This window comes from Pithys albifrons, chromosome 16 (assembly GCF_047495875.1).
Source record: "Pithys albifrons albifrons isolate INPA30051 chromosome 16, PitAlb_v1, whole genome shotgun sequence".
Taxonomy (NCBI): Eukaryota; Metazoa; Chordata; class Aves; order Passeriformes; family Thamnophilidae; genus Pithys; species Pithys albifrons.
Genome location: NC_092473.1, coordinates 15,837,912 through 15,949,094, shown reverse-complemented (window position 1 = coordinate 15,949,094; position 111,183 = coordinate 15,837,912). Strand labels below are relative to the sequence as shown.

At 55.8% G+C, this 111,183-nt stretch overlaps 10 protein-coding genes and 1 non-coding gene across 14 annotated transcripts; 5 read left to right on the top strand and 6 right to left on the bottom strand.

The window, feature by feature from the left end:
• The first annotated feature begins 244 nt into the window (after positions 1-244).
• Positions 245-16,815, top strand: ZNF598 (zinc finger protein 598, E3 ubiquitin ligase). 2 transcript variants are annotated; one of them, XM_071571578.1, is made up of 12 exons: positions 245-493; positions 2,540-2,652; positions 5,164-5,293; positions 6,496-6,707; positions 8,120-8,337; positions 9,087-9,204; positions 10,206-10,390; positions 11,240-11,309; positions 11,870-12,630; positions 13,645-13,780; positions 14,542-14,686; positions 14,795-16,815. In XM_071571578.1, the coding sequence occupies exons 1-12, from the start codon at positions 245-247 to the stop codon at positions 15,140-15,142; spliced, it is 2,685 nt and encodes an 894-aa protein (XP_071427679.1). In that variant the 3' UTR covers positions 15,143-16,815. The 2 variants fall into 2 exon arrangements, with proteins under 2 accessions (XP_071427679.1, XP_071427678.1); XM_071571577.1 differs by having other exon boundaries at positions 11,237-11,309.
• Positions 16,816-19,233: 2,418 nt separating this feature from the next.
• On the bottom strand, positions 19,234-37,043 carry SYNGR3 (synaptogyrin 3). The gene is made up of 4 exons (XM_071571579.1): positions 36,875-37,043; positions 27,468-27,708; positions 23,330-23,472; positions 19,234-21,296 (listed from the first exon to the last, which is right to left on the bottom strand). Exons 1-4 carry the CDS (start codon positions 36,971-36,973, stop codon positions 21,087-21,089), a joined length of 693 nt encoding a protein of 230 aa, XP_071427680.1. The 5' UTR covers positions 36,974-37,043; the 3' UTR covers positions 19,234-21,086.
• Positions 37,044-44,448: 7,405 nt separating this feature from the next.
• On the bottom strand, positions 44,449-50,483 carry GFER (growth factor, augmenter of liver regeneration). The gene is made up of 3 exons (XM_071570853.1): positions 50,238-50,483; positions 49,030-49,241; positions 44,449-47,025 (listed from the first exon to the last, which is right to left on the bottom strand). Exons 1-3 carry the CDS (start codon positions 50,481-50,483, stop codon positions 46,863-46,865), a joined length of 621 nt encoding a protein of 206 aa, XP_071426954.1. The 3' UTR covers positions 44,449-46,862.
• Positions 50,484-61,504: 11,021 nt separating this feature from the next.
• On the top strand, positions 61,505-66,980 carry NOXO1 (NADPH oxidase organizer 1). Its single transcript, XM_071571196.1, has 8 exons — positions 61,505-61,892; positions 62,310-62,390; positions 62,508-62,571; positions 63,026-63,206; positions 63,416-63,597; positions 63,803-63,916; positions 64,384-64,501; positions 64,752-66,980. Exons 1-8 carry the CDS (start codon positions 61,827-61,829, stop codon positions 65,389-65,391), a joined length of 1,446 nt encoding a protein of 481 aa, XP_071427297.1. The 5' UTR covers positions 61,505-61,826; the 3' UTR covers positions 65,392-66,980.
• TBL3 (transducin beta like 3) lies at positions 66,882-76,267 on the bottom strand. The gene is made up of 22 exons (XM_071571195.1): positions 76,198-76,267; positions 75,989-76,040; positions 75,818-75,913; positions 75,649-75,696; positions 74,702-74,843; positions 74,093-74,177; positions 73,313-73,480; positions 72,888-72,963; positions 72,641-72,737; positions 72,047-72,243; positions 71,615-71,756; positions 71,225-71,283; positions 70,619-70,722; positions 70,246-70,396; positions 69,892-70,122; positions 69,739-69,809; positions 69,193-69,349; positions 68,829-68,887; positions 68,472-68,575; positions 68,178-68,249; positions 67,610-67,768; positions 66,882-67,097 (listed from the first exon to the last, which is right to left on the bottom strand). The coding sequence occupies exons 1-22, from the start codon at positions 76,236-76,238 to the stop codon at positions 66,985-66,987; spliced, it is 2,424 nt and encodes an 807-aa protein (XP_071427296.1). The 5' UTR covers positions 76,239-76,267; the 3' UTR covers positions 66,882-66,984.
• Positions 76,268-76,879: 612 nt separating this feature from the next.
• Positions 76,880-77,004, bottom strand: LOC139679691 (small nucleolar RNA ACA64). The gene has a single exon (XR_011699225.1). It is a non-coding gene; the product is annotated as a small nucleolar RNA ACA64 (small nucleolar RNA).
• A 947-nt stretch (positions 77,005-77,951) lies between these two features.
• RPS2 (ribosomal protein S2) lies at positions 77,952-80,838 on the top strand. Its single transcript, XM_071571192.1, has 7 exons — positions 77,952-78,140; positions 78,250-78,339; positions 78,764-78,871; positions 79,426-79,599; positions 79,745-79,904; positions 80,324-80,415; positions 80,717-80,838. Exons 1-7 carry the CDS (start codon positions 77,985-77,987, stop codon positions 80,795-80,797), a joined length of 861 nt encoding a protein of 286 aa, XP_071427293.1. The 5' UTR covers positions 77,952-77,984; the 3' UTR covers positions 80,798-80,838.
• A 367-nt stretch (positions 80,839-81,205) lies between these two features.
• NDUFB10 (NADH:ubiquinone oxidoreductase subunit B10) lies at positions 81,206-82,761 on the bottom strand. The gene is made up of 4 exons (XM_071571193.1): positions 82,549-82,761; positions 81,898-82,036; positions 81,519-81,658; positions 81,206-81,412 (listed from the first exon to the last, which is right to left on the bottom strand). Exons 1-4 carry the CDS (start codon positions 82,694-82,696, stop codon positions 81,303-81,305), a joined length of 537 nt encoding a protein of 178 aa, XP_071427294.1. The 5' UTR covers positions 82,697-82,761; the 3' UTR covers positions 81,206-81,302.
• Positions 82,762-84,525: 1,764 nt separating this feature from the next.
• On the top strand, positions 84,526-93,010 carry RPL3L (ribosomal protein L3 like). Its single transcript, XM_071571147.1, has 10 exons — positions 84,526-84,591; positions 85,642-85,834; positions 86,187-86,355; positions 87,490-87,625; positions 88,712-88,898; positions 89,597-89,757; positions 90,000-90,101; positions 90,782-90,877; positions 91,300-91,419; positions 92,904-93,010. Exons 1-10 carry the CDS (start codon positions 84,589-84,591, stop codon positions 92,958-92,960), a joined length of 1,224 nt encoding a protein of 407 aa, XP_071427248.1. The 5' UTR covers positions 84,526-84,588; the 3' UTR covers positions 92,961-93,010.
• A 461-nt stretch (positions 93,011-93,471) lies between these two features.
• LOC139679466 (testis-expressed protein 2-like) lies at positions 93,472-103,516 on the bottom strand. Of its 3 annotated transcripts, XM_071571239.1 has the most exons (13): positions 102,889-103,515; positions 100,168-100,327; positions 97,785-98,659; positions 97,463-97,663; positions 97,082-97,382; positions 96,617-96,831; positions 96,281-96,454; positions 96,085-96,184; positions 95,799-95,931; positions 95,554-95,691; positions 95,104-95,316; positions 94,685-94,805; positions 93,472-94,029 (listed from the first exon to the last, which is right to left on the bottom strand). In XM_071571239.1, the coding sequence occupies exons 3-13, from the start codon at positions 98,646-98,648 to the stop codon at positions 93,904-93,906; spliced, it is 2,586 nt and encodes an 861-aa protein (XP_071427340.1). In that variant the 5' UTR covers positions 98,649-98,659; positions 100,168-100,327; positions 102,889-103,515; the 3' UTR covers positions 93,472-93,903. The 3 variants fall into 3 exon arrangements, with proteins under 3 accessions (XP_071427340.1, XP_071427338.1, XP_071427339.1); XM_071571237.1 differs by having other exon boundaries at positions 96,281-96,831; XM_071571238.1 differs by having other exon boundaries at positions 93,945-94,029; positions 94,685-95,316; positions 102,889-103,516.
• MSRB1 (methionine sulfoxide reductase B1) lies at positions 103,502-106,281 on the top strand. Its single transcript, XM_071571240.1, has 4 exons — positions 103,502-103,804; positions 104,258-104,400; positions 104,497-104,611; positions 105,002-106,281. Exons 1-4 carry the CDS (start codon positions 103,750-103,752, stop codon positions 105,031-105,033), a joined length of 345 nt encoding a protein of 114 aa, XP_071427341.1. The 5' UTR covers positions 103,502-103,749; the 3' UTR covers positions 105,034-106,281.
• The last annotated feature ends 4,902 nt before the right edge of the window (positions 106,282-111,183 follow it).

Here is a 111,183-nt window from a genome sequence, read left to right as displayed (position 1 = left end):
CCCCGGTGGTCCTCCCCGCCCCAGAGACACCACAGAGATGGAGCCAGCGCGGCCCCGCCCGGGCCGCTCCGCCCGACGCGTCTCGATGGTCCCCGCGCTGCGTCTCTGTGTGACGGGCGCTGGAGGACCGGGCGGTGACGTCAGCGGGGTGGCGCTGTCGCCGCTGGCGCGGGCAGTTCCGGCAGCGCGGCGGCGCTCTGGGCGCAGCTCTGTGTCCCGCAGCGCTGAGGCGGCGCTCGTCTCTATGGTGCGGCGGCGCTCTGGCCCGCGCTCGGTGGTGCGGGCGGGGCGGCGCGGGGCCGAGGCCGCCATGGCCGCCATGGCCGGCGCGGGGCCGGGCCCGGCCGAGGGGCCGTGCGTGGTGTGCTGTGGGGAGCTGGACGTGCTGGCGCTCGGCCGCTGCGAGCACCCCATCTGCTACCGCTGCTCCGTGCGGATGCGGGCGCTGTGCGGCGACCGCTGCTGCGCCGTGTGCCGGGAGGAGCTGCGGCAGGTGAGGCTGAGGGCGGCGGGCCGGGGCTGAGGGCCGGGCCGGGCAGCACTCGGGGAATGTGCCGAGCGGGACAGACCCCTCGGTTTTGTCCGCCCTCCGCGGCGTGCGGAAAACACAACGATAAAATGGAGTTTGAAGAGAATAGTTTTTGTTTTTAAGTCAGCAGGGCTCGCTCTGGCAGAGCAGGATGGAGCCTTTGCTCCCTGCCCCAGGAAGCGTCTGCTCTTAGGAGGGATCACGGAATCCTGGAATGGGTTGGGTTTGAAGGACCTCAAAGCCCACCCAGTGCCACCCCTGCCATGGGCAGGGACACCTCCCACCAGCCCAGGGTGCTCCAAGCCCTGTCCAACCTGGCCTGGGACACTCCCAGGGCTGGGGCAGCCACAGCTTCTCTGGGCAACCCGTTTCTGGATTTAGAACGTGGTTTTTAGTGTAAAAACTGAAGACTCTTTCTTTATTTTGTCTCAGCCTCGCTGGGCTGGGACAGGTAACTTCAGCTGTTCCCTGAATGTCGCTGCTCTCCCCGTAATTCCCAGCCTGGGAATGTCTGCCGGGTCAGGCAGTGGTGGAGGCTCCTGGAGCCTTTTTTAATGCCTTAAAGAGCTGCAGTGCCCGAGCCCGGCGGGGAGCGAGGAGGATCCCCTGGTGGGGGACGTGGCACAGATAAGCTGGGAAGTGTTGGGGTGGTTTGTTCCTCGCTTTCCTGGGAGTTAAGCAAGGAGGGAACGGTGGTTTCCCTTCGGACTCTGAGTCACTGAGAGGCTCCAGGTTTCCCTGCGATCCCACAGGAAACGGGAGGAGCCAGCGCGGGGCTCCTGCCAGGCATTCCCTGGGGAAGGTTCGGTTGGTTGAGGATGTTTACTCTCAACACAGCTGTGGGAGCAAAACAGACCATAAAAACCTTTCCTAATCTCGTTCGAACTCCAAAGGCCAGGCTGGGCCAATCCACGTTTCCCGGGCGGGTTGATAAGGAGAGGTCTGCGTGGCTTTGGTGACAGTGCCCGGGGCTGGTGACAGCTGGGGCTGGCACAGGGCTCTGCAGGGTCAGAGCCCGGACTGGGACGGGAATTCCAGAGCGCTTCAGGCTCCCTGGAATCCCTGAGCCCCTTCAGGCTCCCTGGAATCCCTGAGTTCCCTGGAATCCCTGAGCCCCTTCAGGCTCCCTGCAGTCCCAGAGCCCCCCCAGGCTCCCTGGAATCCCAGAGCCCCCCCAGGCTCCCTGGAATCCCAGAGCCCCCCCAGGCTCCCTGGAATCCCAGAGCCCCCTCCAGGCTCCCTGGAATCCCAGAGCCCCTCCAGGCTCCCTGGAATCCCAGAGCCCCCCCAGGCTCCCTGGAATCCCAGAGCCCCCCAGGCTCCCTGGAATCCCTGAGTTCTCTGCAGTCCCAGAGCCCCCCCGGGCTCCCTGCAGTCCCAGAGCCCCCCCGGGCTCCCTGCAGTCCCAGAGCCCCCCCGGGCTCCCTGCAGTCCCAGAGCCCCCCCGGGCTCCCTGCAGTCCCAGAGCCCCCCAGGCTCCCTGCAGTCCTAGAGCCCCCCCGGGCTCCCTGGAATCCCTGAGTTCTCTGCAGTCCCAGAGCCCCCCAGGCTCCCTGGAATCCCAGAGCCCCCCCAGGCTCCCTGGAATCCCTGAGTTCTCTGCAGTCCCAGAGCCCCCCAGGCTCCCTGGAATCCCAGAGCCCCCCCAGGCTCCCTGGAATCCCTGAGTTCTCTGCAGTCCCAGAGCCCCCCCAGGCTCCCTGCAGTCCCAGAGCCCCCTCAGGCTCCCTGCAGTCCCAGAGCCCCCCCAGGCTCCCTGGAATCCCAGAGCCCCCCAGGCTCCCTGGAATCCCTGAGTTCTCTGCAGTCCCAGAGCCCCCCAGGCTCCCTGGAATCCCTGAGTTCTCTGCAGTCCCAGAGCCCCCCAGGCTCCCTGGAATCCCTGAGTTCTCTGCAGTCCCAGAGCCCCCCCGGGCTCCCTGCAGTCCCAGAGCCCCCCCAGGCTCCCTGCAGTCCCAGAGCCCCCCGGGCTCCGTGTGCTCCCGCTGATCCCGCTGTTGTGTCCCCCAGGTGGTGTTTGGGAGGAAGCTGCCGTCCTTCTCCTCCATAGCCCTGCACCAGCTGCAGCATGAGAAGAAGTACGACATTTATTTCCTGGATGGGGAGGTGTATGCTCTGTACAGGTGAGCTGGGGCTGTGCTCGGGGCTGGCTCTGGGACAACTCCAAGGGACATGGCAGGAAGTGTGGCTGGGAGGGCAGGCTCTCCTGGGGTGGGCAGGCTGCTGTGCTCTCCTGGGGTGGGCAGGCTCTCCTGGGAGGGCAGGCTGCTGTGCTCTCCTGACAGGGCAGGCTCTCTTGGGAGGGTAGGCTGCTGTGCTCTCCTGGGGTGGGCAGGCTCTCCTGGGGTGGGCAGGCTCTCCTGGGGTGGGCAGGCTGCTGTGCTCTCCTGGGGTGGGCAGGCTCTCCTGGGGTGGGCAGGCTCTCTTGGGAGGGCAGGCTGCTGTGCTCTCCTGGGGTGGGCAGGCTCTCCTGGGGTGGGCAGGCTCTCCTGGGGTGGGCAGGCTGCTGTGCTCTCCTGGAGTGGGCAGGCTCTCCTGGGGTGGGCAGGCTGCTGTGCTCTCCTGGAGTGGGCAGGCTCTCCTGGGAGGGAAGGCTGCTGTGCTCTCCTGGGGTGGGCAGGCTGCTGTGCTCTCCTGGGGTGGGCAGGCTCTCCTGGGAGGGCAGGCTGCTGTGCTCTCCTGGGGTGGGCAGGCTCTCCTGGGGTGGGCAGGCTCTCCTGGGAGGGAAGGCTGCTGTGCTCTCCTGGGGTGGGCAGGCTCTCCTGGGGTGGGCAGGCTCTCCTGGGGTGGGCAGGCTCTCCTGGGAGGGCAGGCTGCTGTGCTCTCCTGGGAGGGAAGGCTGCTGTGGTTTCCCAGGAATGCAGGTGCTGGGCACATGAGTCACCTGCCCTGCACGTGTTTGGGAAGGTGAGAGGCTGGGGCAGGGCACAGAAACTTTGCTCTACCAATAAAAGTCAGGTTTTGCTCCTCTAGCTGCAGCAAACTTGCTGAAAGCTTTTCCCTTCCTTGCATGGTATAATTGCTATTAATTGTGTATTAATATTATACAAGTGTCAATGAAATGAATGTTGTATTTATTGCTGTGCTGATTAAGGACTGACCTAACCCAGCTGGGCCAAATATTGTATGAAGAGCAGCCTTGTCTTCCCACAAACATCTTAATTCTGAGTGAGAAAGAAAAACCAATGCAGAGTAAAAATGTCACATCAGCATCATGTCCTACAAATATTTTTCACAATGTGCTTAATTAGGAGGGTTTAAGGTAATTAAAGGCAGCTAAAAGGAAACAAGAGTGGAAAAGATGAAGTCATGAAGGCAGTGGAACCTTTTTCTTGGAGAACTGGGAATTGCACTCACCCTGTAACTTTGATACATTTACACTTTTGCATGACTTGATATTTATGGAGATGAGGGAGTGGGAATCTCCCACTGAGACCAGAGTTGGGAACCATTGCTGGGTGGGCTTTTTTGTGATGTTTTTCCCCCCTCCTTTTCTGTTACAACTCTTTATCCTCTCCCACTGTATTCCTCAGTTCCTGACAGTGGGAAGGGAATTAAACTGGGTGTGAATGTTGCAGGAACCATCTGAATCTCGAGCAAGCACAGGGGTTGTTCCAGTCCCCTCAGTTTTGCAGGGACGGTGCGGCCCTCCCAGTGCGGCCCTCCCAGTGCGGCCCTCCCAGTGCATCCCTCCCGGTGCATCCCTCCCGGTGCGCCCCTCCCGGTGCGCCCCTCCCGGTGCAGCCCTCCCGGTGCAGCCCCCCCGGTGCAGCTCCCCCGGTGCAGCTCCCCCAGTGCATCCCTCCCAGTGCATCCCTCCCAGTGCGGCCCTCCCAGTGCATCCCTCCCAGTGCATCCCTCCCGGTGCATCCCCCCCGGTGCATCCCCCCCGGTGCAGCCCCCCCGGTGCAGCCCCCCCGGTGCAGCCCCCCCGGTGCAGCCCCCCCGGTGCAGCCCTCCCGGTGCAGCTCCCCCAGTGCATCCCTCCCAGTGCATCCCCCCCAGTGCGCCCCCCCCAGTGCGCCCCCCCCGGTGCGCCCCCCCCGGTGCGCCCCTCCCGGTGCGCCCCTCCCAGTGCGGCCCCCCCAGTGCGCCCCCCCCAGTGCGCCCCCCCCAGTGCGCCCCCCCCAGTGCGGCCCCCCCAGTGCGGCCCCCCCAGTGCGGCCCCCCCAGTGCGCCCCCCCCAGTGCGCCCCCCCCAGTGCGCCCCCCCCAGTGCGGCCCCCCCAGTGCGGCCCCCCCAGTGCGGCCCTCCCAGTGCGGCCCTCCCGGTGCGGCCCCCCCGGTGCGGCCCCCCCGGTGCGGCCCCCCCGGTGCGGCCCCCCCAGTGCAGCCCTCCTTGTGCAGCCCCTCCCAGTGCGGCCCTCCCAGTGCATCCCTCCCAGTGCGGCCCTCCCAGTGCAGCCCCTCCCAGTGCAGCTCTCACATGTAGTTCCTTGGTGTAATTTGGTTCCATCCCATTCCTGACATAGCACAAAATTCTTGGGATAAGCAGAACTCAAACCTCATTACTGATTGCTGGGGAACCCATAAAGCTGGAGCCTTCTGCCAGGGCCAGAATGTTTGTATTTTGCTGCAGGTTTTGGGGTGCTGGGAGGGAACTGGGTCATTTTGGGCACTCTGTTCCTCCCCTAGGAAGCTGCTGCAGCACGAGTGCTCCTTGTGCCCCGAGGCAAAGCCCTTCAGCACCTTTGCAGACCTGGAGCAGCACATGAGGAAGCAGCACGAGCTCTTCTGCTGCAAACTCTGTGTGAAACACCTAAAGGTGAGCTGGGTCTGTGCTGGGATGTGTGGGAAGGAGGAGGCTTTCCCTCCTTGACTTCCAAGGGTACCTTGGGAGCTGAGAAGAAGGAGGTGGCTGAACCCACAGAGCTATTTCAGGTTCCTCTGCCTGCCTGCAGCGAGGCCAGTTGCTTTATTTGAAGTGTTTCTCCTTCCACAAACTGATTAATGAAGGTGGCCTGGAGGTTCTCCAGATTTTAAATTAAACCCCACAGTGGTGGTGCCACAGTTGGTGTGTGCCAGGTGAGCTTTGCTGCCAGAAGGGACAGGTTCCAGAAGGGAGCAGGCTGACCTGAGTGAACCCTAATAAGTTTGGGAACTGATTGGACTCTTTCCTGTTGTCCTGCAATCCCTGGAGCTCATTGAAGGGAAGGGCAGGACCCCAGTGAGGTGTTTCATGTTCAGTGTAGCCAGCACGGAGAGAACTTGTCATTTTCTCTCCCAGAGAATTCACAAACAATATAAAACTGTTGCTTTTTAATTTCAGAATATTGTAGAGATTTTTTTTTTCACAGAAAAAATTCTGTTCCAAAAAGTTCCTTGTACCCACTGAGAAGAAGCTCTTAAACTTGCAGAAGCTTCAGTCCATCTGCAAAGCCAAATAAACCTTTTCCCAGAGCAAGTTCACAGTCCTTGTCTAGGCCAGAAATAAAGGCTGTTCTGTTCTCAAGGCTGGGTTGATCCTTTTGGCATCTCCAGAACCTTCCTACCAAAATAGCTCACGTGTTAGTGGGGACAGAGGGTTGGCTTATGATGCAGAATTTGTTCACTGAAGTGTATCTTGTGTAGCTATTTTGGGTAGTTGCTGTCTGAGGAGAGCAAAATAACTCACTGGGGGTCTGTGGGCTTTTCATTTGAGTATGCAGAGTGCTCTGTGCTCATACCTGCATAATTAGGGTTTCCCCCATAGGGATTATAAAGTTTGTTGCTGGATCAAAAAAAAGCCAAAGGGGTAAAATATGGATTAGATCTGCTTTCAGTGTTCAAACAGAGAGAAATACACGTTGGATTGAGTTTAGACCCATCACTTGAATTTCACTTCCTTTAATGTTGGTGGTCAAATTGTGTATTTTTGAAGCCAATCTTTGATGCCTTTAAACTGACAAGTTGGACTCAGCCCGGCTCGTTCCGTTCTGCCCACAAGAAGTAATAAATATTTATTAACACTTAGATGTTTTTCTTCAGATCTTCACCTCTGAGAGGAAATGGTACTCCCGGAAGGACCTGGCCCGGCACCGGATCCACGGGGACCCCGACGACACCTCCCACCGGGGGCACCCCCTGTGCAAGTTCTGCGACGAGCGGTACCTGGACAACGACGAGCTGCTGAAGCACCTGCGCAGGGACCACTATTTCTGCCACTTCTGTGACTCTGAGGGTGCTCAGGAGTACTACAGGTTGGCACCAGCACAGCTACACCAGTTCTGTGGCTTAAATCTGGAGGGGAAAATGGCCTGGGTCTGCTTTGAGTTTTAGGGGCAGTGGTGTTTGAAGGCAGAGGGCAAGAATGGGAGCAGGTTGGCTGCAGCCTCTTGCTCCTCAAACAAGCAGCCAAAGTATTCACTTTGTGTCTAGTTTGTGCTTTAAAATTTTCTTGATTAATGTTGAACATTAAAAGTTATGTCTTGCAGCCTGGCAGCAGCTGCCTGGTGTGTTACCTCTAGTGGTGGACAGGGCGAGAGGAAATGGCCTCAAGTTGCTCCAGGGGAGGTTTAGATTGGATATTAGGGAAAGTTTCTTCATGGAAAGGGTTATCAAGCGTTGGAATGGGCTGCCCATGGCAGTGGTGATGTCACCAACCCTGGAAATGTTCAGGAAACATGGAGGTGTGGCACCTGGGGGCATGGTGGTGGTGATCATTGGACTTGGGGATCTTAGAGGTCTTTTCCAGCCTTAACAATTCTATGATCCCATGATTCTAATGCTCCAAAGTTTGTGTGCAAAGGGGATAGAACTAATTTTTTGTGTGAAATACGTACCTCAAGCACAGCGGGTTTGGTTTGCCATCTGGGGCGTGGTGTCTGTACACAAGTGGTTTCACTGGAAGGCTTCCCTGGGGATAACCAAATCCAACCACCTGGCCTTGCCTCCACCTCCCCCTGTGGAGGAGCCCTGGCAGAGCATGCTGGGAGGGTGTCAGCCCCCCCGGGAGGGTGTCAGCTCCTTGGGTGGGTGTCAGCCCCCTTGGGTGGGTGTCAGCCCCCCCGGGAGGGTGTCAGCTCCCCCGGGAGGGTGTGAGCCCCCCTGGCAGGGTGTCAGCCCCCTTGGGTGGGTGTCAGCCCCCTTGGGTGGGTGTCAGCCCCCTTGGGTGGGTGTCAGCTTCTTGGGTGGGTGTCAGCCCCCTTGGGAGGGTGTCAGCCCCCTTGGGAGGGTGTGAGCCCCCCTGGCAGGGTGTCAGCCCCCTTGGGTGGGTGTCAGCCCCCTTGGGTGGGTGTCAGCTCCTTGGGTGGGTGTCAGCCCCCTTGGGAAGGTGTCAGCCCCCTTGGGAGGGTGTCAGCTCCTTGGGTGGGTGTCAGCCCCCCGGCAGGGTGTCAACCCCCGGGAGGGAGAGTGTCACCCTCGGCAGGGTGTCAGCCTTCCCCGGCAGGGTGGGTGTCAGCCCCCCCGGCAGGGTGGGTGTCAGCCCCCCCGGCAGGGTGTCAGACCCCCCGGCAGGGTGGGTGTCACCCCTCGGCAGGGTGTCAGACCCCCCGGCAGGGTGGGTGTCAGCCCCCCGGCAGGGTGGGCGTTAGCCCCCCCAGGAGGGTGTCACCCCTGGCAGGGTGTCAGACCCCCCGGCAGGGTGTCAGCTCCGGTTCTTCCCGTGCAGTGACTACGAGTACCTGCGGGAGCACTTCCGCGAGAAGCACTTCCTGTGCGAGGAGGGTCGCTGCAGCTCGGAGCAGTTCACTCACGCCTTCCGCACCGAGATCGACTACAAGGCGCACAAGATGGCCTGTCACAGCAAGAGCCGCGCCGAGGCGCGCCAGAACCGCCACATCGACCTGCAGTTCACCTACGCCCCCCGGCACACCCGCCGTGGTGACGGTGAGCGCGGCACGGCACGGCATGGCACAGCACTCCTGTGTGGGGGCACGTCCTCCCTGGCAGGGTGGGCAGGCACCGGCACAGGTGCCCAGAGAAGCTGTGGCTGCCCCAGTCCTGGGAGTGTCCAAGGCCAGGCTGAACAGGGCTTGGAGCGGCCTTGGATAGGGGAAGGTGTCCCTGCCCATGGCAATGGGTGGAACAAGATGCTCTTTAAGGTCCCTTCCAACACACACCATTCCACGGTTCTTGCTGCTCTGAGGGTTTTCAAGAACAGCTGGTGAACATTTCACAGCCATGAGGAAATTCTTCCTGTTCACCCTTGTAGAGGGTGAAGGTAACCAGAAGAGACTGGCCGTGGCACTGAGTGCCATGGTCTGGTAAATGGACTGGAGTTGGACCAAGGATTTGACTTGATGATCTCAGAGGTCTTTTCCAACCCAATCCATTCTATGATTTAACCAGACCAGGCCCTGGGCAACCTGATGAAGTTTTGAGTTGGCCTTGCTCTGAGTGAGTGGCTGGAGCAGGTGACATCCTGAAGTCCCTTCCTTCCTGAATTGTTGCAGGATTTTCCCCTCCATGTGTGCATTTAATGATGACACATAGTTTTAGGAAAACTGCTAACTTAGTCATCAGAAAGAAGTGAAGATAATTTGTTTGTACCAGTGTATTTTTTGCATTTTCAGGCATAGTGTGATTGCCCAGATTAGAGCAATAACTGAGAGTGATCAAGCCTCCCTCCTGTTCAGGTGTTGTAGGTGCAGAGGACTATGAAGAAGTTGACAGGTACAACAGGCAGGGGAGGACGAGCAGGTTGAACAGCCGAGGGAGCCAACAGAACAGGAGAGGCAGCTGGAGGTACAAAAGGTGAGTAGCACAGTTTTGGGTGGAGTTTTATTCCTGTTCAGTGCTGGTTTTTACTTGCCAATTCACAATATTCTGGTGCATCAGTGGGAACTGACTGCAAAATTTGGAGGCCTCCATGGTGACCCCTGAGCTGAGCAGAATGAGCTGCCAGTCCCAGTCCATGTGCTGGCTACAGGCTCTGTCAATGTGGAAATATTTTGTGTGAAGTTTCAGCTCAGGAAGCAAACTGGGATCCTGAGCTTGTGGGTGAAATAAACTCAGAACTCTAAATTAATTTCAGCAGCTGTTTTTGTGCAAACTTCGCTAAATAGGATTTTCTGAATAGGTGACAAGTCTGTGCAGGTTTAATGGAGTTTTGATCTGGGTAATCATGAAATTCCTGTTCTAAGGGCCATGCTTTTCACTGAACTAACAGATCTCTGTGTGGCCAGACCAAGGGCTTTGGAAAAGGAAGAGGGTGAAGAATTGAAATGAAATTTTGCATTTCTGTGTCTCTTCACCCACACCAGCCCTGCTGCTTTATGCATCCTCCACATCTCATTTTCTTCTTTTTCTTGCTGGATGGGCAGCTGGTTCATTACTGGTGATTCCACAGCGGAAAAATCCATCCCCAAACACTTCTCTGTTGGTGTCACATGTGGATCGTGTGTGTGTTGAGAGTTCATGACCAGCCATGTCTCCAGGAGTTCCTGTGGCCTCCAAAAATTATTTCATATGTTTGAAAATGAGCAGGTGCCCCATTCATCCTTGGTACTGTCTCCCCATTCATTCCAGTTTCTTCTGGCCTGGATTGTTATTCCCACATGTGGAACTTGGAAGTGCAGGGGGTGTGCCTGCCTGGGGTGGTTGGAGTGGTGGGGCTGGTTGGGCCTTCTCAGCAGGTGGCAGTGCAGGACCAGGGATGGCACCAAGGATGGCACTGGAGCTGGCACCGGAGCTGGAGTGAGGCAGCTGCTCCCTGCTCCCTGTGTTTGACCAAGGAAATGTGCCCTGTCCTGCAGGGAGGAGGAAGACAGGGATGTTGCAGCAGCAGTCAGGGCATCTGTGGCAGCCAAACGGCAGGAGGAGAAGAAAAGGGTGGAGGACAAAGAGGATGGTGGAGGCAGCAGAGGCAGAAAGGAGGATCTGAGGGACCCCGACGTGCTGGGCTCCAAACGTGTGCCAAAGGCTCCAAACAGTGTGACAGGTGAGCTGACTTCCCACTTCTCTGAGAACAAGTTATTCCCAGTAAAAGTTCATAACTGGTGAAAGCAAACCTGACCCACATCCAGTCTGGGGCAAATTAATATGATCCAGTGCTGTTTTGATGTTACTGTTGCTCCAAATCCATTTTCCATTGTTTTGTTGCTCCTGCAACAAGATTTTCACTTAAAGATTTTATGGCACTTGATTGGGAACTGGGAGCTCTGGGTGGGCAATGGGTGCAGCTCATGTGGGGGTGAGCAGGGTTGTCCCCTCCAGCTTTTGCTCTCTGTGTGTCAAAGCCATTACCAATCTGTCCCTGCACTCTGCAGCACAGAATTGGGATTTTAAGGCAAATTAAACTGGGAAGGAGCTGTGTTTGAATCTAAAACAACTGCCCAGGAACCAACTGCTGAGCAGTTTGGGCAGAGGTGTGAGGGGTTGCTCAGTGGAGCAGCTTTCCAGGTGAAGAAGTTTCAGAATCAGTTATTTGGAGCACAGAGAACATCCTGACCTGTGCAGCAGCTGAGTGCCAACCCCTGGGGAAAACTGGGGCCACTGGCATCCCACTGTCTGGAAGGTTCTCTCACAAAGCACTTCCCCACCAGTGTTTTACTGATTTAAAGTATCCCGAATTTCCTGTGTGCCATGACATAATGGTGAATGCAGCTAATTGAAGGAAATTGATGCAGGGATTTAAATTGTTTTGGAATGTCAGTTAATGGCATCATCAGCTGCTGAAAATAGGACCTGGTGATGCTGCTGTCATGTTCATTGGTAGCCCCCACTCTGCAGTGAATGGGCTTGAGTTGAAAACATTTCTTTGCTCTTTTTGTCACTATTCCAAAAGAAGCAGCTGCTAATGGTGCTCTCAGCCAAGAAGACTTTCCAGCAATTGGCTCGGCAGCAGGACCTCTCCAAGGGTAAGTTTGTGCAGGGCTGCAGCAGTGAGAAAGCAGATTTAGAAGCTTATTTATGTGCTGCATTTCTGTGGAAAATGATTTTCCAGATCGTTTGATCTCCCAGTGCCTCCCCTGCCCCGTCCCCTCCTGCCTTGAGCTGTTCATGTGCTGTTCACCTGCAGCATCAGCTCATGGGTTGGAATCATGGAATCATGAAATATCCTGAGCTGGAAGGGACCCACAGGGGTCATCAAGTCGTGCCCACCATGTCCCTGAGAGTGTTGTCTTTGCAGGATGTGGCAGCTCCAATGCAGCTGTACCAGCTCTGGTCAAGGTGAGGGGTGCTGAGACAGTGCTGATAACACAGCAAGGCTGGTGGCACTTCTTGAGGAGACCCATTGCAGGTGCAGTTGATAACCCCGAGCACATCTGTGTCCTGTTCAAGCTGGGACACTTGTGCCACCCCAAGTGACAGTTTGAGGAAGAGTGTGGAGAGCTGTGGGGCTCGTGTGCCTGTTGGGGTTGTGCTGCCTGCACAGCACCCCTGGAACAGGGTAACCCAGCTTCTCCCTTCCTCACAGCTCTGCCCAGCCAGCTCTGGTTAAGCTTAAAGAAGAAGATTTCCCAAGCCTGTCATCCTCTGCAGCTCCCACCATCTCGTCTGGGATGTCTCTGACATACACGGCGACTGCAAAGAAAACGGCCTTCCAAGAGGAGGATTTCCCAGCCTTGGTGTCCAAAATGAAGCCCAACAATAAGACAGTAACTAACATCACATCTGCCTGGAACAATGGTTCCAGCAAAACCATGGTCAAAGCCATCAGCAGCCCCTGTGTCAGCCAGCCAGCCAAAAAACCATCCCTGAACACCTCCAAGGGAAGCAAGAAGAGCAATAAACTCTGTGAGTCGGACGAGGAGGACGGCGGGGGGGGCCTGACCACGCAGGAGATCCGCAACGCGCCCACCATGTTCGACGTCTCGTCCCTGCTGGCAGCTTCTACCTCACAGACTTTCACAAAGGTGGGCAAGAAGAAGAAGGTGGGGATTGAGAAGCAGAGCCCGTCGTCCCCACGCGCGCCCCAGGACACGGCGCTGCCCAGGCCAGGCACGGACAAGCCCCCGGAAGCAGAGCAGCCCCCCAGGGTGTTCCCTGCTCCTCCCGGCCCAGACAGGCCCACAGCTGTCGTGAATGGTCACTCAGAGAAGTCCTCAGCTGTCTGTGGGACACCCAAAGAGCCTCCCGGCCTTAAAAAGCCCCCAGTGACTAACAAATGCCCTTTACCTCAGGAAGACTTCCCAGCTCTTGGGAGCTCAGGATCAGCCAGGATGCCCCCGCCACCAGGTGAGCACAGAGGGGATCACGGAATCCTGGAATGGTTTGGGTTGGGGGGATCTTAAAGATGATCCCATCCCACCCCCTGCCATGGGCAGGGAGACCTTCCACCAGCCCAGGCTGCTCCAACCCCCATCCAGGCTGGCCTTGGACAGTGCCAGGGATGGGTAAGCACACCCAGCTTTTCTTGGAAGTGGCTTAGAGGAACATGGCACATGGTGTTGTATGAACTCTCCTGGCTTGTGTGAGGTTCTGCCACTGGGTGCCAGGTGGGCTCTGCAGGTAAAGGCAGCCTGGGTGGCACAGGAGGGGGACTGGAATGTCCTCCTGGAATCCTGGTGTTGGGACACCTCTGTCTCACCCAGTTGGAGGAGTCTGGTCTCTGGGGATGGCTCATGGATGAGCAGCTGATTTTTACCTGTCTCTGCTCTTCTTGGAGCTGTTGTGCTGCAGGATCTGCTTTGGAAGCCACTGTGAGTGAGGGGAGTCTCTGGCAGTGTCCTGTGCCTGCCTGCACTCTCAGTTGGCTTCCTTGGCCACTTTCTCCTGTGCTTGCAGAGGTTTCCTGCCCTGCTTTTAGCCATGACCTTGTAAAAGTGGGGAGACAGCAATAAACGTGACTTGGAGTGGCTTTAATGGAGGTGGCACCGCTGTCTGTGCCTCTCAGCAGCTCCTGCTGGGGGGATGCCAGGCCAGGCTGTGCCCAGTGCTGCTCTGCCTCCTGGAGTGATCTCTGCTCACTTTAATAATGCAAAAGTGTTTTTCATTGTGACTTTGAGTGCGTTTTAAAAACTTGTTTTCCATTCAAAAAGTAAATTAATAATTAAAGCACTTTCTGTGTAGAGGAACATCAACCACCCTGAAGTGCTTCTTGAAGATTTCCACCTCTGATTTTTAGATTTTTTCCAACATAGTGATGATGTCTGCATTGCAACTCCTTCCTGGTGCTTGTGCAGAGCATGGCAGGCAGTGGTGGTTCAGCTGGGTGTGTGTGGTTGAGTCCTGCCCCTTGTCTGCCCCCAGGCTTTAACTCCGTGGTGCTGCTGAAGAGCCCGGCCCCGCCCCCGGGGCTGGCGGTGCCGCTCAGCAAACCCCCCCCGGGCTTCGCTGTCATTCCAGCCTCCAACATCTCCGACCCCGCCACTACAGCTCTCAAAGAGTGAGTAAAGTCCTTGCAGGGAGTTGTTTTTCACGTTGCAGTTGTGTCAGAGGGGCTTCAAACAGCACATGGCATAGTGGGGGTTACTCCAAGCGAGGTCACCGGGGGGCAGATTCCCATTGGAAGTCCCAGGGCTGGATTAAGGAGTTGTCCAGAGGAAAACACAGCCCTGTGTGGCTGCAGCTGAGGAAATGAAAGCCTGGCAGTGTAGCTGCTCAGACTGTAGTCTGTTCCAGATTTATTTGGGAATCTGCAGCTTCAACATATTCCTTCACCTTCCCATCGATTCTGTTGGAGTCCAGCAGCAAAGTGCTGAGGCACATTCTCCTTGGTGACCTTCACTCTGATCCTTCCAGGAGCTGCTGCTCGGCCCTTCTGGGGTCAAAAGAGGAGTTTGTGGGGAAAGGGTGGGAGAAACTGTATGTCAGTTTAATACAGAACCTGCATTATCTGTTGGTTTATTCGTGGTGTGGTCTTTGCTCACATCTTTTTAGTGAACCCACCTTACAAAGCAGCTCATCAGGACTGTGTTAAATTTGGATTTTAAATGTTCTGTCTGTGTAAAGCTGGAACCTGATACAGCAATGCCATGTTTTCTCATCCTGGCAAGGCAGCTGAGCTGCTCAGAGTAACACACGTGCAGCTGAGAGGAGGAAGGATGTGCAGCCTCCAAACCAGACCAGCCAAGTGATTGGTGTCCCAGGGCATCCCCCTGTTACACACACCAGTGTCAGAGTCACTTCTGGTGTTTCCCAATGCAGGCCAAAATCCTGTCCCGGATCATACTTGATACCTGAGAACTTCCAGCAGAGGAACATCCAACTCATACAATCCATTAAGGAATTTCTCCAAAGCGATGAGTCCAAGTTCAATAAATTTAAAACTCATTCTGGGCAGTTCAGGCAGGTGAGTGGGTTCCCAGAACCTCCCTCTCTGGGAGACCTGAATCCCAGTGGGATGTTGTAATAGCTCCATGTCTTTGTCTCTGGTAATTCCACTCTGCTGTCCCTGCAGGGAGTGATCTCTGCAGCGCAGTATTACAAGAGCTGCCGGGAGCTGCTGGGGGAGAACTTCAAGAAGATTTTCAAGGAGTTGTTGGTGCTGCTGCCAGACACAGCCAAGCAGCAGGAACTGCTCTCTGCTCACAACGACTTCCGAGGCAAGGAGAAGCAAAGCTCCAACAAACCCAAAAAGAGCAAAAAGAACGTGTGGCAGCAGGACTCCCACGCCGAGCTCGACTGCTGCATCTGCCCCACGTGTAAGCAGGTGCTGACCCAGCAGGACGTGGCCACCCACAAAGCTTTGCATATCGAGGATGAGGAGTTCCCTTCCCTACAGGCAATCAGCAGGATCATCAGTTAGCTTTGCCCAGGGCCCACAGGCCGGGCTCTGGCTCTGGAGATGCACTTTGGAATGAGGTTTGGCAGTGTAGAGTGGCTGAGGGCCGGGTGAGTCAGTGAGGAGCAGGTAACGTGGGGAGCCCTCTGGGGGCAAAGGGATCATGGGAATGTGCTGGGGCTCATCCCCTCCCACAGTCTGAGCTCCCACAATCCAGGCCAGGGTTAGGCTGAGTGGCAGGGTGGGCAGGCAGGGGCTCCTTCCCCCTGGAACACGCTGGGAATCCTTCCTGATCTGCAGACAGACAGGACACAATAGGGGAATAAGCGTCTGGTTTGGGGGTTTGTTTCTGGTTTTGGGGTGGGGGAAGATTGTGGAGCACTGAAATGAACGGAAGCAGCTTCCCTTATAACATTCTGATTTCTCTGTGCTATTTCAGTGAAGATCACACTAGTCAGGGGTACAAAGGTGCAGGAAAGATGCTGCTCACTGGTGTGCAGACACTGGGTTGCAGAGTGTCCTGTCTGCAAACAGAGTCAGTTCTGCTGCTCAAAGAATTGGGCTCATCTGTGCAAGATTTGAAGTTGGCTCTGACCTTTTCTGTAACATGTTCTTTCAAGAAACTGATTTTGTAGCCCTGCATGTACAGTAACAGCATTAAGGCTTTACTCTCTGTAAAGCACATGGGAATTTTATTTAATGTTTCTAATTTCTTGGATGTATTACTGGTGGGAGCTCCCAACAGCATCCTGGGACATTAAATGCTGCTGATCACTGACCATGTTTTCTGCAGTGCCTTTAAGTGCATTTATCTGTTTACAGTGGTCTGACACCTGCACCTCCCTCGGAGACACTGGGCTGACATTTGATCATGTTTTTTGACATCCCCAAATTCCACCTCTCAGAGGAAGAGGGGGGGATTTCTTCATCCTTTGAGGTGACTCCAGCAGCAGGTCTGAGGTGATGGAGTGCCAAGAGCCCTCCCTGCCTTGTACTTCCTTGGCTGTAGTTGTGTCCCATTCCCTCCCATCTCCAGGTTTAGTTATTTCTAACATGTAGGAATAAAGCTGACTTTAATTTATGTAATTGTTAGTGACAAAGCACAGCTTTTCTAGAAGCATCATTTCCATGAAATCAAGCTCAGAGCTAGTCCTGCCACAGCCAGTTTTCCTTGCCTTACACGTTATTTTTGCTTGCTCAGGCTGCAAAGTGCTTTGGGTTTCTTTTCTGGGTATTTCAGGCTGTTTGGAACAGCTGAGTGTGTTGTGTTCAGCCCCAGCCAGGGCTGGGGAGGAGGAGTTGCCTGCATGGCTGTTCACACCCTGCATGAGTCCATGATGAGTCGTGACATGTCCCTGGTCCTGCCTCAGTTGGGATCCTGGAGCTGAGCAGGATGTGGCGCCCCAGGCACGGCCACACACGGGGACACTGCGGGGTTTGGGTGGTGCCACCAGCTCGGTGAGCTCCTCTGCCCACCTGGGGCTGGTGAAGCTCAGGGGGCTGAGATGCATCTCCCCTGCAGGAGGCTCTTCCCTCTTCCCTTGGTTTTCCTGTTTCTGTGTCAGCAGCTCCGTGGTGCCCTGGGCTGGTGCTGCCAGGAGCTCCCTCCAGGCTCTGGATCTCTGGGCCTGCTCTTGCAGTTTCCTTGTTCCTTGTGCTCACCTGATTAAATAAAGTTATTACCACATTTTTTTTTCTATTTGTTTTTAACTCTTTATTGAAAATAAGTTGCAGTTGGTTACACGGACACTGAAAATACAGAATCACGGATTGTTCTCTCAAAAGATATTTTATATATAATATATATACAAAATTGTAAACATTTTTAACTTATTTCCATACACAGTCCACTTTATACTACACTGCACAGAGGTTAAGTGACAACTGCAACTCCTGGAAGCGTCTGCTCAGACAGAGGTATCTGCAAAGAAACTGAACTTCCCAAACCACAGTTGGGATCTGTTGGAGATTAAAACTCTTAAAGGATCTGAGGTTTAAATGTGTATTGCAACGAAATCCAGGCAGCTGAACTTGGGCTTCAAGTCGAGACAGGGAAGGCTGGCTGAGCCTCACTGGGGTGGGAGAGGCTCGTGGGACACACAGAGGGTCAAAATGCAACCGAGAATGGGAGGAGGGAGGACCAGAGTGGAACCAGAGACACCCCCTGGGGACAGCAGGGGCTGAGAGGAGTCCACAGATAAATACAAAAGTTTTCACTGAGAGAAATGCCCATTCCACAGAACAGTGATGGGATTTAGTAAGGAATAGAGGATGCCCATGGTTGGTGGGAGCTGAGAGCAGCAGCAGGCACAGCCAGGAGCAGCACTGTGCCCTTCTGGGGAGGGAAGGGGACAAAGCACCCCGGTGAGGAACTGATGGACAGCAGAAAAGAAACGCTGGGGGGTGTCATTTGCTGTTGTGGCAGGAACTGATGGGAAACTCATCTCACTCTCCAGGCACAAGAGCCAGTGAAATCCCAACTGCTTGGCGTGGCATAAAGGGAGGGATCTGCTCTTGGGGTCTGCTCCAGCCCTGAGACACAGAAGCAGGTAATGGGGAGGGGTATTCTTACTAAGTATCACTTAAGCAAAGCTTTCACCTTGCCAGAAACAGCTTAAAATGTTGGCAAAAATCATTTAATGTGCTTCAAATAAATTGCAAACCCCACGAGGTGGTTACCTCAGTGCTGAGAAACAACATGGGCTGTGGTGGCAGAGCCCTGGTGCAGGGGTAGGGCTGAATGAGGCTCCAGGAAAGGCACGGGATGGCTGGAATTCCACTCCTTACACCCAAATTCAGTGCCAACAGCAGCTTTTGGGCTGGGCTGAGCACAGCACTGTCCTGCCCTCTGCAAGCTCCAGGTGCTGGTGGGTCCTGAGCTCTGGGCAGAACAGTCATAAGTGGGTTGTGAGAGAATGGCACAGTCCTGGCATGGTTTTGGGATGTGGTCTGGGTGGTTATGAGGGAGCAGGTGCTGCTGTACCACATCAGGTGGGCTGGGATTAAAAAATGGGGAGAAAGAGGATGGAAATTGATGTTACAAATACCTGATCCCCCAGTACACCTCCAGTTACTGCACTGATGGCTCCAGTTCTCTAAGCAGGGGCCCACTGGGGTGTATTTAGTTACAGCCCCACCTGCACACTCTGCTGTGTCTGAAGGGTCCTGGACTCCCTGATGTGCTGCCACGGGCACTGCGGGGCACTGGGGACACCCAACAGCTCCTGGGGACACAGTGGGGGCACAAAGTGGATTCCAGGCACAAGGTGTCACTGGCCAGACTGGGGCCATGGCTCAGCCCATCTCTGAGTGTTTAGATGTGGCTGCTGTGGGGTTGGGGAGCTGCACGTGGGGCCTTTGGCAAAGCTCCCCCAGCAAACCCAACACTTGGGGGTGTTCAGGTCAGGCTGAGGTGGGTGACACTCCTTTCCAGGCTGCTGCATCCTGGGTGCTACAGGCCCACCTGAGATGTGGGTTTCCCCCCCTGCCTCAGTGTGGCCATATCCTGCATAACCCCAGTGCTGCTCCCTGGAAGGACACCCCAGCTATTGATGTCCTGCCCATCCCAGTTGCCACCCCAGCTGGGACGTGCTGCCCTCTGACAGGAACCAGCATTTTGGGTGCAGAGGGATCAGGGCTGACGTCCCTCGAGGTGCCTGTTGGTGTGGCTGGACATGTTATTCTGATTTAATCAAGGAACAATCTGTCCTGTCTTCCCGCTGCCAGGAAGCCTCTCAGGAACCCAAGCCCTTCCTCCTCCTCCTCCTCCTCTCCTGCCCAGCAGAGCAGCTGAGTGCTGCCTGCCAGGGGAAGGTACCACCGATTTTGGGGAGCTGGAACAAACTGCTGACCTCGGGAAGGAGCAGGAGCCTCACCCGGGGCTGGAGCTGTGCTGGCACTGCTGCTCCAGAGGGCAGAGCTGGCACTGAGCGTGGTGGATGTGCGTGTGGGGCAAAGAAAGGCAATGCAGGCCTTGGGGAGGACATTCAGTGTGTAACTGAGCACGGGGCACACGGGGCAGGACTGGCAGGACTGGCAGGACTGGCAGGACGCTGCCCGCGGGCAGACACAGCTGTGGCTCTTCACGGATACAAGGAAACTCTGAACAGTTATAGTATAGTTAGAAAAAATACACTGTACTGAACGAACATTATCTCACGTACAATCAATTTAAACATTTAAATTGATTATAATTTTGCTAAAATATTAACACAAGTACTGGTTGTGCTGCTAAAGTTTCAGTGTTCCCTCTAAGGAAAATATTGCTACGGTTCTACTGGACCCTGTATTAAAATGCTTGGGGTTTTTCCTTTCCCAGCAAGACTGGCTCCACAAAACCACAAAGATCCTGGAATTCATTCAGGCTACACTGGGGTGTGGGTGTCCCTGGCCAGGCACCTGTGAGGAGCTCAGCACTGGCACAGCCCTCCCTGGGAGGGCACATGGAACCCGACCTGGATGGAGGGAGGCAGGGAATGTGCTTTGTCACGGCAGCTGCTGATTAATTAGTGAGTTAAATGCAATTCAGCAGCAGAAATGAGCTGTGTGGTGATGCCCAGGACCTGCTCCGTGGGGAGGGGCAGCTGGTGACTATTGCTCCTCAGAAGGTCAAAGGCAGCAGTGGAACTGGCACAGCAAGACCCTGGATTGCCGGAGAGCCGGGACAGCCAGGGGTCTCCAAGGAGGAGCTGCCACCAAGGGGGACAGGAATTCCACTTTCAGCTCCTCTGCTCAGTCCTCAGGGACACATGGCCTGGATCAGCCACCACACAGGCAGGGAAAGAAGGCTGGTGGCTGACAAGACCCCACTGGATTTTACACATTCTGTTGTTTTTACAAGGCAGGAATTTTGCAGCTGAAACTCCAAACTGAGCCTCTTTCCTGGGTGCTTTTCAGGGCCTCTCTGCCCCCACCATTGCCAAACACGGGGCCATGAGCCCACACAGGATGGACTTCATTGGCCTGTGAAGCCTTTCCAGTTCCCTGTCTGAATTCCTCATTTCTGGAGCCTGCAGGGTGACACACGTGTCCCCACCTGGGGTTCTGCTGCAGCTGACAGATGGTGGCTGCTCCCAGCATGAAAATACAAGTCCAGTATCACTCCTGATGGCCTTGGGCTCTGAGTCTGAGGCCCCTCCTTGGTGCCAGGGCCCAGTATGAGGACGTGGCAGCACTGCCAGCCAGAGACTCCCCGTAGATTTGCAAACTTCCCAAAGCCCCAGTGAGGAATCAGAACCACAACGTGCCATATCCCACTGATCACAGCTATTCCCAGTTAGCAGCCAGTTACTGCTCAACTGGTTTCCAGCTGCAAACTTTTTACACCTTTGCCCAGAACCCATGAAAGCACAGAATTAATCTGGATATTGACCCCAACCCACTGTGACCACCCTGTGCCTCTGAGCCAACTTTGCAACTCCTGTTTGGATATTTGTTTTGTACAGTAAATATATACAAAGAAAAGTAACACAGACACCACTTATTTCCTTGTGAATTTGGCACTTTTCATACAACATGGACTGGGAAGCTCCTCAGTGGGAGCCCAGCCCTCCCCACCACCCACCACCCTCACTGGATTCTGTGTTAGCTGTGGAAGAACGAGATCAATAACTCCTCAGAACGAGAGAAATGACTCCTCAGCTCCTGTTCTCTAAGAGGAAAAGGCGTGCTGGGCTTTCCCAGCAGAGCCAGCACCCAGCACCAAGGCTCAGAGAGGGCACTTACTCATCTTCCCCACGTGTAGGTGATGTGGCAACAACCTTCCTTCCTTCTGGCTTAGAGGGAACACTGCTTTTAGAAACCCTGGGACAGGTAAGACAAGAACCAATACCACTGTACAGAATTCACTGCACAACGAGCTAATAAAGGGACCCAGCACTGACTCGGCACGGCAGGGAAATGGGACTGAATACACTGGGATGGCCGTGCCCGGCGCTGCCCCGTGGCACGGCCCCGCCACGCCCCGGGCTCAGTACGCTGGCACTTGGTAACCTTTGGGGTTGGCCTCTAAGGTCTCGGTGAAGGGGGGGCTCTGGTAGGTCTCGGTGCTCTCGGTGCCGCTGCCCACGGGGTACCCGGGGTACGGCGCGGCCGCGTCCGCCGGGAACTGGTCGGTGGCAAAGAGCGACATGTCCGTGCCCAGGCGGTACCTCTGCAGTGCCCTCAGGGCCAGCACCACCTGCGGGGGGCAGGGAGGTCAGGGGCGCTGTGGGGCAGGGCCAGCATCCCCCCTGGATCACACCCTGCCCCTGGATCCCACAGCCCCCCTGAATTCCACAATCCCCCCAGAACCCACAATCCCCTTGGATCCCACAGTCCTCCCAGAACCCACAATCCCCTTGGATCCCACAATGTCCCCGGGAACTCTCCTCAGGATCCCACAGTCCTCCCAGAACCCACAACCCCCTGGATCCCACAACCCCCTGGATCCTACAGTCCTCCTAGAACCCACAATCCCCTTGGATCCCACAATCCCCCCAGAACCCACAATCCCCTTGGATCCCACAATGTCCCCAGGAGCTCTCCTCAGGATCCCACAGTCCCCCCCAGGACCCCACAACCCCCTGGATCCCACAATGTCCCCAGGAGCTCTCCTCAGGATCCCACAGTCCCCCCAGGACTCACAATCCCCCTGGATCTCACAATCCCCCCCAGACCCTGCATCTTCCCAGGACCCCGTGACCCCCACAGGACCTCATGTCCTCCCAGGACCTTGCACTCCCTCGGGATCCCACTTCCCTTCAGGATTCCACATTCCATGTTCCCTCAGCATCCCACAACCCAACCTGCATCCCTCCAGGGCCTCTCATGCTCCTCCAAGACCCCACATCCCTCCAGGCCCCTGAGCTCCTGCAGGACCCACGTGCCCAGCCCTGAGCACATGGCAGCATCCCAGGGAGCTGCTGTCCCTCTCCATTGTAACCATGAGCTAATCCAACCCCAAACCCAACCCACAACACTGAAGAGGCCATTGCTGTGACAGGCTCTGCCAAACCCATCTGCTGTGGGGAGGGACAACTGATGAGTGCCAGGCCAGGAAAATAGGTCAGTTCTGCCGAGACTCCTTCACCCTCTTCCAGGTTGCCAGAATTGAGGTCACAAAGGGTGGGAAATGTGATGGCAGAGCTCCTCTGACTTCAGGAGGTTTCATTAACAATTCAATTAGTGTATAAACTACAGGCTCAGGAGGGGGGAAATGCCTGTAAACACCGAGAATGGCTTCCCAACCATCCTGGCCATCCTTTGGGATGGTAACAGGGGATTGGTGTGGGAGCAGATGCTGAGGGAAGGGGGACATCCCACCCACTGCCCTTCCCTGGGGCTGCATTCAAGGGGCACTCAGGCAACTCAGCGATGGAGAAGAGCTGTGGGGAGCTGGGATTAAAGGAGATTTATCTGGATAATCATAAAGCAGGGAGCAGTTGAACTGGTGAGGAACTGGAGCCAGGCTGCTGCTGGAAAGCCTCGGGCTGGCTTTTGCCCCAATTCTCTTAAGGCAATATGGAATTAGTGCACATCCTTGGGCTCTCTGCCCAGGAAAAACAGGAGTGGAGGTGACACGGAGCCATCCTGGCTTCTCCACACACAGCCCCTGGGGAGGGAACCCCCTGAGTGACACAGGCCCCCCAGGACATGTGGGGCCCAGCAGCTGTGGGAAAGGGGCCCTGGAAGATGCTCCCCTGTCCCTGAGGTCCCTGGGGATGCACAAAGCCAAAAATGGGGAGCACAGCGGGTTTCTATGACCCTCTGCCTCGGGGTGGGCAGCAGAGAGGCCTCTGGCTTCTCCCAGGGAGCTGATGAGCCTGAGAACTCCCCAAATCCCCCTGCCATTCCATGAAACCAGCTCAGCACAGTGATCCGCTCCCAGGGACTCACTTGCTCCCAACTGAGCCACCCCTGGGGCTCTAATGAGGCCCTGAAACCAGGGCAGCTCGTGGCTGGTGACACGTTTTCAGCAGGAACACAACCTCCCAGGCTCAGGAGAAGAGGAAGCCTGGGATTCCCCAGCGAGAGGGGACTGAGCTGATGCTTCCCAGGTCAGAAACCACCAGTTTCATCTGTGGAGGGCTCACAGTTCCCTCAGTAGAGTCCCTTGATTGCCCACCAGGATTCACTTCTCCAAACCCTGCCCAGATTCCTCCTCCAGCTCAGCGCTGGGCCCGGGGCAGGTTTGGTACCTGCCCTCCCTCCCTCCCTCCGAGCTGAGCTCACCCAGATGATGGTGGAGAAGAAGGAGAAGGTGATGGCGGCGCGCGCGGCGTCCGCGCCCTGCGCAAAGCCCGACGTCAGCGTCGTCCGCTGCCACTGGTTGGCCAGGAAGCAGAAGGCCACAAACCACAGGAAGGCCAGGAAACCTGGGAGAGAGCAGAGCTGGTCAGGGCTGCCACCTCCGCTTTGCTCTGCACAAACAGGATTTCAGAAGTGACGGTGATTTTGGGGGCCTCTGGTGTGGCCCAAAAGGAGCCTGTCAAAGGAGGCTGATGGGAAAACAGGGATGGAAGGAACCTTGTGGGGCCACCTCGTGTGCTGCCTGCCCCAGGGTCACTCACCTGCACCTCAGACTGATCTCAGGGGTCCACAGGGACAGCAAATCCACCCTGGACATGTTGGAGAGGGAACATGGACTTGGAGTGACCAGACAATGAGGGATGGCCTTAAGCTGAAGGGGTCACTTTAGGTTGGATATTGAGAAAGAATTCCCTCCTGTGAGGGTGGGCAGGCCCTGGCACAGGTGCCCAGAGCAGCTGTGGCTGCCCCAGCCCTGGGAGTGTCCCAGGCCAGGTTGGACAGGGCTTGGAGCAACCTGGGCTGGTGGGAGGTGTCCCTGCCCATGGCAGGGGGTGGAACAAGATGAATTTTCAAGTCCTTTCCAAGCCAAACCATTGTGTAATTCTGTGATTCTGCTACACACAGTCCTTCACATGAGAGCTCTGCTCCTCCCTGCAGAGAATCCCTCTGGGCCTGAGGAACTGAGCAAAAGCACTCTGGTGATTACTCCTTACTGGAACCAAAGCTGGCAGAGCAAGATATGGCTGCAGCTCCCTAATTCAATCCCAGCCAACAGCGCTGCCGGATGCCAAGGAGCTCAGAAAGCAGCCAAGAAACAAGCCAGGAGCACACAGCCTGAGAAGCAGGGATGCTTTCCAGAGCTGGGAGGAGGAACTGCACAACCTGGAGCCTGTTTCAAGGATCTCCAGCTTTCCTGAGGCCTCCCCACCCCCCAGTTCTGGGTGTCTGTACATGGATGCTGGGGATGCTGAGCCACCCAGCACCTTCCCAGGGACCCTCAGCACATCAGTATGAGCAGCCACACTGCCAGTCCCATGGGGCTGCTGGCTGACTGCAGGCAGAGGAAGAACCTTCCTTTAGCTCCATTTATTTCCCTTTATTCCCTTTTATCTTGCCAGTTTCCCCCAAGTATGATACAAAATGCAGACAGACATCCACACCCAGTGCAGGAGTCACAGGATCCAAGGACTTCAACTCAGAATTTGGTCCTAATTGCTGCTTAAGAATACACATTGCTCATGTCCTTCTGCACAGCTGAGCCTGGGGCTTCCCACCCAGGGAACTGCCCTCACAGCAAAGGTCAGCCAGGCTTTCCCTTTCCAAATTACAGACATTTCACCAAAACCAGCTGATCCAGTCACCAAACCCACCAAATCTCTGCATGTGCATTTTCACTTCCCTGTAGGATGATGACTTGTTCTCAGAAACCTCTGGGGTTTACTCCTTAAAGTTCATCCCAGAGATGTTTTCTGTTCCCCAGCTGTTGCAATGGGGCTTTACCAGCAGCTGCTCCCCTTTATGGGAAGCAGATCCAACCCCTGAATTTCTGCACAAGGAGATGCACACCCCAGAGGGTTGGCTGGTGTGAGAGGAGCACGGTGGGCACCAGCCCCAAGTCTTGGTGCAACATTCCCAGCCCTGGGTACCTGGGCAGCCAAGGCCATGGCAGTGGGAGCCCTGCCCTGCCCTGCTCCAGGAGCAACCCTCAGCCACTGCTCAGAATCACACTCTGGGTTGTCTGGGAGGTGAAAGGCCAGAGGTGAAACAAGAGCAGCTCCCAGAGGTCACTGCACAGCTGCTCTGGGAGCGGGGGATGCTCAGGGACAAGCCCTGGGCCCTGCAGTGCTGGCACCAGGGGACATGGGGCCCTCCAGCAGGGCCAGGCTGTCACTGCTTTGCAGAGGATGAACTTGTTTCTTTGTGTAACACTCGATCTAGTGCAGCTCATCCTCCCAGGGCAGGGCACTGCCACCCCCCCGAGTCACCTGGTCCCCAGTGCCATCACAGTCTGTCACTGGTGTCACCTGAGGGCTTTCAGGAGTTAAAATGACATCATGCACATCCCCACCGTGCACCGGCTGTGCTGGGTATTGCAGCTGCCAAACTGCAGCACTGAGGGGTGTGAGATGCTGACCTTCCTCATCCCAAAGCCATCAGCGGCTCCAGCCGGGAATGTGTCCCTGGGGAGGCTTCTCCTGCCATCCATGTGGACTTCCCGGAGGTTTTGTGATGCAGAGACAAGCCTTTCCCTTCCACACCAGCTCTGCCTGGATCCCTGAGAGGGGGAGGATTCCCTCCAGTGCCGTGGGAAGGCAGGTTTTGCTGCTGATGGGGGAGATGGGGTCAGGTATGGAGAGCATCTCCAGAAACACAAGCCACGTGTGGTCCAAAGTCTGGAGGACCGACACAGACTTCAGAACCCCACAAAGAAGGCTGAGCTGGCAGTGACATGGTGAGGCTGCATGTGCCAGTCCCAGCTCCAGCTGGATCAGGCACAGCAGCAGCTCCACACCCTCCAGCACACTGAGGAAATGGAAAATGCCAGGAAGCACCACAAGAGCCAGGAGATAATTACCATTTTAGGATCAGCAGACAACAGAGTGCAAACACCAGGAAAGATGTGTTACCACCCTAATCACAGCCTGGTCCCAAGCAAACACGTGTCCCCAGGAGTAGCTGGAGGAGCAGCTGGAAGGGAAGGTTGCAAACACTGTTTGCAGTGTGGTGGCCCTGCCTGAACCCCTGTCTGTGTCCCACTGTCACTGTGTCTCACTGTGACCCATCTGTGTCCCACTGTCACCACCCAGTTATTTCCCAAGTGCATCTTAGGAAGAAATCCTTCCCTGTGAGGGTGGGCAGGCCCTGGCACAGGTGCCCAGAGAGCTGTGACTCCCCCATCCCTGGAAGTGTCCAAGGCCAGGTTGGACAGGGCTTGGAGCACCCTGGGCTGGTGGGAAGTGTCCCTGCCCATGGCCAGGGGGTGGCATGGGATGAGCTTTAAGGCTCCTCCCAACCTAAACCATTCCAGGATTCCATGATACTCTCAGTCCCCTGACCAGTGGATGCACGACAAGGACAAAGGACAAATGAGGAACAGATTGAGAGCAGTGCCAGTTCCCCCTGGCCTGACAGGGAGCAAAGGGCTGTCAGGAGGTAGAAGTCAGGGAGGGAGAACTGAAGCCTCTCACTGCCACAGGCAGCAGCAGCCAGGAGATGGATGTGATGTTCCCTTTCTGCTCCAGTCCAAGGGTTTCAGGCACTGGGCCCCACAGAGAGGGCTGTAAATATTCCCTAACAAGGGCTGGAGTCTGGTGCTCCAGCACCATGGAAATGAGCTTTCCAGCAGGGAGAGAACACCCCCAGTGACAGGCAAGCACAGGGAGGTGATGATGGATGTTTTCATCTGGGACAGAGCCATCAGCAATGCCTGTGCTGGATAAATCACCTTCAGACTTTGCTGACACGAGAGCCTGGGAATGGGGACCATCAGCTGCCAAGGGAGCCAGGCAGCTCCTGCAGCAGAGGATGTTCTCTCCCAGCTCAGGGCATCCTGCCTGCTCGTGTTTGCACAGCTGAGCCTCAGGTCCTGGGGCCCCAGAGGGCTCAGAAAATCTGTGCCAGCCCTGGGGAGCCCCAGCCCACCCTGCCCACTGCGAGGGTGCTCAGCAAGGTGCAGAAGCTGCTTCTGCTCCGCTCCAAACACATGCACAGAGTGAAACCAGACTCAGCACAACTGAGGAAACCACCTTGCCTCGAGCCAGAAATAGAAGTGGGAGGGTAAAACACCCCATCTGGTCTCTGAGACGTGACCACTGATGCCTCGCTTCTCTGTGAGGCCTCACCAAACCCAGCTCAGCAAACATTTCCAGTTGCAGAAGTGACACAGACAAGTGGGACACCCCAGTATCCCCACGCCACCACATCCAGCTCCCTCACTGCTGTCCCTGAGCTCCTGGCTGGAGCCCCCTGCCCCCCCTGCTCTCCCTGACCAAGGCACAGAGTGGTGGCAGGACCTGGGGGGACAGGGGGGGCCGGGGGAGTGGAGCTGCAGGCCCAGCACCTGAGAAGCCGAGGTCGAGCAGCACGGCGCGCTTGCGGTCCTTGACGCTGCTGATCTGCTGGAAGTGCAGGTCGAGGATGCAGAAGAAGATGCAGCCGAAGAAGGCGAGGATGCCGACGGCGATGCCGTAGCTGCAGGCGCTCTCGTTCTCGTTGAAGATGCAGCGCAGCGTCGGGTCCCGGCTGTCCCTGTTCACGTAGCACTCGTTGACGATGGAGCCGAACACCACGATGGAGAAGATCTGCAGAAGGAAGGAGGAAACACAACTGGCTGCTGTTTACACTCACCTCTGTTTCCCAACAGCAACATAACTGGATCCAATCCTGCCCCTGACTCCATGGCAACATGGCGCCTGTGACAGACCCTGACTCCTGCCTGGTTGGTGGCTCCAACCAGAGGGCTGGTGGATGTACCCAGATGGTCCTTCCCTGTGAGCCTTTCAGTGCTTTGCTTTGCAGAGTATTTTAAGGATGTTGTTCTCCAGACAGGCTGGGGAGGGAAAAATAAACAGATGGGGCAGTCTCTGCACAGTCTTCGTGCTCGTGCTGCTCTCCACTGTCAGGCTGTGCTGGATAAACTCTCTGTGTCCCTGTGGAGGAGGAATGAGGTGCCAGAGGATAACTGAGCTGCTGAGCAGGCTGAGCCAGGCAAGGACTGGATGCCTGATGGAGGGGGCACAGGGCACGTGTGGGGAGGTGGGAGCAGCTCACCGAGCCACAAGGAACAGGCTGCCTGGGAACAACTGGGCAGATTTCCATGTGGCTTAGCAGGGGATGAAGGATGCAGCACCTGCCCCCATTATCCAGTGACCTGGTTTGGGCCCTGAGAGGGACACAAGGGCAGGGGGGGTGCTAGTGGCAGGGACTGGAGGGTGTCCCACATCCCTGCAGGCAGGGAAGGGCCCGGGTGGCAGCAGCAGGCTGTGTTAATACCATTCACTGCAGCCCGAAGTGATTCCCTTATCTCCCAACACCAAAGGCAGGAGCTGAAGCTGTGGGAGCAGCTGCATCACAATCCACTCCAGATCCCACTCTGCCAGAGCCTGGGAAGTGCTGCCCCACTCTTGGATGTCAGGCTGGGAGCAGGAGGGAAGCAAGGCCTGCAGGCACCCATCCATCCCGCTGTGAACCTCTGATCTCAGCCCTGGCTGCCAGCACCACTCCCTGCAGCCCTGCTCACATCCCTGCACGGCTCCAGCCAGCTCCAGGACGCTGCTGGACGCCAGGGATGCAGGAGGGGAGATAAGAGGCTGCCTGGGAGCAGCTGGGGACAGACATGGGGCATGATCAGCTCCTGCTGCACCTGCAGGAACAGCACAACACGAGGGACACGAGACAGGGACAGAGGACATGAGGGAAGCAGCCCTGGAGCCACAGGATGAGCCACAGCCGGTGGCTTTCACAGTCACCCCTGTCCCATGGCTGCTGCCTGGCTGTGGGTCACCTCCAGCAGCCCCAACTCCCAGGAGCCACATCACAGAGTGGGGAAATGGAGCAAACCATCCCCAAAGCCCCAGCCACCCTCTAACATAACACTGTGATGGACATCTTCTCCCAAGCACGGGCCAAATGTCTCACTCCTGCCATCCCCAAAGGACTTCACTTGGATTTATCTCCTCCAAACTCCTTCCAGTGCTGGGGTGAAGCTGGGCCAGAGCTTCTTCAGGACAAGAGGACACAAGGTGGACATCAGGCTGAACATCAGGAAGAATTTCTCCATGGAAAGGGTGGTCAGGGAGGTTTGGAGTGTGAGCCCTGGAGGTGCCAAAGGAAGGACTGGATGTAGCACTCAGTGCTCTGGGCTGGGGGACAAGGTGGGCATTGGCACAGGGTGGGCTTGATGGTTTGGGAGGTCTTTTCCAACTTAAGTGACTCTGGAATTCTTCTGCCTGAAGCTACTTACAAATGCAAATGTCCCTCTAGCAAACACATCTCTGACCAGCTCCACTGAGTCTCCTCCAAACAGGAGGACAAAGAAGTGGGGTAGATGGCACTGGGTGACTTGGGTGGCCCTGCTCCTCACCAGTGTCACACTGAGCTCATCATCATCATCACCACCACCACCACCACGCACACAACAAGAGGGCTGCTGTAAGGAAGAAACAACAACAAACAGCAATAATGATTTTCCCAGTGCTTTGGCAGCAGCTGTAACATCAGCAGTTGTAAAAAAATTCTGTTCATAAATAATGCAAAATTGTTATTTACCCTCAGAAATAGCAACAGCATTTATAAAACAGGCCCTGGAAGAAATAATGTGATTCTGGAGAACATGAATAATTGAGACCCTCTGATTCCACGCCATTACTTCTCTGGCAGCCCAACAAACTTGTACTCAGCGTCTCTGAGAAGAGTTTTACTCCTTTCTGCCAGGAGTGACAACCTGCCCTGTGCTTTTGGGAGCCTGGTGGGAGCCCAGAGTTCTGGTGGGTGAGGCAGAGCCCCCGTAAATGCAGTTAAGGACGTCACAGGGCTGGTGTCTGATTCCTGCACCAGGGTGGCACACCTGGGGCTGTCCATGGAGGATGCCCAGAAAAGATGTTTTACCACTTTTCCTGCAGCTCTGGGGGTTTTGGAAAGCAAAGCATCCTTCCTGCTGACAGGCAACCCGAGGGGCTCCTCCCATGAGACCCTCCTGAGCACGTGGTGATGTACAAGACATGGGCAATGCAGCTTCTTCTTGGGTGGTCCAAACAGAAAGAAACTGCAATGCACATGTTGGACAGAACCGCTGCAAACGCCAGCACTGGCTGAAACACTCCTGTCAAAACAAGCCTTGCCTTGGGAGTCCTCTCCCTCACCCCATGTTTGAAATGTTGGAGTTTTTCTTTAAAAAAATGCCTCTTTTTTTTTGAGAAAATGTGGGTAGATGAGGGGAAATAAACTCTGTGTTTTTTAAAGTTCATGCAAAACAAATGCCATTTTCTAATCACCTCTACAGACCACAGTGGCTCAACCCCCCCAGCCAGCTCATCAGAGAGCTGAAAGTGAAAATACAAGGTCAGATTTTCCACTGTGAGTGAGATTGCATAGACCTGAGCAATATCCCATAGGATTTGCCAAGGAGCCTTCACAGGACACTCCATTTTCCAGCTGAACAACCCAACACAACCCAGCAGCAAATTCTGCTCTTTCTGGATGAACTGGTGCAAGACACAGTAAGAAAACTGGATTTTCTCCAGCCACTCCAGTATGGAATTGTGTCCTCTTTGCCAAAGATTCTCCAGGATGCTGCTGGAAGCTCGGGGGCTCCTGGTGTGGGGTGATGGGAGCCCCCAGCTCTGGTGGCACAGACCATCAGTGCTCCTCTGCCTTCAGCTGTGGGCAGGAGGGGAGGCAGGACAGCTCCCTTCTCCCAGACTTTCCATGAGGAGTTGCACTTCAGCCACACAAAGGAGCTCCAGAGCCTCGGTCACAGCCTGGGAGGGAGCCCAGGGCTGGCCAGGAGGTGCTCAGACCCACAGGGAGGCTGTTTGGGGATGCTCATGGGAGGACAAAGGGAGTTCGTGTCCCACCAAACCAGGGAGGAACTGGGGCCTCACTGTGGAATGAAAACCAACTGCCCAGTTCCCCCAGTTTCAAGTTGGCTTCCAAAAAAAGAGAGGGCACGTCCCCAGGCCAGCCAGCACTTCTGGAAAGCAGGACAAACAACAGGCCAGGTCTTCTTTCCTATGAAAGTGGGCAGGCCCTGGCACAGGGTGCCCCAGAGAAGCTGTGGCTGCCCCTGGATTCCTGGAAGTGTCCAAGGCCAGCCTGGACAGGGACTGGACCAACCTGGGATAGTTGGAGGTGTCCCTGCCATGGCAGGGGGTGGAATGGGATGGTCTGTAAGGTCCCTTCCAACCAGAACCAGACTGGGATTCCATGATTCTGCTGGACCCAGGGCTGCCACCACAGGAGCCCAGGGCACTGTGACACCTGCGTGCCCTGCAGACACCTTTTAGGTGTGGCTAAAGCTGGAGCCACGTCTGCCTCCTCTGCACCAGTTTTCACAATGTGCAGGACAGTGACTGGCCAGGCTGCCGGGCTCACATCTGCAATGACATCCTGCAGACCCCTCTCCCCTCCCCTCCTGGGGCTTGGCCTGACTACCCCCAGCACACACACATTTTTCACTCCCACTGCTCTCAGCCTCCTGCACCCAAAATGTGCTTCAGGAGACCTCGTGGTCTGAGCACAGCCAGTGCAAGGAAAATAAAAATCAAATAACACAAGAGAGCACGAGCTGAGAGCTTTGGTGTGTGAACTGTCAGCCATTTTAAGGTGAGATGTTCCCACTGCTGATGCACTGTATGATTTGGGACCTATAAAAAACAGCACCAGAAGGTGTGGGGTTGTAGAGACTGCACACCCTGCTCTGATTACACACACCATCACCCATTAATGTCAGCATCAAGGAACTGTAATGCATGAAGACAAATCAGCCAGAGCTCATTTCCTCTGCTGTGGCTCGTGATCGATGGTGCTGGGCACAAACCACACCACAGGGGCAGTACCAACCCCTGGGGACCCCTCACCACCACAATGTGAGTGCCAGTGCCCCACTGCCACCCTGCTCAGGGAGCCCAGTGGGTGAAGGATGGACCATCAAACGAGAAGGGAAAACAATTAAGGTTGAATTAGCACAGACCAAATCCTGCTTAGCACTGAGTGTTTCCCTAAGCCCCAGCTAAGCCTCGTGCTGAGCCACACACGTCCCTCGTGCAGATTCTCCTCTCAGGGGTGAGTGGGACCCTTGGCACAGGACCAGCCTCCCTCAGCGCCCACCCAGCTCACACTCTGGGGGAACCAGGTCCTGGGTCCCTCCCCAGTTTATCTTTACAGTTGTCAGTCACAGGGAAGTTTCCAGCACAGATCTGCATAATTTGTTGGAGGGTGTGAAGACTCAAGAACACTTTAAGCTCTGCCAGATCTCCCACAGGACTATGGCTGTGGCCACAAAGGGAAGACCTGAGGTGGTTCCTGGCACAGAGAGAGGTGGTCTGATGCTGGCTCTGATGGGTTTATGGACATGTCCACCAGGCTAATCCACTTGGGAGGATGCATGTTGATGATCACATGACTGATTTTTACTGAATTACCTTTTCTAATTGGTAAGAGACACAGGAACACAGCACCCATTCAGAGTTCCTAATCTAGGGCTGCAATCTGAGCACGTGGCACACCAGCAGTGCTTGAAGTCACTGGTGACAGCAAAGTGATCACTTAGAACTGTTTTCAGCTCAGGTGCAGTGAAACTTCCCTATAATTCCATTACCTAAAATGTTAAACTTAAGTTCTGCCTCTGATCTGCAGCCCATGGAAAGAGAGAGTTAAGGCAGAAATCTGGTGACTGCTCAAAAGTGGCCAAGATCAAGGTCTGAAGCAGTTAAGATCTTGGTAATGACTCTCAGCTTCGCCACGGGCTCCTCAAGTGCCACAGAAGCCTTGGAGCTCTTCTCTAAGAGCCCCAAGTGCTCAAGAGTCAGTGAAACCCCTCAAGAGCTGTCCAGAGCTTATTCCTTGTACTTCTCATTGATGTCTCCTGGGGACTCCTCCTGGGTATGCCAAGCAGCCACTTCCATCTGCACCTGCTGGATGCCTGGAGCAGGCAAGGTCTGCTCCAAAAAGAGTATTCCAGGCTCCACCTCCAAACCAAGATCTGTGTGTTCTAGCCTGGCAAACCCAAACATGCCACAGCCCTCCTGCAGCTGCAAACACACACTGTGGGTCATGTTTAGTTTCTCACCAACACCCCTGGGTGCTTCTCCTCAGGACTGCTCCCAATCTATGACCCCACACAAGCCTTTATTTGGGCTTGGGATTGCCCCAACCCACATGAAAAACCTTGCACTTGGCTGTGTTGAACTTCAAGAGGTTTGGACAGTCCCACCTCTCCAGCCTGTCCTGGTGCCTCAGGATGCTCCATCCCTTCTCTCCAGAGTGTCAACCACACCACGTAGCTTGGGGCTGTTTCTCACTTGCTGAGGGTGTGCTCAGTCCCCTGCCCACATCAACAAAGGTGCTGAACAGCACCAGCCCCAACCCTGACCCCTGAGGACACCACTTGTCACTGTCTCCACTTGGACATCGGGCCACTGACCACAACTCTTTGAGTGTGACCCCCAGCCTTTTACCACGACACAAACACTGCCCTTTCCAACCCTCTGGAGAAACAACACAAACCTGCACCAGGATGGAAAGGTCATGCTCCTTCCCTCTAAGAGCCACCATATATTACTGACACATCCACCACCATCTGGCACAGCCCTTGCCAAAGCCACCACCCAGCAAAGCTGAAAGACAAGGATCTGCTGGTTGATGGGCTAAGAAGGAAAAGCCAAACAAAATACTGGGCCCGTGAGATAAAAATCTGCACAGGAAAACCTCTTTCCTGTGACTCAGGTGATGAACTACAAAATTACTCAACTTTAAGAACCAAGAGGCAGCAGACTGGGTCAGGCAGCTGCCAGTGTTGCAGGAAAGGGCTGTCCAGCTGTGCAGGCACTGCACTTTTACTGCTGCTCTGATGGCAATCACAGGAATTACTGAAACATTTCTTAGAACAGTTTCCAGAACTGCCTCTAAAAGCCAAACCTCAACCTACATTAACTGAGCAACACCCCTGCAAAGCTGGGTAGCCACTTCAAAGCCTGGCTGGCACAGGCAGTGACAGAGAAAGGAACTCATGATTCTGTGGCCATCCTTCGTGAATATCGAGTCTGTTTGGTTGGGCAAAAAATGGCTCAAAAGGAAACCACAAGAGCGATCACATCTTCATCTGACAAACGGCATCAGACGGAGGGGGAAGAGATGAATGAGGAACTGTTAAGTGGTTCTTTCCAGCTTTTGATTTTACAGCTCAAGCCAGGAGCATTTTTTCCCCCTTCAGATACTCAGAATTACTCTGTCAGGGGGAGGTTGTGGCGTGAGGCAGAACCAGGAATCCCCCTTGGCCATCGCTGACATTTGGGGATTTCTGTGTTGGAGTCACCATTCACCTGCCAGTCCCTCAGATGTGTTTGCCAGCACAGGCTCTGAGCCACAGCCCTGAAGCAGCTACTGAAGTCACAAAGCAGAACTGAACCCTCCTTTGGTGGTGGCTCTTTGGGAAGTCCCAGCAGTGCCCACCAGCACAGAGCTGCTCACTCCTGGAACATGAGGCTGGTCCCAAATCCTCGTGGTGGTTCTCCATCACCACCCCCACCCAAACCAGCACATCTTGGGCAGATCCCTCCTCTTCTCTGCAAAGAAGGCCACAGACAGCAAGGATTATGTCTCCAATTTGAGATATGACTGCCCAGGGTAACCACGTTTAAAGATGCACCACCAAAGCACAGGAAGGAAAACCACGTGAAGAAAATCCACCCCAATACCCCAAATCAGCCACTCCCGGTGCCCCAGGCAAGGGCTGTCTGAATAACCCTCCAGGGCATGGGCAGCCCAGATCCCCAGGATGGCAGGCAGGGCAGCCTGGGAAGGCTCTGTTTGCTTTGCACATCCGGGAGTGCCACACGGGTGTTGGTCCATGTTCCAGCTGCCACCACGTGCCACGGCACTGCCACGCTTGCCCAGGGCAGCAGCCAGAAGTGAACAGAACAGAAAGGCAGCAGAGACCTCAGCAAAGCCTTTGGCTGCCTCCTCCACCCAAGATCTCCACCTTTACATGGGTTTGGTCTGGCAAGAGCAGCCTGGACAGGCTCTGCTTTACCAAACCTGCAAGAGACAGCAGGTGGGAAGGGAACCCCCACCCACAGCTCCCACCCACCTGCAGTCCCAGCTCACCCTGGAAAGGAGCTGCAAGTTCAAACTGGTTTAAGACACAGGTAACTGGACTGTAACAGCCAAGACGTGGCTCTGAACCCCCAAGCTGGAGCAGTGATGGAGGAGGGTCCCTGACAGATCTACCAGCACATGTGAGACCTGGGAAAAGGGCTCCAAAGGACTTTTAACAGGAGCTTCCACAGACAATGCCAAGCCCACTGAAAAGAGCAAAACCTCCCACTTTGCTCACTGACTTTGGAACTGACTCCCAGTATTGCAAACATTTATGGGACAGCTCCAAGCACACCCCATGTTTATCCACATCAGTGTCCCTGCACTTGTTTTGAGTTAAGCTGCTGGGTTTCTGTACTTGTAAGTGCTTGGTTTTCACCAATTCCCTGTGAACACAGAGCTGTGAAACAAGGGACTTTGCCACTGAATAAGCCAGTCAGCAAATATACACAAGACTATTTTCTAAGCTGGGACTTTTATTTTATCTCCATATTCCATATTCTGGCCCTGCTTCCCAGCAGTGTCCAACCCCCTTTGCATGACAAGGACAGGGAGCTCTCTGGATGTGACATGACAGATTTACTTCATGAGGGGCTCAACTCACCAACAGCAGGACAAATTTATCCAACTGTACCCAAACCCAACAGCACTGCCACCAGTTTGCCACTGCACTCAGGAGGATCCAGGAGGATCAGGTGGACCCAGACCAAGTTTTCTAGACTGGGGCAATGGCTTTAGGAAACAACTGCTACCAAGTGCCTGAACCTGCCTAAAATGCCCCATCCACACCAAGCTGGATGCCCCAGATCCAACCCTGGCCCAGCCCAGCTCATCCATAGCCTCCAGCCAAGCACTGGAGCTGGGCAGACCCTTCCCACTGGGGGCTTTTGGGAAGGGCCTGGCATTCCCAACCTCTCCAACCTCCCAAGGCCGTGCACACCTGCAGATCTCAGCAGAAAAGCCAGGCTGGGGTAGGCACATCAGGGGCTGCCCTCAGCGCTGGGCATCCAGTCCCCAGGAGCTCCAGGGCTCAGCTCCCTGTGCTGCCTGTCCAGGGACCACCAAAGCCTCCCCTTCCCTAGCGGCTGCACAGCCCATTCCACCTCCCGCCTGCTGCTCCGCGGCAGAATCCATGGATGGGAAACGGCCAAAGCTCCTGCCATGCCTCCAGCAGAGCGGGGGAGCTGGGCAGGGCTGGCTCCCGGATTTCTGTCACACACACGCATGCACGGAGCCTGGAAGGCAGGAAAATGTCCTCTGTCTCCTGCTCCGCACCGATCCTCCTGCACCGAGCCGGGCACATCCCGCTCCGCTGCCTGCCCCTTCCCAAGGGAATTCCCTGCCAGCTGCCCCGGGAGCCAGCACTGCCCGCAGCAGCGGCCCCGCAGCGGGCACGGTACGCCGGGTACGGGCAGGGCACGGGCAGGGGCACCTGCAGCGCACCTGCCCCGCACCGGCACTGACCCCGCACCTGCCCCGCACCGTCCCTGCCCCGCACCGGCACTGTCCTCGCACCGTTCCTGCCCCGCACCGGCACTGTCCTCGCACCGTTCCTGCCCCGCACCGGCACTGCCCCCGCACCGGCACTGCCCCGCACCTTCCCCGTGCCGGCCCCGCACCTGCCCCGCGCCGCGCCCAGCGCCGCCGCCTTACCCAGGTGGTCACCCGGAGCAGGGTCTGCGGCTGCTTCAGGAAATCCACGGGGTCGATGGCCCCCCCGGCCCGGCCCGCTCCGAAGGACGCGCCTTCCATCTTCGCCCTCCGCCCGAGCCGAGCCGAGCCGAGCCGAGCCCCGCGCGCGCGCCCCGCGCCGGCCGCGCGCCTGCCCACCCGCCCCCCCCGCGCCCCTCCCGCGTGGGCTCGTCCGCAGCGCCGCGTGCGGGCGGTGGGAGGAACCACCCGCCGGGAGGGGGGCGCGGGGCACCCGCAGGTGCGCGCGGCAGGCGCGGGGCGCGCTCCCTCCGCAGCGAGCGCGGGATGTGACAGCGTGACAGTGTGACACTGTGACAGAGTGACAGCCAGAGTCACTGGGCTATGGGTACGGACACTGTGACACTGTGGCACTGTGACAGCCAATGTCACTGTGCTGTGGGTACGGGCACTGTGACAGTGTGACAGAGTGACAGCCAGAGTCATTGGGCTATGGGTATGGACACTGTGACAGTGTGACAGTGTGACAGCCAGAGTCACCGGGCTGTGGGTACGGACACTGTGACACTGTGGCACTGTGACAGCCAATGTCACTGTGCTGTGGGTACGGGCACTGTGACAGTGTGACAGAGTGACAGCCAGAGTCACAGGGCTATGGGTACGGACACTGTGACACTGTGACAGCCAATGTCACTGTGCTGTGGGTATGGTCACTGTGACAGTGTTACAGTGTGACAGTGTGACAGCCAGAGTCACCGGGCTGTGGGTACGGGCACTGTGACAGTGTGACAGCCAATGTCACTGTGCTGTGGGTATGGTCACTGTGACAGTGTGACAGTGTGACAGTGTGACAGCCAGTGTCACCGGGCTGTGGGTACGGGCACTGTGACAGTGTGACAGTGTGACAGCCAGTGTCACCGGGGTGTGGGTATGGACACTGTGACAGTGTGCCAGCCACTGCCACCCAGCTGTGGGTTGGGGCACCACGGTCAGCCAGTGTCACTGTGCTATAGTTGGGGACACTAAGGTACAGCCAGGACACTTTGCCACTGCTGGGGGCACGGAGCTATTCCAAGAATTACTGTCCTACGGTAACCTGCTGCTTTCTGGGGATAGGGTGACATGGGCAGGGGTGGGGTGTTGTCACCAGTGTCACTGTGCACTGTGCCCTGTCAGTGGCTGGGCCATTGCCCAGAGTGTGGGGAGGCCACTGCACTGCTCAGCTCAGCTCTGCTGCACACACTGGCCCTAAGACACCCTCTTTCTGTGCCCAGCCCCCAGACAGGGTGGCTGTCACCCCTCGGGGCACCCTCGGAGGCTCAGCTATGGCACGAGTGAGGGGCTCCGCTGGCCGAGGTAGAGGGGAAGGTTTGGGGCTGCTCGTTGCTGTTCCACACCCACAGCTGGTGCAAGAAAAGGGAAGAAGGACAGGGCTGAAGCTCTGGCTTTCCTCACGGAGGAAAGAGGCACCCAGAGCTGCCATGGGACAGGAGGAGGCCAAGCCCCCGTCCTGCTCCCTCCCCATGCACAGCAGGAAGGAGGAAAAAGAAGAACCTTAGAGGGAAACCCTCAATTACTGGGAAGGGAGTTCCCCCTGCGGCTCCAGGACCAGCTCCTGAGTTAGTTTTCCCAGCACCGCGGTGATGCTCCCGGTTCCATAGATACCGATGCCATGACAACTCTGACATCATCTGTGCTTGGGACGGGAGCCGCAGGAAGGTCGCAGGGACGAGCACGCGTGCGGAGCTGCCGGGGCCGGGGGCTTCTCCCGGCTCCCCCGCCAGCCCTCCTGCCACCCGCTGTCCCTGCAGCTGTTCCTGGCACGCCACAGGGGTACCTGTGCAGCAGGTGTGTGCAGCCCCTCACACGTGGCAGCAATGCCAGGGATTCCTGTGCACTCGGCCACATTTCCAGCTCATTTTGGCCCCTCGCAGCTCTGTCGGTCTGTTCCTTCTGGCAGGTGGGATCAGGATTTAACTGTTAAAGCTCATGATGATGCCATGCAGTTTTTCTCAATTACAGGTGAGTCATCATCTCTCCAGGTCTATTTCTGACTCCCAGCAGGAAAAGCAGAACTCAGCCTTCCATTCCTCAATGCCACCAGCTCAGCAGACATCACATTTCACTATGCAATACTGAAATGGCTACGAAGAGAAGGGCAGCTTGGTCCCTCCTGCCTTCCCCTGGCAGGATGTCTCATGGAGCTGGCCAGGCACTGTGCCCCAGTGCCAAGAGCATCACTGCCAGCTCATCCCTGAATTGCAGGTCAGGAACAGAGGCCAAATTAACTGGAAGGGATTACTCTAGGTGGGATTTTCAATCAGCTTCAGCAGTTTAGAAAAGGTGTTCCAGCATCCTCAAAAATCAGTTTTATGCTTTGAGAGGAAACCATCCCAAATCCATCAGCACAGAGTCAGGTGTGATGGCAAGGGCTGCCCTGCTCCCTGAGGGTGCCAGTGCCAGGGAGGCAGCAAGTTCCCAGGGCTCCTGCACAGGGAATCATCTGGACCTCTGGTTTTCCCATGATGTTGGAAAAGACACTTCAATTCTCCCCCTTTCTAAAATGTCTTGCCTGGCCCATCTATCCTGAATGGGACAGGGATATTTCAGACAACACAGAGCACAAGGGACTAGGACACTGCCTGAACCTTTCAGATGTTACTGTAGAAGAAATCACCACAGTTTCCAGGCACAAACATGGTTTATACACTTCCAGGCATGGCTGTGGTGCATCAGGAAAGGTCCCCAGTGAAATCTCTGCTTCTGAACTTCTCCCCTTTCTTCGAGGTCCATCCCTCCAACCCGTGCTGTGTGCAGTGTTTATCCAATCATTTCTCACGTCATGCAGTGCCAGTTTTCTTCCCCTGCTACAGCACAGATAAAGCTCAGGAGGGATCTGCAGCCCACACACAAACTGCCTTTTCTGTTTCACTTCCTATTGCTGCAAATCAACAGATAGTCAGAGCCAGCCAATAATGGGGAAGGATATTGCACCTCTAACATTCTCCCCATCAAATGGAGAACAGCAACATTTGCAAACGGTGCTTTCCAGAGCACCAGTTCAGTTTGGACAAGTTCTGGCTGCATTTACCACTCCCTCTGGATTTCAGTGACAGGGAACAAACAGCAGCAGGCAGACAAGTGCCTGGGATCTGTCTGGGGTTTGATTTTACAAAAGTTTAATTAGAGGTAAGGATTTGCCTCCAGCTTCTTGTAGTCATGCTGACTTCTTAATCTCTGCCTCCATCACAAAAAAGCCAATCAGGTTTTACTCAGGAGTAAATATATGGACATGACAACCTGGAGGGGACAAGGTGTGGGGCTTTCTCCTGCTTCAAAACCTGTTCAAGTCAGCTCTGCCCACTCTGGCCACGCTCCCAGTCCACCGACTCCAGCAGCTCCCCGAGGTCTGACCCTGGCTCTGGCATGGGAGAGAAAACAGCTTGTCCTTCACATTCCCTGGGCAGCAGGCTTGAAGCAGCACTTTGATTTATGTTCATGCAGTCGTTGCTCTGAAATGCTTTGCTTGCCATTCATTAGAGCTTGGCTGGTGCTGCTTTCAGCCATTAGAAAAACAAGAGCTGATGGAAATACTGAGAGGAACTTAGAAATCCATAGTGCCAGTGGCAGAGAGAATGGCCTTCCTGGTGAGCAATACCTTAGCCCACCATCACTAGAAAGCTCTTGGGGCCTTACACCCTAAGAGATCCAAAAATATCTGGAAGATCATTTATTAGCTGGTTACTCATCCACTTGTGAAATGCAGCCACTTCTCAGGTGGGATCCAGTAGTTACTGTAAAAGTACAAACACAAGATGAGTGTGCTAGAAAGGCATGTGGAAAACTTCACTGAAATCACTGGGGGACAACAGAACTCAATGCACTGAGGTAGAACTGGTTTGGAACAGGAGAGTTGGTATCTCAGAGCTTGCATAAACCCCAAACTGAACAAACCCCCAGAGGGTTTCAAAATGCCCCTCAGTGGTGCAACGAGGGCTCAACGGCTCATGAAGTCAACTCGGTGTTTGCTGCTTCTCCAAACATTTCACAGCATCAAAAGCCTGGGGGTTCTGCAAACCAGTAATCTGATTCAGCCACTGCTCACCACCTTGGGAGGAGATGGAAAACAGGGAATAGGATCCCCTGGTGTTTTCCAAACTGACCTCCTTGGGACCACACCAGTCCCATCAGTAGGGCCTGACCAACCAGTTGAGTTTGGTGCTCGTCACCTGCTCCCTGCAGGGGTGGCACAAGAGGTGACACATCCAAGGACATGGGGCAGCTCAAGTCATGCTCAGACATGAAGAGCTTCCACAACTCTCATTTGAGTTCTCATTTTGCTGCCAAAAGAGCCCTCCCAGCCCAGCCCTTTTGTCAGTGTCATTTCTGCTCATGTTACAACACAAAACAAAGTTTTCCTGGGGGAAATAAGGGCCATGATGTTTGTGGAATGAATGAGGTATTTGTAGTGTTACACTGAAAATACAGAAAGCTTCATTTCTTAACTGAACATAACAGTAACAGGTCCTTGGATTCACAATAAGGATGTAATCTGATGTAAAGGACATTTGTGGGATGGATGGAGATGAGTGATTTTATAACTGTCAGCACTGTCAGGCCCAGGGCTGTGCAGCACAAACACATTAAAACAGCCTTCCTGAAAGAGATTTTCATCTAAATAGGAAATACAGGCAAAGGCAGCTGAAACTGCCATTTTTATCCCCATTTGGCAGAAGTGGAAGTGTGGCTACAGAAGATGAAGTGACTTACCTGTGTCTAATAAAAAGCTTATGACTCAGAACTGAATTTTGATCTCTGGAGTCTCCAGCCATGTGCCTTGTCTCATACACTTACATGTCTTTCACCCCATTTAAGCAGCAGGACAAGGGGCAGTCACAGAATCCACTTTTTGCACTGCTGGTGGGTTGGGCCAGGTGTGAAGGACAGAAGCAGCAGGGGAAGCCCAGCCCTGCCTGACCACACTGGTAATTCCAAAGGCAAGTCCCCATCCAGCACCATCCAGTCCTGGGGCTTGAGGTTACACCTCAAGCTCTGTGTTCTGGGAAATGTGGAAACTTTGAGGGACTGCATGAAATACCTGCCTGGTGGGGCAAACATTAAATGAACTCAGCTGTTTTCTTTCTCACAGATCTGGTACCCAAGGCAAAGCCCCCATGAAACTCTGTGGGTTTCCTTCCTACCTTTTCCAAGCAGCAGGGCTGGGTTGCACCCCTCAGTCTCCAAAGGAACAGCTTTGCTGGAGTCATGACTGTCTTGTGATCATCCTTTTGCCTCTATAAAGCATCCAGAGCAGGTGCCAACCATTCCAAGGAGGCCTGACCCCTTCTCTGACTGGAAATGACTCTGCTTCATGACTGCTGTGCATTGTTCCCTGTACCCACGTCTGGTCCCTGCAGGCCCTGAGGAAGAAAGTCACTGTTACAAAATTATCCAGTGAAGTTAATTCACACTTTTCAATCTGTTAATGACCAAAAAGAGCCAGAACTTCTCCATATATGACCATGGGCTGAAGATCAGGTAGAAAACACCCTGGAAACAGGGCATTTTTATTGCACTTCCAAGTGCAGATTTTAGCTGCATGCAGAGAAATAACATCCCTCATTTGGGTAATTACACAAGAGGTTTGCACAGTAGTTTGAGAAGTAACTGAAAGCACCAAAATCTCCTCCTAAGATCACAGGGAAGGGATCAGGATGAGGTAAAACATTTGATATGTGGAGCAGTCTGTTCCAGGGAAGGGTGAGAGATGGGAAAGTCAAGGAAATAAACGGAACTGCATCCTCTGTTGCCCTCTGCTGTTGGCCTGGCGAGCTGTAAAGCAGCGACAAAGAGAAGCCAAGCAGCGCCATGGCATGTACTGTGTGGCATGGACATCCTGGCACCAGGAAGGGGCTCCTGGATTGGGAGTGCTCCAAAGGAAAGCCAAGAGCCTGCACCAGCACAGCACACGGAGACTGAAGAGCCCTTCCAACTCGGGATAGTCTTTACTTCTGGAAATGTTAAGGGTAATTACAGGAGTTCAGAACTGACAGCAAAATCAGATACATCTGGGTCTGAAGTTTTCTCACATACATCAGCACAGAGAAGGGCACTGAGCCCCATTTATCTTTAGTTGGTAGGAACCAACCTTTGTCCCAGAGTTTTGTGATTCAAGGCAAGTTTTCCAGTGTGCAGGAAATGTCAACTACCATCATCTCTGAGCTCTCTGGGCTGTGAACTAACACCTGAACTGACTGTCAGCCACTCTGGCATCAGCATAAAGTGTCCATGAACACTTCCCTGTGGGATGTGCCCATCCAGGTCAGTGTCCCAGCTGATCCCAGTGCTGATCCTTATCCCCTCAGACAGTTCCCTGTGTTCTAACTTCTTATTTCCCTCCATCCATTAGCTGTGGTTTGCTTTCCTTGGTTTATTATGTTCCCCATTAGCCTACAAAGTCAAGAGTTGACTCCACACCACCTTTTTGGCTGTTTCTACTCAGGTGCTTAATCCTGACTACACAAAATACTCAACAGCTCCTTTCCATCACTCAAACATAAACCCTGAACAGCCAGGAATGGAAAAAAAATCAGTGATGATGCAAAGGGGCCAAAAACACCAACCCAAAATTTCAACCCTCCCCTCTCCAAGCCTGTAAAGCTCCAGCAGGAAGGATATCACACACTGCCTGGAACAGGCTGAAGCAAAAGACACAAAAGGAAAGCAATTCTTGTGAATCTTACTGTAAACAGGAGCCTGTGTGCACCCAACACACTGCCAGGGAACAGCTAATCCCTGGGAAAATGTCAGTGGCACAGTGGTGCTTCTGCCAACACCTGCACTGCTGCTTGCTTAGCAACTCTGCCTGCCATCCACAGAGAGGTGAGTCCCTTGAGGCTCCCTGCTCTTTGCTGAGGGAAAAAAAGGAAAAATAAAAATGAAGCACAGCTGTGAATGCAAACCAGCCCATGGAAACAATGAGGAATTTGGGAAGCTGGAAGGTTAGTCAGGTACCTGTCACAGAGGAGCAGCTCTTGGCAAGGCAGCACCTGCTCCTGGCTGGGCTCCTCCTCCCAGGGGCTCCTCCTGTGGAAAAGCAGCAGCTGCCCCTTCCTGGGAAATGGGATGGGATGTACATGGTTGTGAGGTGGAGATGCACTTACAATGCTCCCAATCAAGATGAGAGTGCTCCCAGCTCACACTGCCCTTAACACTGTGGGCAAGTCAGAAACCACTGGGATCCCACAAAAATTCCCACTAGTTTCCACATAAAACCAATCTCTGACCTGACAGGGCCTGGTGTGCAAAATCCCTGATTTTTTGTAGCTTCTTGCCCTGCAGGGAATTCCATCGATTCAGCAGCACAACAGGAAAGGAGCAGGAGCAGCCCCTCCTTGTCTGATCAATCCACACAGAGGGGCAGAACCTCAGCTGAGCCACCAAGCTGTCATGTGACAGCAAATATCTGCACATAAATACATAGAGATAAATAACTGACACATGTTGGCATGCAGAGGTTACACACAGAGCACAGGATAATCCCTTTTCCTAACACACCATGAAGTAGGAACCAGGGATGAACTTAGTTACTTTATTATTTTTACATCAACAGGAAATATAATTGGAATACAGAGATTTTCAAAACCAGATTTAATCAAGTGCATTTAGAGAACTCACAATTTTCTGTACACAAGTATCTCCAATGGGAATTCCTTACCTAAGATTAAAATTTGTGGTACAAAAGAGCAGCAAAACAAATTCCTCCTCCTCACACAGTCAAGTCCACAGAGATGAGGATATGCCTGAGAAATGTCTAAGGCAAAGCTCTTCTGCCAAACCCAAACCATGAGAGAACAGAGTGCAAGCACAGATTTTATCAAATGGCTCTTTAGCAAAGATTTAAACTGCCCTAAAACATCCTGGCAGTCACAGCTGGTGCCCTCATTGTTAGGAACCATTTACTAGTTCAGCTTCAAGGCTCTTCCCTAACCCTGCCAGGACAGCAAGACAGGACACACTTTTTCTCCTGCTCAATTCTTCCACCTCAATGAATGACACAAAGTGACCAAAATTCTGTGTTGCCACAGCTGCTCCCCCTGATCCAGAGGGCACAGACTCATTTCCCTCTCTACACTCTCAGTAAGTACCTTTTGTTGGTCCTCTCCCCACACTGGACACCAATGTGCTTCTTTTTGGAGACTGAGTTTATACCAAAAAGACAAAAACCAAGGGCTGGGATTTATTTGTTCTGAAAACCTCAACATGCTGAGAGGGAAATTCTCTGAGCAGTTTTAATAAGCTGATTGGTACCTTCAATCATAAGACAGATCTCACACTTCATGCAGTGCCTTATCATCAGTTTGGCTGGGTTTGTGTTTAGAGACATCAGTATGTAAAATAGAGCTCAGGAAACACTAATCCATAAAATGTCTCTTATGGTTTTAACAGGTCTGACTTGAAAGGACCAGATTGTGCCATAAAAGATAAAGTGTTTCCAAGGTTGTTACTGTTTTCTAACCACCAAGGAGCCACACACACACACAGGTGTGAGGAGCAAAGTCCAGAGAGGAGCTGTTGTCACTCCAGTTACAGCAGCACCAGCATTTCTAGTCAGTGCTCACTGGAGAGCAAGGGTAAAGTTACAGGTGTGCTGTGGGGCATGAAATAAGGAAGCTCACTAAAACGTGCAAGAAAACCTCAGCAGGAAGCACAGAAGGAAAAACCCCTGCTGCAGTCAGGGTTTGTGCAAACTCCTCACAGCCAGAGGTGCAGGAAGGGATGAGATCACGACCTACGTGAGGAACTGAAATGATTTTGACTCTGTTTTGTGTCCCCTTTACTGAAGGGGTGTGTTCTGTGCATCGTGGTGCAGCAGATTTGTAGTGCTGCTCCCATGGAGTCTGACATTCCCCTTCCCAACACAGGGATGCAGCACAGCTGGCTCAGCAACACACAGGGCCTGGGCCTGAGCAGAGGAATCCGCCCCAGGGGCTCCTGTGAGTCCCCTCTCAATAAAGGCTCTGTGGGGCTGACACCACAGTCCCCAGCAGGACACAAACACTTCTGGGAGCTTCTAAAGTCCTCTCCCAGAGAGATTTTATCTGGGGATTACACCAGAGTATCCTCCAGGCCAGCAAACACCAATCAAGAGTTTCATCTCAGAATAATTACAGCTGAATATGCTTCATCACAGACATCAGTCTCGAGCTATTTTCATGCCAGACAAAGCAGAAACAAGGAGGTTATTTGCTTTAAGAGTAAGTAGTTCAGTAGAACTTATCACCAACTCACTTCTGGATCCAAAGAAAAATAGCAATTAATTTAAAACATTTGAATTTCCCACTGTTGATATTTTGTCCCACTCCTCAGGGTTTTGTCTCGTCCTGCTCTAGTTTCCCTTTCTGCAATGCCCCTTATAAGATAAACTGAAACACAAAATCAGAATGAGAAGTCTGGGCTCCCTGGTTTTAGTATTCAAACTAAATGCACCTGCCCTCAGTCGTTTTATCAAAGGAATTGGATGCAAGATTAACAACAAGGACTGGAGAGCCCAGAGAGAGAGATCTGGGGGTGCAGGCTGGGCACAAAACCCAGCACAGGTTTCCTCTATCAGAACCAAAATGAAAATTACAATTAATCAGATGCATTTGCTGAAACATCAGGGTAATGCCTGCAGAGAACAGAACTCTGTTCAGGGAAAACGAATTCTAGGCACAGAAATAAGCAAATGCCCCCAAAATAAGGAAATGTCATCAGGAAAAGGCCTCCACGAGTTTCTCAGTGACTCAACCTCACAGGTTTGTGGCAATTCCTGTGCCAGACATAAGGCCTCAGTCCCTCAGGTAACTCATTACTGCAATGATGTATCAAATTTAATCAGGATAAGGTTTTCCACCCTCCTTCCAGCCTTCAGTCAGTCCCGCCCAGGCACAGCCAGTGGCTCCCTGCAGTGCCCCGACACCAGGGGGACTCTGTGCCGGCAGCCCGCGGGTCAGTCACAGCTGCCGTCCCTCCAGCCGTCCCTCCAGCGCTCATCCACCCGGGAACAGTCGAACTCCGCCTTCCCCAGCTTCCTGTTCACCTCATTGTGGAGCACGCACAGCCACTGGGAGAGGCCGCTCCTCGTGCTCGTGTCCGGCTGGTTCCTCCGCAACCTGCACGGGGAAGAGGAAACATGTTACTGCGTTACTGTCACCCAATTCAGCACCCACAGCAGGCACAGAGCCCAGAGAGAGCACAGGGAGAGCAGTAATTATCACTAATTATCTATAAAATACTGATGGCTGCGGCTTGGTTTCATTCACTGGTCTCAGCAACTGGAAAAGACACCAGAGTAAAAACTTTTCTATGATAAAAAGGAAGAAATACTGGAGTTCATCAAAACACTCGTTAATAAATGATAAAACTGGAACAGTTATTTTGCCATGTGATGCCTTTGAAGTAGACCATTAGATTTCAAACTTTTTTGTGTGTTCAACTGGAAGAGGAATCGGAATTTCTGCGAAAGAAGTTGACAGGAACAGAAAAATTTATGACAGAATTCCAGAATGATTTGGGCTGGAAGGGACCTTAAAGATCATCTCATTCTAAGGTCAAACATCATGGCCCATTTCAGTCTTTGCCTCCTCTTTATTTGTCAGTACAGGGGACCTTGTGGGGTGGAAGAACACCTGTCTCCTGAAAAAAAAATATATGTCTCTCTAATTCCACAACTCTTCACAAGCCCAGTTTGACCCAGAGAACCCCAAAGTCACCTCAGGGAGGCCCTGGGGACAGCACACAACCCAACAGCACAAGTGTTTGTTTTTTGAGCAAGTGTGCTGTGATTGATGCAATAATGGAAGAAACCAGGTCAGGCAGCTACAAACCCCAAGTGCAGGAAGAGCTGCTGATATGCAAAATAGCTGCTGCAGCCCAGCATTTCTGGCAAGCCCCTTCAGCACAAAAACCCGCTGAGGACACTCACCTCTCCCTCAGGTACCCAAAAAACCTGCTGAGAAGACCCACCTCTCCCTCAGGTCTGCAAAAAACCCCTGACTTACGACAGTCACCTGTTGCTCAAATCCTCAAAAACCCAGGGAGGACACTCACCTCTCCCTCAGATCCTCAAAACCCCACAGAGGACACTCACCTCTCCCTCAGATCCTCAAAAACCCACTGAGAGCTTTCATCTCTCCCTCAGATCCTCAAAAACCTGTGGAGGACACTCACCTCTCCCTCAGATCCTCAAAACCCCACAGAGGACACTCACCTCTCCCTCGTGTCCTCAAAACCCCACAGAGGGCTCTCACCTCTCCCTCAGATCCTCAAAACCCCCCAGAGGGCTCTCACCTCTCCCTCAGATCCTCAAAACCCCCCAGAGGGCTCTCACCTCTCCCTCGTGTCCTCAAAACCCCACAGAGGGCTCTCACCTCTCCCTCAGATCCTCAAAACCCCACAGAGGGCTCTCACCTCTCCCTCAGATCTTCAAAACCCCCAGAGGGCTCTCACCTCTCCCTCGTGTCCTCAAAATCCCACAGAGGACACTCACCTCTCCCTCAGATCCTCAGAACCCCCAGAGGGCTCTCACCTCTCCCTCAGGTCCTCAGAACCCCCAGAGGGCTCTCACCTCTCCCTCAGATCCTCAGAACCTCCAGAGGGCTCTCACCTCTCCCTCAGATCCTCAGAACCCCCAGAGGGCTCTCACCTCTCCCTCGTGTCCTCAAAACCCCCAGAGGGCTCTCACCTCTCCCTCAGGTCCTCAAAACCCCACAGAGGGCTCTCACCTCTCCCTCAGATTCTCAAAACCCCACAGAGGGCTCTCACCTCTCCCTTAGACCCTCAAAACCCCACAGAGGGCTCTCACCTCTCCCTCAGATCCTCAGAACCCCCAGTGGGCTCTCACCTCTCCCTCAGATCCTCAGAACCCCCAGAGGACACTCACCTCTCCCTCAGATCCTCAGAACCCCCAGAGGACACTCACCTCTCCCTCAGGTCCTCAAAACCCCACAGAGGGCTCTCACCTCTCCCTCAGATCCTCAGAACCCCCAGAGGGCTCTCACCTCTCCCTCAGATCCTCAGAACCCCCAGAGGACACTCACCTCTCCCTCAGATCCTCAGAACCCCCAGAGGGCTCTCACCTCTCCCTCAGATCCTCAGAACCCCCAGAGGGCTCTCACCTCTCCCTCAGGTCCTCAGCGCAGTGCTCGCAGGGGTAGAACTTGGAGAAGAGGTTGATGAAGTCCCTCATCTCGCTCTGCTGGGCCCTCGAGGGCCGCTCAGGGTAGTAGGCGGCCATGGTGTGCAGGAAGGCCCAGGTGCTGCGGCCCAGCTGCTCACTGTCCAGGGGACAGTCCGCCGGCGGCTCCTTGTCCTCGGCCACCGCCACGTCCTGGAGCAGAGAGAGGGCTGTGAGGGGACACTGGGGTTTGGTGGGGACACAGCCCCTCTGTGCTGGCTGGGAGGGTGAGATGGGACCAACAGGTGTGACACCCGCAGGGGGGCCATGGCAGAGCCCACTTCAAACTCGCAGTGAAGACAAGGGTTGAGTCTCCTTCACACTCTGAGGGGCCATGGCAGAGCCCCCTCACACCCTCACAGGGACAAGAACAGAGCCCCCTCACAGAAGGCATGGCAGAATTCCCCTCACACTCTCAGTGGGGACAAGAACAGAGCCCCCTCACACCCTCACAGGGGCCATGGCAGAGTTGCCCTCACACCCTCACAGGGGCCATGGCAGAGTTGCCCTCACACCCTCACAGGGGCCATGGCAGAGTTGCCCTCACACCCTCACAGGGGCCATGGCAGAGTTGCCCTCACACCCTCACAGGGGCCATGGCAGAGTTGCCCTCACACCCTCACAGGGGCCATGGCAGAGTTGCCCTCACACCCTCACAGGGGCCATGGCAGAGTTGCCCTCACACCCTCACAGGGGCCATGGCAGAGTTGCCCTCACACCCTCACAGGGGCCATGGCAGAGTTGCCCTCACAGCCTCAAAGGGGCCATGGCAGAGTTGCCCTCACACCCTCACAGAGGCCACGGCAGAGTTGCCCTCACACCCTCACAGAGGCCATGGCAGAGTTGCCCTCACACCCTCACAGGGGCCACGGCAGAGTTGCCCTCACACCCTCACAAGAGCCATGTCAGAGTTTCCCTCACAGCCCATGGCAGAGCCCCCTCACACCCTCACAGGGGCAATGGCAGAGCCCCCTCACACCCGAGGAGCAGACGGACAATCCCTTCACTCCCACTGAGGGGCACCCTGTCCCAGCCCTTCCCTCCGTGCGGGGCACACGCAGCCCCACCGCGCTGATGGAGGCCTGAGGGGGCTCCTCAGGGGCCGGCGGTGCCCGGGGAGGCTCCCGGGGAGGCTCCGCCGCTGCTCACCGCGCCGCCCGGCGCCGCCTGCTTCCTCTGCTCTCGGAGCCAGCTCTTGAAATCCGTGCAGGCTCGGCACGGCTTCTTAGGGGTCTCCCCCGCCGCTCCGTGCGGGCCGGCGAAGGAGAAGGGGAAGGGAAAGGGGCCGCCGTCGGGGCCCGCGGCGGGGAAGGAGCCGCGATCCCTCCGGCCCTCACGGCCCTCACCGGGCGCCGCCATCTTGGCGCGGTGCAGGCCGGGCCGGGGCGGCGCCATTCGCCGAGAGGGGCTCGGACCGGGACACCGAGGGTTTTTTTTTTACTGAAACAACAGCAAAGTTTGTGTTTAAATACTGTCTTTGAGGAGAACAGGGAGTGTGTTCTGTCATAGGAGCCTCCCGCCGCCACTTGTCCGCTTTTCATCGCCCCTCAGGTGCGGGGGGCGCTGCGTGTCCCCTCAGGGTGGAGGGGCCGGGACAGGGCTCGGCTCGGAGGGACTGAGGGGTCCCATCCTGTCCCCTCCGTGTGAGGGGGCTCAGCTGCTGTCCCGTTGTCCCCCGCAAGGTGGAAGGGCCAGGACAGGATGCCCCTCACAGGGAGGGTAAAGGGGGTCTCCGACTTCTTCTCCTCAGTGTGATGGGGGTCTGCCCTTGTGGGCCCCGAGGGAGTAAAGGGGGATCTACCACGTCCCCGATGAAGGTGTCAAGGACCACGACTCACCCTCCTGAGCACAAATATACATATATGTGTGTATATATATATATCTATATCTGTATGTACGTATGTATATATATATATAGGATGTAGAGCATCTCTGTGCTGAACAGAGACTGCAGGAGCTGGGCCTGGTTAGTCTGGAGAGGAGAAGGCTGAGGGGGGATCCCATCAATCCACACAAATATCCCCAAGGGGTGTCAGGGAACAGTGCCAGACTCTGCTCAGTGGTGTCCAGGGACAGGACAAGGAGTGATGGCCATGAACTAAAACACAACGAGTTCCATCTCAAGGTGGGGAAGAGCTTCTTTCCATGGAGGGTGGCAGAGCTCTGGAACAGCTGCCCAGGGAGGGCATGGAGTGTCCCTCTCTGGAGACATTCCAGCCCCACCTGGACATGTCCCTGTGTCACCTGCTCCAGGTGGCCCTGCCTGGCAGGGGGTTGGAGTGGATAGGGAGGTCTCTTCTGGGATTCTGTGCTGTGCACACACTGTGGCAGAGCTCTCTGGCACGCCAGCAGCTCCTCAGTGTTACCTCAGCACAGTCACACAGTCAACAGTGGGATTTAATGGGCAAACAGGTGGATAACTGGACTCCCTGTGGGAACACACCCCTATGAAACCCTGCATGTTTTTAACAGCTGTCACATGCTCGTAAATCTGTGTTGTGGAAAGGTTTTCCTCTTTCCTCGAGGGTTGGCACGTGTCACCCCAGGACAGGCACATCACCCTGAGCCCTTCCTGTGGCTGGGAGGGGCTGGGCTGCTCAGGGAGAAGGGGAGCCCAGGCCTGGCCCCAGTGCATGGTCTGGAGGGGACATTTGGCAGATTTCCTTTTATTCCCAGAGAGCCACAGGCTCCCTTGAGGATGATGACCCAGCTCCTGGGAGATGGGCCAGCACCCATCAATATCCAGAGCTGGGTCTCAACACCCATCAGTATCCAGAACTGGAACTCAACACCCATCAATATCCAGAACTGGAACTCAACACCCATCAATATCCAGAACTGGAACTCAACACCCATCAATATCCAGAACTGGGTCTCAACACCCATCAATATCCAGAACTGGAACTCAACACCCATCAATATCCAGAACTGGGTCTCAACACCCATCAATATCCAGAACTGGAACTCAACACCCATCAGTATCCAGAACTGGAACTCAACACCCATCAGTATCCAGAACTGGGTCTCAACACCCATCAATATCCAGAACTGGGTCTCTCCACATGGAAAGGTTATTTAGCTGTGGCTACATTAACAGCACTTCTTTTTGTTTTGTCCTGTAGTCTGGCAGATGTGACCCCCTGCAGCACATCCTGCATCCACAGTGGCCTCAGGGAGTTCTTGGTGGAGGTCAGGGAATGGAAACTTGGAGAGCAGCACAGACTTCCTCTCTCCCTTCTTTTTGGCTTGATTCCATCCAGCCATCAGAGGTTTGGGGGCCACAGGGTAAGTCTCCCATTGTGGGCAACGTGCTCCAGAATGTGAATTTTGTATCCACTTCCACTTTGCTTCTCTTCATGGCCTGCAGGGCAAGTTGAAAATGTGATTATTTTATTTAAAGCAAACAAAGGCATGTCCAGGATGAAGGTGGACCAAAATATCATCTTGTAGATAAATTTTAATAAGTATGTATAGATGATATATTTAATACAGTGTAGTGTAAGTGTTTAGCAGGCAGTGCATCATTGCAGAGAAATCCCTCAAAGACATGTCTTCAATAAGATTTTTGGTGTGTTTCTCATGGAACTGGCTGAGCTGTTTCCTGCTCTGTGGAGCACTGAGCTGATGGTCTGGATCTCCATCCCATTTACCAGCACTCCTTTTTCAAATTTATTTGCAGTTTTAAGAGAATATTTCTTTGCTGATGTTCATGAGGGAGGGAGAATCCACGTGAGCAGCTGATAGGAATTACTGGAATGGCTTTGTCTCAAGTTCTGTACAACAATAAATCTAAATTTCACACATGAAAGAAAGATCAGGTAGGGATATCTGTTATATATCTGTTTTCTTTACCCACCAATAAATGTTTTAAATGATGCTATGGACCTAATTCTTTTTTTTAAATCAGGAAACAGAGAGAGACTCAGGAAATTTCATATAGAGCTTTATTGTTTGATCTTCAAGCAATTAAATAGTTGCAGAAATGTTTCCAAGTCACAGCAGTCTCCTGGTTTGGCTGTTCATAGACTTTGCTTCCTCATCAGTGATTTAATTTATGGAGTTAGTTAAAATATAAGCATTTTTATTGGAAAGGAAAAAGCTCATAACCTGGAGAGAAGCTGTTGGTTACAGAGACCCCTGACAGTGTTGCTCTCCTCGTCCCTTTCCTGGTCAGCTGTAGGAACAGAGCTGGGTCTTTAGGGAAAGGTGCTCCCAATTTTCTCTGTTTGTCCTCAGGGCCAGCATCATCTTGGATTTCAAAGGCCAAAAAGGAGGGATGCTCAGATTCAAATCAGAGCAAGGAAATTCACTTTACTGTCTCTAATTGAATGCAAGCACAGAGCTAAATGAATTCCACCCAAAGGAAGGAATGTGGAGCAGAGCAGAGGAGGGCTATGGCAACATTCCTTCCTGCTCCCCTCCCCTGGACAGCCCCAACCCACCTGAGCCTCTGCTTCCAGCACTGATTTGGGAGCTGGAATGTGGCAGGGCCTGTTATCAAACAAACTCCTGACACTGATGGGTTATTGGGAAGAAATCCTTCCCTGTGAGGGTGGGCAGGCCCTGGCACAGGTGCCCAGAGCAGCTGTGGCTGCCCCAGCCCTGGGAGTGTCCCAGGCCAGGCTGGACAGGGCTTGGAGCACCCTGGGCTGGTGGGAGGTGTCCCTGCCCATGGCAGGGGTGGCACTGAGTGGGCTTTGAGGTCCTTTCCAATGCAAACCATTTGGTGATTCCATGATCCTTTCTAAGAGCAGCTGCTTCCCAGCAGGGAGCAGAGGCTCCATCCTGCTCTGCCAGACAAGGATTCCATGGAATGTGGCCCAGGACCTTCTGAGAGTGGCTCCTCACAGGGCTCCCAACAAAGCACCCGTGTCTCAGTCACTGACATCTGTGGGACTGGGCCCTGGAGGTTCCTGGGCATGGGCCTCCTCCTGAGAGCTGCTTAATCCCTGCCTGGAATGGGGTAACAAGGGGGCCATGGCAGGAATACCAGGAAGCACCAGTGAAACCTGTGCTGGAGAAAACCAAAGGGTGTGTTTGCCTTTCTCAGAGGAAGAGCCGTTTGATCTTCTGCTCTTATCTTTGCACTTGCTAAAGAAGAACTTGGGAACAGGCAGCTGACAGGGGGGTTTGGGGAAGGAAGAAGAAATGGGGCTGGACACTCTCCCCGGCCTCCTGAGCTCTGCAAAATCCATGGCACAGGGATCCCCACAGTGGGTTCCAGCAAGGCAAAGGCTGCAGCTTAAATACAGCCCCTGAGCAAGGCAGGGTGACCTCAAAGAGGGTGGCTCCAAGGAGAGGAGACACAGGGAGGGGTGATCCCAAGGATGGGTGATCCCAAGGATGGGTGATCCCAAGGACAGGTGATCCCAAGGACGGGTGATCCCAAGGACAGGTGATCCCAAGGAGGGGTGATCCCAAGGAGGGGTGATCCCAAGGATGGGTGATCCCAAGGAGAGGTGATCCCAAGGATGGATAACCCCAAGGACAGGTGATCCCAAGGACGGGTGATCCCAAGGAGGGGTGATCCCAAGGACAGGTGATCCCAAGGATGGGTGATCCCAAGGAGGGGTGATCCCAAGAAGGGGTGATCCCAAGAAGCCTTCACAGAGCTCCTTTCCCAGCAGTGTGGCCCCAGGATGCTCATTTATGGATGGGGACAAGGAATAATATTCTCAGAGCCTTCCTCATTTGGGAAGCTAAACACCACTGAGTGTTCAGTAATTTATTTAAAGTTTTAAATAAAGGCACTGACACAGGTTGCCCAGTTCCATCCAGGTTCTGGGTAGTCCATCCCTGGAATTTATCCTGTACCTCTCAGGATTCTCACCAAGTTTTTGTGATGGTTTTTAGGGCGTTGCAGCTGAATGTAACTGTTTTCCTCCCCAGGGGAACACACCATCAGGAAGCTGACTTGTATTTACACGCAGAGATTTGAGCCTGAATTTGAACAAGTGACAGGCCAGTACCAGGAATTAGTCATGAATTGTCTGAGAAATTACAGCCAACTAGGAAACAGCAGCAGAAAAAATGACGTATGTTTCCAGGTAAGTGATTCATGTGGATCAGTTCTGCTTGTGTACAACAAATACATCACCTGCAGAATTTCTCAAAAGCTTGGATTTATCTCCCAGTTACCAGGAAGGAGCCTCACTGTTGGTGGGTGGGAGATTGGTCTCTGTTCAGATCCATCCAGCACTACTGAAGTGTGTTCAGAACAGTCTGAGGTGTAAGACTGAGCATGGAGTAAACCAAGGCCCTCATCTATACCCAGGGATGCAGTTCTGTGTTTTAAAATTTGTATCATTTTTGGATCCTCTTGCTGATTAAAATGAGAACCAAGGAGTATGTACATATTGGCAATGGCAGGGATAGGGAGAAAACCAGATTATTTCTGTGGGTTGGTCCTGCCAGTCCTGCCTGTGTCATTCTCCTGCCTTCTCCTCCTTCCCAGGCTCCCTCTGAGCATCCCTGGAATCAGTTAATGCATTCTGAGCCCAGAACAGCAAACTTGGGAGTTTTCCTTTTGTGCTCTTGAAAAATGAAGCAAAAACCCTCCAGTGGCAGCAGAACCCTTTGCTTTAGGGAGAAGATACAATTTTAAAATGTTGTAGTTGTTTCCCATATGGATTTTGAGGGTCCTTCCTTATCTTACTCCTGTTTGTGCCTCCTGAAAATTAATGACCTTGTTTTGAGAGCTGAGCTTTTAAAATCTCCTGTTCCATCCAGGACAGGTGCACCTGGTGCTTTCCTTTTCCTCATCTCCCTGATTTGGGCTGATTCCTTTCTTCAGAAGTAAATCTAAGCAATTGTACAGGAAGTCTCAGACAGTGGAAGAGACTTTTCTCACATAGTAGGTACTGTGAGAATGTGTTGATTTATTAAGAATTAATCATTAATGAAATGAGTTCTCCTTCCACATTACTCTTCTCCCTGCCAAACTTGTGAGTGAAGATCAAATATTGCTTAAATATTTCCCCTCTGAGGTGGGCAAGGAACACACAGGTCTTGCTTTTGCCCTGAAGTGCAGTGACCTTCCCACTGGAGCCACTGCTGGTGGAATCCCCAGGAGAGACAAGGCCCTTTGCTCTGCTCACTGTGGTGTGGGCAGTGAGGAAAGGGGAGGAGTGGGATGAGCACTTCTCTGACTAATCTGGAAGGAACACAACGATCTTGTCTCTCATCTCTTTACTATATTTAGCATGAAGTAAGAACAGATTTTGCCCAAGAGAAAACAGTATTTCTCCACATTGCCTGGTACTTGCTGTGCTTGCCATTGGCTGTACTGGTGGTGCTGGGATTTTCCCCTGCTGGGTTTGGGAACATGCAGGGCAGGCTGTGCAGGGCAGAGTCTCAAAGCTTGCAAACCCAGCCCTGCTTTCCTTTTCCCTTCACACCCCATACCTGTGCCCCAGCACGTTCACACACTGTGCTGGCCCCAGACCACACACTCATCAAACACCCTGTTAATTGTAGAAAGTGATGCAATGAAGGGAAACTTTCTCTTCCAGTGGTTTAAGTTACATTCTCACCCTTTCTGGAAGATTCCCTCTTGAATCACACTTTTGTCCTCTGCATAACCCTCAGGAAAACACAACACTTTCACACAAAGGAGTTATGAAATTATTGCAGCAAGTGCTTGGTGAACAGGCCCTGTCTGACATGCCCTGGCAGTGAGCAACCCTCCCACAGCAGGCAGTGCTCCCCTGGGCTGGGCAGCTGCATCCCATGGGTTTCCATGGAAAATGAGCCCCCTGGTGCCAGGTTGCAGGGAGTTTGATGTGATGCTGGGATTTTATATCAGCTGTCAGTGATGCAGAGCAGGGATGGACCCCCATGTCCTGAGTCCTGGTGGGCAATACCCAGGGATGCCCCAGGTAGGATCCATCCCAGGGTACTGCAGGTTAAAGGGAGTGGGCAGAGCAAAGCAGAGACAGGCTTGGAACAGAGAGGAGAACAAAAGTGTCCAAAGAAACATCCCCTCTCCATGTGCTGGCTCCTCATGGAAAGAGCAGGATAAGGGTTTGTAGAAAGTGAGCACTGTCATAGAATCACAGGATCTCTGAGGATTGCTGAACTGGATCCCACTGGCCATGGAAAAATGCTTTAGAGTCTGCAGCAGCTGCTGAAATTAGGATGAAATAAAGTATTTTCTTCTACAAAATCTCTCATCCCAGTCTGTGTGAAAGTTCAACAGCTTCCTTTGTTCATGAGGTGAAGGAGATTTTGTCAACTCCAGTGTCTGGGGTTTCATTACTCTTTTTAAATAAGGGTCTGTTTCTCTATTTATTAAAAGTCTAAATCCTTTTTGTACTCTTAAAATCAGCTTTTAGCAGCTGGGGTTTTCATTAAAGGTGCTGATAGGTCATGTGTCATCACAGGTCACCTTCAAGAACAGTAAAGGGCAGCTTTTGATCCTGAGAGTGAGGGAGGGAAGGATGGAGCTTTTCTACAGACCTCGTTCCAGGCAAGGGCCCCCCTTGGCTGTGCCTTTTCTTATCTCTTCCTTGCAGCCAGAGTGTCCCAGGGGTGGTTTGAGAACTTTCCCTCTCTTTGCCTTTCCTGTCCTGGGCATAGAAGGAGAAATCCCAGATGCAGAGTCCCACACACTGTCAGCCTTGAGGATACAGGTCCCTCACCAGCCCAGACAGGATTTCTTTATGTCCTCAGGGATGTTTGTAAACAGCTCCTTCTCTTTCCATGTATGTGCATTTGGGATGAGGCTGTTGCTTGTTAGACTTGGAAAATGGCTGTGGAGGAGCTGCTGAGGAGCTGCCCTTGGTTACCCTGAACATCTGTGCACTCAGACTCTGCTCTGGCTCCTGCTGGGTGCAGTGAGGGATTGGTCCAGGCCCTTGTCCCACCTGTGCTGCTGCTCTCTCATTAGACCCACTGCATTAAGCCATTCCTGATGAAAATATGGCAATGAAAAGGAAACCAGCCCCTCAGTGTTTCTTTGTCACGCAAGGGAAGCTGCTCTTGTAAGGGAGCAGCAGAGGGGACAGCCCAGTGACCGTGGGTGTCCCTGAAGTGCCTGGATGAGCTGCCTTGTGTTCCAGCTGTGGCTCTCTGGGGCAGGGCCTCTGCTGTGACTCCCCGTGACAGTCCCTGAGTCACCTCCCGTGACACAAACACGTTTCTACACCCAAAGCAGTTTATGGCCATGGTGATGCTCCTCGAGAGGCAGGAGGCACAGCCCCACCCTGGAGCTGTCTGGGGGCAGGATGAAAAATTGTGGGAGTTATGGAGGAAAACTTGTGTTTCCTCCATCTTGGCAAAGCCAGGTGGTGCACTCCTACACGTTACCTGTTAATTTATGATCTGTTTGGTACCTTGTAAAACATCTAAAGAAATAAGTAACTGTTGCCCTCAAAGCTGTGTAAATAAATATTGAAGATGAAATGGCAGCAACCAGGAATATTTGTGAAGTGTCACTTTTTCTGGGCAGAGCACTCCTACCCTTCTGTTAATAATTACCCATAAGGAGGTTCTGTTTTATGGCAGGATAATTTGGAAGTAGCAGAAGTCACAATGTAAACTTAATAATGTCTAAACCCAATATTTTGTCTTGTTTTTTAATGTGTGAGTTCAAATGTATCCTGCAGAGAAGTGGAATTAATGGCCTCTTCTAATTGGTTGTCCTTCCTTCCCAACAGGAATGGCCCTGGCATGGCTGGGTGTCGTGGGGGACATGTTGAGGAGCTCCTGGGCTCATCCAGAGGGTAATGTGGCCATCCCTGCCCTGGGTTTCCTGGGCAGTGTCACTGCAGACTCACCTGACGTGCCTCAGTAGGTCAGTCTCAAACACTCAGTGTCGTGACATCAGCCTTGACAAGGACAGGGCGCTGATGCTGCTGTGACAGCTGCAGAGCCCTGGGGTGACACTGGTGGTGTCCCTGGGCAGTGCCAGGCTGTTCTCCTCCCTCCCCACACCTCTGCTCTGCTGTGCAGTGACTTTCATTTCCACAGAATGTTTTCTCAGTAACTCATTACTGAGTTTTGAGCAGTTTTGCTCCTTCTTCCCCTTCTCTGAGACCTGTCACCAGAGATCTCCCCAGGAACCCAATCTGCCCCATATATCTGCTCTGCAAACTGCAGGGCTGGCTCTCCAGCCTCGGGTGACTTGCAAACCTCTGTGTAGCTTCACCTTCCTGTTAGAACATTCCATTGTATTTTCCACACCCCACTTTCTGCTTGGATTCCCTGAGAATGGTGCAGTACAGCAAAGCCTTTGCCCAAGGCTGTTTCCTACTCTGATTTTCAGGACATCCACATCCAGTGCAGAGCAGCATGATCTCTGAACCTCCCTGGCCATCTCCTCTTCCTGTGGCTTCTCTAAGGATTCCTTGCCTTTGGCTTTTCCCAGTCTGGGTAAATACATTTAAGCCTTTACACTCTTGGAATATGTTGTGGTTTGTGTCTGCTCTGAGACAGGAAACCAATCCAAGGTCCTTTGTTGAGTGTCTTGGTCCCAGATATTTTCAAGAGCCATTTCCCAGAGCCATGTGAAGGTGAGCTTGGCCCTGGCTTGGCTGCCAAGGAGAAGCCTGGGATTGTGGGTTTGATGACAGGAGCTGACAAAGGGGTTTGCCACACTGGAGATCAGAACCTTCAAAATAAGCTCAATGGATGAAGTGAGTTCCTCTCTCTCTGTAAAATCCTTACCCTTGAGCTGGGCACATTTACCAGCACATGTTCTTGCTGGACCCTTTGTGAACAGAGGGATGGAGGGTCCAATTCCAGGGCTGGGGAGATCAGGGAGCTGCTTCCCATCACCTTCCCACAGGGCAGTTCTTGTGCAGCTCCCTGAGCCAGGAAGTGCCCTGGAAGTGCCACTGAAGGGGTTTTCCCATCCAAATACACACAGAACTGAAGTTCTCTCTGGGTGACTTTCCCTTTGTAATGGAGAACAGATGTCCAGCAGCAACAGATCCAGTCAGAACAAACCTGCTCCCTTTGCCCCCCAGAACTGCCATCCTGCTGGGTGGGAGCAGCCTCAAGTGCTCAGGGAACACAAACCAAGGCCCTCCTCACTGTTTTGTCTGGATATCCAGAAGGAATCTGGCCTGGCTCCCTATTCCAGTTCTGTGAGGGTTTTTTGCTAGATGAAAAATTATCCACAACTGTTACTGAGGGTTTGAGACACCAGGTGGAACTGAGGAATGAAAGGGAAGGCAGGGCTGACCCTCTCAATTTGGGCTCCAATAATGATAATTACAAGGATAATGGTTCAATTTAGGCTTTATCAAAGAAGAGGGGGAGGGAGGACAGAGAAGGCTGTTTAATCACAGGGTGCCCATCAGCCAAGTCATACCCTGAGGCATACACAGGTTCAGGGAGAGGACAGGCTGTCCAGGGCTGGAATTACCTGTCCTACTGTGCCTCCAGGCAGTGGAGCTGGTCCTTGGGAAGAGCTGAGAGGGGATGGACACCTGGCTGGATGCAGGACAGTGCACAGGGTGCTCAGAGCTGTCTCCATCCCATATTTACACCTGAGGAGTTTTGGGACTCTACGTTACACCCTGGGGATGTGTTTGCTCATGTACTTACAGGGCAAGGGGCAATGGCTTCAAACTGTCAGAGGGTAAGTTTAGAACAGATATTGGGAAGGAATTCTTCCCTGTGAGGGTGGGCAGGCCCTGGCACAGGTTGCCCAGAGAAGCTGTGGCTGCCCCATCCCTGGGACTGTCCAAGGCCAGGCTGGATGGGACTTGGAGCAACCTGGGCTGGTGGGAGGTGTCCCTGCCCATGGCAGGGGATGACACTGGATGGGCTTTAAGGTCCCTTCCAACCCAAACCAGTCCAGGATTCTATGATAACATTGTCATTAGCATCTCCCATAATTTCTGAGAGTGTGCAAATATTGATAAAGCTGCCAGAAATCCATTTAAAGTATCTCAGCAGGTGGCACAAAACAGGAAAGAAAAAATACCTGTAACAACTGTTACACTTACCAAGTAGGGCCTGATTTGTGCCTTACAACAAATCCACGTTGTGAATCAGTCTTTGGGACAGGTGTGAGCTCATCCCAAGCTGCAGGTAACTGTCTGTGCAATAAAACCATAAAAACTCTGTGTGTATCCCTGGAAATTCCTGGGGGCAGGAGCTGCTGCCCCAGTGACCTCCTGCACACCCAGGGCCAGGCTCACTTCCCAGCACTGTGGAGTGGGAATGTGATAAAACAACCTGGTTGTCTTCCCCAGCTCCCTGACCTCTGTCCCTGCTACTGCAGCTGGGAATGTTTGCATGGTAAAAGCAGGAGGAAAGGTAAAAGGTAAAAGGCAGCTGGGAGATGGGAGTTTCAAACTACGGAATTTCTGCGGGGCGGAGAAGGAAGTGTGGTAACCTGTGCCCTGCCTCCTGCTCCAGGGTATTTAACCTGGGCAGCCCTGGCTGGAGCCACAGCTCTGCTCACCCAGCACAGGACACAGCCCTGCAGGACACAGCCCTGCAGGACATATCCCTGCAGCTCACAGCCCTCCAGGACACAGCCCTGCAGGACACAGCCCTGCAGGACATATCCCTGCAGCTCACAGCCCTCCAGGACACAGCCCTGCAGGACATATCCCTGCAGCTCACAGCCCTCCAGGACACAGCCCTGCAGGACATATCCCTGCAGCTCACAGCCCTCCAGGACATAGCCCTCCAGGACACAGCCCTGCAGGACATATCCCTGCAGCTCACAGCCCTCCAGGACATCCCTGCAGCTCCCTGTGAGGGAGGAGCAGTGTGGGGAAGATGAGCTGCAGCAGGTTCCCTGTGGATGTGAAGGCTGTGGGCTTCATGCAATGCAGAAAGCAGAAGGTACATTAATTTTAGTGGTGGTGGTTGTTTCTCCTTAAATAAATTAGGAAAGTAGAGGGGTTTGGATTTATTCTTCCAGGGGTATGTTTGCTCATTCCCTGCAGCGTTAGGATTAGAACCTTGGGATCTGTGACAAAGGGAATTTTTAATGGGCTTAATATCACAAGAAAATGATTATCTTGGATTTTGCTCTTTCTGTCACAGTGCCATAAAATTATCCTGATTTCAGGAATGATCATCCATTTGGAACCCTGAAATTAAGGAAAGATGTAGGGTTAATGTTTAATTTTTTTATGTGATACTCTTAGCCTGAGGCCAGAACTAAACCACAGCTCCTGGCAAATGCCAATTGCCTGAAAGCATCTCAAATGGAGCACTGGAATTAAATTGCATTTCTTTTACCTTTTCTTTTCCCAGAACTACATGATGTTTGTGTCTTGGTCAGATCAGAACAACATTCTCATCTACCGAACGTTTGAAGATTTTAAGAAATTTCATGTAAGTGAATTTTCCCTTCCTGAAGTGTCAGGATTCCTGTCCTGGGGTGAGGGAAGGAGCCCAGCTGTGTGTCAGGGCCATGAGGAATCACTGCTCTCTCCTTCCCTTTGCTTTTAGAAAGAGCTGAAGAGAAAATTCCCCATGGAGAGTGGCTCACTCAGGAGTCTGCCCAGGTTTAAAGGTGAGAACCAACCTGTGATGGACCAACAAACACGAGAGCAGTCAGGGCTGGGCACAACAGGTCTCTGTCTGACCTTCCTCTGCAACAGGCCAAGAGCTCTCTCCCACTCCTGGCACAGCACCACTGGGTTACATCAGTGTGCTTGGGTCTAGCACAGACTTAAAATAACCCAGAAAGGCTTTTTTAACTCATAATTGTGCTTGGGAAATTAATATCACAGTTTAAATATTGGCCCAGAGCTTCTTGAAACACAGGAAAAAACATACATTTTGGATGTTAGAAAATTGTATCAGGAGCTGTTAAAAAGGACAAGGAGGCAGGGACAGTGACTTTGTACGGTTTGGGGGTGGGCAGGAAGGGTGGGAGGTGATCACACCCCATTTTCAGGAAAAAGATGCTGCTCCCAAGGCATCCAGATCCACTGTTGTCTTACAGTGCCCTTGTTATTTTAAAGGTGTAACAATGCAGCACAGGAGGGGTGGGAAGCTGAACAGGTGCCTGGAGATCCTGAAACTGCTGGAAACCTACTCCCAGGAGCTGCTGAAAATGGATGCAAAAATCTCCCAGAGTGAAGATGTGATTGAGTTTTTCAAGGCACAGACCCAAGACCTCGATCCCTCCTTCCCTGAAAACAGGTGTGAAACCTGAGCTGTGGTTTTGGTTTGTTCATGAAACAGAAGTGTTGTGAAATATGGGTAGAAGAGAAACACCAGGGCAGCAATCTGGGTTTAGGCTGTCTCTGATGCCTAAAGCTTTTCTTAACCACTGCATAAATGTTTTTACCAAAATTAATACTAAACTCAACCTTCCACGTGAGTTTTTGATGTGAAACTTTACTTTCCAGTGTTGTGATCATGCCATCAGAATTCAGAAGGGAAAAGAAGCACCAGCCCATCTCCATCACCCTTCCCCAGGCATCCCAGAGCTACTGCTGCCTCGAGAGCTTTGAAACCAAAGACACCAAGAACAAGCCTTTCACAGTGGCTCAGAAGGAGATTGTTGAAGTGTTAATCAAGGACATGACTGGTATGTTTGAGGGGATTCTTCAGTGTCAGGGGTGGAGGGGCAGGTGGATTCATAGCTTGGCAAATGCCAAGGTAGCATCAGGGCTGCAGGTGTTTGTACTTGTGTGCTCACCTGGGGGGCAGGAATGTCCCTGCTCTCCTGCACTTGTCCAGGGACATCTCTCAACTTGCAGGCTGTTAAAAACTGGGTATTTTGCTCTTTGTAGGGTGGTGGCTGGTGGAAAATGCAGACAAGCAGATTGCCTGGTTCCCAGCCTCGTACCTGGAAGAGCTTGACGTCCATGAGGACATCCAGAACACCTTTAGCTCAAATGAAGAGGGTAAGTCTGCTCCTGGCTCTCTGGGGCACCATGTTCTTCCTTCAAAAAATGAGTTCTGCAAAACCCCAGCACTTTAACCACTGTTTGGAGTCCCCACCTGGATCTCTGGAGCTCTGACTCTTCTGGTCAGCTTTGCTGTGGAGAATGGTTTGGGCTGGAAGGGACATTTCGAGGTCCTCCAGTGCCACCCCTGCCATGGGCAGGGACACCTCCCACCAGCCCAGGTTGCTCCTGGCCTTGGACACTTGCAGGGATGGGGCAGCCACAGGTCCTTTGGGTAACCTGTGCCAGGGCCTGCCCACCCTTGTTTTAAAAAAATGTTCCTTGTATCCAGCCTAAATCAATCATGACTGGGGTCCATGAGCAAACCAGTCCCTGTCAGGGACACCTGCCCCGCAGCTGAGCTGGTCTGTCAGGATGGGGCATTTTGTGCATAGGACAAGTCCAACCTGCCCCTGCTCCCACAGGCAGCCTGTACTTCGTGGTACAAGCCTACGAGGCTCAGAAGGCAGATGAGCTCTCTCTGCACTGTGGGGTGGTCGTGGAGGTGCTCAGGAGATCCGACAACGGCTGGTGGCTCATCCGGTAAGGAGGCTGTTCCAAAGTCCTGCTTCCCGAGGGAGCTGATGTCCTGCTGCAGTGCTGCTTGCCTGCTCCTCTCCATGTGGGGTGCACAGGAGTCCCTCTGGGCTGAATGTCCTTGGCTAGGGATGGTTTCCCAGTCCTCACACCCTGTGCACACCACGGGACTGGGCCCTCCCCTGCTCTGCTCCCGCCCCTTGGTCCAAGCTGGCTGAAGGGCTCCTCTCAGTGTTCCCTCCATCCCTGCCCTCAGGTACAACGGGAGCACAGGCTACATGCCCTCCATGTGCCTCCGGCCCTACAAGAACCCTCACCACAAGCTGCAGACCATCATCAGCTGCGGGCTCAACGTCTCCACCCCGAACCTCTGCTCCTCCCTGTCGGCCCCCCATTCCCGGGGAGAGGCCGTGGCACAGCCCAGGGTGCAGCCTGGCTCTCCCTGTGGCCCAACTGAGGAGGATGGGAGCTCTCAGAGAAACAGGTCCAGGTCTCTGCCCAGGGCCAGCTCCACCTCGGACCTGGAGTCAGAGAGCTCCTCCCTGAGCTCGGGGAGCAGCAGCGAGCAGGACGCTCGGCTGAGCTGGAAGCCCAGCTTGTCTCGCTCTCTGCCCGAAGTGGAGCAGGCCCAGAGCTCCCCTGCCCTGGCCATGCACAGCACCAAGTCCCCACGGCTCACCCCCAGGGACAGGAACGACTCTGGCTTTGTGGAGTCATCTGCAGCCGATCTGAGCTCGTCCCTCCCCGACCCCGACCTGGCCACGTGTGTCCCCAAGGTGCCAGCGCGGCCCTCGCCCCACGAGATCCTGCAGCGCTGCAGCACCGTCACCAGGCGTGCCCTGAGGCAGCACAACCCCCGGCCAGGCCTGCAGGCAGCGCTGCCCAGCCTGCATTAGTGTCCTGGGCTGGGACAGGGGACACGGGACAGCCTGGGCAGGGGACAGGGGACAGCCTGGCACCGCTGCCCAGCCTGCATTAGTGTCCTGGGCTGGGACAGGGGACACGGGACAGCCTGGGCAGGGGACAGGGGACAGCCTGGCAGCGCTGCCCAGCCTGCACCAGTGTCCTGGGCTGGGACAGGGGACAGCCTGGGCAGGGGACAGGGGACAGCCTGGCACCGCTGCCCAGCCTGCATTAGTGTCCTGGGCTGGGCACAGGGGACATGGGACAGCCTGGGCAGGGGACAGCCTGGCACCGCTGCCCAGCCTGCACCAGTGTCCTGGGCAGGGGACAGCCTGGCACCACTGCCCAGCCGGCATTAGTGTCCTGGGCTGGGCACAGGGGACACGGGACAGCCTGGGCAGGGCACAGGGGAGAGCCTGGCATCGCTGCCCAGCCTGCACCAGTGTCCTGGGCAGGGCACAGGGGACAGCCCAGGCAGAGCCAGACACACCTTGCCAGGGCCCCATCAGGCCTGGGACTGTCACTTCCCAAGGACACCGTTAGATCCCGAGGAACACACACAGACATCCCCTCCTTGGGCAGCACCCACTCCTGCTGCAGCTTCACAGGGAGACTGGAAGCCAGGAAAGGAGTTACTGGGAAAGGATTTAGGGGTTTGAATCCTCAGGGGAGTCAGGGCAGCTGCAGATCCAGCAGCTCCTACGTTGGAGGTCACTTGAATTTGGTTAGTTCTCCCTCAGGCAGGTGTTTATCCTGCCACGTAGGACGTGAACATTTCAGTCATTGTTGCACTATTTCCCACACAGCTTGTGTCCCACCTGGGGACAGGGACAGAGGTCACTTCTATGGACAAAACATTCCCCCTCCAAGTGGGTTGGGTAGTTAGATTGGAGTTAGAAAAGCAGTTATAGGAAAATTAAGACTTTTCTATACATTGCTGGCTTTGATTGTAGTTATTCTCTCAGATATCTGTTAACATTTTTTAGAAACAACTTCTGATGTGTTTGTGTAGTTTTGAGTTTTATACATTTTTATCTCTAAAATAAAATATACATAAACATCTCTGAAGTCTATTTGCATTTTATATTTTAAAAATTTGCTACCTGGGGAACTCAAAATGTCCTTCTCTTTCTCCCAGGTGCTAAATTTGGGGTGGGCACAGGTGAGACCTGCCTTGGTCCCTGCATTTTGCTCAAGCAAAGAAAATATTTAGTGGCACAACAGTGATCAATACACAGTGCCCAGCTGGGCTTGGGGACAAGGTATGACATTGCCAGGAGTGTCTCCCAGCTCCAAAAAACCTTTAAATCCCAGTAAAGCCCAATTGCTTGTCAGGATCCTGCCTTTCCTCCAAATTGAATGCTGTTCCAGTGTCTGGGCCTGAAAATTCAGGGTGTGAAAATACCAAGGGAAACCAGAGCCTGGCCAAAGACATGACCCTTTCCTCTCATTCAGGCCCACAGAGACTGGATGCTGGACTTGGTTTAGAAATTAACATTTAAAGTTTTATTATAAAATACAGGAACTAAAAATCCAGCTGCCATCCTGGTGGGAAGGAGCTCAGGCTCCCCTTTGGAAAGAGGGGGTCACAGGGTGCTGCTGTCCTGCGGGGCCGTGTCCCCCAACCTCATGTTCTGCCACAGGAAGTCGATGAACATGGAGGCCTGGAGCAGTCTGCCCAGCCTCTGGAAGTGCCGCTCTGCAGGGGGGAACCATCAGGGCAATCCCCCCGGAATGGGCTGCAAACAGCTCCCCTCTGTACCCCCAGGGAAACTGTGAAGCCAGGCTGGGAGAGCTGGGGGGTTCACCTGGAGAAGGGAAGGCTCCAGGAGACCTGAGAGCACCTCCCGGGGTCTAAAAGGGCTCCAGGAGAGCTGGAGAGGGACTTGGGACAAGGGATGGAGGGACAGGACACAGGGAGTGGCTTCCCAGTACCAGAGGGCAGGGATAGATGGGATACTGGGATGGAATTGCTGGCTGTGAAGGTGGGCAGGCCCTGGCACAGGTGCCCAGAGAAGCTGTGGCTGCCCCATCCCTGGGAGTGTCCAAGGCCAGGCTGGACAGGGCTTGGAGCAGCCTGGGCTGGTGGGAGGTGTCCCTGACTGTTGCAAGGGGTGGATTAACTGAGTTTTAAGGTCCTTTCCAAGCCACCCATTCCAGGACTCTGTGCCCAGGGCACAGCAGGACCCCCCAGGACCCAAAGTGACTCACCCGTGTAGGGCAGCAGGGACTCCACGGCAGATTTGATGCCCGAGAACTGCAGGAGGGTGTCAGGGGCCTCGTGCCTCAGCAGGGTCTCCATCACTGCCTGGGCCTCGTGGCAGTTCCTGGAGTTGGTGTTCCAGGTCACCAGGAATGCCAGCACTGCCTCTGTGGGGGAAGGACAGCATGGCCTGGGGCTCACAGAGAGGTTCAGCTCCCACACACGGGGACTGATGAGCCCAGAGGGGCAAAATAATTATACACAGAACTGTGTCTTGAGCTTTCACATCCCACATGTGTGGGATAAGGCCCAATGTCCCATAGTTGGGGACATCCTAAACAAGGGAGAGGAAAGGCCAGGCAGAGCCACATGCACGAGCTCAGAGCAGCTCTGGTGGGCACCACAAGCAGGGCTGGTGGAAATGTCCCTGCCCATGGCAGAGGGTGGAATGAAGTGACCTTTAAGGTCCTTCCAACCCAGACCATTGCATGGTTCCATTTTATTGTTCTAATTTCAGTTCAGAAAACAAGCCCCCAGCCTGGAAGCCTTCAGGACTTAAATCATGTTGCAACAAACCTTTCTGATCCTTCCGGAGCCGAACAATGTTCTCTTCCAAGTGTTTTCTCCCCTCAGGTTCCTTAAGGATGGCTGCAGAGAGAGAAAGGAGGAGTCCAGGAAGGAGCCCAGCCCACAGCTGAGAGCCCACTGCTTGTCTGGGCTGATCTCACTGAGGAAGAACAGAGGGGTAAGAGAAAGGGAAATCTGAGGCTTTCAGAGTTATCATCAGACTTTGTAGCTTTTGACAGCCTGGAGGGTGTTCTGGAAAGCAGAGAGGGAGGAAAATGCCTGCAGAGCACAACATGGACTCACCCTTGACCACTGTCAACACGGTGTGTGGCCGGTCCAGGGAAATGGCCAAGCCCAGGGCTTTGAGGTACCTCTTCTCATGGAGCAGGTTAGAAAGCTCTTGCTCCCTGGAAAACAAATCAGGGTGGAGAGTGAGACCATTGTTTGAGTGGTGGAAGGAAACTCTATACAAAAAGCAGCAGATTTTTCAATAACAGCGTGCAGGGGCTTAATGCCAACAGGTCACTGGTGCTTGGCAATAAATGCCTCAGTGCCCTCACTGGCATATTGGGATTAAATGGAGCTGGATGGCTCCAGGTGTGGACAGTTCCACTGGACAGTTTGCCTTTCCCAGCTCTTTATTTCACAAGACCAACTCACTTCATGATCTGCTCCTCCTGTTTAGCCTGGGCTTCTTTCTCCTCAATTTCAGTGACATCCTATAAAAAACCAGGATAATATCAAATCTTGCTTTAATACAGATGGATTTTTACTGAGCCATCAAGTGATCAGGAGAGAAGCTGAAGTGTTAAACCCTGCAGCTCCCAACTTCCCTCCACACCACCAGTGCCTGAGGCTGCTGGGGAACAGCCTGGCCAAAAAATAACCCCAAACCCCAAGAAAAGCTTTACTGACCCATTTCCAAACTGCAGAAAATGAGGAGAGCACATGAGGAACAAGCTCCCAGACTCTCCATTTATCTCAATTATTAACCCAGAGAGGACTCAGGACCCCCGTGCTGTACCTGCCACAGTGTGATGCAGGAGTCACTGGAGGCTGTCACCACCATGTCATCTTGTTTGTTGGAGTGAAGACCCCAGATTTTATCTTCATGACCATCTAATGTTTTCACACACTCATTTGTTTTAATTGTCCAGAGCTTTAGGAGACCATCAGACCCACTTTTGGAAAAGAAACACAACAAAAAAGTCACTGGATAGATCCATTCTTGCTCTGCCCCATCTCAAATATCAGATAAACTTGTCCCAATCTGATGCCTTCCCAACAGGAGTAGAATGAAGCACAATGTGGAGGGCAAGATGCACCCTCAGCTCTGCCTTTTGTGTTTGTCACCAACCCAGCAATGTCACAGCAGATAAACAGAATCCATGGAATAACTGGAGGATTAGTTTAGCCCCTGTAGAAAGCTTGGCCTAAACATGCATCTTCCTATCAGTCTTTCCAAGGACTCCCTGGACAGGAGACCCTTCCCTCTTGCTGCTCATCAACCAAGAGATTCTCTTCTGATCCATTCTGGCACCTCCCCAGACTGGCACAGGCACCAACCAACCTGCTGAGCAGCTGGGCCCCCCTGCTCACAAAGATGATCTTCAGGACTGAGGCATCGTGGCCCTCGAAGGTCTGAAAAGCAGAAAGGAAGGCCAGTTTTGAGAGATCCTTAAAGAACCCCAAGGCTTTGCCAGGGGCAGGGGGTTCTCCCCACCTTGAGGCAGCTGAAGTCCCGAAGGCCCCAGAGCTTCAGGGTGCCATCTGCAGAGGAGGTGGCCAGGACCTGGTCCACGGGGGAGAACTGGACGCACCAGATGCCGCGCCGGTGCCCCGAGAACACGCCCAGCAGGGAGCAGTCGGAGCAGCTCCACAGCTTGGCCAGCCTGTCCTGAGAGCCCGTGGCCAGCAGCTTGTCATTGGGGGACACTGCCACGCTGTTGATGTCCTGGGGGCACAGGAGGAGCATGGGGAACTTCCAGCCCTTACTCTGGCTGGGGCACAGCAGGGGGAAACACAGGAGAGGGACTGAAGTGCTAAAAGCACGTTCTGAGCTCAGGGAGAGCTTTACCTTGTTGTGGCCCCTCTCAGTCACTCTGGCATGGAGAGTTTCTGGACTGGAGATGGAGGCAGCTTTTGCTTTGGAAGTGAGGGACTCTGGGATATCCCAGATTTTGATGGTGCAGTCCTGGCTGCTGGTTACTACGAAGCTTTCCTTCATTCTGGGAGGAATAAAAACATCAAGGAGGCAAAGGAAGAAAAGGCCTTCTCCTGCCTGACTGGGATCTCCACACACTCAGCCACTGCTGGGAGGGCAAACAGTGTCCTTTCAGACTCTCTTTCATCTCACTCAGGCAGCAGCCACCAGAACATTCACCCCGAGGAGCAGCAAAGCAGCCACAGTTTGTGGCCACAGAGGGACACCCCGAGCCAATCTGTGTTACCTGGAGCAGGCGATGGCACCCACACCATGGGCATGGCCCAGCCCTTGGGCCACACAGACCACCCTGCCAGCCTTGCCCATCCTCCAGACACGGATGCTCCTGTCCTGTGGGGGGACAGCACAGAAACAGCTTGATTTCCTGACATGAGATCAGTTCCCTGAGCTTCCACCACATCCCCAGCCTGACTGGGGGTGAATTCTCCAGCTTGAACCTTTGCCTGCCTTTGTCAGAACAGGTGAGGACACACAGCTAACCATGACAAACCTCCAGGCTGGGGCTCCAGTGTGGAGGTTGTTCTGGGTGTATCAGGTTCATTTCTGGGTGTATCAGGGCTGTTGGCACCTTTTCTTCCAATACAGAAGGTCCCATCAGTCCCACACAAGCAATTTCTCTGATCTCTAATGTCAGATGCTTGGAGAAGGAAACTTCTCTTCAGGCTCATAAAATACAAATGATTTCCCCAGGTGAGAAACTTGTATTTGTGGGATACAGCAGACAGGAATTGTGTGAATAGAAAGCCCTTTCTGGAGTGCTAAAAATAGTACAATTTTGCCTATAAAGATCACTAAAGTGAAGAGTTTCAGTAAATGAGGAACAGTGACATACCTTGGCACAAGTGACAAACATCAGGCCTTTCCTGAAGACATCCAAAGCCATAATTGTTTCTAAAAAGAAGGAGAAAAACCAGGTGGATGCACAGAAATACTGACATGGGACAAGAGAAATGCAGAACTCATGAGCCCAATGTCCTGACTGGGGACTGTCTGGGACACTGGGACACATGTCCACCCTTTCCATGGAGCAAGTGTCACTCACACACCTTTAGCACATTAAACTGGTGTCACTGCCAGTGACAGGGACAACTGGATATATCCTTTCTCCACACAAACCTGCTCCAGGGGGAACTCCAGCACTCCAGTCCCTACAGGAGCTCCAGGAGAAGCTGGAAAAGGGAATCCCTGCCCCTCTCCCAGCCAGGGCAGGGCTGTCACCCACCTGTGTGGCCGTACAGGATCTGGCAGTGGGACGTTGCCAACTCAAACACTTTCAGCTGGGGGCTGTTGGTGGCCACAACAATGTGAGAGTCACCAGGGCCCAGGAACTTCACATCCAGAACCTCCTCGTTGTACCCAGCGAGCTGCAATGGGAACAGTCCAACAGGGAACAGCTGGTTGGGGAAGGGAAGGGCTGGGCAGCTCTGCCCACGGGGCTGCAGTACTGGGATGTTTCACTTCAGGCTGGGTGTGAACACAGGAGCTGGAGCACAGCAGGGAGGTCTGGCTGGGCCTGGGCTGCCCTCTGGCTCCTGTGTGAGTCTCTGTGCAACACACCCAAACAGCCCCCCAGGGAACACCAAGGGACAGCTCCAGGAGAGGCTGGAGCCAAGGGCTGTGCTCAGGGAAGGCCGGGGCAGCCCTGGGGCATCACCTGCTTGCGCAGCCGCAGGCTCTGGAGCTCGTAGAACACCACGTTGTGCTCGCGGGACACGGTGACGACCTCCCCGCGCGCGGGCACCGCCAGGCACTGGCACAGGCTGCGCTCGCTCGGCTCCTCCTGCGGCACGAAGGGCACGGGCTGGCTGTACACACAGCCCGCTGTGCCCGCCTCCCACACCTGCAGCACACCTGCAAAACCACGGCACGGTCACCTCACAGCCAGCCCCACACAGGGGTGGCCCAGGGAATGCCACCAGACCCTGGCAGTGCCTGCCCAGAGCAGCCCTGAGGCAGCACTGGGCACACACCCAGCTGCAGTGGTGTGAGAAGCCACAGTGTTCTGCTTCAGCCCAAATCAAACTTCACTGCAGTTTGAAAGTATGTTTATATATATTCACACATTTGAAAATATACTTGTAGATATACAAATGTATTTGAGCATTAAATGTATCAGAGCATGTCTGACCCGCCCTGCCCACCCAGGGAACAGGCTCTGCTCTCCAGCCCAAGGCTTCTGCCATGCACAGAACACACCCCCAGGACAGCAGCAATCCCAGCCCCCAGAGGTGGCAGTGCCACTCCTCACCTTTGCTGCCAGCTGTGACAAAGTGCAGCCCTTGTTTCTTCACACCCAGCTGGGAGAAATCCCCCTTGTCAGGCAACAACACGACGGCTTCCACGGTCTGCAAGAGGCAGAGAGTCACCAGAGCTGCCCAAAATCCTCTGGGAAGGCAGAAACCTGATTTCATAACACACAGAATGGGAGAGGCACCACAGGACCACAGCCTGGAAACTGCAAAGGGCCTCAAGGGGATAAATGAGGCCCAGCTCACCTCGTAGACGGGGATGGTGCGTTTGCTCTCCCTGCTCTCCAGGTCCCACACCATGCAGATTTTATCACGGCCAGAGCTGCAAAGGGAAAGATGTTTCAGTGCTAAATTCATTCAGCTCAGGCTCTGAGTGCAAATCTGGCACTGTGAGTTCAACACTTCTGTGGAGAGGGCCTGGGAAAGAGCACCAGCATTCCCTGTGCCAGCACACAGGCCAGGCTGGATGGGACTGGGAGCACCCTGGGCTGGTGGGAGGTGTCCCTGCCCATGGCAGGGGGTGGCACTGGGTGGGCTTTAAGGTCCCTTCCAACCCAAACCAGTCCAGGATTCCATTCCTATTCTAGAGGTGCCAAGAGCTTCCCCTCACAGCAGAACTTGGCCGGACCCTCTGGAATCACCCAGTCCTGGCACAGATCACCAGGTGGTACCTCAGGAGGGTGTTTCCATCAGCAAATGCCAGTGAGGTGACAGCACTGAAGTGCCCGTCCAGCACAGCCACACATTTGCTGGAATTCAGGTCCCAGATGCGGATTTTGTAGTCCATGGAGGAGGAGAAGAGCTGCAGGCGGGAGATGTCCGGGTGGAACTCGACCAGGCTGGGCAGGAGAGGAACAGGACAGGGATAAAGCACCTGCAGTGCTGCCCAACAAATACACATCCTACACAGCTCAACAGGCCAGGCTGGATGGGCCTTGGAGCACCCTGGGCTGGTGGGAGGTGTCCCTGCCCAGGGCAAGGGTGGCACTGGATGAGTTTTAAGGTCCCTTCCCACCCAAACCATTCCAGGATTCTGTGAGAGCTCAACTGACACAGATTTAACAGACTTGCTTTGCAGGATCTCATTCCTATGTCAGCCCCAGAGAACTTTACTATTTATCTTTGGAAGTGTTTCCATGCTCTTGGAGTCAGCAAGGACAGGGATGCCATTTGGATCCCAACAAATCTGAGGACATGGTTCGTGGTGAACATGGTGATGGTTGGACCAGATCTCAAAGGTCTTTTTCAAACTTAACAATTCTGTGATTCTACAAAAACTCTTCACCAAACTGGGCTGCAGACAGTCTCCAGCTCTCCCTGCTCTCCAAAACCAGGAAGAAGAGCCCAGAACTTGCTTGGAATGGGCCTTTACATTCCATTAACTCAAGACATTCCAGGTCAGTCCCAGGATCCCTTGAATGCAGGGACTGACAGACACAATTCATCCTTACTGTACCACTCCAGAAGATCCTTTCAGGTTGTGTGTGCAGTAGTGTTTGATCATATCCCAGACCTTGATGGTGCTGTCACAGCCACCTGGGAAAGGAGGGACATGGGGAATGAGCTGTGGAGCAGAGAGATGCAGGAGGTCCAACACATCTGCAAAACTGCAGGGGTTGCAAAGGCAAGAGAAAGGCAAATGAACCCAATAAGAACCACCCACAGCAAGAGAAGCCCATGGAGCACCTCCCACTCAGTCAGACTGGGGTACAGGCAGGTTACAGGTCAAGCCTGAGCTCCTCCAGCTCCAAACATGAAACTTGTTTGTGTTTTAGTTCATGGCCATCACTCCTTGTCCTGTCCCTGGGCACCTCTGAGCAGAGTCTGGCACCGTCCCCTGACACCCCTTGGGGACATTTGTGTGGATTGATGGGATCCCCCCTCAGCCTTCTCCTCTCCAGACTAACCAGGCCCAGCTCCTGCAGTCTCTGCTCATCAAGGAGATGCTCCAGACCCTTCACAGCCTTTGTGGCCTCCCCTGGACCCTCCAGCAGCTCCTGGTCCAGCCCAGGGGGTTGTTCAGGAGCTGAAGGGCCCCTTTCCCCTGGCAGTGCCCGTACCTGTGGCCAGCAGGGTGGCCGTGGGGTCGCAGGCCATGGTGGCCACGGGCGCGGCGTGCAGGGCCCTCCAGGCGCGGGCACAGCGCGGCTCCCGCCAGTGCCAAAGCCGCAGCAGCAGCGCCCGCGAGGCGGCCACCAGCACCTGGGGGCACAGGGACAGTCGGGCAGGGCTGGGGTCCAGCAGGCACAGGGACAGACAGACAGACAGGGCTGGGGTCCAGCAGGGCACAGGGACAGACAGGGCTGGGGTCCAGCAGGGCACAGGGACAGTCGGGCAGGGCTGGGGTCCAGCAGGGCACAGGGACAGACAGACAGACAGGGCTGGGGTCCAGCAGGGCACAGGGACAGACAGGGCTGGGGTCCAGCAGGGCACAGGGACAGTCAGGCAGGGCTGGGGTCCAGCAGGGCACAGGGACAGACAGACAGACAGGGCTGGGGTCCAGCAGGGCACAGGGACAGACAGACAGACAGGGCTGGGGTCCAGCAGGGCACAGGGACAGACAGACAGACAGGGCTGGGGTCCAGCAGGGCACAGGGACAGTCGGGCAGGGCTGGGGTCCAGCAGGGCACAGGGACAGACAGACAGGGCTGGGGTCCAGCAGGGCACAGGGACAGACAGGGCTGGGGTCCAGCAGGGCACAGGGACAGACAGACAGGGCTGGGGCAACATCAGGGCATAGGGACAGTCAGGGATTGGGACTGGAATTCCATCAGGGCACAGGGACACAGCCAGGGCTGGGAAGAAGACTCGGAATCTCCAGAGGCAGAGAGATCATGGAACAGTCATGGGATCTCCTGGAAGGGACCCCCGAGGATCATCCAGTCCAACCCCTGCCCCACACAAGGCTCCCCCAACACCCCCCCACGTTCCTGGGGCGCTGTCCAAAGGCTGCCCCGGTGCCCCCTCGGGCAGCCCAGCCCAGCCCAGCCCTCTGGCACAAACCCACCTCGTCATCGGGGCTGAGCACGAAGGCAGTGACATCCTCCTCCTCCTCCTGGCAAAGGAAACCCCACAGTCAGCCCGCCCACGGGGGGCCCTCGGAGCTCCCCTGCGGCACCGAGCACAGCCCGGGGACAGCCCCGAAGCGGCCGTGCCCCCCTCGCGGTGCCCCTCACCGGCTGCAGGCTGTGCAGCACCGCTCCCGTGCCCACGTCCACCACGTTCACTTTGTTCCCGCAGGGGCACAGCATGAACTGCCCATCGCGGCTTATCTGCACGAAAGGGAAGCAGGACGGTCACGGGGGCGGCAGGAGCGGCTCCCCCTCGCCCTCCGGGCCCGGCATTACCTGGATGCGCCCTCCCTTGTAGAACGGGTCGATCTTCCGCGACACGGCGTAGCTGGAAGGGAAAGACGCGGGCGGAGCGGCCGCGTTAAACAGGGAGGGCGGCCGGGGAAGCTCCGGCCGCGCAGCCCCAGAGCAGTGCCGCGGTCCCTGAGCCGCCTCTGCACCCCCTTCATCCCCTCCGTGCCCACCCGGCCCATCCCGGCCCTCACTTGCTCTTGAAGCGCACGGGCCCCGCGTCCGTGTCCGCCATGGCCGCGCCCCACGTGCTTCCGGTTGCTCCGCGCCAGTCGCTTCCGGCGTGCGCAAGTGACGTCAGAGGGGACGGCGCCGGCGCCATGTTTGGTGTGGGCAGGGGCTCCTCCGGACACCGGGATGGAACCCCCCGATCCCTCCGGGACGGAACCCCCCGATCCCTCCGGGACGGAACCCCCCGATCTCTCCGGGACGGAACCCCCCGATCCCTCCGGGACGGAACCCCCCCGATCCCTCCGGGACGGAACCCCCCCGATCCCTCCGGGACGGAACCCCCCGATCCCTCCGGGCCAGCCCGGCCCGGAGCGGCCCCCGCGCCGCTTCCCAGCGCAGCCACCCCGAGCGCTCCCCAGCAGGGCCCTCCCTCCCCGCCCCGAGGAAGCGACACCCAGGCCCATCCCCAGGGACAGGCGGGATTTTTGAACGATGGGAAAACGAAAGAAGACTCCACGCTCAGGCTTTTAAACATTTAATCTTTTATTGCACATTAAACCACGTAAGAGAACCGTTTGCAGCTGTGAGTGCTGGGGCGCCGTCCATCGCAGCAGCACCGCGGCACCTGCTGGAGAGAACAGCGCTCAGACAGACACACAGACAGACAGACACAGACACCCGCCGCGATCCCGACCCCGGCACGGGGCCTGTGGGAACGTGGGTTTTACTCCCCACACACAGACGTGGGCAATAAGCTTAACGTTCCCGGTGCTGTGGGCGCCGTTATCTCACCGGAGGCCACAGCAGGCCGAGAGTGATTTTCAGACCGCGCCGGGCGCTCCCGCAGCCCCCGGAGCGCCTTTCCGGCCCTCCGCACACCCCGCCCGGCCCGGCCCGGGCAGCACCACGGGCAGCACCACGGGCAGCTCCCGCACCGTGTTCCCAACCCGCGGGCAGCTCCCGCACCGTGTTCCCAACCCACGGGCAGCTCCCGCACCGTGTTCCCAACCCGCGGGCAGCTCCCGCACCGTGTTCCCAACCCGCGGGCAGCTCCCGCACCGTGTTCCCAACCCACGGGCAGCTCCCGCACCGTGTTCCCAACCCGCGGGCAGCTCCCGCACCGTGTTCCCAACCCGCGGGCAGCTCCCGCACCGTGTTCCCAACCCACGGGCAGCTCCCGCACCGTGTTCCCAACCCGCGGGCAGCTCCCACACCGTGTTCCCAACCCGCGGGCAGCTCCCGCACCGTGTTCCCAACCCGCACTCCGCTCCCGCCCTCACCGCTCCGCTCCCGCCGCGCTCTGAGCGCGCCCCGCCGCGCGCGCCCTTATATAGGGGAGCCGCGCGCGCGCCCGCCCCGCGCCCTGTATAACCGACCGCGAGCCGCTGGTTTGCCAAGTGGCGTATTCCTTATTCAGCACGCGGGGCGGCACGGCCGGGCTCTGCTCTCGCGAGGTCCCGCGCACTATAAATACCGGGCGGCGGCGGCGCGCGGCCTTCTACGCTGAGAGAACACGTAAGTGCGGGACGGGCCGGGGCCGGGCGGGCCATCCGGGGCCATGGCGGGGCCGGGCGGGCCATCCGCGCCCATCCGCGCCCATCCGGGGCCATCGCGGGCCATCCGCGCCCACCCGGGCCCATCGCGGGGCCATCCGCGCCCATCCGAGGCCCATCCGAGGCCCATCCGGGGCCATCGCGGGCCATCCGTGCCCATCCGGGGCCATCCGCGCCCCATCCGCGCCCACCCGGGCCCATCCGCGCCCCCGGGGCCCGGCCCACGGCCCCGCTGACCGCCCGCTCTCTTCCAGCAAATGGCGGACGACGCCGGTGCTGCGGGAGGACCAGGAGCGGCCCGCGGGGGCTTCCGCGGTGGATTCGGGACGGGGCTGCGGGGCCGCGGCCGCGGCCGCGGGAGGGGCCGGGGCAGAGGCCGCGGGGCCCGCGGGGGCAAAGCCGAGGACAAGGAGGTGAGTCCCGCGGCCGTGGCGGTGCCGCCGGGCCCGAGGCCGGGCCTGCAGAGCCGGGCCCGGCGGGCGCCGCCACCGCGTGACTCTTGTCCGTGGGTTCCCTTGCCAGTGGATTCCTGTGACCAAACTCGGCCGCCTGGTCAAGGATATGAAGATCAAGTCTCTTGAGGAGATTTATCTCTTCTCACTTCCCATCAAGGTGAGTTGCTGTGGATGTGGAAGCGATGGGTGATGGAGATGCCCCAGGGCTGGATCCCTCTGTTCTGGAGCCAGGATGGGAGGGCGGGGGGTCACCTGGAGAAGGGAAGGCTCAAGGGACACCTGGGAGCCCCTGCCAGGGCCTAAGGGGGCTCCAGGAGAGCTGGAGAGGGACTGGGGCCAAGGGATGGAGGAACAGCACAAAGGGGAATGGCTTCCCACTGCCAGAGGACAGCGATAGATGGGATATTGGGAAGGAATCCTTCCCTGGGAGGGAGGGCAGCCCCTGGCACAGGTTGCCCAGAGCAGCTGTGGCTGCCCCATCCATGGCACGGGGGGTGGATTAGCTGAGCTTTAAGGTCCTTCCCACCGCAAACCTTTCCAGGATTCCATGACTCCGTGTGCTCAGTGCCTGACTCTTGCAGGAGTCGGAGATCATCGATTTCTTCCTGGGCTCCTCGCTGAAGGATGAGGTGCTGAAGATCATGCCCGTGCAGAAGCAGACCCGGGCCGGGCAGCGCACCCGCTTCAAGGTAACGCTGCTCTCCTGCCTTCCGAGCTTCATTTAAATCACTGCAAGTCCCATTTTCTGCAGTACCCGTAAATATTTGCCTACAAGAGCCCGTAGTAACCTGCTAAGGGAATTAAGTTCAAAAGCACAGTGGTGTGTGCAGATGGTGTTCTTTGAAGAAGCACTGGCCTAAAAATTGGACTGTAACTAAACGTCTATTCAACCAAATTATTCCAAGTCTCTACACTTGTTGCACAGCAGTGTTGGGGTTTCAGGGAGAAGGTTTGGGTGGGAAGAGGGAATGCTGTTTGGAAATCATTGGGATTTCTGAGCAGTCTGAGGCTGCAGCAGGGAACTGAATTCCTGTTCTTCAGCCTTAGCTGGGTTTGACTGAAGGATGAGCTGTGAGGGGAAGAACAGGTTTGAGGGACTGAGAGCTCTGCTGAGCAAGGTTTGGGGGTGAGCAGAGAGTTCCTGCTGAGCGCACTCCATGGATTATCCGTGAGACATCCCAGTGGGCTGCTGTGCTGAGGGAGCTCCTGCTCAGCTGCCGTGACAATTCCTCTCCCGCTCCAGGCGTTTGTGGCTATCGGGGACTACAACGGCCACGTGGGGCTGGGAGTGAAGTGCTCCAAGGAGGTGGCCACGGCCATCCGGGGGGCCATCATCCTGGCCAAGCTGTCCATCGTGCCCGTGCGCCGCGGCTACTGGGGCAACAAGATCGGGAAGCCGCACACGGTGCCCTGCAAGGTGAGGGTCGCGCCGGGCGGCTCCTGGGGCCGCAGCAGGGCCGTGTCCGGGGGCCGTGTGTGACCCGCCGTGTCCCCCGGGCGGCTCCTGGGGCCGCAGCAGGGCCGTGTCCGGGGGCCGTGTGTGACCCGCCGTGTCCCCGCAGGTCACCGGGCGCTGCGGCTCCGTCCTGGTGCGCCTGATCCCGGCCCCGCGCGGCACCGGCATCGTGTCCGCGCCCGTGCCCAAGAAGCTGCTGATGATGGCCGGCATCGACGACTGCTACACGTCGGCTCGTGGCTGCACCGCCACCCTCGGCAACTTCGGTGAGCGCGGGGGCAGCGTCTGTCCCGACAGGGACACACCCCCCCTTCCCTTCCTGGGGTACTTGTGACCTGCGCTGAGTAACCAGCGGGGAGGCAGAGGCCGGGGCTGCTGCCGGCAGCGCAGGTCGGTCCCGCGGCAGGGGCTGAGCTCTGGAAAGGGGAATTTCAGACACGGGGTTACACTTGGGTACTGCAGAGTCTCCCATCTGCGCAGTTGCACCCGTGTGCCGTGGTGTTGATTGTCGTACATGTGGAGAGAAAGAAACACGAGTTTGTGTGTTCGTCAGAGAGACCTGCCCGTGGTCTCCCTGTCCTTCCAAAATCCGACATTTCTGGAGCTGGGGGCGTGTCTGGAGCTGGGGGTGGGACTGCTGAGCTGGTGCTGCAGCAGTGACGGGCCGTGTGTGACACCCCTGCAGCCAAAGCCACCTTCGATGCCATCTCCAAAACCTACAGTTACCTGACTCCTGACCTCTGGAAAGAGACTGTCTTCACCAAGTCTCCTTACCAGGTAAGAGCATTCTGGTGACTTGCAGCTCAGATCTTACCCTTCCTTCCTGCCCCTGGAATTCAGACTTTTGTACCCAAAAAATGGAGATTACAATGAGACAGGTTAAGTTTCAGTCTGAGCCAGCCAGGTGAAGTGTGACATTTCATGGACAGAAAAAAGGAAAGCTTTAGAATGTTGATGAAGTAGAACTGCCCCTGCCCCACGTGCACAGCTGGTGCAGGTGGTCAGGGGGTGGGATGTGGTGCTGAGGAACCTCTGAGAGGATTAAGGAAATAAACCACGTTTTGTGTCCTTTTTGCAGGAGTTCACTGACCATCTGGCCAAGACCCACACGAGAGTGTCGGTGCAGAGGACCCAGGCAGCTGCTGTGGCCACGACCTGAGTGGGTTTTGTACCAGAATAAAGTGATCAGTGAACAAGGAAGTGTGGCTGGTGTGATAGGGCCTCAGTGTGTGGGGCAGGTGTGTTAAATCATAGAATCCTGGAATGGTTTGGGGTCGGAAGGACCTGAAATCTCATCTTCTTCCAGCTCCTGCTACGGGCAGGGACACCTTCCACTGGACCAGGTTTTCCAAGCCTTTCCAGCCTGGTCTTGGACATTTCCAGGGGCACATCATCTTTACCCAGACAGAGGGAATGCTTGGCCAGGGCTGTGCAGAGCAGCACTGAGATTCTGGTGGCTCATGGAGGACAGGAGAGGTCCAGAGAGCAAATCCCAGTTCTGGCAGCCCAGGGTGCCTGAGTTAGGGCTGTGCAGAGCTCTTCAAAGAATGAATCCACATCCCAGCTGTACAGATGCCCGGGCTGCACGTTTATTGTGGAGGCACCAGAGGTCAAGGATGCCACATGCACTTGGGTACCACACCATGGAGCGAGGGGGAACCGGCTCAGCTCTCCTCAGCCTGCTTGGCTTGGGCTGCTTTCCTCTCCTCCATCATCCTGTGCTTCTGCTTCATCAGGCACTTCCGTGCGTTTCCATGGTAACCCAGGTCACCGTCTAGAAAAGGCAATGTCTGAGGAGTGCCTTCCGTGTGTGTTACCCTCCCCTTTTCCCTGGGTTTAGGACCCCCCCATCATTCCCTGTGTGCTGTCCCCACACTCACATCTGTCCTGGTAGGCCTTGGTGACCTGTTTCAGCAGCTCTGCCTCCTTGGCACAGTTCTGGAACTCGTTGGGTCCTTCCCTCTGCTTGCACGCTCCCAGCCTCTCCCGGACTATCTCCACGATTTCCGCATCAACCAACCTGCGGGAAAGATGGCTGTGCTATAATCCTCACCAGAGACGACACAGAACCTGCACCAAGGGGGGAGCACACCCCACAGAATGTCAGCACGGGGTCCTGCAGGATCTTGGTCCCCAGTGCCACCCTGTCCAGGGCTGGGAGGGCTGAGGTGGGAGAGGTGTAATGGGGTGGGGGCAGGAGATGCTGCAGCTCCCAGGGCTGAGTGCCCAGAGCTGTGACCTTGCCCGGGACAGCCGTACCTGTCCCTCCTCCACTGTGCCTCGGCCTCGAAGAAGCACAGGTAGTCGCCCTCCAGGCACTCGCTCACGTCGGGCACGCGGCGGAACTTCTGGTGGTAGTAATAGAACTTGTTCTTGGATTGCTGCCGCTCGATCCACTCTGTGGGGACAGCCGGGTCAGACGCCCCCGAACCCCGAAGGGCAGCACAGCCCCAGCTCCTGCCCCAGCCTGGTGCCTCCGTCCTGGGCAGCAGCAGGTCCGTGTCTGTGTCCGGCTCCTGTGCCCAGCTGTGTGTCTGTCCCTGTGTCCCTGCCATGTCCCTGGGTCTGTCCTGGCCATGCTGTGGTCTTGTCTGTGTCCCGTGCCCTGCATCTCTCGCAGTGTCCATGCGGTGTCCCATGTCCCGGCCTCCCGGTATCCACGCTGTGTATTGTCCCTGTGTCCGTCCCATGCCCCTGTGTCAGTGTCCCTGCAGTGCTCCCTGTGCTGTCCCTGTCCCTCTGCCCGTGCTGTGTTACTGTCTGGGCCACTGTCCCTGTGTCCTTGCCTGTCCTCTCTCCCTGTCGCGGTGCCCGTGTCCCCACGCCTTTACCCCGGTGTGCCCGTCCCGGTGTCCCCGTCCCCAGGTCGAAGCGCAACTCCCACCGGCAGCGATCCCCCCTCGCCGGTACCTCGGACGAAGGTGACGGGCTTGTCCAGGACATTGCTGAAGACGGTCTGAATGAAGTTCACGGGGTTGGGCACCGACGTGGTACTCTCGACGACGGGGGTGCGGGTCGGGGGCACCTTGTACGCCTCCCAGTCATGATCCTCCGGCATCGCGACGGCGGCGGCGGGACCGGCACAAGATGGCGGCGCGTCCTGAGGGGGCGGCGGCGGGAACGGGGCGGGGGGGGCGGGAAAATGGCGGCGGCGCCCGAGGGGCGGGGCGCGGGGAACATGGCGGCGGCGCGGGGCCTGCTGGGAGATGTAGTCTTTGTGTCCTTCCCCTTCGCAGCATCCCGAGTTCCCTCCTCCCGAGTTCCCTCCGCCCGAGTTCCCTCCGCCCGGAGCACCTGGCACAGGACGGTGTGCAGGCGGGTCTGCAACAGCTCCAGGAGGCGCCTCAGGGGAGTTCCTGAACACACAGGGCATGTGGTGGGATATTGGGAAGGAATTCCTGTCTGGGAGGGTGGGCAGGCCCTGGCACAGGTGCCCAGAGAAGCTGTGGCTGCCCCAGCCCTGGGAGTGTCCCAGGCCAGGCTGGACAGGGCTTGGAGCACCCTGGGCTGGTGGGAGGTGTCCCTGCCCATGACAGGGTGGCACTGAGTGGGCTTTGGGGTCCTTCCAACCCAAACCATGCCAGGATTCCAAGATCTCTTGCCTCAGTCTCTTTTCCAGTCAGAATCACAAAGTCTTTCTTGCCTGGTCTGATGGACAGATTTCTGGTCTGAGCTGGGGGCAGATGTTCCCAGCTGTGATGTTTGGAGCAGATGTTCACAGCTGGGATGCCCAGTGCAGATGTTCACAGCTGGGGTACCTGGTGCAGATGTTCACAGCTGGGATGTCCAGTGCAGATGTTCACAGCTGGGATGTTCGGAGTAGATGTTCACAGCTGGGGTACCTGGTGCTGGGATGTCCAGTGCAGATGTTCACAGCTGGGTACCTGGTGCAGATGTTCACAGCTGAGATGCCCAGTGCAGATGTTCACAGCTGGCCTGTCCAGTGCAGATGTTCACAGCTGGTGTGACCAGTGCAGATGTTCACAGCTGAGATGCCCAGTGCAGATGTTCACAGCTGGGATGTTTGGTGCAGATGTTCACAGCTGGGAGTTCCTGGTGCAGATGTTCACAGCTGGGATGTTTGGTGCAGATGTTCACAGCTGAGATGCCCAGTGCAGATGTTCACAGCTGGTGTGACCAGTGCAGATGTTCACAGCTGGTGTGTCCAGTACAGATGTTCACAGCTGGGATGTCCAGTGCAGATGTTCACAGCTGGTGTGACCAGTACAGATGTTCACAGCTGGTGTGACCAGTGCAGATGTTCACAGCTGGGATGTCCAGTGCAGATGTTCACAGCTGGGGTACCTGGTGCAGATGTTCACAGCTGGGATGTCCAGTGCAGATGTTCACAGCTGGGATGTTTGGTGCAGATGTTCACAGCTGAGATGCCCAGTGCAGATGTTCACAGCTGGGTACCTGGTGCAGATGTTCACAGCTGGGATGTCCAGTGCAGATGTTCACAGCTGGGTACCTGGTGCAGATGTTCACAGCTGGGATGTCCAGTGCAGCTGTTCACAGCTGGGTACCTGGTGCAGATGTTCACAGCTGGTGTGACCAGTGCAGATGTTCACAGCTGGGATGTCCAGTGCAGATGTTCACAACTGGGAGTTCCTGGTGCAGATGTTCACAGCTGGGCGTTCCTGGTGCAGATGTTCACAGCTGGGTACCTGGTGCAGATGTTCACAGCTGGGGTTGTCTGGTACCCACTGGGAACTGTCCTAATTGGTGCCACTCCCGTGCCAGCTGCCCAGGAGGGGGGTGTGTAAACTGAGAAGCAGCAGTTGACCTTTCTGCCTGCCCTGCCTGCCCTGCCAGGGGTGAAATGAATATCGCGGCGGGTGAAGCGAGCGGCTAAATTTGTGTCTTCAGACCCATAACCATCTTAAGTATTAACCTGGGCAGGCACTCCCCGACGTTCTCTTGCTGCTGCTGCCCCACTGAAGACGTCCCATGGTCGGTACAGCTCTGCTGCTGGCGCTTGTGTGCAGAGCAGGGCTGGGGTTTGGTCGTGGAAGTGCTGCTGGAACGGGGTCAAGCTCCGGATAGTTCCCCTTAGGCTGGAAAATAAGCTTGGTAGAAAGCAGAGCCAGGAGCTGGGACTGACCTTAGCCAGGAGGGAGCTGCAGTGGGTGCAGGACTAACCCTTTGCTGCTTGGGCTGCCCCTCAATTCCCTGCCCTGAGAACTTGTCCATGTCGCTTCCTCCCTGCATAACCTTGTGATTGGGATTTATAGATTCCCCTCTTCTAATTTGTTTTTCAAGGTGCATTCTGAACCTGTGCATGTTCCTGTTACCAATTCCTTTGGGAATCCTCCCCTGTTTTTTTCTAATCCTTGGTCGTACTTCATTGGTGCCATTTGGCTTCAATGACACAAAGCCCAGGAATTCTGAGCAGGCCCTTTTGGTGCTGCAGGACACAATAAAAGTTGTTATAATCAAGAGCACAGAAGGACAGACCAGTAAAGAACGTGTCACTCCTTCAAAGTCCTCACACAGGAGCTGAAGGAGAGAGATTGTGTTTTTTATTTAATTGGCATAATTTGTCCAGAAACAGTAAATCCACACTCACAGAGTAGGTTTAGTTTAGGTATTGGGAATAAATCCTTCCCTGGGAGGGTGGGCAGGCCCTGGCACAGGTGCCCAGAGAAGCTGTGGCTGCCCCAGCCCTGGGAGTGTCCCAGGCCAGGCTGGACAGGGCTTGGAGCACCCTGGGCTGGTGGGAGGTGTCCCTGCCCATGGCAGGGGGTGGCACTGGTTGGGCTTTAAGGTCCCTTCCAATCCAAACAGTTCTATGGTTTTCCATGAAATTCTTCCATGCACATGGTGGAAGCTTGACCAAAATCCCATCCAGTTACGAGTTCCTGTGCTGGAGTCAAGGAAGAGCATCCCTGCAGCACTGTCCTGATAAAGAGGAGATTGCCTGTTGTGGCTTTTGTTGCTTTTCCCATTGTCCTGTTTTCTGGGCCCAAGAGGGAACCTGACCTTTGCTGTCCCTCTCTGCAGTCCCACCGCAAGTTCTCTGCTCCCAGGCATGGCCACCTGGGCTTCCTGCCCCACAAGAGGAGCCGTCGGCACCGCGGGAAGGTGAAGGCCTGGCCCAAGGATGATCCCAGCAAACCAGTGCACCTGACGGCTTTCCTGGGCTACAAGGCTGGAATGACCCACACTGTGCGGGAGGTGCACAGGCCTGGGCTCAGTAAGGCTTGGCTGGAGCAGGCAGGGACCCACAGCCAGGGGGGAAGTGAGGGAGGGGGGCTTGGTGGTGGGAATCTCCAGGGAAAGGGCTGGTGGAGCACACAGCTTCCAGGTCATCTCCTGGATATCCAAATCTTGGGTGGCCAAAGGCCACCTTGGCATGAGCTGAGTGTGGGGGCTCTGGGAAATGCCCACACTGGGATGGTGACTGGTGGTCTGGGAGATGGGGAGGCTGGGACAGGCTGTCAGACCCCCAGCACTCCCTGTGTCAGCCTGAGCATGAATCCTCCAGGGAATGACCTGCTCCCAGATGGTGCCAGTGCCCAGCACCACTGCCCTTTGCTGCCTTGCAGAGGTGTCCAAGCGGGAGGAGGTGGAGGCTGTGACCATCATCGAGACCCCCCCGATGGTGGTGGTGGGCGTTGTGGGCTACATCGAAACCCCCAAGGGCCTGAGGAACTTCAAGACTGTCTTTGCTGAGCACATCAGTGACGAGTGTCGGCGACGCTTCTACAAGAACTGGTATGTGCTCCCAGAAAGGGGCTTTACACACGGGAAGGGGCTGCCCAGGGAGGTTTGGAGTGCCCATCCCTGGAGGTGTCCAAGGAAGGACTGACTCAGTGCTCTGGGCTGGGGGACAAGGTGGGCATCGGGCACAGGGTGGACTCGATCTTGGGGGGCTTTTCCAGTCTGATTCCCAGACTGGGAGGGTTCCTGGGGGCCTGTGTGTGAGGGGATCCTTGTAGGACTTCCACAGGCTCTCAGCTCAGCCCAGCTCATAGTGGAGTGAAACTGCTGCTTGTTTAGTCATGCACAGAGACACTGCAAACAGCTTGGTGCTGGGAATCAGCATATGCATATGCAAATTTATTCTAATAGTCAGACAAAGTCAGCTCTCTCCACAATATCATATGGCAGGTTCCTTTTCCCTCGTGTAGGTTGGGCTCCTCTGCTCCCCAGTTAACTGGGATGCTGGAGCTGAGGCACCAAATGGAGCAAAACCAGATTTGTCAGGGGGGAAGTTGAGGTGGAATGTGGCCCTCGGCCCTTGTAAACACCAACACCCCAAATCCCCTCCCAGCAGAGAGGACCATGGAAACACGAATTTTCTTGCAGCAGGAATTATGTCTCCTGTGAGAGTGCCATGGAGACACACCCACCACACGCCTCTGATCCCTGTTTCCTCCTGTCAGCCCCTTTCATGGCTCAGTCACTCTCCTCTTCCCACCCAAAGCCCCTGACAGCCAGGTGAGGTTCAGGTACCCACAGGGAAGTGCCTGGCTGTTCTGTGATTTCCTACTAGGAATCTCCTGTGGCAGTGCCATGGAGACTCACCCACCACAAGCCCCTATCCTTGTTTTCTGTCTGATTTTGTGCCTCTTTTTGATGGCATTGAGCCAGTCAGTGGGAGACAACTGGATTCCTCATGCAGAAAGGTTTGAGTTCCCCTTGGATGAGCCCTTTTCACAGCTCATTAGCCACTTTCCTCTTCCCACCTCAAGGCCCTGCCAGTCAGGTGAGGTTCAGGTACCCAGAGGTACCTCCTTTTGGCTCTGAGGAGGTGCCTGGCAAGGTGAGCTGTGCCCCCTGTGCAGCATCTCGGGGTGCACAAGCCCTTCATCAGCTCTGCTGGATGTTAAAACAATCCTGTCACAGGCACAAGAGCAAGAAGAAGGCGTTCACCAAGTACTGCAAGAAATGGCAGGATGAGGCTGGGAAAAGGCAGCTGGAGAAGGACTTTGCTGCCATGAAGAAGTACTGCAAGGTCATCCGTGTCATTATGCACACACAGGTCAGGCCTTCCCCTGGAGCAGACAAGGGGGGCTCAGGGTCTTCCTCAGCTCTGGAGAGTGCTGAGGGTCTGGAGGTGGGATCAGGGAGGGTCTGGTGGGGTCACAGGAGACTGAGTGGGCAGGGGGTATGAGATGGGGCAAGCAGGCCATGGGAGGTGCTGGCTGACCTTTCCAGCTGCCTCCAGACCTTCCTGCTCCAGGACTTCCTTGGGAGCTGTGGTTTGGGCACTCTGGGGACCCCACACACCCATGGAAAACAGGAGGAGGGCAGAGCCTGGGCAGGTGCTGAGCCCTGTGTCAGCAACGGACCTTGGGCCCCATGATCACCTCAAATTAGCAACTGGTGTCAAATGGTTTGGGCAAAAATAACCCCACAGGCAGGCAGAGTTTTGCCAGATGCTGATTGCTGGATACACAGGGTCCCATTTTCATGCTGATCCCTGGAGTTAAGGGCTGCTTTGGAGTCTGGGGGAGAGCTGAGCTGGCTCAAGGCTTCACTTGTGGCTGGCACAGACCATCAATGTCCCACTGGGGTGGTTTGGCAGAGGGTTTTCTCAGGGAGGTGGAACTGGGAGAGACTGGAGGCAGCTCTTGGTGGCAACTAGAAAATAACTGCTCAGTCTGGAAGCAGAGGTGGAGCAGGAGCAGAGGAGAGGTGCTGACACAGACTCGGAGCACGGAGCAGCATCCAGCCTGGTCACAGTGTCCAGTCTCAGGGCCTGCCCTGGTGATGGGCTCCTTTCCCATGGCTGTGACTCCTGTGCTCAGCTCTTGGGGTAGGATGAGGTTGGCACAGGGCCCCTCCCTGTGCTCCTGACAGAGAGGGTGTGCCCCAGCTCCCACCTGCACTTGCACTGGGAGATGGGGTGGTCAGGCTCAAGGACAAGGAGTTGGCTCCAAGGAATCCCAGAACCAAAGGCCTGCTGCCCCAAGGCTGTGGCTGCTGTGAAAGGGGCTGAGCGTGGGTAGAGGAGGTGGTGAAGGGGCAGCTTTGCTCACACAGGGTGTGAGTGACTCAGCGCAGCCTCCCCGTCCCTGTCTGAGGGGCGAGGGGAGCACCCCACCCAAAGCCCCGTGTGGTGCAGATGAAGCTGCTCCCGCTGCGGCAGAAGAAGGCCCATGTGATGGAGATCCAGCTGAACGGGGGGACGGTGCCCGAGAAGGTGGACTGGGTGCGGGAGCGGCTGGAGAAGCAGATCTCTGTGCACAGTGTCTTCAGCCAGAACGAGATGATCGATGTCATCGGTGTCACCAAGGGGCACGGCATGAAAGGTACAGAGCAGGGACAGCCTTGCCAGGGGCTTCAGTCTGTCCTACTCACAGGGCACTGCCCACAGGGGAGTTTGGGGGGAAGAGAGTGTCAACCACACTGAGACCCCCCCAGGTTTTTGCACAGGGAATAGTGAAGAGTCTCTGGACCTCGAGCCTGATATCCTGTTCTGTTGTAGCAGAGCTTGGTTCCCTTAACCTCAGGGATTCCAGCAGTGGAAAAGTGCAACAGGGGCACCCCTGATGTAGATAAAAAGACTTGACCAGGTAACCTCTGATGGGAAGATTGTCCCTGAGATTAAGTGCAGTAAAGGCCATGTTGTCTGCTCTGCTCAGAGTCCTCCCAGGAGGCTCAGAGGCACTGTCAGTACATAAATCAACCTGGCCCAGTGGAAGATGTCCCTTCCCATGGCAGGGGGGTGGAATTATATGTGATCTTTAAGGTCCCTTTCAACCCAAACCATTCCAGGGTTCCCAGATTCTATGAACTCCTCCCCAACCCCACATTGCAGAGGTGTGGGTGTTCCTGTGTGAGTGCATGGAACACATCCCAGTGTGACCAGAGCCATGGAAAGTGAGAGCAGAGCTGTGCTCCGGCCTCTCCCATTGCTCACAGCTCTACTTCCAACACTGTCTCTGCCGAGAACTGCAGAGCAACGAGACTCTCCCTCCCTCCCTCTCTCCCTCTCTCCGACTTCCAGGGGTCACGAGCCGTTGGCACACGAAGAAGCTGCCCAGGAAGACTCACAAGGGGCTGAGGAAGGTGGCCTGTATCGGGGCCTGGCACCCAGCCCGGGTGGGCTACTCCATCGCCCGCGCTGGCCAGAAGGGCTACCACCACCGCACCGAGATCAACAAGAAGGTACAGCCTCCCCCAGCCACCACACCCCTCCCTGCCTCCCACCCTGTCTCCAGCCTTCTCTTCATGGTGCTCTCAGTTCCCCCCAGCTTCCCAGATGTTTCCCTGGAGACCTCCATGTCTCTCCTGGCGCTTTTCCCTTGCTCAAGGGCACATCCTGGTGAAAACCATGTCACCCCATGGTTCTATGTGTGCTTCTGAGAGGGGCAGGAATGTGCCCACCTCCATTGCCTCTCTGCTCCCAGATTTACCGCATTGGCCGTGGGATCCACGTGGAGGATGGCAAAGTGGTGAGGAACAACGCCTCGACCCACTACGACATCACCGAGAAGACCATCACTCCTATGGTGAGGGCAGAGGGGAACAGGGCTGTGAGTGGCTCAGGAGTCCAAGCCAGGGATGTAATTCCTTGTCTGGAGACAGCTGTGTAGGAAGGGATTTGAAGGAAATTCACTGCAAGAAATGCAGTGATTCCTTTCCTCATGTTTTGGACATGGGAAATGACCCCTGTGAGATGTTTTTTTAAGTTTGTTGGTAGATCTAAACATTTAACTTTTGGTGGGAACTGAGAACTTGGTCAAAAGAAAAAGAAGAAAAAATCATATTAAAAATCTGGTATTTAACAGATAAATGTTGTTACTTGGTTTAAAAATTCTTGTTTGTGTATTAAAAGCTATTAATGAGGATTCTGGCCAGCTCTGCTCTCTGTTCACCCCCATCCTGCAGGGAAGGGAGCAGGTTCTGGTTTCCCAGCTCTTGTTTGGTGAATCCAGCTGGGACAACTCAGCATGGCTGACATGATGGTCTTAGTGGAAGGTGTCCCTGCCCATGGCAGGGTGGGTGACCTTTAAGGTCCCTCCAACTCAAACCATTCCAGGATTCTGTGATTCTCTGCAGGCAACCCAGAGGGTGTAAAATGTTGTGAGCTGGAAGGACTGTCAAGCACTACCCTGGAAAACCCCTCCTGTGGGCAGGTGTCCTCCCACCCTGCTCTCCTGCCCTCCAACCTCTCTGCCTCTCCCCACAGGGTGGTTTCCCTCACTATGGGGAGGTCAACAACGACTTCCTCATGCTGAAGGGCTGCGTCGTGGGCACCAAGAAGCGCGTGCTCACCCTGCGCAAGGTGAGAGCGGGTCAGTGCTGGCAGGGATGGGCTGCAGCTCTCCAGGAGCACATTGGAGAACCCTCCAAATGCTGGGCAGGGAGATGGGTCAGATCCTTGATGCTGTGTTGCAGAGGGCAAGGGCCACATGAGTGTGGTGGTTGGACCACTGGCAGGTAGAGGGTTTGTGGAGTGTGCAGGGGGTGGAGTCTCTCTGCAGACAGAACCTTCAAACCCCTGAGTGGCTCAGAAATGAAACCTTGAATTGAGAAGAAATGAAAGAGCAGCTTTCATCTGCCACCTGAGCACCAGGGTGTTGCTCTGAGAATGCAGAGTTTTGTGCAGACATTTGTCTGAAGAATATCCCAGCCCTGTTCCAGCAGAGCAGCTGTCCTGATTTTGTGGGATGACAATCCTGATGTGCTGTGACTCTCCTTTTGCAGTCCCTCCTGGTGCACACGAGCCGCAGGGCTCATGAAGCCATCGAGCTCAAATTCATTGACACCACTTCCAAATTCGGCCACGGTCGCTTCCAGACAGCCCAGGAGAAGAGAGCCTTCATGGTGAGTGTCCCTGGGCTGGCTCCTCCTCACTGGGGGGCTAAAGCAACTGACTGACTCCAACCAAGAACCTCCTAGTGGAAGGTGTCCCTGCCCGTGTCAGGGAGGTGGAACTGAATCAGTTTTAAGGTCCCTTCCAGCACAAACCATTCCAGGATTCTGTGATTCCATGATCTGCCTCCCTATGTAACAACAGCCAAAAGAATGATTGAGAGTCTCTTGCATTAAGGCAGCCATGAGTTTAGTTCACAGAGCAGAAATTATGTGAAGGAAGAACATGATGGTTGTGTGAGTGATCCAAGACAACCCAACTAGCAAATAATAGACCATATGGTCAACCAGTTCCCATTCACCTTGGGAAGTTTTAAACAAGCAGTTAACTTGGCAGGCACTGCCTTGGCCATATGGTCCCTTTCACTTGGAATTGTGCACTGCTTTGATTTGTTTGGAATGATTTATAGCTGTAAAGTTCTTAAGAGGAAAAAAGTTTGGGTCAAATTCAAGTGCAAATTTGTGTTTCTTTTGTCAGAAGTTTTCAAGAAGGCCAAGTAGTGTATTTTTCTTAAATGCAGGGCATAAAGAAAAATTAAATAATCCAAACCAAGCAGTCTCTTGAATAGTTTTGCAGCCTACACCAGGCTGGTGCAAGTCTGAACTGAAATGGAGGAAACATTGAGTAAGCCAGGAGAGAGAGAAGGAGAAGGGAAAAGAAACAACTGCCTGGATCCCACGCAGATGTAAACTGGGTCTGGATCTGGCCTGTCAGCCAGAAATGCCATGTGAAGCTGGCTAAGCCTCCTTAGTGCTGGGAGGGGGATTGGTTAGGCAGTGCCTCTGCAGAGCTCTTTAGAGCTTAAGCTGATTTCCTTCAGCTCAGTGTCAGAAGCCTGTTGTGTGTCACTGCAAGCCCTGAGCTGCTGTGATGGGGATCCTGGGAACAGGAGGAGCTTTTCCTGGGTGCAGCTCTTTTCTTTGCCATTTCCCCCACGTATTCTGTTGGTAAAACATCACATTTGGCTGAAAGTTGAGGCACAGAAGAAATTCCTGCCATCTACTCCCATGGGATTGTTCATTCTGGGACAAGCCCATTTTTTAGCTTCAGGCTGTGCTGAGTTGGATGCTGAGTTGTACCTCAGGCTGAGGGAGGTCCTGCCTCCTCCAGGGCTCAGGCAGCAGCTCAGCAGCTTTCCCGCTGTGGAAAGGCTGGAACACCTCCTGGAAACACTCATCATCCCAATTGCTGCTCCCCTCCACATTCCCTGCCTGGCTCAGGACAGGTCACTCCTTGTTCCAGGAGGGTGATGGAGGCTCAGGGGGGCTGGTGGATGGTGGCACCGAGTTCCCATTTGGGGAGCAGGGACCAGGAGCAGCCTGGCACAGCAGAAAGGGGCCAGAGCTGCATTTCTGCTCCCCACAGCCCAGATGCAGCTGTTCAGGCCAGGTTTGTCTGTCCCTAACACCAAACTCTCTTCTCTGCTCCCCTCCAGGGCCCTCAGAAGAAACACTTGGTGAAGGAGAAGCCAAGTGTGCAGGAAGAGCTGTAAGGATGGAGATTCAAGGCTGCCTGACTGGGCACCTCCAATAAAGGGGCTCCAAGATATTCCTGCTCCTTGTCTTGCCTGTTTTCAGGCTCCTTTGCAGGTAGGGATGGGACAAGTGGTGCTTGGGATTGGCCCATATGGACAGGGACCAACTGGGACAGCCAAGTGACTGCTCTGGCCTCTGGATCTTCCCTTTGGCCAGTGATTTTTTCCCACTCCCCCAAACCACCATGATGAGTTCCCCTCCTCTCTTCCAAATGAGAGCAGAGCATTTCTGCCCCAGTTTCTACTGGGAATACTGGGAATACAGGGCATCCCCCTGAGCTGCCTGTGCCCAGCCTCCCTGATGGTCTCTCTCCTCTGCCTCTCACACACTCATCCAGACACAGTTTTGCTGAGCTGAAGGTACAACCTGTGGGATTTTTCCTGCTCAACCCTCCGATCCCAGCCGGAATCCTCAGCAGATGGGGGGATTTGTGGACAAGGAGATGGCTGCTAGGCAGGGCTGGGCAGCAATGGATTTATTGAGTTTGGACTCACTTCCCACCCATGCTTCCCTTGCAGTCCAGCTGCCTGTGGGGAGGGTGGGATGCCTTGGAGCTGTGACTTTTGGATCAGCCATGATCCCAACTCCTTTGGTGCAGAACCGGTCTGGGCGGCCTGCACCCTCTTTGGGAACCAGACAGTGGGAAGCCCAGCCTTCCACTGGTCCAGAGCTGCCTCCTTGACCAGGAGTCCTGGGAAGCTGGGGCATGAAGTTCCTGGGTCTCCAGGAGCTCCCTGTGCTGTGCCTGGCTCTGCCCTGAACATGTGCTTGCAGGATTTGAGGAGGAGGCTCATCTGCAGAAGCAGAGGATGAGGATGGATCCAGGCCCAGCCAGGCCCTGGCTGTCCCCATGTTCCAGCAAGGTCCCTGAGCTCTGTGCAGTGTCCCTGGGAATGTGCTTCAGAGCCTCTTGTCCCCCTTGGCTGGGGGTTCCTGGGGCAGCCCCACAGTGGGCGGCCAAGGATCCAGGCCGGAGCGCATGATGGGAATGATGAGATCATCCATGTTTGGCATCACCAAAATTTTCTGAAAGAGGAATCCAGAGTAACAGATTAGTGGGTTTGAACACCACTACCTGCCTGGGAGCACTTGCCTGCAGGTGGCTTGGCAGGAGCCACACTCAGGTCAGAGACAGGTCCTGGCTCCCACCCCCTCAGCAGCACCCAGGGGGCTCCCAGCTCTGGATATCACAGAGAGGACAAGCAGGAACAGTTTGTCTTGGCCCTGCCCACCTCTGTGGCTTCATGGGTGTTCATGGCAGAGGGCAAGGACCAGCACTTTGAAACCATCCACTAAATATCTGTGGGGACATTTCTGCTCTTTGACCAGAGGTCTCCAAGGTGAGAGGCTGAAAACAAACTCTTATGATGGAAAATCTCCCAAACCAGAGCAGATTCAGTCCTTCTGAGGGAGGGACTGGCTGACACCTCAAGTCTCCCCTGCTTGGGGTGGGGGTGCAAAAGGAGGGAAACCACCTTTCCTCAAGCACTGTCGTGCTCAGAGCACCAGTGCTGGAGCTGCTTATTGGGGTTCTGTTTCTTGACTGTCCAAAGCTGGACGGTCCAGACCAGACATTGGCTTTCTGTGGAGACAACTGGCCCAAACTGAGATTGATTATCCCTGATGGCAACAATGCCCAGGCCTCAGCAGGGTTTGCTGAGCCCTTCAGCAGCCCAGGCACCTGAAATTCGTGCTGCAGCTTCTTCTCAATCCACTCGGTGACGTGCAGGAATGTCACCTCCCTCTCGCCCAGCTTGGGGTGCACCTTCAGCTCCAGCTGGGGTGGCACTCGGAAGCTGTACCTGTGAGGGCACAGGAAAGAGGCAGAAAGCACCATGTCCCAGAGATGTGGCACAGCCCAGGCAGCCCCACTGCTGAATTTTAGGGAGGAGGTGGCAGCTCAGTGTCCACACACCCTGTCTTGGCCTGGGTGGAGAATCAGAGAAATGAGTCTGAGGCTTGTGGGTGCCCTTGGGAGAACAGCCCTGGGTTTTTGGTGCCCCAGATGATCCCAAAGCACCAAAACTGGCTCCCTGGAGCCACAGAGAGCAAGGGGAGCTGGAAGAAGGATGTGCATGTGAGGGGAAGGAGAGGTGGTACCAGACACGGTCCGTGGGTGGCGGGGGGATGTTCACAGCCAAGGTCCCTGCCAGCTCCTGCACCTCCACCGTCAGCAGCAGTGGCGTGTTGGAGACCTCCTCCATCTTCTTCTTGATGAACTCATTTTCTGTGGCCTTCTGGAAGTACTTGGACTTGGCAATCTTATCCACAAAGCGCAGAATCTTCCGGCTCGTGCTGTTGCCGCTGATGTGGCTAAAGTGAGGGGAGCCCCAGCTGAGCACAGGGTGAGATCCAGGGTCCTGCTGGGTTTTGGGGTCCCCCAGCCCTGTGCCAGGGCATCCCACAGGGACAGGAGCCCCTCTGAAGGGCTGCCACCACATGCTGTGTGTGCCCTCCCAGGGACACTGTCCCCACACCCTCGTGCTGGTGTAGCACCACTCCAGCACCTCCCTGTGCTCCCCATGGTGCGGACCCCCAGCACCCCCTTACCCCTCAGTGCCAGGTGGGGGGACCCGCTCCCCTGGGGCTCCCACAGGCTCTGCAACAGCAACATCTTCCTCTTCAGAGGAGCCGGCGCTGGACGACTCAGCATCGCTGTCTGCCAGCAGGATCAGCCGTGGCCTGGCCCTGCCAGTCCCCAGGAGCATCACAGGGTGCCCAGGGGCCAGCAGACACTCACCTGGCTCAGGCAGCAGGAGGAGGAGGATGAACCCCACCATGCACAGCCTCCTTACCCCTCTCCACCTGCCTCAGCTGGGCCACTCTCCTCTGCAGTGCTCTCCTTCCCCAGCTTGCTGAGGTTCATCTTTGTCTCCAGTGTCATCTGCAATGAGCCGCTGTAGGTGACCTCCATGTCCACCCAGAGCCCTGCCAGGGAGAGGGACAGGGGAACACCAGGTCAGCACCACAAGGGCAGAGCTGCTGGTGTGCCTGCCAAAATCCCTCTGCTTCAGGGAGCAGGCTGGCACCTCAGTGAAGCTGTTGTGGAGTCAGTCCTGGGGTCCCTGTGAGGGCTCTTACCTCGCTCATTGATGGTGGGGTTGGAGGCACTGAGGACCGAGGGGATGGACGTGCCCATGTCCAGCTCTGTCAGGGTCAGCTCATTCATGAAATATGGGAGCTGATGGAGGGAAACCCCGCAGGGACGGTCACTGCAGCCTGGCACCTGCTGTGGGGCCTTGGGGACAGGGCTCTCCCAGGTGCTCCTGCCTCTCACCTTGATCTTGCTCAGCTTCTTCTGGATCTTGTTGGACACTTGCTCTGCCCAGTACTGCTCGTGGAGGAAGTCCCAGAAGATGCGCCCGACCAGGGCGTTCATCCAGGCCATGCCCATCTCGCTGTGCCCACCCGTGTCCTCGCTGAGCTGGGCTGGCACAGGAGCCACTGGCCCCTGGAAGGAGGTGGCCCCATGAGCAGTGGGACGTGCTGTGCAGGCACTCTCCTGCTCCAGGGCTTGGCTGCTCAGGTCGTGGTGCAGGGTGGGAGGAGACAAACCACAGCCTGGCAGTGGCTTCATCAGTCCCACTCCCAGTGCTGGGTTTGTCTCACTCACCTTGGTGGGTGTGGGGCTGCCCAGAGCTCCATGGGATGGGCTCCGCTCTGGGCTGGCTGCTCCCTGTGCTGGCACGAATCGGGCCATGTAGGTGTTGTAATCCAGGTAAATCTCTTCCACACCTCCCGACAGATCCTTGGGTGGGACAGTGGAGGGAATGTCCTCGGTGCTCCCTCCACTGCTGCTGCCGCTGCTCTGTGGAGCCAGTCCCATGGCTGAGGATGCAGGAACATGGAATTCAAGAGTCATTTAGGTGGGAAAACCCCCTGATGTCATCAGGTCCAACTGTCCCCCCAGCACTGCCAAGGCCACTACCAGACCACGACCCCACAGGCACATCCACACAGTTTTTAAATTCCCCCATGCTCATTGGTGCCCACCAAGGGCTTTTCCTCTTGGCACATGTGCATCTCCCACCCAGATCAGTCCTGGCACAGAGCAGAAGCCATGATGGCCATGTCTCACCTGCCTTGGTGTCACCATGGCTGCTGGGTGTCCCACGGGAGGCTTGCACGAGGTGCTGGTACCACTCCTCCTTCTCCCGCCCTGTCCTCCCAAACAGGTACAGGCACCTCTCCCTGCAGTCCCCTGGGATGCCCTGCCCAGACACTGGCACCTTCTTTGTCCCCTCATCCCCCTGCAGCTCCGTGTCGTGCTCCTCACTGCTCCTGCCCTCGCCCTCGGCCGGCTCGGGGAGGAGGACACAGATGGGGTATTTCTTGTTCCACGTCCGCTTTCGGGCCAGGCTGGGGGGGCACAGGAAGACCTGCAGCACCAAGAGCAGGGGTCAGGCCAGGCCAGGCGTGGGGGTCCCCGTGGGAGGGCCCTGAGCACCACCAGGCTCACCTTGGCATCCGTCAGGTCGTAGCAGCGGTGGCTGACGAAGACGGTGTCGAGGATCTCCTCCTCGAAGGTGGCTCGGCGTGGGATGTTGCTCTTGGGGTAGGACAGCTTGAGGGTGGCCCCGTCCAGCACGGCGTGCACAGAGTGCGTGAGCGAGGGGTGGAAGAGCTCGGGGTCGTAGGTGTGCAGCTGGTTCATCCAGCCCTGGTGGAGGGAAGGGGGAGCTGGTGTTCCCCGCAGTGCCACGGGGGCAGGCAGCCTGTACCCACCCCACCATCTGCACCTGCAGCCCTGGGAGCCCCTCCAGCCCCCAGCCCTCTCCTACCTGGAGGTGGACGCTCTCCCGTGGCTCCCCCGGGAGCAGCTTGGGGCGCAGGCGGCCCCAGGGTCCCCGTGTGTCCGGCGGAGCCCTCGGCGCGAGGAGGAGGATGGCGAGGAAGCCGAGCACCAGCCCGCAGAGGAGCCCCAGGCAGAGGCCGGCGGCGTAGGGCGGCAGGGGCAGCACCAAGTAGCCGTAGGCGAGGAGGGCGATGCAGGCGAGGGCTCTGCCTGGTACCGTGCCCCCGGAACGCGCCGGCGGCGGCTCCTCGGGCGGTGGGGGCGGCGGTTCCGCATCCCGCTGGGCCACCTCCACCACCTGGATCACGTCCCCGTAGGAGCAGATCTCGTAGCGGCAGTTCAGGGTGGGCTCCCAGGGGGTCCAGTCCCGCACGCGGCGTCCCCCTCTGCCCGCCGGTGTCCCGGGGCTGCCCCCCGGGTCCTTGGCCCGGCCCGTGGGGCTGCTCTCCTCGGCCATGAGCCGGCTGAGGCGGCTGAGCGGCTCCTGCACGGCCTCGGACAGCCGCCGTCGCGTGTCCTCCAGCCTGGCATCGCGCAGCCGGAGCAGCGCGGCGCGGCTCTCGGACGGCGAGGTGCTGGGGGACGGCGGGGCCGTGCGGGACCGGGCCGGGCTCAGCCGGGGCTGCGGCGCCCGCGGGAGCTCTGCCAGGAGGATCCCCCCGGGCTGGGGGGACGGGGGACGCTTTGTATCCCCGTTCACGGTGGGAAGGAGCCCGCCAATGTCCTCCCTGGTGCCGGCGGGATGGGGCTTTGGGCTCTCGGTGTCCCCACGCCGAGGTGACCCCGGGGATGGTGCCAGGGCTGGAGAGGCGTCGGCCGCCAGCGCAGCCTGGTCTGCCATCGCTCGCATCGCCGGAGGCGCTGGTGGGGAAAGGAGGGGTCAGCTCAGCTCTGTGTCCCCCCCGGGCACAGCACGTTCCTACCCCACTCCTGCCTTCCCCACCAGCACCAACCAGGAGTGGGGTGACCCCAGGGACCCCATTACGATGGGCTGGGCGCCTTCCAGCCTGTGTCGGGATGCACTTGGGGCACACAGTTGTTTATGGCTCTCCCTGGGCCTCCCAGCAGGGGTGGGATGGAGGAGGCACCGTGAGATGAGCTCAGTGATGGTGTGTGGGATAAACCTCAGGCAGGCAATTAGCAATGGGGCTTCGGAGAACCCCAAACCACCAGCCAGAGCTGCAGCCAAGCGAGGGGGATTTTCCTGCACCAGGACGTTCTGTTGGTCCCAGTGCAAGAGCTGGGGCTGCAGGGAGGGATGCTGGGGCTGCAGGGAGGGATGCCAGGCCAGCAGTCAGGACTCCCTGACTCCTCTAAATGTTTCTGGCATAACACTGGTTTGGCTCCCACTTCAGGCACTGCATGAATCAAAATGGAGGCAGTCTGAGCTCCAGTCCCAGTGTGGGGATCTTCTGGGGCTCAGGAATCTCTGGTTTTACTGGAGAGGCACAAAAGTTTCCCTGACAAACTTTCTGTAGCCTTGGCCATGGCAAAGTGCTGTCCTGCCCCCACCAGCCACCATAATCCCTCACTGCTGCACTCCTTCCAAAGCCAAAGGCTGCCCCACTCCCAAGCTGTGCCCTCTCCGTGATTTTAGGAGGGAGGATGGATCTGCAGGATGGGCTCTGCAGAGCCCTTGCAGTGCTGAGCCAGCTCCCAGCGGGTCTGTGGGGTGCTCAGCCTCTGCCCCTGGCAGCACCCCTGTGGCAGGAGCAGGGATGCCATCCCAGGAACCCCGGGGCTGCCTCACACCCAGCACTGTGTTGCCCTGCATCTTCAAAGCTGCTCAGTGCCAGGAATTAATTACAGGCTGTGCTGCAGCTGCCTCCAGCCCCCTTTATATAATCTCACGTTCCTCAGCTCTTGCTTTTTGCTTCTGATTTACAGGAGCCACTTGTTAACCCCAAATCACCCACGGGCGATTGTCCCGGTGGTCCCAGCACCGGCAGAGACCCCGGCCATGGGCCGGTGCCATCCAGCCCATGGGCAGGGCTCTGGCAGTGCTGGCACCACTGGCAGCCCTGGCAGACAGAGTGGTCTGGGGCACCCAGCAAAGCACCAGAACAGCCAAACAAGGAGAGAGCAGAGGAAAATGAGTGATGGGGCTGGGCCTGAGAAGGGATTCAGTCCAGTGGAAAGTGTCTCTGTCCATGGTAGCGAGATGGCCTTTAATGTCACCTCCAAACCATTCCATGATTCTATGATTTTAAGGGATCCCTTCCCTGATCCTGCAGGGCTCTGCTCACCTTCCAGCCAGGCACAGCAGCCAGGACACCCCTTGCCCCTCATCATGCTGGTTTCCCACTGGCCCCATGCCATACCCATCCCCAGTATCCCCAGTACCGCCCATCACCCTCGGCTGTTCCTACCAGATCGCCCCAGGGCTGGTCCTTGGTGGGTCCTGCCTGGCCCCTGCTCCCCGTGCCCGCCGGGTCAGGGGCACAGCAGCTGCCCTGGGCTGGGCTCAGAGCTCCCCTCCACCGCGGCCGGCTCTGCTCCCACTGCTCCCGTACTCGTAGGTTTCAAAAGCTAAAAAAAAAAAGGAAAAAAAAAAGAAGTCTGTTTCCTGAGAGACCATTAGCACGGTGGAAGACGGAGATAAGAATAGCCTGGGCTTGTATGGGAGTTCTCCTCTAGCAGGGACAGCCAGGCTGCTGCAACAGCCACCTCTGGGGATGGGGTGCTGGGAGGGTGGGGGCACCAGGGCTGGGCCACCAGCACCCCGGCACAGAGGGTACACATCGAGGAGCCCCAGGGGAGGCTCTGCTGCTGGCTCAGACTTCAGAGAGCAAATACTGAGAGCAGAGGTGCCCCAGCACAAACCCATCTCCCAGCCCAGAGCTTTGTCCCCAGATTGAGGCTGTGCCGGATAGGGGGAATCTTGTTGGTCTTTACAGGATAAATTGGACAGGATGGTCCTGGCAAGTGCTTTCATCAAGCTCTAGGGGCAGCTGGGTGGGCTTGGCTGGGTGGTGGGGAGATGGGGATGATGGTGACTTTGGAGATGTCAGCAAACAGCTCTCAGAGGGTGTTCCCACAGCTCTGGTGGTACCTGTGCTGTGTTGGATGTTCCATTGAGGAGAGGTGCTTGGGACATCCAGCCCAGGACAACTCTGCAGGGCAGGGACACAAGGCCCCCAGTGACTGTGTCCCACCTTGGTGCAATTGGAAACACTGAAGCCACAACCATCAGCAAATGTCTCTGCTGGGTTCCAGCTCTGAAACTCAGCTCGCTGTTCTCAGCTCTGGTTCACACACGGGGATTTGACATGGCACAGAGAAAATCTGTGGCCCAGCTTGTGATGGTGTCTTGGAGTGTCTCCTGCCAGAACCCTCCCTTCACATGCCCCAGGAGCAGGAGCTGGCACAGCATGGCACAGGGGGATGCTCCCTGGTCACCAACCCATCAGTGCCCACTTGCTCCCAGGGTGGGCACTGCCCACCCGGTGTTTGCTTTGGTTGTCAAATCAGGGAGAGTTAATTGAAACATTACTTTCCCTCAGCCCTCAGGTTAATTAGGGTGGCAGTGGCTTCCCTCAGCCAGCCAAAGGAGCTGGAAATCCCTCTCTAATTATCTCCACAAAAGCCTGGGACAGAAGTGGCTGCTGTGGCTGTGCCACTGCCCCTGGAGCACTCCATGTTATCCCGAGAGCAAAGAGTGCTGGACTTTGCTGCAGCCTTAGGATGTCACTTTGGGCATGGCCTGGGCGGTGTGGGGTCCCAGCTCTGTCCTCTGCTCCCACTTCCACATCTCATCGCTCCTTCTCAGGGGGGTTACTGGAGTGGGTTTCATGCTGCTGGGGGAGCCACATGCTGGGCAGGTTTTGGCAGTGCAGGAATGGCTCCAGAGGGATTCTGAGGGCCAGCCAGCCCCAGGACCCACTCCCAAAGCCTCTCCACCACCCTGTGCATCCCAGGGCTTGAGCCCAGTCCTGCCTCTCCATGGACTTTGCTTTGCTCCCACGTCTCAACCATTCCCTTTCTCTGCTCGTTGTTTCCAAGACCTTCACATCCCTCATGGGAGCTCAGCCCTGGGGAAGGATCCAGCCTGTTCCCATATCGATCTCATTTGCACCAGCACAGCTTCACCACGGGAATTTGGGTGAGCAGCAGGTATTGGATGGACTGTGCTGACGAGACCCAGGTCCTGGCAGCTGCTGCAGCTCCTTCCACCGGCTGGAAATCCCGAAGGTGTGTAGGGCTCTGGAGTCTGTCTGAAGCTTCTCCTGACATCCTTCTCCTCTGATCTCGGTGGATCTTACGGGAGGTGCTTTCAGCAATCGCATCACCCGCTGGGAGAGCGGTGACACGGCACATTCCCGGCTCCCTGTGCCCCGCGGGGCAGCGGCAGAGCCCCTTCCTCCCCCTGCCCAGGCTCCTGCCACGAGTCATCAATCCCCGGGGCTGGAGCGGGAGCTGAGCCGGCCCGAGATAAAGCCTGACCTAATTCAAAGCGGCAGCACCCAGCGGGCAGGAGCCCCGCCGGCCCCGTCCCCTCGCGGGGGTCCCGCAGCCCCCGGGGAGCTCCCGGCCCATGGATGTGTCCGTTGGCATCAGGGAATGGGGATCCATCCAAGCGCATCACTGCGGCCGCAGGGCAGCAGGGACAGACCTCGGCTCGTGCCCAAGGGGCGCCAAAATTTTTCCTCTTGTGCCAAGAAGGTGCCATGTCCATGACAGCCCAAGCCCGAAGATTCATCCGAGGTCTCTTGGATGAACTAGGGAAGAAGGGACTTGCGGTGCTGATTTTTGGAAGGAGAAAGAAGCTGCAGTAGCTCATCCCCTCCAGAACCTGCCAAGGTTCACCTTCAAAGCCCTCACCTTGGCACACACCGAGCTGCTGCCTCCACCTTTCCAGGACCCCCCACGCCCGCAGCGCGCCCGGTCAGAGCCCGCATCCCTCCGGCTCTGCTCCCCCTGGGCGGTGGGACGGGGGGGTCCCCGCTGAGCCTGAGTCCGCACCCATCCCTGCAGCCCTGGGGGTGCCTGGGGGGACTCCCAGTCCCGACCACCACCAACCCACCGCCCTGCTGGGGAAACTGGGGCTGCCCCGGCCCCGCCGCCCGCCCCGGGCCCCGCAGCGCCGGTACCTGCGGCAGGCGGGGGGGCCGGGGAGGGTCGGTCCGTCCCGGTGATGGAAAGGACGAGCAAAGCCGGGGAGATGGACTGGTCCCAGTGCCGGCGGAGGATAACAGGGGGGTCAGTCCCGGTGCCGGGAGGGGGACCGGCCCCTTGGCGGGGACGAAGAGCCGGTGCCGGTGCCAGCGCCAGTGACGGTGCCGGTGTCGGTGCCAGTGATGGTGCCGGCGCTGATGGAGGCCGGCCGGTCCTGGTGCCGGGATCCAAGGACTGATGCCGGTGCCGGTATTGCAGGGCCGGAGCCGGTGCCGGTTGCGGTGCCGGTGGTCCCGGCGGCAGAGAGCCGGTGCCCACTGCCGGGTGAGGATGCTCAGCGCCGGGTGCGGGTTTCCAGTGCCGGGTGCGATGTCCAGTGCCGGGTGCGGGTGTCCAGTGCGGGTTTCCAGTGCCGGGTGCGGATTTCCAGTGCCGGGTGAGGATGCCCAGTGCCGGGTGCGGTGCTCAGTGCGGAGCTGGCGCCCGCGCCGCTCCCGCCGGCGGGGCCGGAGCACCCGCAGCCCCGTGTGCCGGCCCCGCGCTCCGCCCCCCGCTCCGCCCCGCGCCTGCCGGGGCTCCCCCCGTGTCCTCCCCGCACCACCGGGGACCCGGACCGGGGGTGCGCAAGGTGGGAGGTGCGAGCGGGTACCCCCCGTGTACCGGGACCCCCCTCCCCCGTGTACCGCCACCCCGTCCCGGTAATAGGACCACCCCCCGGTACCGGGACCCCCCTCCGGTGCGGGCGGGGGGCGTGTCCGGGGCGTGCCCGTGTCCGTGCGCTGTCGGAAGAGGCGCGGCCGGGCGGGCGGAACGGGCCCGGGGCGGCGGGCGCAGCCATGTCCTTCTGCTCCTTCCTGGGCGGAGAGGTGTTCAAGGACCATTTCCAGCCGGGTGAGGAGCTGCGGGGGGCTCCGCGCGGGGGTTCGGGGGTCACCCGGGGGGGCGGAACCCGCCGTGGGCAGTGGTTTTTGGGGGGAGGTTGGGGATGGGGGTGTCCTTCTGCGGAGCATCCTCCACCCGTGGGGACCGGGCTGGGGGTCCTCCCACAGGGGCCACTGTTGGGGGATCCCCGCGATTGGGAGGGGGATGCCTCCCATGGTGAGGGGGGTCCTGAGAGGGGCTGGGGGTTCGATCGCTGTGGGGACCCCTCGGGCTGCGGGAACTCCAATGGGGAGTGCGGTTCTGCCGCCTCCACCCCCTGCCTGGCGCGGGGGGTCCCCGCGGGTCCGGCAGCAGCCGCTGGCACCGACCCACGCGGCCAAAGTCCCCCGCGGGTGTCCCGTGTCCCCGCGCTCACGTGTCCCCCCGCCGTGCCCGCTGACGCCTCTGCCGCCTCCCCCGCAGGCATCTACGTGTGTGCCAAGTGTGGCCATGAGCTGTTCTCCAGCCGCGCCAAGTACGAGCACTCGTCGCCCTGGCCGGCCTTCACCGAGACCCTGCGCGGGGACAGCGTGGCCAAGCGCGAGGAGCGCCCGGGAGCGCTCAAGGTGCCCCTTCCCAAACCCTCGGCGTGCGCAGCAAACCCCCCGCGGGCCCGTTCGCCGGGACCCCCATCGCTGCCAACCCTCTCCCTGCTTTTCCAGGTATCTTGCGGCAAGTGCGGCAACGGGCTGGGCCACGAATTCCTCAACGATGGCCCGAAGCGGGGCCAGTCCCGCTTCTGAATATTCAGCAGCTCGCTGAAGTTCGTCCCGAAAGGTACCGGCTGGGCTTGGCGGCTGCTCCGCCCGCGGACTTGTTTTGGGGAGCTGTGATAGCGGGGCAGGGCTGGCTGTGCTGATAAGCCAAGGAGCTGCCTCGGAGTCCTAAATCAATCTCAGTGTGCTCAGCTGCGACTGGGTGGGACTGGAGCTGCTGGATGGGACTGGAGCTGCTGGATGGGACTGGAGCTGCTGGATGGGACTGGAGCTCCTGGATGGGACTGGAGCTCCTGGATGGGACTGGAGCTCCTGGATGGGACTGGAGCTGCTGGATGGGACTGGAGCTCCTGGCTGTGACCACGGGGCTCTGTGGATCCGAGGGGCAGCTCAGTGTTGGGGGGTTTCTGCTGGGGGTGCAAAGCCCTGATTGTTGTTCCCCATCTTTTAGGTAAAGCTGACAAGGACCTGAAGGAGAAGTAAGCGAGCTGCTCCCCCTGGCACTCTGTCCTGGGCTGATCCTGCCTTCACACCTTGGGGTGCACCATCCTAACAAGAGGAACCCTAAGGAAGCTCCTGGTTTCCCTGTCTCAGTTCCCTGCTGGTTTCCTTGTCCCGGTTCCCCCCTCATTTCCTTGTCCCTGTTCCCTCCTGGTTTCTCTGGTCTATTCTGACTCAGGATCCCAGGAGGCACCTGGGGGAGGTGAGGGGAAAATGGGGTTGCTGAATCTCTGTGTGCTGGGTGGAGGGTTGTGTGACCTGAGGGTGTTTCACAGGGATTGGGGTGATACAAACCCCACAGCTCTTCATTTTCCCCACCCTTCCCCACTCCTGACCCATCTGTGCTCTCCAGCATCCTCCCGTCTGCCAGGAGCAGAGTCCTTTGGGTTTTGTCCATCCTGGGAATGCCTGTGCCTGTTTGCTGAGCTCTGGGGAGGGTTTGCTGCTGACTCCAGCCAAGTCAGGACACTCTCCAGAGCACAGCCAGGCCCTGATGCAATCCAGAGGTCCTGCACTGGCACTGCCAGGGAGCCTCACTGGATTAGCCGGGGTCAGAGTCTGGGTTAATCCCTGGTGCTATTCTGGGCTGGGATCATGGTATGAATTGCCCCATATAAACCCTCCCAGGGTGCTGGGGCAAGGATGTTGGATGATCCCACTGGGCAGCCTCCAGGTGTTTTCCCCCTCTGCCCACCTTGCACACAACTGAGACGGTTCTAGATCCATGTCCTCGGTTCTGCCTTGGCCTTACAGCAGATTTCTCACTGTGCAATAAATTCCAGTGGCACTCGGGTTCCTCCTGGCTGTGCCCTGGTGGGAGGGAATGCCAGGGTTGGGCTCACTTGGCACAGCTCAGGCTTCAGGAACCACGTCTGTGCTGCCTCAGTGCTCCAAAGGGCTGTCACACTGACCTCTCCTTAATTCAGCATCTGATTTGTGGCCTTCCCTCCCTGTCCCAGAAACCAAATCCTCTGGAATCAATGAACAAGGATGTTTGAAGATGGGAAAAGCTTTTGCTGACCCGGGGGGGGTTCAGGCCTGCAGTGCCAGTGCCATTCTGGTGCACCTGCACTCAGGGACATGTTGGAGGGGTTTCTCTCCGTGTGTTTTGTCTCAATCCCACGGTTCTGAGGGCACCAGTAAAAGCTTGGCACACCAGTTCATTACCTTGAGCTCACTGCTGGTCTTGTACCTCTTTCCATACTGAAAATAAAGCACTGATTCACTGTGTTGGAGTGTCAGTCACTCTGGGAGTGACATCCTGGGGCCTCTCTGGGGCTCCTGCTCTGCTTGGGGGTTGCAGGGATAGGGAGGCTCAGGAGGTGGGGGATGTGTGTAGTCTTACCCTGGATCTGCTCCCATTATCCCACATTTTGCATGGGAAAGGGGGATGCTGATGCACTGGAGGCCTCTGGACATTGCTGGGGTCAAAGCTTCACTGGGGAATGTTTCCTTTTTGCTCCTGTTAGCACTTTTGCCCAAATGCAGCTGGTTTTGGCTTGTTTCAGTGTGTTCTTGGTTCCTGCTGGGCTGGCAGGATTTTCTGGGCAGAGGGAGCTGAGGTTTAGCAGTGTCTCATCAGAATTTCCCTGCAAAAAGCTGCCTGTGAGATCCCTCTGTCTTGCAAGGGGCTCTTCCCCCCATGGGAGCTGCAAACCAGGATCCTGGACCCTGGGGATGAGCTGGGCTTGGCCAGATTCCAGCTCCCTCCTCCAAGGGGGTGAAGTCCACGCTGGAACAGAGGAGCCAGCACCTTGTCTCCCTCCATTGTCCTCACCTTGGGTCAGTCTCCAGCTCTAATTCCTCACCAGGATCCAGCCTGAAGGTTCAAGCTGCTTTTTGACCAACTCATCCTGGGATCTTGGGGAGAAACTGCCCTGTGAGGGTGGGGAGACCCTGACATGGCTTGCCCAGAGGATCTGTGGCTGCCCCATCCTTGGAAGTGTTTGGATGGGGCTTGGAACAACCAGGGATAGTGGAAGGTGTCCCTGCCTATGGCAGGGAGTGGAACTGAATGGGCTTTAGGTCCCTTTCAAGCCAAACCATTCCAGGATTCCCACTGGACTGGCAACCTCCGGAGCACAGGAGTGTGTGGAAGGAAGGGATTTTGGGAGTGGTTTCCCCTGAGACGCTGATGATGAGGCAGCAGAGATTCCTCCCAGTTCTGGTGTGCCCTGCAGCTCCTGGCACGGGGAATCCAGCCGGAATTCCACACTGCCCTGCAGCTCCTGGCACGGGGGATCCAGCCGGGATTCCACACTGCCCTGCAGCTCCTGGCACGGGGGATCCAGCCGGGATTCCACACTGCCCTGCAGCTCCTGGCACGGGGGATCCAGCCGGGATTCCACACTGCCCTGCAGCTCCTGGCACGGGGGATCCAGCCGGGATTCCACACTGCCCTGCAGCTCCTGGCACGGGGAATCCAGCCGGGATTCCACACTGCCCTGCAGTTCGTGGATGCAGCACGGGAGGGTGCCAGTGCCTTTCCCAACCCTTCCCGGGGCGCCGCAGCGAGGGAAGGAGGAGGCTGCGGTGGGATCCTGTGCATCCACCCTTGCAGCACAGGAAGGGAAAATACCCGCAGCCAAAGCCCCTCAGGAGGGTTCCAATAGAGATGGGACATTTTCCTGGAAATCTGGCTGAAAATGGGATTTTAGCAGGGATATTAAACACCTGAGGGTGGAATGCTCCAGGCAGGCAGCACCTGGTACTGAAAAAGCAGAATGTGACCCTGCAGGGAAAATCCCATCCCACCTGATTTTGCAGGAACATTTTAAAGACCTCAGGCTGGAGGGCTCCAGGCAGCTCATGGTGCTGAGGATGGAGGAGATGATTCTACAGGGAATATTCCATCCCATTTCATCCCATTTTGGCAGGGACATTAAAGACCTGAGAGTGGACAGCTCCAGACAGCACGTGGTGCTGAGAATTCAGGGTGCAATCCTGCAGGACAGATCCCATCCCATGCCATCCCATGCCATCCCATGCCATCCCATGCCATCCCATGCCATGCCATCCCATCCCATCCCATCCCATCCCATCCCATCCCATGCCATCCCATCCCATGCCATCCCATGCCACGCCATCCCATGCCATCCCATCCCATCCCATCCCATCCCATCCCATCCCATCCCATCCCATCCCATCCCATCCCATCCCATGCCATCCCATCCCATCCCATCCCATCCCATCCCATCCCATCCCATCCTCCATCACCCTCAGCCACCCCACACACCCACAGGTCCTTCACCCTCCCCAGGGTGCTCAGGGCACTGGGAACTGGCTCTTCCCATCCCTTCCCTCCCTCCATGGCCTGGGCATTCCCTCTGCCAGCTCTCCCCTCATTCAATTATTACTCTAATGACAATTCAGGATTTTGCTTAGTTGGAGCAGCTCAGCTTTAACACACAAATTGAATTATGTTTCCAGGCCGACACAACTTCCCTGGTTGTTTGAAAACCCATTCATTTCCTCCCCTGTAGCCTCCAGCTGACCTTCCCTGTTGGATCTTGCCGTTCTTTATCCGTGTGCCATGCACAGGACCTGCCCCTGACCCTGCTCGGGATGGCTCCAGCCACCGGCACAGCAACCAGAGCCCGCCCCGAGTTCCATTAATTCTCCTCATAAAGAGGACAAGCCCTACAGAAATTGTGTTATGCAGGGAAAAGGAAAAGGACCCGGAGGCGCTCGGAAACTCCAATTACCTCCATTCCTTGGGGCCAGCGCTGGCTGCTCCCCCTCCTGCTTTTCCCTGGAATTCTCACTCCTGTTCCCAGTGCCTGCCCGGCCTCTCGGGGGGGGGGGGGGGGGGGGGTCCTTCTATATATTTGTGGAATTTTATTTAATTTTACCCTTTGATCCACAGTTTTTCCCACTCCAGCTGTGCCAGTCATGGTGACCCAGCAAGGGCAGGGGGATGTGAACACCCCAGGTGACCCCAAAGCCCAAACTCCAAAAGCCCAAGACCTCAAAGCAGCAGTTTTTGAGGTTACACATTGGGATACCCCTTGGGACATGGAGCACAGACTGATTTGGGGTGCTCTGGAACAGTCAGTCCTGGGAAACAGGTGTATTTATCCCAAGTTGTCCAAGGTCCCATCCTGGTGATGGGCTCTGGAGGATCAGTTTGCTTGAAAGGGTTTATTTGAGTTCCCTTTGGGGCTGTGAAAACGCAGGTTTTGTGTTAATTACAGAAAGTAATGTGATGGCAATTAAAAAAATCCCACCCCATCATGATTTCCTGTAATGTGGGGGTTGGCAGGAGTTGCCTCTCCATCCCCTCCCTGCTCCATCCCAGCCATCTCACCTGTCCCAGGGCACTTCCAGCTACAGCTGGAGAAAATTAAAGGCTTATTCCACTTCATTCACCAATAACTTCATCCCTGCCTGTGCCAACTCCCCCCCCTGAGCTGCCACTCGCTGGGCACTCGCTGATCCCTCCCTGGGGTTTGGTTAATCCGACTCAACCTCCCAGAGCCACGAGGTGGGGAAATTTGTTTTCGGTTTATCGTGTGTGTTAATTAGGGAGATAATGACTGGAAACATCCAGAACGAGTCTGAGCACGCCGGAAAAATATTTAGCCCGAGGAAAATTTTAATCTGGGGTGTTTTTTTTTCCCTTCCCTGGCTGTTGAGATCTGACTTTTTAAGGCAATTAGTGAGGGTTTAGTTGTTAATCAGTCAGACCTTGCTTTGGGGTCTTATCTCACACTCCCAAGTGAGCATCGTGTCTAATCAGGAGCTTCATTTGTGATGTGGGAAATACCTGGCCCAGCCTGGTGCAGGCGTGTCCTGAGCTCGGCACAGGCTGCACCAGGACGTGACATGGGAGGTTTGGATTCGATATTAGGAACATTTGCTCATGGAAAGGGTTGTAACACACTGGAACAGTCTGTCCAGGGCACTGGTGGAGTCACCAACCCTGGGAGTGTTCAAAAGACGTGTGGATGTGGCACTTAAGGACATGGTTTAGTGGTGCTGGTCGATGGTTGGACTGGATGTTCTTAAAGATTCTGTGACTCTGTGCCTTAAGAACCATGTTCACCATGGGCTTCATCCCCATCCCAAGAGCATCCCAAATTTTTGAGGCTGACTTCCCTGCACTGGTCCCTCAGACTGTGCCCAGGGTGGGAACCTTATCCCATGCCATGGGTACAGATGGAGCTGGTGCCAGACCCTGAAATGGCAGTGCCAGGGTGGGGATGCCACAGCACTCCTGCCCTCCCCATGCCCCAGTGTGGAGCTGGGTGAACCATCCCAAAACTCATCACCCCCGTGGCACTGGGGACAGGGGCCACCAGGCAAGGGTGCTCTGGGTGTGCCAGCACCATCCCAGTCCAGTGCCAGCATCAGACCAGCTTTGCCAGCATTGGCCTGGCACTGTGAGCATCAGTCTAGCCTTGTGCCAGCACCATCCCAGCCCTGCCAGGATCATCCCAGCCCTGCCAGCATCATCCCAGCCCTGCCAGCATCATCCCAGCCCTGCCAGCACCATCTCAGCTCTCCCAGCATTGGCCCAGCCCCGCACAAGCACTGATCCAGTCCTGGAAACGTTGGCCCAACCCTCTCAGCACCAGTCCAGCCCTGTCCCACCATCATTCCAGCCCTGTGAGCTTCAGTCCAGCCCTGTGGCTGCTCCTGTGACCACCCCAAGCCCCCCGTGGTGGAGGAGATGCCCGGCTGGGACTCTCTCCCCATAATCCTTGTGCCTTGTGCTTTAAAACAATACACTTTACTGTCTACAATAATGATTTGTTGCTTGTAAAACCAACTAGATTAACTACAGTTTAGCCTCCTGGTTTCATGTCTTATCATGTTTCATCTCACACAAAAGACATTTACGGTCTATTTTCAACTTCAAAGCAAATGCTTCTTGCGTGAGCATTAAGGCAGAGGCAAATATTTAAGCAGAACCTGTATGGAATTAGTGTCTCTTGATGTTCCCTGCTGAGTGAGGATGGATGGCTGCCCCAAAAGGCAGGTTTTTCCTATTGTTTTAAGCACCAGTGATTAATATTTCATGTTCCCACTGTAATAGATTTGCTGGCTGGCACTGGCCTGCCCCGACAGTGCTTTCTTCATGTCTTACATGTCCAGCTTTTGTGCACTTGGATATAGGGAGTGTGACTCTTG

Bases quoted from the DNA above. Each gene is read 5' to 3' on its own strand.
- ZNF598 (XM_071571577.1), top strand. From the start codon at position 245: ATGGTGCGGCGGCGCTCTGGCCCGCGCTCGGTGGTGCGGGCGGGGCGG. The intron at 2,653-5,163 runs GTGAGCTGGGGC...TTCCTCCCCTAG, and splicing joins GAGGTGTATGCTCTGTACAG to GAAGCTGCTGCAGCACGAGT. The intron at 9,205-10,205 runs GTGAGTAGCACA...CCTGTCCTGCAG, and splicing joins GGCAGCTGGAGGTACAAAAG to GGAGGAGGAAGACAGGGATG.
- SYNGR3 (XM_071571579.1), bottom strand. From the start codon at position 36,973: ATGGAAGGCGCGTCCTTCGGAGCGGGCCGGGCCGGGGGGGCCATCGAC. The intron at 27,709-36,874 runs GTAAGGCGGCGG...TTCCTTCTGCAG, and splicing joins TGCTCCGGGTGACCACCTGG to ATCTTCTCCATCGTGGTGTT. The intron at 21,297-23,329 runs GTGAGCTCAGCT...TGCCCCCCGCAG, and splicing joins TCTTCTCCACCATCATCTGG to GTGGTGCTGGCCCTGAGGGC.
- GFER (XM_071570853.1), bottom strand. From the start codon at position 50,483: ATGGCGCCGCCCCGGCCCGGCCTGCACCGCGCCAAGATGGCGGCGCCC. The intron at 49,242-50,237 runs GTGAGCAGCGGC...TCTCTGCTCCAG, and splicing joins AGGCGGCGCCGGGCGGCGCG to GACGTGGCGGTGGCCGAGGA. The intron at 47,026-49,029 runs GTGAGAGCCCTC...TTCCCCGTGCAG, and splicing joins GCTGAGGACCTGAGGGAGAG to GTTGCGGAGGAACCAGCCGG.
- NOXO1 (XM_071571196.1), top strand. From the start codon at position 61,827: ATGAGCTGCAGCAGGTTCCCTGTGGATGTGAAGGCTGTGGGCTTCATG. The intron at 62,391-62,507 runs GTAAGTGAATTT...CTTTGCTTTTAG, and splicing joins AAGATTTTAAGAAATTTCAT to AAAGAGCTGAAGAGAAAATT. The intron at 63,598-63,802 runs GTATGTTTGAGG...TGCTCTTTGTAG, and splicing joins GTTAATCAAGGACATGACTG to GGTGGTGGCTGGTGGAAAAT.
- TBL3 (XM_071571195.1), bottom strand. From the start codon at position 76,238: ATGGCGGACACGGACGCGGGGCCCGTGCGCTTCAAGAGCAA. The intron at 75,697-75,817 runs GTGAGGGGCACC...TTCCTTTGCCAG, and splicing joins TGCTGCACAGCCTGCAGCCG to GAGGAGGAGGAGGATGTCAC. The intron at 70,397-70,618 runs GTAACACAGATT...TATTCCTCCCAG, and splicing joins GGTGCCATCGCCTGCTCCAG to AATGAAGGAAAGCTTCGTAG.
- RPS2 (XM_071571192.1), top strand. From the start codon at position 77,985: ATGGCGGACGACGCCGGTGCTGCGGGAGGACCAGGAGCGGCCCGCGGG. The intron at 79,905-80,323 runs GTGAGCGCGGGG...ACACCCCTGCAG, and splicing joins CGCCACCCTCGGCAACTTCG to CCAAAGCCACCTTCGATGCC. The intron at 80,416-80,716 runs GTAAGAGCATTC...TCCTTTTTGCAG, and splicing joins TCACCAAGTCTCCTTACCAG to GAGTTCACTGACCATCTGGC.
- NDUFB10 (XM_071571193.1), bottom strand. From the start codon at position 82,696: ATGCCGGAGGATCATGACTGGGAGGCGTACAAGGTGCCCCCGACCCGC. The intron at 81,659-81,897 runs GTACGGCTGTCC...TCTTTCCCGCAG, and splicing joins GCACAGTGGAGGAGGGACAG to GTTGGTTGATGCGGAAATCG. The intron at 81,413-81,518 runs GTGAGTGTGGGG...TGCCTTTTCTAG, and splicing joins CAAGGCCTACCAGGACAGAT to ACGGTGACCTGGGTTACCAT.
- RPL3L (XM_071571147.1), top strand. The intron at 90,102-90,781 runs GTGAGGGCAGAG...CTCTCCCCACAG, and splicing joins AGAAGACCATCACTCCTATG to GGTGGTTTCCCTCACTATGG. The intron at 91,420-92,903 runs GTGAGTGTCCCT...GCTCCCCTCCAG, and splicing joins AGGAGAAGAGAGCCTTCATG to GGCCCTCAGAAGAAACACTT.
- LOC139679466 (XM_071571237.1), bottom strand. From the start codon at position 98,648: ATGCGAGCGATGGCAGACCAGGCTGCGCTGGCGGCCGACGCCTCTCCA. The intron at 97,664-97,784 runs GTAGGAGAGGGC...TCCCTCCACCAG, and splicing joins GGGAGAGCGTCCACCTCCAG to GGCTGGATGAACCAGCTGCA. The intron at 96,185-96,280 runs GTGAGAGGCAGG...TCCCTCCATCAG, and splicing joins AGAAGCTGAGCAAGATCAAG to CTCCCATATTTCATGAATGA.